We start from the raw sequence: 106,362 nt of genomic DNA, 5'->3' as shown, positions 1-106,362 counted from the left end.
CTCCTTGAAAGAGGCTTCTCTCTGTGTTTTTCCTTCTGAAAATAGGACCGTTATATTACAAACGCACACTTGTGTAAAACAGGGGTTCCCAATCTTTTTTGTGTCAAGGACCCCCAAATCAACATTTATTAGGCCACGGACCCCCCATTTGAAAACATATGCCAGTGACCCCGATACAGGAGGATTTTACGGCTCTAGCAGTGATTCCGAAACATATTAATTTCATGGACCCCCAGTTTCACACCGCATTAGTCTACAGATCCCGATTTAATGGCATTTCTATCTCTGGTACCCCATTTTATATTGTAAAACCACTGTTAATTTAACTCTGAGAGTGTACAAATGGAACCAAATGGATCCAAATGGTTCCATTTGTACACTCTCAGAGTTACAGACCCATAAGGGTCCATTTGGTTTCTAACTATCTCTAATTGAGCTAGGTACCCCCTGGAACTCCCTCAAGGACCCCCAGGGGTCCCCGGACCCCACTTTGGGAACCCATGGTGTAAAACATATTGCATGTACATTTATTTAGGTTGTGCACTCACCTGTCCTCTCAGGATATGCTTGTTCCAGTAACATAAGCCAAACGATGACGCTTGTGAATCTAAGAGTTGCCATGCCTTGCCTTTTCTCTGCCATCTCTCTCTCTCTCACACCACTAAGTTACAAACAGTAACAAACAGTGATGTCACATCTGTATTCAAATGTGAGTTGTCGTAACATCTTCTGCGATGGTGTGGACATGGAGTATACGGTGTCTCACTCTCACTGCAGAGGAGATATTAAACATTGATGACAGCCAGGCTACATCACGTTACCACTTTCTCTCTCAAGTGAAGTTGTTTAACCAATGTTAATAATTAAAAAATTATACTAATACAAGTTCTAGTTTATATATCCATTTTATCGATATATGAACTCATCAGAATACTTTACTAAAGCCTGGGGCTTATGGAAGATTAGCTGTGCCCCAGAAAACACCTTTTTAAATTTAGGACATGCATAGGTATTTCGTTGCCGGGTAGATTTAACTAAACAATTACACCAAGCATTATGTTATACTTTAGCTATTGAAAAATAGCAGATCTACAAGCTCATAGCGCGCCAACGAGTGGCGCGCTACGAGCTTGTAGGTCTGCTATTTTTTTTAAATCGTGAAAATGCGGCACAAATCTTTGAATATATATTCTTTCAGAAGACTTTTATTTTATTTTATTCGACGTCAGGCCTAAATGGGTTAAGGATACATCTAATGTTGTGGGTACGATTTAATATATATACTAATTTTTTTTAAATAAAATAAAATAAAAATAAAACCATAAAACTATAGTAGTGCAATGCAGACAGATAAATATTAACTCACCAACTGTTATTCCCCATTCACTTAAAATGTTAAAATATCCTTTATAGGCTCTGTCAACATCTTTGAACTTGCAGATATCATGCGCCCAGCGGTCGGTCTCTCTTTCACCATCTCTCCTTTCTCCATTACTCTCTCCTTCAGTATACCCCCTCCTACCTGTTGTTCTGTAACTCTCTGCGTACTTTTCTCTGTTTGTGTGAACTTGCTCTCGGGTCTCTGGGGTTCATTTAGATCGCATGGCTTCATATTTCATGAGTAATCTGGCTGGGCCAGCATGTGTTGGATCACCACCTCCTGTAGTAATGCATAGAAAAGGAAAAGACGGTGTGCAGAAAGCATGAGCTCACACAGCATTTTTGACCAGATCAGATTCTAAAATTGTCTTCTAAATCCTGACAGTTTTCTGAAAAAGCTATGTTTCGTTCTTCGATTTTTCAAAAATAGCAGACCTACAAGCTCATAGCGCGCCACTCGGTGGCGCGCTACGAGCTTGTAGATCTGCTATTTTTCAATAGCTATATTATAACATAATGCTAACACCAAAAGGGGTTCCCGCCCAACATGGTTAGGGTATAGATCGGAATATATATCCCTAAGTTCCTAAGCTTTGTCATGCCATGCTACAGTATAAGGATTCTTCTAAAATAGTTAGTTTTTGAGTGGTGCAACCACTCCAAGGAACAGCAATGTCCGTGTTCAACCGTGTTTGTGTGACTATGAGCACCAGTACCAATGAGTACCAAAAGTGGCGCTCTTGTGCCAGAAACAGAGAGAGAGAGATAGTGCTGCACTGTTGCCTGCTAATGAGAGAGAGAGAGAGAGAGAGAGGAGGAGGGGGGGGGGGGGGGGGGGGTTGCACCTGGGGGGATTTGCACCACTCAGTTCACACGGGTGTGATTTTCTATTCTATTCTATGCAGGTCCGAAATGAAGCAATATGAAGGTCACTGCTGTCAGATAACTTGCCAAGCAAGGTGAAAACTGAAAATCTGGATCATATTAATCACTCCCCTATTCTCTACGTGTCCACACTGTCTCCCACTGACAAATTCTCACATTGAGTTGTCTCTCAGCTGGGAGTCATTTTGTGACTGTGGTTCTGCGGGGGGGTGTAGTCTTACCCACTGAGCTGGGACAAGTGGGACAGCAAGGCGCTGCAGGCTGTCACTGTTCAGACACATATATCTCTCTCGGTCAACTGCAGCCGTACAATCAAGCTCTTTACAGGGGCACGGCAGCTAGGCTCCCCGGTGTCAGCCCGCTGTCTGCAGGCCCTGAAACCCTAGAGGGTTGATTGAAACATGTTCCCCCCACACTCCTTTCCTTTGGGCTGCGTATTACTGTGGCCTTCAGCAGGACAATAACTTCCTCTTGTATTATTAATACTTCAGGGAACAGCAGTCACTCAGTGCAGCAGGGCTCGATTGGCTGCAGGAATATTCAATGAGAAACTGGATCCCCCCTCAGACTTCGCTCCTCTCTCTCTCTCTCTCTGACACAGGAGATATCAGCTGTAGAAAACCAACACACAAAGATGCTGTTGAGATTTGAATACTGGTTTGATTGCATGTTTGGCTCCTGTCCTGCTACGCATATCTGGTACCTTTCATGGAGGTTTGGACAGAACACTGTAGGTTAGTTTAGGTCATTATCACAAGTAAGACGTGTGAACGCGGGAAGCGAACGCAGCTCGTAAATTGCAATAACAACAATTAGAATAAATTACGTACTTTTGTAAGGTTTTTTTTAAGTTCTCTTTTTTATTTTATTATTATTTTGTTTGTGTTTTTAAGATTTTGTTTTTAAGTAAAGTTTTTTTTTAAAGTTTTTTTAGTGTGTGTGTGTGTGTGTGTGTGTGTGTGTGTGCGTGCGTGTTTTTTTTTTTTTACGTTTTTCTTATGTTTCTTTTAAAAGTTAAGTTAAGTTTTGTGTGTGTGTGTTTTGTGTGTGATACAGCTGCGCCCTCTGGTGGCGGGCCGGTGGTGTTACAGCATGACACACAGACAGACAGACAGACAGACAGTTTAGGCCAGCTTCTATAGTTAGTGCTCACTGCGTTCGCAATCACTGCGTTCGCAATGACTCATACCCTGAAGAAGACCAATTTTACTGTGTCGAAACATTGGTAAAATAATAACGTTATCGCATCATGCATGGCTACAAGCTGTGCGACATATCCTTTCTTTGAAATAGGTTATGACTCTAAAAATAACATTTTCCATTTACACCAACAAAAGAAATGTGTGACTACAAAGCAGGATATCCTGAAATGGCCCACTTTCCCCCCAGTCTGAGGAGAGAAATGTATAGAATTCACATCACAATAAGACCTTGGCCCCACTCGAAATCAGACCTGGCTGTAAGATCATAATTTGTGCAAAACCCCACATAAATCTCTGTTCATGCAGGTTTGATCAGATAACAAAGTCATAACCAAGTCATAGTCAGTAGTATACATATTCAAAGGGATGATTTGCTCTTTGTCTGAAGCATAATGTCCAGGAGTAATGGTTTTTAATCTACTCTGAGGAAGGCCGACTGCCAAAACGCAGCGGCATTCTCGATAAAATGAGAAATTGCATCTGATCCAGTCTTGCATCTTTTATTTTAGAGTGCTGCTTTTTTCCACTTTGGTGGTTATGATTGAATTAATGGTTTGACCCTTGGTCATTTCCATGTATCAAATACTCATAAATTTACAATTACAATTTAGGCATTTAGCAGACGCTCTTAATCCAGAGCGACTTACATTAAGCAATAACAAAAGCATGGCATACATCACATATATAAAAAGTAGTTATCATGAATCATGCGTAAACTAAGAACGTAACAGTGGAGTATCTATGTAAACTATACATACTATACTATATAATATATTATACATGTGTACTATAAAGTGCTATGACTACATAAAGTGCAATTCTAGAGCTGTCTATTATAACAAGCTATAAGTCTGTTTAAAATACTATCTAAGTCTACATAATGTGCTATCTAAGGGGCTAGGCTAGGGCTAGGCTAAATGATTATAAAGACGGGTCATAGATATTTGTAATGCTTTAAAAAACTTACACATGAACTGTGAAAAAGAGAAGAGTTCAATATTAGAGCTGGTAATAAGCTTGTACATAACTCTGGTCCATAGCCTTAAGGATTTCTCCTTAAGGCTATGTTACTCTCCACTTTGTGCGCTCGCATGAAATACAAACAGCCTCTCGACTTCTGCAAGTCGAGAGGCTGTGCTGGAGATTGAGAGTCCCATAGCCTTAATTTGGGGCGGGAACCCCTTTTGGTGTTTTAAAGCATTATGTTATACTTTAGCTATTGAAAAATAGCAGATCTACAAGCTCATAGCGCGCCACGAGTGGCGCGCTACGAGTGGCGCGCTACGAGCTTCTAGGTCTGCTATTTCTGGAAAATCGTGAAAATGCGGCACAGATCTTTGAATATATTTTCTTTCAGAAGACTTTTTTTTTTATTTCGACGTCAGGCCTAAATGGGTTGGAGAAGTCCTTCAGACCAGTTAGTTTGTACATACAAATAATACCTCATAGTTCTATAATAGTAAAGGTGGTAAACATATTTTTTCATCAAATAAGAGATCAGAAGTGAGCAGGGCCGGATTAACACCTATGAGGGCCCCTGGGCACAGAAGCTCGAAGGGCCCCCCTTCACGCGCGAGCAACATTTTTGCTGTTTCAGAGCCGTTTTGGGGCAGTTTATTGCCGTTATATTGGCCTATTTCCGGTCGCCTACCCCCCCCCCCCCCCCCCAGAGTGACAGCCAATCTAGCGCATTGTTGCTGCTTTACACACTTTTCAGCTGCCCTTCTCACCAACAATAAAACACTAATCTTTTTAGACACCATTTATTTCATTCGGATTAGCAGGGACATTTTCTGTGGAGCTAAAAAAAAAAAGTTATCTTTTTTTTTTAGGGGCCCCTGGTGCCCAAGGGCCTCTGGGCACGTGCCCAAATGGTAGATCCGGCCCTGGAAGTGAGGAACTAAATTCAGTTCTATATTATGTTCACAAAACAAGACATCCACACACTGTCACTGTCTATACCAGTGTTGTTTTGGCAGCACATTTTGATTTTAGTTTTAGTCTCAATAGTTTTAATTTAGTTTTAGTCATATTTTAGTCATCTGGAATGTTTGTGTTTAGTTTTAGTCATAAGATTTTAGTCAACTAAATCTACAGTTGATTTAATCGACTAAAATGTATTTTGGTGGGACTTGATGCCATCGTAATGACTGAAATAATGTTATACTTGCTGAAAATAGCCGATCTACAAACTTGCGCCGCGTTGTGAGCGCAACCAAGTGTAGAATGACTTACACTGGATCTCTTGTCCACTAGCCCTTTCCTAACATTTTAGTCTAGTTTTTATTTGTTGACGAAATTGTCAGTATATTTAGTCATCATGGCTTAGTTTTTATTTAGTTTGTCAGTGGAAAAAGGTAGTCGAACATTTTTCATCATAGTATTAGTCGACGAAATCAACACGGGTCTATACTTGGGTTTTTTAATTTTTATTTCTTTATTTATTGAATACTTTAACACATTTGTTAACAGTGCATGTAGTACATTATAAACGTATTCTAAAAGAACACAAAGAGCTCCAGGGGCTTGTAAGTTGTAACCAAAATGTTTAACGTTCTCTAATAACCCATTTTGGGCGGGAACCCCTTTTGGTGTTAGCATTATGTTATGCTTTAGCTATTGAAAAATAGCAGATCTACAAGCTCATAGCGCGCCACCGAGTGGCGCGCTATGAACTTGTAGGTCTGCTATTTTTGAAAAATCAAAGAACGACTGACATAGAAACATAGCTTTTTCAGAAAACTGTCGGATTCAAGGCTCATTCATAGTCTGGATTTTCGGTGGTTAGGTGACCACCGAACTACAACATGACGTCACGAGCCGCGGTGAAGAGCAAACCACAGCCCTTCTCTCTGTTTTTACTCACCACCGCTCAACGTTATTTCAGCTCCGGTGGTCACCTCAACACCAGAGCGGTGGTCACCTCACCACCGAAAATCCAGACTATGAATGAGCCTTTAGAAGACATTTTTAGAATCTGATCTCAGGTCAAAATAGGATTGCTACTGTGCAAGAATCCAATTGTTTTGTGCACATGGCTCAAGGCCTATTCATAGTCTGGATTTTCGGTGGTGAGGTGACCACCGCTCCGGTGGTGAGCTGACCACCGGAGCTGAAATAACGTTGAGTAAAAACAGAGAGAAGGGCTGGAGCGGTGGCTTGCTCTTCACCGCAGCTCGTGACGTAGCAGATCTACAATGTTGTAGTTCGGTGGTCACCTCACCACGGAAAATCCAGACTATGTATGAGCCTTCAGGCTATCTCCTACACACCCGTCTTCAAGGTGTGGGAGGAACGTAGTTGCATCAACATTTAAAAAAATGCTTGCATCATGATTCTGCAGTGTGACGTACGATAATTGAGTTAACAGGCAGATCTCACAGTCGAGTACAAAACAATATTGTTACATTAATATCAAAAGCAATAATCAAAAATAAATAGTTTTTGACTATACATGTATATTATTACAAAACATTTGAACTCTTGCTGAAAACGATATGTCCCTATAGGTTCAAAGCCCAAGAATGTACAACCCCATAAGTTTCATATCTGTAGTCTCTCGCTCCCAACAACAGAGTAATTGCAACGATGTTCGAACGACATCAAAGACAGTGGCACATCGATCCGGTGCACCATCTGCTTCAAATAACTTTACTGACATTGTCAAACAGTAGGTTGTATAGAGCGTCGCAGTCCCGCCCCCTTTCATGACAACGCCAGGCCCAGGAAATGAATCCCAATGCATTTTTCCCATAGACATTTCAAAAAGTATTTATTTAAAGACCTTTTAAGCGTTGTACGAAGCCAACTCGAGTCATGACAAATCATGACAACAAACACAATATTTTGGACCAAACAAATAATTACAAAGAAGGAAAAAAAAGTGTTGTAACCTGCCGTTTTTTTTCTACTTTCTAATTCTTTGTTTGGCCCAAAACATTGTTTATTGTCATGATTTGTCACGACAAGAGTTGGCTTTGTCCGCGGCGTAAACGTCTTTAAATAAATACTCTCTGAAAAGTCTATGAGGAAAATGAACAGGGATTTCTTTTCCGGGTCTCTCGAGAGGGCGGGACTGCGGCGCTCTATTGATATACTCCACCATAGACAGGTTAAAAATATGTTATTCATTCAAATAAGTCCAGGATTGTCGCTTTAATCACATCAAAACATCACTGACAGTGTTTTCCCTTGTCACATAATATGCAGATTCAGATAAAATTATGAAATATTAAATCGCTTTTTTTTAAATCAACTATTAGTCCCTGTGATTTCCAACCCCTACCGTTTGGTCTTGGGAGGGTGTGCTGTAGACAACCGCACATCTCCGATACATCACGACCACCAACCTTTTTTTTTCCACCTGTCAGCGAGCAGTCTCACCGGGAGGGATTACGCATGTAGGTGGAACATGCCATTCCTCCCAGTTCCGCTCCCCGCTAGAATTAAACGAAAGAAAAAGCCTGTATGCAGCAGTGCAGTGACGGAGAAAACTCTTTCGCCGAGCTTCTTACACGTGAACAATGCCAAACCGTGTTCATTGGAGTGCCAAGCCAGCGGCAACATAAGCCGTTTCGAAGATGATCCATGTAGTGCCTGTCCGCAGTCAAAACAGTGGTCTGATAAGTGGCACAATTCTTGTGCTACGCTGCAAGTAGGCCAAGGAGGTAAATCACTCAATATTTTTCACACATTATTGTGAATATATTTACCCATTGTGTGAAGGGCCTCAGATCTTAGATCCACTGTCCTGCCATATTTCTTTTAGCAAGAGTGCCATCGTCAACATGACATTATAGATCCACAGGGAAGCCACACTGGGTATTAGACCCAGTCTTGTTTAAACTAATTAGCCCTTAATAACTATTTTAATAAAAAAGGAAAAAAAGAAACGAAAAATAAGACCGACATTGTCAACATGACACCATAGATCCACAGCCACAAGACCCTGTCTTGTTTAAAACAAATTAGCCCTTAATAAAATAAAATAATAAGGCGTAATAAAAGGCATAATAAAAATACATAATTTTTGGGGGGAAAAAATAAATGTTCTGCAGGTTTTTAAGTATAGTTCTTTTCACCAAACATGATTCCAAAGGTCAAATGTTGAGGACAGGGATGTCAAAGAGGTCACAGAGACCCTCGGTCTCGTCCAGATTATAGATGTACTCGTGTTGACCCGCGGGAGGAGAGAGACGCAGGAGTGGAGAGAAAACTGAAGAAATAAGAATGGATTCGTTAGGTTGAGATCATCGTTATTCACACAGATTACTAGTGTTTTGTTTTTGTCGACTAAAACTAAGACGAAAAATGTTCGTCGATTTTTTCCACTGACGAAAACCAAATGGAAACTAAATGAAAACTATAAGCTATCATGACTAAAACTAAGACTAAATGTATTGACAATTGTCAACAGCTAAAAACTAGACTAAAGTGTTAGGAAGCGACTAGTGGACAAGAGATCCAGTAAGTCATTTTACACTTGGTTGCATGCTGAAAATGGCAGATCTACAAGCTCGTGAGCTTGTAGATCAGCTGTGTAGAATCAGTCATTACGACATCAAGGCCCGCCAAAATACATTTTAGTCGACTAAATCAACTGTAGATTTAGTCAACTAAAATCTTATGACATTAAAACTAGACTAACACTAAAACATTCCAGTTGACTAAAATGTGACTAAAACTAAATGAAAACTATTCAAGAGACTATGACTAAAACTAAAATGTTCTGCCAAAAACAAGACTGCAGATTACACACCATACAAATACAGCTCCTTGATATGATCAGATGGACGTGTTCCACCAACACTTACCGTCAGAAGCCATAAGCTCTGCTATTAGATCTTCAGTCATAATTTCTACAAAATTAAGAAAAGTGGTTTGAATATTCAGTCGTTCAACATGTGAAAAAAGTAAGTAAGTAATGGTGAAAAGCTCAGCCAATCAAAATCATCACAAATGTAATTCCAGCCAATCACTTTTGGGCGTCTTCACTTTTCTGCCCTCACTTTTATCCTCAATATGTACAAGGACTATCTAAAGAGGACGAGAAGCGAAGACCGTACGGTGGACGCCATGTTGCTCCATGGAAGGAAAGAAACATGCGCAGTTGAGACCAAGGACTGTCTAAAGAGGACGAGACGCGAAGACCGTACGGGCGACGCCATGTTGCTCCATGGAAGGAAAGAAACATGCGCAGTTGAGACCAGGAAGTTGTACAACTTCTCGTCCTCTTTAGATAGTCCTTGAATATGTAACTTTGCTCAGCCAATCAAATCATCGATATGGGGGTGATCAGCCAATCATTAGTTTGTGTTCACACAAACCCTCAAAGCTGGGCATAGGAAAAAAAATAATCACAGCCGTGTGAAGTGAGGGGCAATCTTATCATCATACATCATCATACAGTACATCATCTCATTCCGGGCCAATCAGAATTCGCGTCCTCACCTTCGTCTTCAATGTTTGTGTTACGCAATGTTTGTGTTTACACAAACACTCAAAATCGTCCGTTCATTGTCGATGGCATTTAACCCATTTTGGGCGGGAACCCCTTTTGGTGCGCGCCGAGTGGCGCGCTACGAGCTTGTAGGTCTGCTATTTTTGAAAAATCGTGAAAATGTGGCGCAAATCCTGACAGAAAACTGTCAGGATTTAGAAGACATTTTATAAATTTCGACGTCAGGCCTAAATGGGTTAATGTTTGTGTTAGGACAAAGTTTGTGTTGCCCACACACACTAAAAGCTGGACATAGGAGGGGCAGTAATCAAATGAACACAAAACACAAGCAGTACCTTTGGTCGGGTCTAGAAAGTCTGCCAGGCCTTTGGATACATCCATCACTGGAAAGCAAATAATAAATCCAAGCATTCAGTTATTTGAAAGAAGACAACACTGCACAATAAAAGCCTTGTAATGGTATTAGTAAAGCACTGCAGAATAAAAGCCTGTAATGGAATATTTGGATATGCGAACAAGAAGGCACTGGAGCAGCTCAGACGATTTAGGCCCTTGGTTTATTATAAAAAGTCACAACGTTTCGATGTGTAAATTACATCTTCGTCAGGTCATGAATATTTGGATACTTGGATAGTGGACACTAGTAGTTAGTTACCAGGGTCACGCCACCTTGCTGTAGAGGTGGACAGGCACAGGAAACGTTTGAACCTTTTTCCTGCCTTCTCTAATTTCGGTGCAGTAACGGGGTGATCAGATTTCATTATTTTATTAAAAAGGAACAACTTGACATTTATTTCTGATCATTTTGTTTTCCCATTTAAATATGTGCTCGTGCTGTTTCAGGTACAGCATAGCCAAACTATTGAACATATATAGTATCTTATATCTACCTATCTATCCATCCATGTTAAAACCCATTTTGGGCGGGAACCCCTTTTGGTGTTCGCATTGTGTTATGCTTTAGCTATTGAGAAATAGCAGATCTAAAAGCTCATAGCGTGCCACCGAGTGGCGCGCTACGAGCTTGTAGGTCTGCTATTTTTGAAAAATCGAAGAACGACTGACATAGAAACATAGCTTTTTCAGAAAACTGTCGGGATTTAGAAGAAATTTTTAGAAGCCACTCACATTCAGCCGATTCAGAGATGGACTTGGTAGCATTACAGCTGGGATTAGCCGAGGAGGCCTGGCTTAGTGCGTCGCTGTGCTCCGTTACATCTGCGGAAGAGTTGGCGTTTTGCAAAAAGTCTTCAGGTGGTGGGACAGGAAGCACCATAGGAACAGAGTCAGCATGACCTTTATTGATCAACAGCACATCGATTGATCCGGCTGTGCTTTTCAGGTGGATCTGATACTTCCTCTCACCATCTACCTGAGTAGAGATATAAACAAGTCACACTATCTGGGGGTAAAGTAAGGCAAAACGACCAAGAACTCTTAATGTTGCAAGACTTACAGCTTTGGGTATGGGGACATCTAGCTGTGTACCGAAGGGTGCACGCACTGCCAAGAGGGTATGACCTGAGAAGAAATAAATTCACCAATATTATGTCAAATTAAAACAGTATAGACTAGTCATCGTTTGACGTGCTAATCCACGGGAGGAACTTTGAATAATGCTTTTGTAGTCATTGCATTCAGTTGCCACTGAAAGAGAATGACAGTGAGCTTGTGCTTTAAAAGACAGAGTCCAAGTTTTTCTCATGAGATAAACGGATAAGACATTTTTAAAATGAACACATGCTTGCTCTATCGCCTCTTGCACGCCTACTCTGAAATTGCCATCCGGCAAATGGAGGCGTTAGTAGTGGTACATCACTGTGTAAAATCAAGCCCAGTTCTATTCCTGACAAATACATACAGTAAATTGCATTACACTCTGTGTTACAAGGGCCTCAAATTAAAATGTGTTATTATTAGCATTGTATTAGCATTTCGGGCTGCTACGTGACCCACACACCTACATTGCACCGCCGATCCGACTGAAATGTCTGAGACACATAGGTACATACTACATAGGTATCGCTTGCTGTGTGTGGCAGCGTCACCCACCCTCTATTTTTTTGGGCAACGTTGCACCATCGTGGATAGCGGACAAAGGAAAAAAAAGAAGAAAAAAGGGCGGCAGGCACCGTACACCGTACTTGCCGATGCGCGTGCCAAGTTTTAAGTCGGGCAGTCCCATATGCACACACTATATATGGGCAATGGGCATAGGGGTCGGATCTGTAGCTCTGGACAACCGGATGTATGCCTGGCCGGGCCCATCATGTTTGTTAACTTTTGTCATAGTGGGCGTATCGTATAATAATAAATGGATTTTATTTATAACACACTTTACATTCCATGGAATCTCAAAGTGCTACAGCAAAATAAAAGCAGAAGAAACAACACACCATTAAAAACATCTAATAAAACAGGAACATTTGAAACATAAGGAACATTTAAAACATAAGGGTAAGGCTATAACAATGCTTTGGTAAAAAGGAAAGTTTTTAGTCCTTTCTTAAAAGTGTCAACCGACTGTGGGGCTCTCAGGTGGACGGGGAGAGCGTTCCACAGTTCGGGGGCGACCGAGCAGAAGGCCCGGTCACCCATGGTGCGTAGGTTTGTTTTTAAGGGTTTAAGTTCCTTGAGGTAGGGGGGGCATTGCCGTGGATGCACTGGTGGGTTAGCAGGGAAATCTTATATTCAGTCCGGAATGAGATGGGGAGCCAGTGGAGTGAGCGGAGGATGGGTGTGATGTGCTCGTATTTACGCACTCTCATCAGGATCCTAGCAGTATATATGGGTCTGCCCAACCTCCCATTAGCCAATTTTAATATTTTGTCCATCAATCGACTCTGAGGCTTAAATCGGGATTTTGGCCAGGACTAGACTGAGCTGTGGACATTGCGCTCTGCCCTTATGTTTCTATGTATGTAACGGTATTTTATTTTTTGTCCTGTGTCATGTCAAATGTGTATATGTGTTGCATACAAGGCCGCTGGGTCGCAAAACAAATTTCAGTGCAAACTGACAATAAAGTACTATATCATATCATATCAAACAGGAAACCCCACCATACAAAACGTATGTGTAAATGTGATCCGAGAGGAAAGTGAGAAAATAAAACGGTATAGTACCACTGAAGCAGCTGCAGATGTCCTCATGGTTCACATAGGCAAGCGTTGAACAGAGTTAAGGTTGGATTTAGAATACTGGTAGTTCTACAATATATAATCATTCATTTCATTTCATTTCATTTGGTTTGTTGTAGTTTTTTAACACACGTACCAGTGTCATCTCTACAACTTCTCCTTCAAATGCTCAAAGATTCATTATACAACAGGTCGTTTCGAGGAAGCAATCCAAAGAATTCAGCTGCTCTGTTTTCCCAGAGCGCTAGCAAACTCGGTGGCTAGGCTAGCTAGTTTCTTGGGACATTTGTGGTCGTAGTGACTACATCTGTCATTAAAAAAAATGTCAGCGATTTTCGTAGTTTTAAGGGTAACTGTTGTATAATTGCAATATTACACTCGAGGGTGTGGTTTAACGTGATTATTGCCACTTCAGTGATGCTTGCGGAACTCGACTTCGTCTCGTTCCTTACCGCATCACTGTCGTGGCAATAATCACGTTAACCCACACCCTCTTGTGTAATATTGCTTCATTGAAAAATGTGAAATTATATTTAACCACTTGCATCCCTATTCTACTGTAGGTGGGAACGTTCACCAAAACAGTGCAGATGTACAAGCTCACAATGTGGCTTGTTGAGGCGCATTGTGAGCTTGTTTCGTCTATTTTAGGCAAAGAGAAAAAGTGGTCCAAATACAGTTTTAACTTTTAACCCATTTTGGGTGGGGACCCCTTTTGGTGTTAGCATTATGTTATGCTTTAGCTATTGAAAAATAGCAGATCTACAAGCTCATAGCGCGCCACCGAGTGGCGCGCTACGAGCTTGTAGGTCTGCTATTTTTGAAAAATCGAAGAACGACTGACATAGAAACATAGCTTTTTCAGAAAACTGTCAGGATGTAGAAGACATTTTTAGAATCTGATCTCAGGTCAAAATAGGTTTAAGTGTTTGCTTTGGAATACAAAAGGATATGGAAGGTTTTCAGAGTCTTCCGTCACATTCCTGATGCTCTGTTGGGCCCAGCCTTTCTGTTGGTCCAACGCCTTCTCCTTCCGTTCCAGGTCCTCCAGCTCGGACTTTAAGCCCATCACCCTCTGAGCAATTGCCTTCGAGTTACTTCCAAGCGCCACACCCCTTAAATCAGACCAAAAAAGGATGACGTTAAAAGTAGTAAAATGATAAATCTCTCTAGTCTACACACACACACACACACAAGCATATCCACCCATACAAATGCCAAAACTTACTTCCACTGTACACTGTTCTTTGACCTTTTATCTATCAGACCAACTCCCTCTAGTACATTGGTGATGTCGTAGATGCGCCTCTTCTGTCTGACATTTAAGACCTCGGCAGCCTGGAATTAAATAAAGCTGTTACATTATCCAGTGAGCCATATATCATAGTAATCTGTCAGACGTAGTCCCACATTGCACAATATAAAACTTTTGCCCATCATACGCCATATGTTACAACTACCGTAAATCTGAACGGCTACCTTTTAAAGTATAAATCTGACATTTAAGGAGTCAAAGGATCAATATCTGCAATTAATACAAATTGCTACACAATCAGTGGCTATAGCCACTGATTGTGTAGCAATTTGTATTAACTTAATATTTAATTAACTTAATATTTATGCCCATAGTGAGTGACTATATATAGTCACTCACTATGGGCATAAATATTAAGTTGAATTGATTGATTGATTGATATAAATATTTATTAACAGTTTGCAGAATTACAGTACATTTCGAGCACAAACTCAATACAAAGGCTGTTAACTGTGAGTGGACGACCCAATTAAGCATTACACTTGTTTCCAACAGGGTCCACCATGTTCAATTCATCAAAAACAATTAGGTCTGATGATAATGATGGTACAATTATACAATACATGTTCAAATCAAGTACACTTAGCTTCAGACATATTTTTATAGCCATTTTTTACATGGAGGTGCCCACAATGTCTAAGCGAATAATAGATAGATTGTTTTATATTCTGTGCAATTATAGTAGTGCAAAAGTAGTTAGTTGTTAGGTTACTTACTACTTTGAGATCAACCACACCATCTTTCGCATCTTGTAATAAAGCGACAAACTTGGAAGTGAGGAGTCCCAGGCTCCTTTCACATCTCAGTGAATTGACTGAACTCAGTTTGGTCTGAGACGGCAGTCCGTTCGGAGGACTAGGATCCATGTTCGTGTTTGTTGTTGTTCACTTCAAAATGAATAACTCGCCGCGGTGGACGAACAGCCACCCCACAACCACACTTTACAATAGCGCCGATGGTTGATGAAGGTCTGCAGAAAGCAGTACTTATCTGTCTGGATTATTTAATTTGGAAGGTCGCTGTGTTTGTTTTGAAGTTGTGCCGTATGGGTGAAAATGCAAATGGAGACGTTTTGTTTACCTCAATCGCTCACCAACAACAACCCATACCAAGATGTGCTACAGAGTGCTAAATCGGGATGTTCTGAGTCCAGATTGACTTTCGTCTTTCATATGAATCCTAACGCACAGCAGATTGACGTGTGAAGTATTTTAGCTGCATCCAAATGAAGCAGAATTTGAAAACTCCCTCCTGAGCTCATCAATGAAGTTAGACAATTATACTTCCGTGTGACGTTTGTTCCTGTTTGGGACTTCATAATAAAGTCGTTGTTGTTTTATTTCCCCTGCATGTCTTTCTTTCTTTTTTTTCTCCCCACAATAAATGATCTGATGATTGATCATTGATTGAATACTTTTATTAACAGTTTGCAGGGGGAAAAAAGAACAGGAAACTGAGGAAAGTATTAATACAAGGTCTGCTAAAGAGGATTTAAAACCCAAGAAAGCCTGGTAATGATTAAGTATTTAAGTGTATTTAACACAAAAAAGGAATTTCAACCACTAGTAAAATCACTTTGAAGTTTGAAATAGATATCATATCATTCCAAAGTGTGTCAGGTGTCTGCATGTATGTCTTTACATTTTCTGATGAATTGAAAATGGAGGACTCTTAAACTTAACAAGTCTTAGTGCTTTTTCTGGTTTTCTCCTCGTAGCAGATAGTGTATTGAACTGTAACTGTACCCAGGCCATTCTGCAAACTGTTGTTAATACATGTTTCAATCATCAATCAATCAAAGTCCGGTAGTCACATGACATGACACCGGAGCAGTCACGTGACCTGCATAGTTTCAATTTAAAGCACAGAGCAGGCATTCTGTTTTGAACTTGAAGAAGAAGCAGCATCTTGTTCTTCTTTTGATCGACCGTATCGATGCCTGGTGTCGGCGTCTCATTCCATTAGTGTCCAACTATGTTTTCAGGACGCGTTCTGTCGTGTTGTCTCGCCTTGTTCGGCGTGGCGGCGGCTCTGTATGCTCCCGACGAGGTGACCGAGCTTCCCGGAATGTCGTTTAAACCAAACTATCGACAGTGGTCTGGTTACCTCAATGCCGGTGACGGGAAGTTTCTACATTACTGGTAGCTCTGATTAACTTTTTAATTTTAATTAGATATTAATCCAACTGATTGGGGAGAGTTAGTCCGTTGTTGACACGTACAGGTGGGGTTTCCTGTTTTGATTTTCTCCATTTGATGTCTAATTATGTAAACCAACCTGTACCTCCAGGTTTGTGACCTCTCAGAGGAACCCACTGAAGGACCCCCTGGTGCTGTGGCTGAACGGTGGGCCTGGCTGCAGTTCTCTGGATGGATTCCTGTCAGAGAATGGCCCCTTTCATGTAAGTTTTATTGATTTCTCTCCATGTGTATATATGGACACCTCTAATTAAACCCCTGCTCTCTTTATTCTGCTATTTTACTTATTGTATTCAAATGTGGTGTTTTTTTTTTCTTGAATAGTTTCCTATTGAGGAGATGGGTACTTTTCACTGAATTTAAATTTCTCTGCCTTGCATCAAATTACTAGCCTGCAGGTTCCAGCCTGATTTGCTGTGTTCCGCAGATCTGAAAAGTGAAAATATCACCTGGAACTCAGGCTATCAAATGACCTTGCATGTAGACAACTACCCTCTCTCCCATTCTGTGTTGTAGCTAGCATACATGAGCACAGATTGAAAGTGACCGGGGTTTCTTTTCAGGTACACGATGACGGGGCTACACTGTATGAGAACAAATTCAGCTGGAACAAGATAGCCAACGTTCTATATGTGGAATCTCCTGTAGGAGTGGGCTATTCTTACTCTGATGACCAGAAGTACAAAACGGATGACGACCAGGTGAGTGCCTGCGACATACTAGTGTGTCATGTCCAGGGGTGTACTTTATGGACATCAAGCTGCCTAAATGGGAGAGAATACGAGACTGCTCGCCCCTTTTCCAACTCGCCCAAAGCGGCGAAGATCGGTCGCCCCAACGGGAAGAGCGGTCGCCCCCTTCAGTCTTGACGTACATACAACATGATGTGTGATGATGTTGCTTTGCCTTATTATTGACTGAGTTTTGAAAGTAAAGAAGAGTTGTTTAAGCTGTCATGGTCCACTGATTCACAATAGTAGCTGAAAGATTCCACGTAAATTGCACGCTGCCTTCATGATTTGAGTCATTTTCAAAAATCCGCCTGACTCCACGGCTCGGGGCGAGCCGTCATCACTTTTCGAAATTCTGTGGCGAGCCGTCTTCACGTTTCGAAATTCTGTGGCGAGCCGTCTTCACTTTTCGCGGGGGCGAGTTGGAAAAGGGGTGAGACGACCTGGTACCATGGGAGATTATCTCCTGCCCTATGGGCATCATGGCTTGGCAAGGCTTACTTTAGATTTGACAAACTTAACATTTTCTTTATTGCATCTATCTTGTAGGTTGCTGATAGTAATTACTTGGCGCTCCAGAGTTTCTTTGCCAAGTTTCCCAACTTCACTCGGAACGACTTCTTTATATTTGGTGAGAGTTATGGGGGTATCTATGCCCCAACCCTGAGTCAGCGTGTGGTCACTGGAAGACCCAAAATGAACTTCAAGGTGCGCAAAGTCTGGTTTCACCTGCTTACCATCAGTGCTGTGAAAATGTAGGATGTTGGTGATAAATGTCTAATTGTATTCTCTGCAGCTATTTGGTCTTGTGGCCATAAGGACTCTGTTGTTGTTACCAGTCTAAGTGCCCTTATTTTAATATACTGTATTTATATGTATGTACTGTATGTTTGTTTTGTTTTTTAAGTAATTGTATTGTCTGATGTATTATGTATTGTTCTGTTGTATTGTCTGTTTACAAAAAAAAAAAGGATGTTGGTGATACAATTTGCCACTGATTCTGACTTTCAGCCAGGCATACTATTAAAGCCATCATTTGTATTTTTGTTTCCCTCCCCTTCAGGGCTTTGCAGTGGGCAACGGGCTCAGTAGCTTTGCTCTCAATGACCAATCTTTGGTCTACTTTGCTTACTACCATGGACTCTTGGGAGAAGAGTAAGTAAACTCACCAGAGCCTTGATTCAGGCAAAGGAAAGCACAAATTTGCAAATGCAGCAATGAAAATAATTTATTACAAATAAAGTTATCCCACTATATGACTGTATGCAGTAAAGAATTGTTCTCCTATTCAGTTTGTGGCGTGATCTGAACATCAATTGTTGTGAGAAGGGAAGCTGTAACTTCTACAATAACAGTGTGGCTGCTTGCCAGATACAGGTACAATATGCATGTCCGCTGGCTGTGTATATTATGCATGCACTTTCCACTATTGTACTTTGCCAGTTGTATTTGTATGATTTCTGTGTCTGTGCGCCTTCCCACTCACAGCTAAACATGGCCTTCAGGATAGTTTACGAGTCTGGACTCAACGAGTATGCCCTATACTTGGATTGCGAAGGTGGAATAAGGGCCCATAAAGGCTATGAAATGACCATGCGCCATCTCTTTAAAAACTACAGAAAAGCCTGGGAGACTCAAGTGAGTGTTCTCTTCATCAGCAATTGGCATTTTGTTTGGTTCTTAATGCATATCTGATAAGCAAATTGGATGAGTGATTTGTGTTTAATGTTTTGCAGGGTGCATTTGTCTCTCTGTCTCTGAGTGCAGTCCCACCTTGCATCAACAGTACAGCACAGAGGAATTGGCTGCAGAGAGGTGATGTGAGAAAGGCTTTGCACATTCCAGACACACTGCCACCGTGGGACCTTTGCAAGTAAACTATGTCAACAAAACTGATAAACTAATGTGTTTTAATACATTTTTCAACAAGCAACAGGGTCATACAAGAGTTCACAAACGGTGAACTTGAAGAAATTATATTTCATTGTCATGTAATGCGCTTACATAAGTGACTTAAAGCTGCTATAAGCAATATGTCAAAATATTAATGACCTTTTTATTTTGTTGGTATTCAGACAGCCAGCAATGGGTAGAACGCTCCCAAAAATAATTTAGTCTCTGACACATCTAGGGGCCGCAATCTGCATTCAAAGATGTTCCTAGAAGCTTTGTCATTGGTCGGAAAAAACCCGGTCACAGTGACCAACCAATCAGGAAGCAGACAGACAAATCGACCAATGACAAAGCTTCTAGAGTGTTCTACCCATTGCTGGCTGTCTGAATACACAAAAAAATAAAGTCATTATTGCTTATAGCAGCTTTAAATTACTGGGGTGGTGTGTACCAGTGACATTCATCACAAATTATTGTATTTTTTTTTTTAAAACTGTAGTCGTGTTGATGGTCACAGAGGTTAGTCATCGTGAATAATTATGTTCTTATCTGTAGTGCTGAGGTTGGCGCGCAATACAGCACGGTCTACGCAACGATGAAGGAGATTTATCAGAAGCTGTTGTCTATGGGGGTCCGGGCACTGGTCTACAATGGAGACACTGACATGGCCTGTAACTTTCTGGGAGACCAGTGGTTCGTGGAAGGGCTTGGCCAGAAGGTGGGTTTTTATTTGGGTAGAGATGGTCAGATGCACATGACTTGGATCTTGTACATGTTAAGTGTTTTTTTTGTTTTTTTTCTCATAGGCAACCACCAAATACCAGAGTTGGTTTTACGATAACCAGATTGCTGGCTTCTACCAACGGTTTGGAAACGTCACATTCCTGACTATTAAGGTAAGCATTATTAGTAGGCATGTAACGATTCACTCAACTCACGATACGATTCGTATCACGATATGAGGTTCACGATACGATATTAAAAAAATATATATTTTTAAAGAAATTACCTTATTTTATATCTATCTTCCCCCTGAGATTTTTAATTTAACTACATTGCAAAAGAAGTAGCATTACTTTAGCATCAACGACCATCATCACCTGGGCACAGTCACAGACACGCACAGCTCTCCTCTACAGTGCTCTACTACTGAAAGTGACTATCATTTCTCTCCAAGCACTTGAATATGACTAAAGTTCACATCACACACTAGCCCCCCTTTTTTTTTTCAATGAATCGATTCATATCGTCGGGATTAATATCGATATACGATATATCGTTACATGCCTAACTAGAAAAAGTGCCCCTCAGGGCACAGGTCTCCACCAGGGCAGGTCAGGTTGTGGCCTCCTGGTGGCGCTATAATAGGCCAATGTGAAAAGGGTGCCATTTCTTCATACGCCTTTGATGGCAATTGGATGATTTGAGGCATTTTGTTCCAAAAATGTGTTTTGCAAAAATCAACCTGTTCGTGGAGCTATAACAGGCCAATGTGAAAAGGGTTGGATATATTCCTCAGCCTAGTAAGAAAATGTGTGAAAGATTTCACGTAAATTGCATGCTGCGTTCATGATTTGAGGCTTTTGTTCGAAACGGGGCAATCTTGCAAACTTTGAATGTCAATTATAGCCAATTAGGATGGAATATGAAATATCGTACAGATCCAACTTGAGCACATGACCATAGAGATAGTGTGTAACGATTTGTGAGATTTTTGGACAATCTGGAGGAGTAGCCTAATATCAAAAAATGTGTTTTACAAAAGTCGGCCTCCTGGTGGCGCTATAAAAGGCACATGCGTAAAATGCAGGTCAAAGGTTTGTCCTTGGCCTCTAGGGAGTGTGCATGCAACGTTTCACGCAGATCGGTGCAGTTATAGGTTAAAATGGTGAAAAGCTGCCTCATGGTGGCGCTATAACAGGCCGTTCTGGAAAATGTGGGGCAGAGGTTCATCGTTGGCATCCAGGGAGTGTGTGTGTGTGTGCAAAGTTTGGCATCGACCGGGTTAACGGTGCCGGAGATTAGCTGGTAACAGACGGACGGAAGGAAGGACGGACGCACACACACACACGGACGGAGTGCAAAACATACTCTCTCCCCATGCCTTCGGCCTGGTGGAGACAATTATTGGAGCATATGCAGCTCTCAAAGTCATGCCATTCTAGTTCTGTGAATCAATTACACTCTGCATAACAAACATGCTGCACTCATTAAATGTGGTTTTCTGTCTTTGGCTATGTAATAAACAAATTGCCACAGCAATTGTTGTAGCATCATTGTAAAATTGTTCAACTGTACTATTTGCAAACTGTTAAATATTCAAACTGCTTATCTTCTGTTCCAGGGTGCAGGACACATGGTTCCCCAGTGGGCTCCTGGCCAGGCTCTCCACATGTTCCAGTCTTTTGTAACAAACGGCCCCTACTGAGCATGTTGGAGAAACTGTGTGTGTGATAACACTTGTGCCTAATGAGCGCAGTTAATTTTCTCAGGGAAGAATTCTGGAAAAAAAGGGTTTTCTTAATTGCGTAAACGATATTTGCTTTGAATCATGGAGCCACAAGTAGAGCTTCATGCTCCTGAAGCAGATTTATTTTATATCGCTCACTGTACTATAGTTAAATCAGGTGTGCCTTCTGTTAAAGGGACTTGTGTACAAAGTCCATCTCAAATTGTCTTGAGCAGTCTTCACTGTGTGAACTTTGTCTGTATTAAAACATTATATTAAACTACCATGTCATGGATTAATTCACATCTAGAATTAACTTTACATTTGTACAACGTGATTCATAACGATATGAAATGAGGTTGAAAATCACGAGTCAATAGGGCCTGTAGTTCATCAACGTTTTACTCATTTTACAACTAAAATGTTTTGATTTTTCTTTTCTCCATTCCGGGGGCGGAACGCAACATTTACTAAGACAACGTACATTGTTGCTGTCTGGTGGATATGTCAAACCATCACTTTTCAGTAGTTATTAGTTAACCCACACGTAACCACTCTGCAAGCTTGATGCGTTGTGACATGACTTAAGTTTGTGCCGACTGCAACAAAATCAAATGTCTTAAATATTTCTTTGGTAGAAATAAGGGCACAATCATTATAGTTTCATGTGATCAGTTGGTGTAGATTAGAACATGCAGCATATGCTGAGCCCAGCTATCAGTTAATATTTCAGTTGTACACTACAGTGAAGCTCTTGAAACCAAATGAGCAAGTTATCTGCCATTATGAAACAAGTATTTAGTCACGGGCAATTTCAAAGAATCCCTTATGATTTTATATCCCTTCTTAGTTACATGTACTGTACATACAGGTAGTCAAAACAGAAATACACTTGTCAAGTATAGTAATTGATGTAATTTACCAAAACATGCGCCACAAGGTTATATAAGAGGCCATTTAACCATGATGGCAAGACACGTTTATGGAATGGTAAAACTAATCTACAGATGTTGTTCAAGAATGTGCCAAACATCCCAAGTATGGAGACCAGGGGGTTTCATCATGAGGTTTAGCAGTATAACTCTAAAGCCTTCTATATACTTTGTCACTCAATGTTGTGCTATACCGGGGGGGGGGGGCACGGCACAGGCACAGGCACATGCGGCCCCACCTTCACTTAATGTGGCCCTCAGGTTAATGTCAGAATACTGATATATTGGTTTCAGCTGTTACAATTCCACAACATGCAAACATGACCCGCTTTAATTACTTCAGTCTAAATTAGTAGCTCATTGCTTCAACACAAGTATAATTAAAGGCATTTGAAATTACATAAAAATGTAATTTTCAGGATTCAAATAAAGAAAATAGCAAAAAATAATTCAAGATTTCAATTTGAATATAGGAAAAATAGCCTTTGAGCTTGTAGATAGCCTATTTTTGCTACGACAGTAATATATGGCCCTAGGGAGTGAGTGTGGAAATATAGTGGCCCTCTCCATCGTCAAAGTTGCCCACCCCTGTGGTATACCATTAGGCTTAAGCATTCTTGTTTTTGGTTTAACACTGCTGGCAGATGAACCCTTTGTTGCAGCAGCGCCAATAGTTATCCTCTTTGGGTAGCCGCAATTTGCAACTCATTTGGGATGAATCTAGAGTTGCAATACCCTCCATTGACTCCCCACTCATCCAATTTGGTTTGTGATCTGCTTGTCTTAAACAACGTTAAACTCACCAACATTGCAGCTGTAGTCCAAGCTTGAATTATCCTATTTCAATCTGCCAAGCTTGTTTTTCATAAAAAATCCCCCGTAGACATGTTATGAGCTACTTTCTGTCAAGAAATTCTGTGCAGGTGATTCTTTTTCTAAGTGCTGGAGTTTGGAAGCAACACTTAGAAAAAGAATCACCTGCAGAGGATGTCTTGACAGAAAGTAGCTCATAACATGTCTACGGGGGATTTTTATGAAAAACAAGCTCGGCAGATTGAAAGAGGATAATTCAAGCTTGGACTACAGCTGCAATGTTTGTGAGTTTAACGTTGTTTAAGACAAGCAGATCACAAACCAAATTGGATGAGTGGGGAGTCAATGGAGGGTATTGCAACTCTAGATTCATCCCATTATAAAAAAATCTAGAGTTGCAAATTGCGGCTACCTCTTTGGGCTACTTTTACATTCTTGGAAGCTATACTGTAGGAGTAAACAACCTGGTTATGCTTCATCTGAATCAACATACATAATTGTGGTAACCCTAGAAGACATGAAATTAATCCTAGTCTATACACAGGGCTTCATGAATACAAATGCACATCATTTCTACCTTAGGTGTGATTGTAAAGCGACATTAAAAAAAAAGTAGTGTATACCCGTTTTATAAAATCAAATCATGTTTCATTTCAGGAAGCACAGTTCAGTTGTGTACATCTTCCAATTACTAGTGTCAATGTCACACACAATGGAGTTGAAAAGTGTAATACTGTAGTATTAACCCCTTTTGGTGTTAGCATTATGTTATGCTTTAGCTATTGAAAAATAGCAGATCTACAAGCTCATAGTGCGCCACCGAGTGGCGCGCTACGAGCTTGTAGGTCTGCTATTTTTTTTTAAATCGAAGAACGACTGACATAGAAACATAGCTTTTTCAGAAAACTGTCAGGATGTAGAAGACATTTTTAGAATCTGATCTCAGGTCAGAATGGGTTAATATGCTGATCATTCTGTCTGGGAACATAAACAGACCAAACTGTAACAATGATTAAAATTGTCAAGCCATAAATGGGAGAAGCAAGCATGATATAAAAAATAAAAAAAAGATGGGAGGAAAACAAATAAAATAAAAAGCTTCTTTGTCAAGTCATCAACACTGGACTCTAAAATGAGTCTGGACCAGGTGGAGAGTTGGTATTGCACATTACATTAAAAGATTTATAAAAATAAAAATAAACATTTTTGGCATACAAACATTGCTTCTAGTTTGATCATGAGGAGTTTAAATACAATAATAAGATTGGGTCGGGGTTCTCACCCCAGAGGCTATGAGAGGACGGGCAGTTCAGTTCAGTACCCCTAATACCTGAAATAGTCGTAGAGCCCCAAAGCTCTACAGTAAAAGAGAACCATATTTAAAACAACATGCAACATAAAACTGGCACAAAATAAAAAAGGAACGTTGTCTTCCGTCTGAGCAAGTCCTCTGAGGCATTTCCTCAGCAAGGAAGTGGAGAAATGACATGCAGCAGGAGTGTTCAAATCAGTGTGTCTTGAATTGCATCCTCTTCATCTCATTCTAGTTCATTCAAATAGTTCAGAATAGCAGCATAGAATTAATCACACCATTCCTTTCCGGCGAAGATAGGCGCCTCTGTATCCAGAAAACTGCCTTTATTGGCCGTTAATGTCTTGAATGATGGAGTTGGTGGTGGTCAGACCAAAGATGAATGCTCCAAGTATGACCGTGATTACACCATACACCACCAACACATGCCAACTGTAGGTTAGAGAAGAAACATAACAAGTTAGAAATAATTTTTCAAATGGCACCAGATAGCCTAGTAGCCAAAAAGTGAACCCGGACATGTTGAGTACACCAACATTTCTAACATAAAACGTTGGTGTACTCAACATGTCCGGGTTCACAATGGGGCTCTATGGGCTGGCTACTAGACTAAGAGGAAAGGACCTGTTCAACCATTTAAAATGTAAAAAAAAAAGAATGTTAGGGATCCAAGTAATTTAATATTAAGAATCTGCCAATACAGAATCCCCTCCCGATCCAAGATGAATTGTTGTTCTACATTTTACAGCCGCACATCGCACACTTCAAAAACATTTAAGTTGATAAAGCCAATCAAATTAAGTACGATAGTGGCTATTGGACTACTTAAAATGTCCCCTTTGATTACTTAAGCGCTATTTTATATGTTGTCGTAGCGTTTGGCTAAAATTCCCCTTTAAAATATTTCCACACTGCAGACAATTTAGCAGCTGCTGAACAATAAATATGGTTAATCAAGGACATTAATGAAAGGAAATCAAACAATTCACTTGAGTGACCGGTTGCCAAGTAATGATCAACACCATCTTACCTGGGAGATCTGATCTCAGTCTCTGAAAGCTTGGCTTGAATGAGACACAGACCTATTGGAAGAAAAGGATGAAAACAGATGTTAACCCATTTTGGCCGGGAACACCTTTTGGTGTTTTAATTATTATGTTATACTTTAGCTATTGATAAATAGCAGATCTACAAGCTCATAGCGCGGCGCTACGAACTTGTAGATCTGCTATTTTCGAAAAATCGTGAAAATCTTTGAATATATATTCTTTCAGAGCGAACGTTTTTTTAACTCAAATCTTTGATTCTGGGGAGTCCTTGAAACAACATATTTTCAGATGGGGGTCGGCGGCCAATTTCATAATCTTGGGGCTCCTTGACATGAAAATGTTTGAGAATCACCGACATAGAAACATGGGTCTTTCAGAAAACTGTCAAGATTTAGAAGACATTTTGTAGAAACGTCCTCATGTCTAAATGGGTTAACCCATTTTGGTGTTTTAACTAAGCATTATGTTATACTTTAGCTATTGAAAAATAGCAGATCTACAAGCTCATAGTGCGCCACTTGCTTGTAGGTCTGCTATTTTTGAAAAATCGTTAAAATGTCTCAAATCTTTCAGAAAATTGTCATGATTTAGAAAACTTTTTTTTTTCAATTTCGACGTCAGGCCTGAATAGGTTTAAGTATCACAATTGTTGCGTTATTAGAGCTTTGGAACACAGTGCCAAATATCATACAATCATACCTGGGAAAACAAAGATGAAACAGGCTGCTAGTCCTCCTATTAGTGATATCACCCGGCCTATATCTGGGATGAAGAGGGCGAGGATGAGGGTGATGGAGAACCACACCAGTGTCTGCAGTACCCTGCGTCTCTGCTCACGGCGCACGTCCACCTCCACCTGCTCGCCTTGGAAACGCAGCCACAGTCCCTCTATGACTGCCCTGGAAAGAATGGAACGGTTATGTTTATTTTGCGGTCTACCGTGAGAAAATACTACGGTATATTAACCCATTTTGAGCGGGAACCCCTTTTGGTGTTTTAAGCATTGTTATGCTTTAGCTGTTGAAAAATAGCAGATCTACAAGCTATTTTTGAAAATTTGTGAAAATGTGGCGCAAATCTTTGAATATATTCTTTCAGAACGTTTTTAACTCAAATCTTTGCTTCTGGGGAAGTCCCTGGAACAACATATTTTCAGATGGGGGTCGGCGGCCAAATACATCTATTTTTGGGGATCCTTGACATGAAATAGTTTGAGAACGACTGACATAGAAACATGGGATTTTCAGAAAACGGTCAGGATTTAGAAGACATTTGTAGAATCGTTCCCAGGTCTAAATGGGTTAACACACCATTGTGAATTGCATTTTCTAATTATCACACCGAGACCAGAAGAAGATGATGAGTTACTGTAGGATACGGTATGTATTTCTTTAATATTGGTCTTTGTATGGATCTTCCACACACCGAGTTCCCCAACACTGGTTGTAAAATTAATTAAGTGTAAAAATGCCCACAATGTGTTGTTTTTTCTTTATTACTGTGGGCGAGTGCAATCATTCAACCCACTAAGCAACTCAAAGCAAGGGTGAATACCAGCTATTTAACCATTTAACATTTTTGCATTTCTTGCGCTACCCACACGTTTAACTGTGTTACTCATTCCACGAATGCCCGGTCCTTACAAGCTGTACCTCATTGTAAAGGTGTCTAATCAACGATAAAAACAATATAAAAAGAACAACAATCACTAGCCACATCATTTGTGGCTACGAAGGAGTGTTCAAGTACTGTAAATGGGGATAAGGCGTGGAACAAATTAATTGTTTGATGCATTAGTGAATAGAAGAGCGTGTTATTGTTGCCTATGTGGCAGCAGTTCAAATGAGGGTTAGGGTGCCTAGTCTGGTTGTTTGACTTCTTCATTTGTCTATTATCTGTATGCATTCCGTACTTGTTCTGTGCCTCAGTAGCATTGCCTTACCTGCCACAGAAGTGCAAGATGGGATAGGAAGTGACAACACAGACGATGATGAAAGCTCTGGCGATGGCAACCGCAATGTCATCAGGAGGATATGACATCAGCACATCCTGGCTGACATTGGAGCCAAATGACAGGAACCCACAGACACCTGCAGGTGGACAATATTAAGTTTGTATTTATCTATTTATTATGTATTTATTGTTTTGTTTAGTGATCTATGATGGTGTCGTTGTAATGTCCATTATTGTGATTTTAGTCAACGCATTCCTATATCATATGCTGTATTTATTTATTTGGACCACAATGGAATTAAGTCTTTGACTTTTTGTGCAATCCTGAAAATTCTGTACTGCTCTTTTTGAACTGTATCTTGAATATATCAAATAAATCAAATCAAATCAAGTTACCACTGAGTTATTTGGAATCACCACTAGATGGCGGCATCACTCCAATATGGCGGCAGCACTTTCTATGTGACACTTCAAACCACACGCACGTAAACATGCACGGCCGCGCGTGCACGTGCATACATGCGTGTGCACACATGCACCCTGACATTCTGAATGAATATGTTACTAATTTCTGCTTTGATCCATTCATAAATATGATAAATAAATGGGCAAATAAATATACAGTATGAGAGTAGAATAGGATTAAAACAAGTTCTTGTTTTGTACAGCGTGACTTTTTTTATGTTTTTTTAAAGCAACCGGAAGTTACGTCATCACTCCAATATGGCGGCGGCACTGTTACTATGGGACTTAAAGGGAGTGTCGCCTCTTCATATAGAATCTCTTTGGTCGGGTATTGTACCTTATATTCAAACCACTGAGTGTATATGGGAACCCAAGTGGATGCACCCCAATGTAAAACGTTTGCACTTAGAAAAATAGTACATAAACAACATACCTGTCCCTGTGTACACAAAGAGGCAGATAAGCATGCTGAAAGTGACTACAATTCCCCAAGGTTTAAGCTCACTCCTTTTCATGCTATTGAACACAGGGACCGCACTGACATGGCACTGTGAAACAGGAGGAGAGACAAGGAGGAGTAAATAGATTTTCTCTCAACATTCAATAGAAGTTACCAACAAGTAATAGCAATTGCCACACAGGCAAACACTTACAGTACACTTACAGTAGTGATTGACCTATAGATTTGGCCTCAACAGGACATTAACCCATTAAGGCCTGACCTCAAAATTAAAAAAAAATCTTCTAAATCCTCCAGTTTTCTGAAATAAATATTTTCACGATTTTTCAAAAATAGCAGACCTACAAGCTCTGAGCTTGTAGATCTGCTATTTTTCAATAGCTAAATTATAACATAATTTAAAACACCAAAAGGGGTTCCCGCCCAAAATGGGTTAAGACCCGAGGCCGATTCTCTGAATGCCTTCTAAATCAGTAGTTATCGCACTTTCAACATGTTTAAAAAAAGTTCAAAAATTACAGGTGTACAGGCTCGCATCGCTGGTACAGTGCAATGGTAAGAAATTCAATAATAGAATTTGAATGAGTAACAATTTGGACATTTTATCTAACCTTTGTTACAATGTTTTAGTTCACCTTCTTTCTCTGACAGGCGTATATAAATTAGCTTAAGTTTCACTATGTCCCTATTTTTGTTGTTTAATGGGCAAAACTAACTTCATGATGGAAAACCATACAGTACCTGGAAACCAAAGCATATGGTGGGCATTGCGTTGAACACAGCAGTCCAGGACGACGCGCTGTAAGAAACACACTGGTTTAGCACAACGTCGATGTTAGTGTTTGAAAGAGAGGCCAATATCATCAAATATGCTGTTTTTAAGCTTTGATATCATCATATCCCAGCAGGAGAAAAAGCTGTGAATTGAAGGAGGTACACGACACACTGGTATACCCGTACTAATATTAACCCATTTAGGCCTGACATCGACATTTTTAAAATGTTTTCTGAAAAACCTTATGTTTCTGTATCGGTGGTGCTCAATATTTCATGTCAAGGACCCCAAAAATGATGTGTAATATGTCTCCGCCCCCCCATCTGAAAATATGTTGTACCAGGGACCTCCCCAGAAGCAAAGATTTGAGTTCAAATGTTCACTCTGTAATAAATATATTCAAAGATTTCAGGCACATTTTCACGATTTTTCAAAAATAGCAGACCTACAAGTTAATAGCGCGCCACTCGGTGGCGCGCTATGAGCTTGTAGATCTGCTATTTTTCAATAGCTAAATTATAACATAATGTTTAAAACACCAAAAGGGGTTCCCGCCCCAAAATGGGTTAATTAAGAGCTCACCTGGTAGGAATGTAGCCTGGAACTGACTCTTTATCAGGCCAGATGTACTTGATAATGACGACGATGGTAACATACCAGGTACCAATGACACTCAATGTACTATATTAAAAACACAGACGGATATCTCATGTTACATTTTTACAGGGAATAATGAAATGTTAAACTGTGGAGAGGAGAATTCCATACTAGAAGGCTTTCTTACCTTTCTTTGTAGTCGTTACGTCCCCACCAAAGAGGTCCAGGTGTTCTTTTGTGCAAAAACTCCTTTTTGGCTATTTCCCCTACCGTAAGCCCTCAATGAATTGCATTGAATGGAATGGGAATTGAATGGGGCTATGGGGTGTTGTGCTAATTTGCTTATTTCCATCGAAATAAGTAGTAAAGTGTGCCGCTTGGGATATTATTTACATTATGAAGAGAGGATATATACAAAAAGCGATGGAAATAAACGAATTAGCACAACACCCCATAGCCCCATTCAATTCAATGCAATTCATTTAGGGCTTATGGTAGGGGAAATAGCCAATAAGGAGCTTTTGCACAAAAATAACACCTGGACCTCTTTGGTGGGGACGTAACAACTACAAAGAAAGGTAAGAAAGCCTTTTAGTATGGAATTCTCCTTTAAGACTATAGTCTTGAGTGATAACTAACCTGGCGTATTTCTGAAAGCCAATCTCTTTGGGGATGGAAAGCGGCAGAATAACCAGGACTGCGGTAACAACGATGGTGAACTTGCGGTCCGTGTACCAATTGCTATTGACGTCCCCTTCCCCTTCGTGATATATTGCAGCCATCACTATATTAAAAAAAAGGACAAAGTAAACATTATTACACAATATTGTAATGTTAATGTATAATCCAGTGCACACTATAGAACTTGACTATTTTACTTAAAAGGACCACTTCACCACTTTTCAACATCTCTTCATATAATTGGTCCTCACTAATGTTCATGATAAAACACCACCATTTTTTCCTACTCAGTCTGTGTCTCATAGGAGGGCTTTGGGCAGTTCGGACACCCGTCCACCAGTGACATCATCATTAGGCAGATTTATTTTAAACAAGGTTTGTTTTAAAAGATATTTAAATTTGTATTATCGTGATAACGATGGCTTCAACTTTTGCATTGCAACTTTTCAGGAAAAGAAAGCCTGCCGTTTCTATTAGCTTGGATTCACCATCGATGATGTCACTGGTGGACGGGTTTCTGAACTGCCCACAGCCTTCCTATGAGACACAGACTGAGTAGGAAAAAATTGTGGTATTTTATCATGAACATTAGTTAGGACCAATTATAGGAAGAGAAGTTGAAAAGTGGTGAAGTGGTCCTTTAAGTAGTTGTTGTCTTCAAATAATAAACATAAGTCAAGTTCAATGCGTGCACAGTATATTTACAGTGAACAGGGTATTACATTGTCGTGACTCGTGAGTCATGACAAACTGTTTACTGTGTGTGTGACTGTGTGTGTGTGTGTGTGTGTGTGTGTGTGTGTGTGTGTGTGTGTGTGTGTGTGTGTGTGTGTGTGTAAATGTCAATAGCTAGCTAGATATGCAGAATTAAGAGGGAAGTGTTAACAGACTGAAGCGTCACCGGTCACATTCCGCTACGCTAAGCAGACAAAGATAGATAGGAGTTCTACACTGTCAGCACTTCAGAGATCATGCAATTCTGCATGGAAGGGTCATGTGATGAATGCATGGAATAGCAGAAGTAGTAGTAGTTGGCTTTTACACCCTTTGCTCTTATAGACAGTCTAGTAGCCAAAAAGTGAACCCGGACATGTTGAGTAAGATTTGAGTTCAAATGTTCACTCTGTAATAATATATATTCAAAGATTTGAGGCACATTTTCACGATTTTTTAAAAATAGCAGACCTACAAGTTCATAGCGCGCCACTCGGTGGCGCGCTATGAGCTTGTAGATCTGCTATTTTTCAATAGCTAAAGCATAACATAATGCTAACACCAAAAGGGGTTCCCGCCCAAAATGTAGTCAAAAAGTGAACCCGGACATGTTGAGTACACCAACGTTTTATGTTAGAAATGTTTAGTATGGGTCCCCAGCATGTAGAAACTGCCGGATGCTAACTTGCATATGTTGAGCAATTTTCATAATTGGCAAAATATGTGACCATACTATTAACAACCTATAGAAGGCAAAATATTTTCATCATGCTTTATCTAGCATGTGATGTGTCAAACTAGGGGGTTTTCGTGATGCTGAATCCATTTCAAGCATTAGTTTTGCAAAAAAAAACACTCATTGGGCTTAAAACAGCCATGACCACTTGCCCAAATGTGCTGACATCATCACATTTGTGATGACGGCATTGGCCGTTTTTAGCCCAATGAGTATTTTTTTTGCAAAACTAATGTTTGAAATGGATTCAGCATCATGAAAGCCCCCTAGTTTGACACATCACATGCTACATAAAGCATGATGAAATTTTGAATGTTTTGCCCTCTATAGGTTGTTAATGGTATGGTCACATATTATGCCAATTATGAAAATTGCCCAACATATGCAAGTTAGCATCCGGCAGTTTCTACATGCTGGGGACCCATACTCAACATTTTTAACATAAAACCTTGGTGTACTCAACATGTTCGGGTTCACAATGGGGCTCTATGGGCTGGCTACTAGACTCTTATGTGGGAAGACAGAGGCGAATTCTGACAGCATGATGCAAAACAAACTGAAAAAAGCACACACTCACAGCGGTCTAGCTGGTCTCCAATGACAATGAAGAATGCAATGCTGGTGCCGAAGGTGTAGACAACAATGGCTACTTCACATAGAACGCCTGTGACCTTCCCACAAGAGGCCCTCACTACCTCTTGATAGGTGCTTTCATTACTGACCTAGTAACAACAACACAAGGGACCAAAAACAAAAATAAAAAAGGGAATATCATGCATTATGATGGATATACGGTCAGTGAAAAAGCCTTAATTAGCCCTTCACTAAGTCCCACCCCAAAAAGCGATTGTCCAATGCCAATCCAAATAGTTTAGCAACGGTTGCTATGCTGGTCAAGCTTTCTTTGCTGCTAACGTGCCTATTGGACAAGGATGGGTTGGGGAGGGACTTAGTGAAGGGCAAATTTGTATTTTGTCGTACGACTTGTCACGTGATAACAATAACCAGGTGGAAAAATGTTATTTTTGTGGGGCAACTCAGCGGCATGGCAAAACATAAAATAAAGTGCGTCTAGGATCATTGTGTATAAAGTTATTTTTGCTATGAACACGCATATTGAATTTCTGATAAAAAACAAATTAGTTAGTTACGCATAGCAACAGACTATCAGCTATTGATTCTGACCATATCTACTTTAGAAAATTACGGTAGTTAATCAAACACACGTATTAGCATTTGGAAAATAAATTCAATAAAACTAATCAAAGCTAAACATATGGCAGCATGTGAATACATAATTAAACATCCCTTTACAAATTAAATATACAGCATAAATAGCACATTTCAAATGACTTCTTCAATGCCAACAGGCAGCGGGCAGGCAGAGCAAGTTAAGAGACATCGAGGTAAAATACGAAGAGTTATAGGGCTGCGAGTGATCAATCTTTCAATGTTTTTTTTGTGGCTTTCGCCAGTATTTTATATATTTTATGGAGGGACAGACAGTAGGCTGACAGGTAATGGGGAGAGAGATGGGGGGGGGAAGACATGCAGTAAAGGCCGTCGGGTTCGGGAGTCGAACCCGACGGCACACTGCCAGACTGGGCTGCCAGCCAAGGTGCCTGGACCGCTGAGCCATGGCCCAGGCGAGTGATCAATCTCTAAATCGATAGATAGACGGGTTGAAAGCATGTGCGCAAGGCAGAAAGTATTTAGACGGTAGACCCTAGGCCTAGAGACAGACACTCACCTGGGAACAGTAGCCTAGGACCACCAATCCAGTGATAATGAAGGTCAACATGAACTGAAATAGGAAGAAAAAGTATTACATTATGTTCTTCTGTTGTGGTGGTCAATCAAAAGAGGATCCATATACACTGACACCACGGCGCGTAATCAGCGCCTCAAACTGTGACTCCGCCCACAACCGGGGGAAGTTGTGATTTGCTCGTTTACTGCAATGCAATTTGCAGCATTTTAAAAACAATATTGAGCAGAGTAGCGATTATCAAACGTATTTGCAATGCCATATGTTGAAAGATCTGTTGCCCGTGGACAAGGCACGGTACCTCCGCAAGTCAGATAGCATCGGCATAGATGTTTATCCGTATGTGATTAAGGATTGGACCAAGTTGCATTGGCAGCCATAGAAAATTCTTACCCCAGGCTAAAACTGGATGTGACGTTTTTGGGCGTTCCTGTCTAGCGTGGTGTCAGTGTATACAGTACGAGTTTGTAGTTGACAGACAACGGTTACCTTTTTAACTAAATTTTGATCCCACGATTTTGTAACCCATTTTTTCACCCAGTGTCAATTATCTAATGTAATCCTGGGCGCTACACTTCCTCTGCCAACCTGGGGGGGGCAGCGGACTGACCTCATGCTTCCTTCTATACATGAGGAGTCCAAGCTGCTTCTTTTCACCTGACAGGGGAGATTCCCTGGCCGGACGTAGCGCGTGGAAGGAACACGTTATTCCGACCAGTTCCTTTCGCTTCCATCAGGCGCCCCGGCTGGCCAGGGGGAGGTAGTTTTAGAGACCAGGATTACTGCATGTTTTTGTGAGGGTACCTACCCTAGGGGACACGGGGAGAACATGCAAACTCCACACAGAAAGGCCCTTTCGCCAACCCCGCCTCGGGTATGGGAACTGATGACGCGGAGGAGAGAGCATGCCCCAAGCGCCCACAGCGTCCCCAGCGGGAATCGAACCCAGGGCCTTCTAGCTGTGAGGCGACAGCACTACCGACTGTGCCACCGTGACCCCAGCGGTTACCATTTTTAACACAAATACTGCAGGTATGATGAGATCTTTAAACAAAGATGTTACTAGTTTGTTGTGAACATGTCTTCCAATAAGTGGAGGGAATGAGCTGTATACATTTAGAACAGAAGAGTTTCCTTTCTCAGTCAGAAGTTAGAACCTCTCACCGTCTGAAGCATTATTCCAGCAGTCACGCCTCCTGCCATATTAAAGGCTGCTGGGAAGTTTAGGAGCCCCGCTCCAAGCGCTGCGTTCACCACGATGAAGACGGCTCCCACACATGACACCCCTTCTTCACTCTTTCTCCTGTCCGGATCGAGCTGTCGGACAGAGTCCACACTGGGGCTCTGCAAGAGCCATGCTCTTTCTCCGGGGTCCTCGCTCCCTACTCCAACCCAGTCCGCTGTGTCGCTGTTAATCGCCATGTTTATTGTTTAACAGTCAACTGCAAGTCCACAAGCCCTCCACAAAAAAACAACCTAGGAGGAACAGGCAGGGTGCTCAGCCTGGGTGAAGGGACAAGAAATCACATCAGAGTGTCAATGTCCAGCCTGTTCTCTGAATCCAAGTTCAAAGTGGCAGCTGTGTCACCTACTCAGCGACCTGCAATGACACATTGTTCACAAGTTCATTTTTGTTTCTCATTATGAGAAACGAAAAGTTTAACATATTAAAATATCCTGTTAACAATGAAAACTTAACAGAAAGGCATTAATTGGCCTAATGTTTTTGTGAATGAATGGATACCACAAATAGTCATGGTTTTCAACTTGTTTTATGCTGCAGAAATATATCTATAGTTTTCTATGAAGCCCATATCTATTATGCATTATAAACATACTGATTCTGCTATAACACTGTATTATAGTTAAGCACTCACAATCTCACATACTATAAATATAATGCATATGTTTTTATTACACAAATTGTATAACCACTTATGCAGTCATGTCTAAATGCATGAAATTCTTCATATAACAATGCAAAATTACAGTTATAAGTAAGTAATGCTTTATAATAGTCGTAACACAAATCATTTTACAAATACTTTTAAGTTCAAATATCATGCCTCATAATTGCTTGTCACTCCGACTTTTTCTTTTGGGCAGGATTATAGTATTATGCTTATCATTATAATTTCCGAATGCAAACCCTGAATATATATACTATTTCAAAGCAAACATTTCTAACTCAAATCTTTGCTTCTGGGGATCTCTGGAACAATTTTATTTTTTTGTATATGGGGGTCGGCAGCCAAATGCATATAACTTCGGGGATTCTTGACATGAAAAGGTTTGAGCACCAGAAAACTGTGTAGAAGATATGACCAGTTCAGAAGAAACATATATGAATAATATTTTAAAAAAAAAAGATTTAGAAGACATTTGTAGAATCGGTCTTAATGGGGTTAAACAAACCATTACATCTATGCCAGAAAGAACACACAAAATGTTTCTGCATACACCTCCAGGGATGCCATTACTTTAGGCCTACTTGAAGCACTTTTCAAACTTATGCCTAATTATCAGGCATATATTATCAATATTAAATAAAGACTTGTAAGGTTAAAGAAAAACGTACAATTGTTACCCTATAAGAAACCTCAAGTCATAAAAACACTCATGACCAACCAATTCAATTGTATGAACTTTAGAAGAACACAGTTTATGAAGTGGACAGAGTCTAAGCTACAATAAAACATCATTGTAAAAACTCAGTTTCATCCCCGTCAGCCACACATTTGGGCATGTGATCAGTAAAGAGAACAGAATCGTTTTTGAGTGGTGTAAACCACTCCTACAACTGGCTTTTTTGTGCAGAACAAATGAGCATGGTTGCTATGTTCATCCTGTTGTAATGACGTAATGAAATCACACCCGGGTGAACAGGGTGAACATAGCAACCATGCTCATTTTTTCTGCACAAACAAAGCCAGGTAATGAAATCACACCCGGGTGTGATTTCATTACGTCAGACATGATTTCATTGCGTCAGACAGACCTTACACCACTCAGTTCACACGGGTGTGATTTTTTAATGCAATTCATGAATTCACTTTGGAATAATTAACCCTTCCTCACCGGGACCACAATATAAATTCAATATGCACGGTTTTAGCTAGTTTTAATGATCATTGCATTACCTTTGCGCAAGCCAAGTGTGAGGTGGTATAATGCATTAAAATCTTGGCTCATATCCTCCACACACCACATCTCATTATCACCTCCAGGCTCCAGGAACCTGGAACAGCGACATCTACGGGTCACATGATCAACCCGCACCCACATCTAAGCTAACCTAATAGAACAGTGAATGGATAGTGTTGTTGTTTCTCAGAAGAACGTTTTCAATAAAATATCAGGGCGAGTAACACCTGAAACCTTAGTAGGAAGGAAGCCCAAAATCCAAATATAGAAAACAGTTAAGACTTCTGTTAACCTTGACCTATTTCAATAATATGTTACTATATAGCATTGAATAGCACTTCGAAAAAATGCAGGTTGTAGCTGCCAACATAACAAGCTAAAACTGATACTTCAGGGCAGGCTACTAACGTTTAGTAGCCAATATGATTTAGTGAATAACTGAAGAATAAGTGCAGCCCCAAAGTTTAAATAAATCTGAGATCATTAACGCTACAGCAGCTAGCTCACCAGACAAAAGAAAATACATTATATTCTTATTTCCCCATGTTTTTTAGTTCTTCTATTTTTACAGAATATAACAATTGTAGAGGGATTTACCTTGTACGTTGCAGCCCTCCTGCTCCTGTCCTCAGAATGAGATGTTGGTGTTGTGACCACCACTGGTCCGCACCATAGAGTATATATATAAGGTCCGCACCTTGAATAAGCAGTGGGCACGTGACCCGTGTGATAGCCTCACGTGATTGGAGAGTTTGGGAATTGTAGTCTTAGCAGTAACACGTTGCATTAGTTGTTTATGCAGTTACACAAAATCAGGTCTCAGTAAATATAAGGTATAAATAATTACAGGGCATTGCAATTTGATTGCGTTTTAGAACACTTTACGTTTACATTAGCAGGACATGGAATGGGTTCAAAGTGATGTTCAAAAGCGACATAATTAAGAGGTTAGAAGAATAGCCAATTGGGCAAAGTGCTGATCTTATTATATACAATAGTCGTTATTACCATAATTATTAATTAGTTGTATTATCTTATATAGACTTGATTGTTTTTATTTATTTTTTTTGTATTTCCATTTTGTTATTATACTGCGAGTGTGTAAACGAAGAAAAAAAAATCAACCTGAATATAAGTTTTGATGTATTGAGATACACAAAGAAGGGGTAGGACTCGATACGTTTTTCAATAAACTTCTTCCTAATCCTTTTTCGAACATAAACATAAGTTAAGGATTATGAAAGATCATTATTTTTGGACGCTTCTTTTTTGTTTTTAATATTTACTCTTTTCTCGTTTATATTTTAACATGTTCGGAATAAATAAATGAAAACAACATTAGTCTTTATTTTAAAGATAATCAGCGTGAGGGGACTCAGGGGAGGAAAAAAAACACACATTCTAGTTTCTTCTAGAATTGATTTATTGTTTGTTCAGAGTAAGTACATGACCAGTGACCCCATTATTCACTGACTTTTCATTGGGAAACATCGTTTGGACATTTATCCCTCAATAATCTGTCAATTTCATAATGAGGCCAATATGTTATTATGAGTGGTAACATCCTTAAATAAGAACCAGATGCATTTTTTTTATTTCCTCCATATCAGGTGTGACATTGTTCAGTACAACGTTCAAATATGGAAAGAAATCAAGTTGGGTGTTTGGATTTTTAGGGCATGAAAAAAGTTGGGTCTAGAAATTGTGCAAAGGAACCATCCATCTCTAAAACCTTGTTAGAAGTCTCATGACTAGTGCTCGTGTTGCAAGGGAAGGGACATTGATTGAAGAGAACTGACTTACCGCTGTCTGTCAACAGTAGTACCACACAAGCAACCAACTACATTGAAATGCAAAAGATTCCTACAGGACAAATACCGCATACAGGGGACTGGGGAGACAAGATAAGAGCAATGACAGAGGATACGATAATTAAGAGACAATGGCCAGTCAATAATTCATCATGGTAGTTCCTTCCTGAAACCAGATTGACTGATTGTGCTTGTTGGTTTGATTATAAGCAAGAAAAGCTCAACACTTTAGGTTTAGGGACTGTGGTAGTATACACACACTGTAGAGTGTTATTCTACTGAAACCGACATAATGCCATATCTCCAATAAAGTGCTATGAGATTTTAATATAATGGTGTCAGCTTCAAGGAGGAAAACATAACTCCGGCGACATACATGAAGAACGAATTCATGAGCCAAAATCACCCCAGTGATGGGATCACAATTGCCCACAGCAGACAAATAAAGCTATGAGAAGAACAAATCTAAAATGCAACCATAATTTGTGTCCAAATAATAAATAAGCACAGACAAGGTCCTCAAGATATCAGCCCTTCGGTCAGTAGTAGTGGGGCAAGTTGTTTTTACGACCTTTGACATAGTTGTCTCTCCAGCAGAAAACGAGCAGGGAGATAGATGTGTGTTTGGAAACTAAAAAGAAACAAACTGTTTTAACAATAACCCCAATGCTAGAGACTCACTGGTCAAAGTTTGAACTCATGACGAAATCCAATCAATAAAATGTCAGACCCAACATCCAGCTCTTTCTCTATGATGGAATGAAAGGAAAATGGAGACAAATTCAAATTGACACACGGAGCTCCTCTTATAGAATATAGTTGCTTTGATGTCGTCTCTCCCATGTGATCCTCTCTACTTGGTGACTGTGTGGATTCCTTGTGCCAGGTATCCCACGTTGCCCGAAGTAACACCAGCCATGGAAATCCTGCCGTCCTTGGTCATGTACACCGAGAACTCCTTCGTCAGGCGCTCAACCTACAATAGGATTCATGGTCATATGGTCAGCAGCAATTCTCTTTCTGTAGATCTTAAAGGACAACTTTGGGTTTTTTTCAACCAAGGAGTGTTTTTCGTGCAAAACTAATGCTTGGGAATGGATTCAGAATCATGAAAACGCCCTAGTTTGGCAATAGACCCCCCTAGTTTGGCCATAGCCACTTGCCCAAATGATTTAATCACATTTGTGATGACACCACGGCTATGGCCATTTTTAGCCCAAGGAGTGTTTTTCGTGCAAAACTAATGCTTTGAATGGATTCAGAATCATGAAAACCCCCTAGTTTGGCCATAGACCCCCCTTATTATTCACATTATGTGCCCTTTCATCCTTTCAAAATAGTGGGGGGGGGTAAATTGATTTTAGGGATCAACACCTGCGTGTGTATGTGTATTTTGTCAAGACAGACAATTGATAAATGGATGAATAACAAATAGCATGTGCGTGTCTCAATCTTTTTTTTTTTTTTAATCTGCTGCACCAAGCAAGCAAAGCTGAACTGGAACTGGTATTCTACCTTTGGGAAAGCCAATTGCAGGAAGCTCAAAGAGCAATATGTCAGCCGTTTAAAATGCGCTCTGTCATAGCTCAGCAGTAGAAATGTCAGCACTCGCATGGGGACGCAGGTTGTAAGACATAGCAGTTACATATTGCAGCTTTAAGCAATTGAAATTCCAATGTAAACTCATGGGATTTTGTTACAGAACAAGATAATAACAGAGACTGTCCCTTCATGATTCTTCACACCCAATTCTATCTAGGATTAGCAGAAGAAAATGAGACAAATTAAAAACATAAACCCTACATACTTATTTGACCGAGCTCCCCCAGAACTCTGCTACTTTTGCCCATCAAAATTCAAGACCAAAACTCCCCCCCCCCCCCCCCCCAACACACTACTGTTCAAGTGGACACACCCTGTAAAGAATATACACATCCATGTACCTGATCAGGTTTAAGGCCTGTGAAGCAGAACATGCCAATCTGATCGATAACATGCTGCCAGTTGTGGCTGGATCCCTCCTTCTTCAGGCCAGCCTGCAGCTTTTCCCTCATCACGATGATGCGATTGGCCATGTCATGAACCTCCTCCAACCTGGCCAAGAGTTTGAAAAACATAAAATGATTGTAAATGGTAAATGGTGCATTTATATAGCGCCTATAAAGGCGCTTTACATAGATTGTGCATTACATTCACCCATTCACACACACATTCATACACCGATTGCGGCGGAAGCCATGCAAGGTACCAACCAGCACATCGGGAGCAATTTCGGGTTCAGTGTCTTGCCCAAGGACACTTCGACATGTAGACAGGAGGAGCCGGGATTCGAACCGCCGACCCATGGATCATTGGACGACCTGCTCTACCTCCTGAGCCACAGTCGCCCGTAGTAACTTACAATAATGTTATGACATATAGTATGCGAGCTGTGATATAATATATATATATATATATGTATATATTATATAATATATAATATATAGTGTGTATATTATATATTATAGTATATATCCCATTATAATGTATATTTACTTTATTATCAATGTTGAAGATTTAATTGTACTGTGGAGCTAGCTATCAATGTAGTAGACGGATCATGAGTTTTGTGTTGTATTGTGTGTTGGATGAATGTTGTATGTAAATGTATGTAATAATATAAAATAAATAATGTAATGATGATATGTTTTAAGACCCCAGGAAGAATAGCTGCTGTGTCTCAAGCTAATGGGGATCTAATTAAAAAAAATATATATATATATATATAAACAAGATCTGTGCTTAGACTATATGTACATCCAAATCGCTCACAAACACACACACATTCTAAAGACATACCACAGTGAACGCAGTTCTGGTGTGTTAAGGATGGTTGCTGCGATTCTGGCACCATTCATTGGTGGATTTGAGTAAATGGGTCTGATAAGAATCTTAAGTTGAGACTCAACCCTCTTGGTCTCCTCTGCATCGTTGCACACAACCGTGAACCCTCCAACACGCTCACCTGTTTATAAAAACACATAGTGTCAAACAACTTCTGATCTAAGCAAAGTATTTCTGCCGTAAATAAATCATTTAATATTATGCATTTGCCAATGTTGGCCTGTAAATGAGCCACTGTTACACAGTACACAAGATATTGCATTAATACACAATTTTAACAACTTTCTTTTAGTCATTTTATCTACTTGATGACAATGTACCTTGTGAATGGTATAGTAGCACACACTTTCAATGTATCATTCACACCAGTAGGTGGCAGTAAGGCTAAAGAAATACATCTCCCCAAATCCACTGGTCAAGGTGTCATGTGTTCCATCTGATGGCATTTTAATGATGGGTACATGGTGTCAAACGGAACAGAAATAATAGTTTTTCTTTTGCTATGCAGCAGTTGAGGAGAACGCAACTGTGCATTCCTATAAGCACTGAACATGCATATAATGATTTTTTTTGTCCAAACTTCTCACATACTTTTAGTTTTGAGTAGTTCAATTTGAAAGATTTTTATAGTTTACTCTTTCCACTTCTGAACAATCCTGCATTGACTGTTGAGCAATGTCCCGTGTCAACACACAAAGAATGATAGCCATTAGTTGTGTAACAAGAATGACTGACTTACTTTGACTTAAACCCTTTCGCTCTTTGGAGAGTATAGGTCATTTATGAACTTTAGCAAGAATGACAAGACTTGTCAATACAGTTTCTTCAACTACTTAAACCCCATATGGTTGAGCGGAGTCACTCAGTGCTCTAGGCTTGTAACTTTTGTTTTGGTGCTACCTACGTTAAGTTTATTATGATAGTGTACTGACCATAGAGACCCATATTCTTTGCAAAGGACTGAGAGAGAACAACGTTGTGACCCTGTTCAATGAAGTGACGCACAGCCCAGGCGTCTTTATCGATGTCTCCGCTGGCGAAGCCTTGGTAGGCCATGTCAAAGAACACCAGCAGGTCCCGTTTCTTAGAAGTGAAAAGGGAAGAAAGAGGGAAGAAACCAGGCATTCAACAACTAATGTGAAATAACTTTGTTTTCACACAATGGTTAATCTTGGTTGTACTCCAAGTCCTGACTTTGACAAGGTGCACTAGTGTGTAGCAACAAAAGTGTAAGACCCGGATATATTTCTACTTGCAGAAAAGAGATTTCAACCGTACTACTACTTTGTACTACTAGGACTTATGTTTTTAAAAAAAAAAGTTTTATGCACATTTAAAATTATTAAAATAATAATAATAAATGAATAATTTACAGTCGGTGGATATCTTTCACAATAATACACAATACATGTTCTAGACATTCTAATGATCACGCAAATATATGTATTACATGCATTTTAGTTACTTTTATCAGGGTTAAAGATTAAAGGTCAATTTTGATTAATGTCCAGAGTGGGGGGTATTTATATGCAAATATCATGACCCATTGGTCATGATATTTGCATATAAATACCCCCCAGTATTGCATTGCAAGACTAAACAATGAACATCAATGATGATGATTAGGTGAAAAAAGAACAGAAAAAAGAATTATTAAGTAATTAATTAAATTAAAAATGTTACCGAGAAGCATCGTTGGGTCTTACAGGGTTTAAGGAGAGTTAGTGCATTCTCACCTTAATCAGGTCAGAGAGCTCTTTCCATTGTTCTGGCTTGGGGTCCACTCCAGTAGGGTTGTGGGCACACGCATGCAGCAGGATCACACTCTTTTCTGGGATTTGCTGTGGAATCAAAAATCAATGAATGCTTCAATCACACAGGTCACCGCCTCAATTTTACATCTTCTCAAGTGATTCTTAAAACCCCTGAATACCAGTCTCTTCACATACCGAAATATCATCGAGTGCCCCTTTGAAGTCAAAGCCACAGGTGGAAGGATCGTAATATCTGTATGCTTTGAGCTGCATGCCGGCGTCCTTGAAGATGGGTGTGTGGTTACCCCAGGAAGGCTTGGGCAGGTACACGTCACGAGGCCCACCATGGAAACGAGACTGGAACAAAGGAAAGGATTTAATGACTAATCCATCCAACCCTCAACCTGGGCGGGAAGCCCTTTTGGTGTTAGCATTATGTTATGCTTCAGCTATTGAAAAATAGCAGATCTACAAGCTCATAGCGCGCCACCGAGTGGCGCGCTACGAGCTTGTAGGTCTGCTATTTTTGAAAATGTCAGAACAACTGACATAGAAACATAGCTTTTTCAGAAAACTGTCAGGATGTAGAAGACATTTTTAGAATCTGATCTCAGGTCAAAATGGGTTAATAAACATGTATGACAGAGGAGAAGAAAAAGAAAAAAGGTCCAAACCAGGAAATTGGCTCCGATGCGAAGAGATCCGGTTCCTGAGATGGTTTGGACAGTGATGCTCTGTACATGGAAGAGAAGGATTACTGTAGTGGCTTTACCATATTAAGTACTTAAAATTAAGACATTATCACACTAGTTTATTTTTGATAGGCCATGGCTAGAATTATTCATTTGTGAAATACAGATATAACTAATGGTATGAGCAAAAATATGTAAAAAAGTACTAAGGTACACCTTTTTGTACTCATAGGCTAATACAGATCTAGTGGTGGTGCAGCGCACTAGCGCCCTCTATTGACGGGCCACCAGTGCCAGCAGCCACTGATCATGAGTAAAGCGGCTAAAAACAAACGACTTACTCTGCCACTCTTCAAGACCTCGTTATTATCTCCCAGAGCAAGCGCGGCACACACTTTCGTAAATTCCCCCAGACCGCCAATGCCAAGGTACTCCTTATCCATCTGCTTAGCTGCAATCAAAGCCTCTGCCTATAAAGGAAAATTCAAAATGCAAGGTTACAGAAAGAAGCATGTTGATTCCTTTTGAATACACAATAGCTTCTTAATTCAAGTTAATTGTATTTGCTACAAGCATAAAATAACTGTACTCCCTTATGGTGATAAAGTAAAGAAATTCCCCCAATTACAAACACGTGTGCCGTAGGCCTAAGACATGTTCCAATGCTATAGCAGCCGAGGTAAGGATGACAGTGCAATAATGAACCAATGAGAAACATACAGACGTGCAACACCCCTAACCCTAAAAACATCACAAATCTTGCACTTAATCTTATACTCCACAGTGGAATATATGTGACCAAATTTGACTGAGGGACTGCCATTGGATTTTTTTAGAATCATGTCATATGAAAGCAGGGAATCATAGCTTCAAATTGACATATTGGTGGTTCAGTTTGACCCACCAGTTTTGGAGATATGGCTTACAGAGTAATGTCTTGCAGAAAACAGCGAGTTGGCTTGAAAGGTTCACTTCTGTGGACTCTAACATTACACCTAGCAAGTAGCAACATGTCGATTTCAGCTCTGACACTTATTTCAGACATGCTCTATTCATTTTGCAGGAAAAAAAAAGGTTACTATGAATATTGCCCCCGTCTTGCCCCTTGCGGTGGGGGTTACACCTTTGGGGATAGAGAGAGAGAGATCACTTTACCTTGCGGACACAGCTGAGCACGAAGGGCTTGCCATTGTCGTCTCTGTACGCCCCAACACCCAAGTTCATCTTCTTGGGGTTGGTGTCCTTCTTGTATGCCTCACTCACTCCCAGGATGGGATCTGGGGGGCCCATTTGCACTCCACCCCACCATGAGCTGCAAGGAAAGGAAGCCCAATAAGTGAATGGTAGAAATAGACACATTGGATAATAGAGAGCGTGTGGCAGGGAGGGATCATAGGAGGGTCAAGGGTGGGTCATGGGTGACGAGGCAGGGTCAAGAGTGAGATGGAAATGGTGTGCACTCACCGCACTATAAATAAACTCTTAAACCGGAAACACCAGAAATAGAAAAAGCATGTAAAAGGAGAAAACTAGTTTCACTCCAATTCACAGGAAATTGTATTAATAATTCTAGCAATCTATACAGCTCATCTCCAACACTGATTGCACTTAAGGGATATTTCACTTAGTTTGTAACACTTCTGGCGTTATTCTCTCGTACTCTGGCTTCTGTGTGCAGTCACTGCAGTGCCCCCCCCAGACAGTTTTAGATTTCTTGCTTCAATATTAAATATGATCCGTCCTTAACCCTATATTAATTTGAAAGTTGAATCCTATATGAGCCCAATTGCAAACACATATCCCTGCTTCAGCTTCTGATGACTGACATTGACCTCTAAGTGAATGTTTTGACCATTTTTAGATTAGTCATTTCACATCAGTCATGCTGTCGATTTCCATTACAAATGCACAAAGTAGACTCAGGCAGTTTAATGTTGAAATCAAGTTGCGCATCATTGCACAACTTCTGAAGTGGGAACTGGGCATACCTGCGGAAAAGAATGTTGAAATTGTCTTTGACGCTGGCAAATTTTGCAGACGGTATGTGAACTTGCACTAAAAGAAAATGGGTATTTCTTTCCAATGTTAATGTTTAACAATTAAATAACTAATAAAATAATGAAGGTCGACACATTCATTAGAAGGGCAATATCAGTCATGAGATGCAGGGATCTTTGTTGCCATTAAGTCTAATGTGGAGTTTGATGTGGAATGGTCCAGTCCACGCATGCATGCATTTTGCACATAAATATCTTAAAATCTATTTAAGTGAAATGCCCCTTGGAGCGTGCCGGCCTGGGCAGTGGCTCAGCGGTCCAGGCACCTTCTTGGCCGGTAGTCCAAGTCCAGCAGTGTGCCGCGGGTTCGACTCCCAATCCCGACGGCCTTTACTGCATGTCACCCCCCCCTCCCCAATAATTGTCACCATCACAGATGCATGTATTAAATGCATGTATTAAATCAATAGCAAACCTTCAATATTGAAAATGTGTGTCTTCGCGTTTAAGTTATACGTCAAATCTTATAGTAAACCTCTTTCACATGACCGCCAGGCTAAGGCTACACACGGCTAATCTTCCACAACACAGTGGTCCTAGTTGTACTAGTGGATTAGAGTTAACAGGCTTGGACATTACAGGAGACAATGTGCATACATAAACACCTTTTATAATAGCATTATACAGAAATGTCCAATCATAAACCATTTTATTTTGTGCATCTACAGTACAATGAGTTTTTCTTCTACACGGAAACCAATGACTATGTGACAGTCCCCTTTCCTTTCAATACCTTTTGGTGTTTGCTTTTAATGAGCAAATTGTGTCACAATCACATTTGCTTGATAAATGTAGACTAAATTATGTTGAATGTAAAATGACTCGGGTTTCATTTCATGCACACTCACTGAAGACAGCTTGGAGCTAAAATTAGACCTAAAGCTCTCAAAGTAGTGCCAGAGGCACAGACAACCAGACCGATAACGAATAAGGTTGAATGTTTATAAGTTGCATTATTATTTTTGTGAATGTTTAGCCTAACCCTTGAACTGCTGAACTGATTGAGAAGACAATGGCCGACTGTATTAATATAGCTTAGCCAACTATAGATATCTGTTCTGTACTCACTGTTGAGCACAGATACAGTAAACCTTCACTTGTCCAAAGCTGTGTTATTGCAGGAGTGTGTGTGTGTGCATGCACACAAAACCTTTGAACATCTGAACTTACAAACGTCAGACACTGACATCAAGGTCCCAGTGCCAGGGTTCAATGGCCCTACTTAATTAGAATGGCCTACTGTTGATTTTGGCCAAAGAACTATAGGCCTCGTTTATTGTAAATTTAGATTCAGAATTTGAAAGCCAACCACCAAGAATGCATTCTATGCAAGTTTGAATGCAACAGACTCTAGCCCTGGATCAAGAATATCATCGATGCATTTCATTGAGTGTCTGACAAATACATCTATGAATCTATGATAGTCTTGATCCAGGCCAACTTAACCAAGGAAAATAGGCAGCGCAGGCATTGGATTTGGACAGACTCATTTTGATAAGAACGACACGCACAGGACGCACGTGTGCATATGACACGTTCTGAAATTATACATTCATACATTATTTTCCTGTAAAAACAACTGCAGTAAAAACGACCATCACTGTCAAGTATTTGCCCTCCAAAGAGAACGCAGTAAGGACACCGATCATGGGTGATGACATTTGACAACCATGGATGACAGACCACACCGTCCTCGGGTCTAGACTCGGACCAATCACCGTCCTCGGGTCTAGACTCGAACCAATCAACGACCAAAGTCAAGATCACGATAACCAATTATCTTATGCAAAATTCAACAACTACGGGACGTCGCTTGGATCAAACCAACAGGCGAACGCCGCGATCCATTGCGACCCTGAAGAGGAGATACCCACGGAAATGTTACGTAAAATGACTTTGTGACAGCACCGATTTAGCCTAAATGAAGATCAAATCAGAGGAGACAGCAGCGTGTAAAGTATCATTATTCAGATCCAGTGGCAGTCGTTCAACAATAGATGCATAAAGACAGCTGAATGTAGGCCTGTGGTGGGTGTCCGTTTGACCGCTATCTGCATTAGCTATATTAGCTACTTGGTTAACCTAACCGAGGTGTATTAGCTACTATAGCTACTGGGTTAACCGAGGTGTAAACCAGAGGAGGCTCAGCCTCAGTGAAGCTCCCTGGCCGGTCTGTCGAGTATCATAAGAGCTACTACTAGCTAAACGTTAGCTTGGCAGAGCTACAAGCTCACAGCGCATCCTGGACGCGACGCGCTGTGAGCTTGTAGGTCAGTGTTAAAACTCCTTGTAGAAGCTACTAAACACCGACAAGCAGCAGCCACACCTGACCGAGCGACACATTCAATGAATGAATGATGACAGACAGACAGATTGACAAACGCCCGACGAACGAAGGATGGGTTTTTATTTTTAAAAGGACAATGCGGGAGGCACGGTACCTGTTGCGGGTGGACAGCGCTCCCAGGGACGGGGAGATGTTCCCGACGCAGAAGATCACCTTGCTGGACTTGAGGAGGGCCATGGTTGTTGCAACACATACACAGTCAGACTGCTGGAGAACGGGCGGACGGACCTGATGCAAAGGGCACGCACTAAGCTGCACGCTACGTGACGTAGCCACGCTCTGGTCACGCGGTGTTTGCGTCAAAGGCAAAACGTGCGCGAGCCTCTATCCTCTGTGGCGCGATCCCGTGTGACTACAATATGACGGATTGATTGATTGATTGCTTGAGTGAGTGAGTGAAATTTCAAAAAGTCAATACAAAAACTGCTACTTTTGAGGACGAAACCGAAAAGCACTAGACTTGTTTACATCATCAGGGTTCTCCATTTTCAATTCATCAGAACATTTACAGATGTACAAATATACACTTATATTATGAAAAACAGGAAATCATCGTAAAAAAAAAGAGTAAAAAAAGGGAAAAACATGTGCAGTATGGGAAAAATAAGGGGTGGGGTGGGAATTGATTGATTGATTGATTGATTGATTGATTGATTGATTGATTGAATACTTTATCAACAGGCATGCCTGTTGATAAAGTATTCAATCGATCAATCAATCAATCAATCAATCAATCAATCAATTCCCACCCCACCCCTTATTTTTGTAAAAGTTACACACATTATTTTACTTATACAATGCGTTACGATGCGACACGTGAGCTTGTAGAGCGGCTATCCTATTTTCAAATGACCGAAATATAGCTGAAGTGGTTACTGACTTACTGTATGTATGTTTTGTAATAATAATAGCTACCTACAAAAGTAACAAAGTAGTAGTAGCGTATTGTATTCAAAATACACAGTAAAGTACAAATACCTCAAAATTGTACATAATGTTTGCAAATAGTACAGTGCAGAGCGGGCACGATTTTCAATGGTTCTAAAAAGCACATCAGCACCAATTTCACAAACCACACCAAGGATGCCCAGTAGCAATCCTATGCCCATGTAGCCCACTAGCCTACACAATCAATTTGATTGATTGATTGATTGATTGATTGATTGATTGATTGATGGAAGTATGTATTAACAGTGTGCAGAATTACAGTACATTTCAAGCACAACTCAATACAAAAAACTGTCAACTGTGAGTGGACGACCAATAAAGCACTACACTTGTTTACAAGAGGGTCCACCTTGTTCAATTCATCATAACATTTAGAGACATATACACTTCTATATAGCCAAAAAACAGGAAATCATCATCATAAGGGAGGTAACAAGGGAAAAGAAAACATACAGTGAGGGGGAAAAGGGGTGGGTGGGGGATTCAGATTTTACGGGGGCCAGTTTCGAATTGCAGCCGTCCGTAGGTGCCCTTTGAGAGCGGTTTTGAAGGAGTCAAGGGATTCACATGTCTTAATGACCCTCTAGATAAAGGGCCCCTTTATCTAGAGATAAAGGGCCCCTGGGCCACCAACATGCAAAGGGCCCCCCTTGTTTTTGGAGACCTCCCTCTGGAAGCCTTATGGATAAACTGGGAGTTTAAACACATGGGTATATTGGTGGTGTATCAAATCTTGTGGACCAGACCCAAGATGCTGTACTCTGTCGTCAACCCTAAGCCATATTCCAGCCTGTCAAAGTCAATGTGTATCAATTCTAGCCTGGCTAATAAGCCAGACTAATATCACACAACACTGTCGCGGTATATTAGTCTGGGCTGGCTCCACTTGGATTTCATTTCCCGGGGGGCGGGTTCAAACATTTTCTCTTTGACGCAATTGGTCAGAGCTACTGTCAGTCAAAAGTCTCAAGCATTGAACGTCACTGTACCAAAGCCCGCCCATATTGCATACCGTGTCCCGATTGGTCCGACCTGTTCTCGGTTGTAGGAAAGAGGCGTGCTACTGAGCCTCGCCAGACCGTAATCCGCTGGTAGGCAATTTTGTTTTGCCAACGGCTGATTCGGTCTGGTTTATTAACCAGGCTATATCAATTCATTCATATAATACAATTTTGCTATTAAACAGAGCAAAATACCCTGCAGGCTCTCAGTTGTAAAAGGGACGGTCTCTATAAAACTGCCTTAATAAAGGCTGTTTCCTCCCATTTCCTCTGGGTTTTTTTTTAATCTCATGGTTCAATAACATTTGACTTTTTTATGGAAAGTGGGAGTCAGTGGGAGTGAGTATGATACAAATAGGCCTACACTAAGATTCTCCCCAATTTCCCTTATATGCCTGCAGCGCTAACCTACACCCTATTGAAAGCATTGGACTAGTTGGTTGGCTCGACCAGTATAATGCTCAGGACCACATGATATAATATAGTACTTTATTGTCAGTTCACACTGAAATTTGTCTTGCGACCCAGCAGCCAAGTATGCAGAAATACATATAGGCCTACACACATTTGACATAGCACAAAGAACAAAACAATATTACATACATAAAGACATGAAGACGAGCAATGGCCACCGCCTTACCCCATGCCCATGGCTACTACAACTCCTGATTAAGCCTCAAAGTCGACTGGTGGACAAAGTCTGACCTTATTGTATGCTGGTACACCATATCTCCTTCCTGAGGGTAGCAATATATATTCTCCATACAACACATGGTTAGTATTAGAGGTGAGAGAAGGATGAGGCTGGCAGGGCACTGTGTCAGGCACCCAGAACTTGAGGCAAGTAAATTGACCCTCTGGGAGCCAACCCAGGGCAAAGCCAGGAGGGGAAAGAAGCGTACCACCTATGTAGACGTGCTGCGGCACGACAGCTTGGCTGACAACACTGCAGAGCTCAAGAGTTGGTGTTGGCTAGACCTCACTCTCGCAGTATTAGAGGTGATATTCCTTGCTAACCTTAGGATGCTGTTATCATACACCACATACAGAGTTGGGGCTTATATGTAAAGAGAGGAGTTCAGTGGCACCTGAGAAGTCTGGGCACCTCGATGTGAAATTGTCTTCTTTTTTTCCTCTCTTTTTTTTCTTCAACAATGCAAAAGGGTTAAGAATAAAAGTATATGCTTTGGAAAATGGTCTCAAATTAGCCTATGTAAATCAACACACATGCTAATCAACACGCACAGTACATCATTGTCAAACCTAAATGTACTGTTGAATTTATTGTTGTAGCAATTTATAGAAGTTTAAATATTAGGGCTTAAAGGGATATTTCACTTTCAACTTTTGGTCATTTCACCACAGACAGTTTCTAAGTTGCTTCAGTCAGTATTTAGATATTTGATATTCATTTTAGCTGCCCTGCCCCCTCCCTATACAAACCCATTATAACTTAAAACTTAATTTTAACCATGATAGATTCATCGAAAACAACCAACCTATTTTCTGTTGACTGATAATGTCCTTCTAATATGTGAGGGGGCCATGGTTTTACATTTACTGTTTTCATTTATTTTTAATAATTATTTTTGATTTTGTGAGGAGAAGCTGCAGCTTGAGGAGCTGGGGAGCAGGAGGTTATTTTCCAAAATAATTATAAAAAATAAATGAAAACAGTAAATGACAATATCAGTCAAAAGAAAAAAGTTTAGGTGTTTTTGATGAATCTATCATGGTTAAGTTATAATGGGTTTGCATAGGAAGGGGGCGGGGCAGTTCAAATGAATATCAAATATCTAAATACTGAATCAAGCAACTTAGGAACTGCCCGGCGTGTTCACATAAGACTGAGTAGGCCTAGATGATGAAATGACCAAAAGTCTTTCTGAAAGTGAAATTAAATATTAAATATTCAAGCATGTATCAAATAATGTATATCCTATTAGCCCTAATACTTTACCTTATTTCCTACCATTTTGTCCACAGACCAATAGGCTTAATACATCTTAATTAAGGGCTCGCCATCACACCAGACTACCAGATAATAAACAGTGGCAGGCGCCCGTCTTGATGACATTTTACTGATTTACTGATGAATTCCTGTTCTGTTCTTTGTCTATATAGAAGTGTCTATTTGTACGTCTCTAAATGTTTTGATGAATTGAACATGGTGGACCCTCTTGTAAACAAGTGTAATGCTTAATTGGGTCGTCCACTCACAGTTAACAGCCTTTGTATTGAGTTTGTGCTTGAAATGTACTGTAATTCTGCAAACTGTTAATAAATATTTCAATCAATCAAAAAAAAAACCTCATCCACAAGCATTTGTAGTTCTTCGTTTGTCCACTTGAGGGCGACATGTTACAATGGGACCGTTTTGGGACTTGGTGATCTGAGCTGAGCTGTAGACTTAATTCACACGTAAGGTTGAGAACTTGGTTTGATTGATTGAGTGAATACTTTATTAGGCAGAAATGTAAACAGCAGGATGTATAGTCCGAGACATTTAGGCTAAAAGGCTACCGTTAACACAAAAAAGTCTTGGGGACTTGTTTACCTTGTGGTCCCAAATATTAAATTCATAAACATAGCATAAAAATAGCACAATAATACATACTATCAATAAAATAAAAAAGTTTGAGGGCAATACTTGCTGGCCTTTTGTACAACTATAGTCTATGTACAAAGGAGACAAGGGAAAAATATTGGCAGTGAATGTCACCTCCTTTCTATAGGAAAATTGAGTTTACCTCCCCTTGTGGTCTCCTGATATGGACTTTCAGGCCTGTTTGTCAGGGCATTCCATATTTTGGTACCAGATCTTTGTCGCTCTCTCTAGTATTGTGGCTGTGGGTGGGTGGGTGGGTCAGAAAATTGGAGTATTATCCAGATTTCGTTTGTGTGCTAGAAAAATTGGGAAAACGAGCCAATATTTGATGTTTGTTCTGAAGTAAACATCACAAAACAGAAAGTTTTTGTATTTATTTTCCTTTTTTACACACAAATGACAATACAAATATACAAAAAAAAAACAGTACAAGACAATTACTGATATAAAGAAAGCAAAACAACAATAACCTAAAACAACAAAACAAAAACAACAGCACTACTCCTCTTCAGCTCCATCCATTAAATGTGACAAATGATTGTTCTTTATGTATCTTATAAAACGGCCCCACACCTCCTGAAACATTTCTTGTTTGTCCTTAAGAATGTATGCAATCTTTTCCAAAGGTAAACATAGAGACAATTCCCTGAACCACTGTGTAATACTTGGTTTGTCTGGCCTCTTCCAGGTCAATGCTAAAAAAATAAAATAAAAAAAAACGTTTTATTTAAAGCCAATTCCTACTGTCGATCAGATTACCTGTATACTAAGATCCCCTGATCTTGGGTGTTACTCACTTTGAAGAAGTAGTTAAGTGGCCTACCTTTGAATAGTGGATGTCCAGTTATACTTATGGCCACTTAAGAAAATAATTAAGACATACATACAGATTTGCACTGGGCCCTAATAGTGCCCCGATTATCCATTGGGCCTACTTTGCAAAGGGAACCAGTTCATTCAATTTTAACACATCCAACACATCCATTATTTGACATTTGTACATATGGCCATAATATTTGACTCAGCATTGTTGCATGTCTTTTCTGTAAATGTTGTATTGAAAAACAATACAAATGTTAATCATCAAAATCTACAATGAGAGGCAATGGCACTATGACCCAAGTCTGGACTCATCCTGATGTTTATTGTATATTCGTGGCAATCTCACACACAACACACAACTATCTTTATCAAGTTTCCCCACGGTTATGATTTCACCAAAAGAAAACGTATTTTTGATTGGGCCTTTTGACCTAAAGGCTTTCAGCTTTCAGGAAGAAACCAAAAATACACAGGGAAAACATATTTGAATATACCAAAGACACTATCAAAAGCTGACTAGAATGTAGAGAAGAGAAGTGCCAGAGGGTGTGAAGTATGAAGAGGTGAGTTTTCAGATTGGCAGAAAATGGGAAATGAGTCTGAATGCAAGGTGGAGTTTACAGTTGACCGAGTGGCCAAGGCTCCAAAAAGTGGAAAAAGTCCAAAAATACCATTTAGGGTGTTTTATTTTTCCCCAATGTCGCATTAGTCACAGTGGAAAGGCCTTGAACAAACAAAAACACTAAAGACTAAACTAACTTACAAAAAAGACAGATGAAAATTAACTTGAAGGTGTGGTATATTTTCACACAACTAACCTCACTAAACGCACTAACTTAGAGAGAAATGAACTCTCTAGACTAAAGCAAACTGTAGTCAAAACCTTACATCAGATGATCGGATGAAGAACGCAGAGAGAGATGTGAAATGGCGGTCCCAGAGTTGTATTTATTCAAACCAAAGACACAGAGCTTCGCCTTAGACCCTGAGCCTGGAGCCCAGGGCCCCGGAGCGGCCAGCCCAAGACTACTCCTTCATTCACAACATGACATGATATAGGCTACTTTCAGGCAAAGGCAAAACAAGAACAATAAAAACCCAGCAGACAAGATACTGTGGCAGGCTAAAAAGCAAAAACCCTTCCATGAAGGAGAGCTCTCCCTCGGCTCCTCACCCAAACACGGTGAAATAGCACGGATTGGCATTTCCGTACATACATGCCTAGGAAGTTCTCCCATAGACTGTGGCGGAGGGGCGACAGAGAGCGACAAAGATCTGGTACCAAAATATGGAATGCCCAACTTGAGCCACGAGAGACACCACCGAGCGAGCTAAAGTAAGCGAGTTGCCGTGTCGAACGTTGCAAAGTTCAGTAGAGCCGGTCGAGTTGTGACCCAATAGCACAGAATCGTAAATAATGTCAAACACTTTGAAAAAGCACGGATTGGCAATTCCGTACACACAATACTAATGAAAGCCACACATCCAAAACTGTAGTAGTGCAATATGTCCGGATGTGTGGGTTTTCTAGGCATGTATGTACGGAATTGCCAATCCCTGCTATTTCACCATGTTTGGGAGAGATCGGGCTCGCCGTTACCCGGGCCATATAGGGAAGGTGTGTGTCACGGCTGTCACAGACAATCTGTCTGAAAAGGCAGCTAGATTGCATGCCTTTATGTCCACATTCTGGAGCGAGACACACACACGCACATTCACACGCACGCACATTCACACGCACGCACACACACACACACACATACATACAGTCGCGGTATCGCAATCTATACGATCTGACTTAAAAAGGCAGATCGCATTGCATGTTGCAAACATAGTGCGTCCAGCGTGTCTCTCTCTGCAAGCACGTGTGTGATGTGCGGTTAACAGACCTAAAGGTGTAGAAACAGACCTAGATCTACAGTATGCATGTAGAAATGTTGCATAATCATTCATAAAAAGCCCAAGTGTACCAAATTAGATTTGACATGTTATGACACTACAGTACATGTGTGTTGGATTGCCCATGGCATGTGGAGACTGTGCACGACTGGTGCAGTAGAGCAGGGGTTCTCAACCCGTGGGTCGCGACCCCTCGGGGGGTCGCCAAATTATTTTGGAGGGTCCCCAAATTATTTTCAAAAATAGCAGACCTACAATCTATGAGCTTGTAGATCTGCTATTTTTCAATGGCTAAATTATAACATAATGCTTAAAACACCAAAAGGGGTTCCCGCCCCAAAATGGGTTAAGGTTATTGTAGCAGTCAATTTATATTGGGGGTCGGGAGGGGGCGGGGCGGGGGTCCCGAGACATTGCCAAAGCATTTCCGGGGGTCCCCGGCCAAAAACGTTGAGAACCCCTGCAGTAGAGTAAGGCCTGACTCACACCTTCGCAACAGATTGATGTATAGCTGATGCATGAGACTTATTGACTGATGCAAGCTCACAATGCATTTCCAATGGGAGTCACAACATTTGTGTTGTATGAGGGGGTGGGGGGCAGTCGAAACACAGCCGAAAGCCGTACAACACAAATGTTGTGTCAAACCATGTGACTTCCATTGGAAATGCATTGCGAGCTTGCATCAGTAAACAAGTCTCTTGCATCTAGCATGCATCAATGTTGTATGCTAGATGCGAAGGTGTGAGTCAGGCCTATGTCATCACCAGCACCGGGTGCGAGCAACAACCGCAAGCCAGAAGGAAACACAAAATGTGTTCAATGTCAAACAGATTTGTCTCAATATATCGACTGTCTCTGGGTGCGACGCAATGACAGTTGTTTATATTCTCCCCTTTTTGCACACTGCACACGCACAATCCCACAATATTGTCATCACATGCCCAGTCATCGAAAAAGTGGGAGATGTAGGGCATGCCTTCTGGTGGGGAGTTGTGCTCAGTGGAGCACACCTCTCTGAAGTAGTCGGGTTGGAATCCCCCAATGTATGCCAATGTGTGCAAACTTCCATCATCCTCACACATTTTGTGCATCTTCTGGCAAATTATTTTCCAGCAGAATAAATGCGTTACAGACAGAAACAACAACGTGTAAATCCGATGAGTGCAATCTTTTTGACACCGTTTTGAAGGAGGCGCGGGTGTTCCAAAACCCATCAAGGATTTGTCACATTACAGTATATCCCTTTATCGCTCAGGCTATAGAGTGAATTCTTGAGAAGCTTAGGAGTGTTCCTTTATCAAGTCTCATAAGCCGTCCAACAATTGTGTGACATGTGCACAAAATCACTGCTCTTGCTCAATAATATCATTTTTACGATATGGGTTAATTGTCCTACATCTCAAGTTTAGTGTTTTAAATCCTCCCAAAAACTTGATTCCTAAGAGTTGAATGTGAGAATATTGACGACACTATACCCCTCTGAATGTGTTGCAGCAGTTAAATGTCTGTCTGTCTGTCTGTCTGTCTGTCTGTCTGTCTGTCTGTCTGTCTGTCTGTGCATGTTGACATGCTCATAACATTTAAGCTACACACCAAGTGATGTCTGTGTGTGTGTGTGTGTGTCTGTGTGTGTGTGTATGTGTGTGTGTGTGTGTGTGTGTGTGTGTGTGTGTGTGTGTGTGTGTGTGTGTGTGTGTGTGTGTGTGTGCATGCGCGTGCGCATACGTGCGTTTAGTGTGGAGGGTTGTACTTTCAAGTAAGTGAGTTTAATTAAAGATGAAAGTGCTGCTGCTGATTAATTGATGGAAGGTAGAATGTTCTACTATGCAGCTGAAAAAAACGGGGGGGTGCCAACCCACCAGTATGAGTTACAGAAATGTGATAGTTTGTGCTGAAAATTGGCTACCTTATAGACAGACATAAAAGCCATAAAACTATTTATATAATAACTGAGTGTTACATTTGTGAAAGCTTATGTTATCACCCATTTGAGTTTAAACGGGGAAACATGACTAATGAAGTAAGCTTTTTAAGAGCACATTGTAACCTACATATTTTCTTTTAAATATTCCAACTGTGAGGCTGAAGTGTATGCATTTCAGAGATACTTGACAGATATGATGATACATTTAGAAATTCTTGGTTTTACTTTAGTTTCTTGTGCCGTGGCAGTAGGTTACTGCTCATGCACGAGGAGACAATTCACAGCTGTCTTGCTGTTCTCATGATTGCACTACTTGTCTTTTTTATGTGCTCACTTCATCGCTGGATGCCACAGAGACATGTAGCGCCTCGGAAACTCTCATCTATGAAAAATGAAATAGCGGCCTCTCTCTTCAACCATCATCTTTCTTTCTTTTTACCAGGAGATTATAGAGGAATGCACTGTAAAATCCTGAGTGGTAATCTAACTCTGACTGTGTAAAAAATGCATTTGTACACAGTCAAGAGTTTCAAACGGATCAAATAACACATCAGGTTTTTATATAGTGTGGGAGAGTGGGGCATGGCAGAGATGACATGGCTTGTTGGACCATCCTATCTTCACTGAACTGAAGACATTCTCAACTCCCAAGGCAGCAACTTAAACACTTCCAGAGCTCCCTCCATAAGTACAGTGCTTCCATTTACATCTGTCAAGTGGCCCTGACTCACTTTAGCTCCTTGCTTCAAGATGAAAGAACATCCGACAGCAGTGGCGTGCACAGATAGACACTAGGGGGTGCTAGAGCACCTCCTGCCCCTTTGGCAATGTGCCCTTTTGAAAAAAAATAAAAATAAAAAACCTTTTTTTTTTCTTTCTTTTTTTTGATTTTTCAAAAATAGCAGACCTACAAGTTCATAGCGCGCCACTCGGTGGCGCGCTATGAGCTTGTAGATCTGCTATTTTTCAATAGCTAAAGCATAACATAATGCTAACACCAAAAGGGGTTCCCGCCCAAAATAGATTAAGGCAACCGGCCGGTTCCACGCGCTGCACAAGGTGCCCTTTTTTAACTTGAGCACCTGCCCCTCTAAATGTCTGTGCACGCCACTGCCGACAGAATTATATTGTCACCTCTATAATGGGTGAGGTGTCAGGAAGTCGAAACATTATGTTCTCAACATTGTTTTTCCTTTTTCCTTTCAGAGTACAAAATACGATTGTTCATCGATTACCAAACATAGCTGAGGTGCAGAGCCTTAAGAGAATGACAATAGAGTGACAAAAGCAGCATTTGCCCACTCAAAACCATGCAAAAAAGGTGACACTATAACACATGAAGAAGGTCTATATGGCCCGAAAGCTTGTAATAAACGGATTATTGATTCTTGCTCATGCTCTTTTCACTCACTTTAAAGACAGCAAGGCAACAATTATTATTCTGATATTCATATTGTTTTTATTCATTCCCTCAAAGACATCTTCTACAGATAAGTACGAGCCAAATCCAAATGTTATAAAAGTGACAGGTATTAGAGATGTCAGTGTGACGAACAGAAGCAAATGTGGAGAAGAGAGAGAAGTAAAAAAGAAAAGAAAAAGAAAAAAAACATTTTGGGAAGACAAGCAGACTTTGTGGATTTCAATAACAAAAAAAACTACATTACAGAATATACTTCACATACATATAGATATATCTTATTTATATTCATTATCAAGAATGGCTACCACTCTATAGTACTACAGTACATGTAAAGTATTTAAAAATAAATACAAAATAAATAATGGTACACAGTAAAATCCTTTAGCGTTAATGCATTTGGTTACATATACACTCTCTGAGTTAAATTAACATAGGGGGATTTTACTGTGTGGGGGTAAATCTAGGGCAAGAGGTTTGCCTGTGCTTTCAAAAGCACATTCAATTTCCCCTCCAAAGTGGTCTAGAGATAGGGATCAATCATACATGCACCTCGTTATATCACATATGGAGACAGAATGACAATATTTGGGGGCCTCAGACTGAGGGGTCCTGACAGAGGACGATCTCCAGTTCGGTGCGATAGAGCTTTCCTCCATCTGAAAGGGCCATGATGCTCTTCTTGTAGCCCGCTCGCCCAGACGCACTCACATCCTATACATCACACGAGAGGTTCAGAACAATTGCAAGTCAGTGGGGCAGGCTGGACTGACTTAGGCCTGACGTCGAAATAAAAAAAAAGTCTTCTGAAAAATTATATATTCAAAGATTTGTGCCGCATTTTCACGATTAAAAAAAAATAGCAGACCTACGAGATCGTAGCGCGCCACTCGGTGGCGCGCTATGAGCTTGTAGATCTGCTATTTTTCAATAGCTATAAAGTATAACATAATGCTTAGATAAAACACCAAAAGGGGTTCCCGCCCAGAATGGGTTAGCTAAAATAGAGAAGGTTTTCCACCTCTGAATAAAACCCCCAACATAGTTTCCTTTTCTAAAGCCATTTCTGACTTTATATCTCAGAATTGTTACGGTATTATTTCTGTGAGAATAATAAGTATGGTTTCTGCCTATCTCACATGTATTACAGATTACTTTAGGCATTTCTGCTTTATTTGACAGTGAGAGAGAGAGAGAGCTGCCATGGCCGGGAGTCGTACCGGGGACCCGCTGAAGGAGGCCATTCTGCGGCCATGTGGTACAGAATGCACACTAAACATTCATCTCACATTTGTGAGAAAGATTTCAAGCATTTTAAATTGTATTCAGTGGATTTGGACTTCCATAGTTTTCTGACAGCAGCCACCTGCCACCTCATCGTTATTCTATGTGCTAGAAAATAAATGTGACAACAATTGATGCAACATCAAAATGACACAGCCTGTCAGTGGACCAGAAAGGACTTGAGCATTTACCAATTTGCTTTTCTGGCAGAGATCCTTCAGCAGCGCATCCAGCTCCTGCTCATCAATAGAACCATTACCATCCTGGGGACAGATACAGCATAGAGAGTATGAATTATTATCATTTCATTCTAATTTAGAGTTGCCAATGGACCCTTCGCTAATCCCTTCCCCACCCCAAAAGCGATTGTCCAATGCTAGCTTAGCAACGGTCGCTAAACTATCTGTCATATGGTCTGGCATGCTTCCGTCACCTGTCAATGTTATTACCCTCACACAGACAATAGGAATATCATGATAACGCGATGGTGACTATGAAACAGAAAGTTCTGAAGTATCTGAACTAAACAGAGAGAACTGCTTTTCCTCTCTATAAAGCTCATAAACAGATATTTAGGCTAAATTAATGTGAATTGTGGTTCCACCAGATACCACAGTTCAATACTATTTCTCCCTCTAACATTTTCCCATATTTTTGAGCGGTGCCAAACTGCTCCAATGACTGGCCGTGTGCGTATGTCTGTATATCTATTCTGTATGTCTGAGTACGAACAGCTGCAATACCGCTAGCAGCCAGCTAGCTGTGTTGTCGAGCAGCCTGACAGAGATTGTGCATTAGATTCACCCACCGATGCCAGAGGACCAACCTGCACATCAGGAGCAATTAATCAGGGTTCAGAGTCTTGCTCAGGGACACTTTGACACTAACTCTGGGGGAGCCCACAGGGTTCAAACTGGGAACCTTGTGGTTACTATCCGGTCACTCTACCCCTGAGCCACCGCCACCCCGGGTGTGATATTGAATAATGTCATGCACCTTTTTCCACTGCATAGCCTAGCTACTGCAGGTCTTGACTAGATTTTGAGGAGATTTTGCTCCTGAAATGATCAATTATTTATATGGAGAAATCCCATCATTTAACATGCATCTCAAAGGGTGACAGCTTGTCAGCAGCGCTTACTGAAGTCTGAAGGGTCCATTATTTTTTCTCTCCCAATTTACTAATTATGCCAATCCCCAAATTGCCTACACACTTGTGTGTACTTCTGTCACTCCTAACTCCTTCTGAATGGTTCACGTGACAGTAGAGAGCTTCATCTGGGCGACACCTCACAGTTCAACCAATTTCATCTTCAAATGTATGATAAGATGCTTTTACATAACTAAACTACAATATCTCTGCCGAGCAGGGGAAAGCCAGGAGATGGAGATTAAGTTTGTGTCCAGCTAATCTCAGAAACCGCTGCTGGACCATTTAGCATCAGACTTGGCATGCAAATTGCCAGCAGGCAAGTAAGAAAAAGATTTTGTTTCCGGCAATTTCTCCTCGCATGGCAGAGATATTATGTGCTCTACGGAGAAACCTTTCTAGTTTCCTTTTTTAGTTTTATTTGTTCCTTTTCTACTGTTTTATGTCTGTTTGTTGTGATTTGTTTTTTTAGATTAAAAAAAAATTAAATAACGAGAGGACTCTGAGTGGGGGTCGCGACTCACCTTATCATAAAAGGTGAAGAGAGCATTGAACTGTTCAGGTGTCAGCTTGAAGGCCTGTAACATAAGAAATGGAGATTGTTGAATGGTTAGGAAAACGGCGGCATATTTTTAGAGAGTGGCGAAAACATCCCCAACCTCGCACAGAAGAACTCATATTAATGTAATCCCAGCAGATTATGATAACTGGGACTGGAGTCGAGTTAATCCCGATCAGACTGCCTAATCCCATGTCAAAAACAAACAGCTGATCTTCGTCTCCAAGCCAGACGGGTACATGCGGCACTATATACTCCGCAAATGACAGCTTTATCACAAGTTAACATCAGCAGATGACGTACTACGAGACACAAAAACACGTTCGTCGTAACATTTTTACTGGATTAAACTTGATAGGAGAGATTTCCACACACTTAGAGCAGCGCAGTGTTTCACTTTATTTTTGAACTGTCTAGTCTAGAGAGAGATATTATTGTGACCTCTCTAAACTGAAGACTTGAGATTTGGAGTTAAGTGTCCCATGACGGTATCACACAAATCTGAAATAATGCCTGTGTGTGTGTGTGTGTGTGCGCGCATGTGTGTCACAGAGTGCGTGCATGTGGTGCATGAGTGCAACCTACTGCACACAAAATGAAGTGGAAACCGAGCTACATTTTCTGTCCACTGTATACCAAGACATCAGAGACACATACTGTATTTCCGACAGATTACAATCACCCAAGGAGTTTGAAAACATGACTAAAAAAAACTCCCATATCTGCTGGGCGAAGTACAACAATGTGCAAACACAGCAGCAAGATTGGTGAGCTGCTGTGATAGGAGAAGATACCAAATAGAACACAACCACCTTAAAGACTACTGTGTGTATCCCTGCATCTACATCGAGTGATCTCAGTACAATTATTGGATATTCTGACTTTCAATTGTACATACAATTTGTTTTGATTGTATTGTTCCACTTTTTGCTTTGGCAATGTAAATGTATGTTTTCTCATGCCAGTGAAGCCTTTAGAATTGAATCGATTGCAATCAGTGCATGCGTGCGGGTTTGTGGCGCATGAGTGAAACCATGTTTCTGCCAAATTATGTCTTTTCTGTGTGTGTATGAGTGTGCGTGCGTGTGTATGCGTGTGCGTGCGTGTGTGTGTGCGTGCGTGTGTGCGTGCGGGTGCGTGTGTCTTGTCTTACTTCAAACTTCAGCAGGAAATTTTCCTTTACGGGTAAAAGCCTGAAAGAAGAAATTCTCTCGTAAACATTATGTAAAAGACTGGTGTCAAAACACACAAATAAAACTTATTGACATGAAATAGACTCACCTGGCCATCTCAGAGAGGCCCAGCTTGCCGTCACCGTTGAGATCAAACATCTTCAACTAAAATGAAAGAAGACATTATTAGCGAAGCTATAGAGAACACCATTACTTTCTGTACATAATCTTTACATGGAACATTAACCCATTTTGCGTGTTCTCTTTTGGTGTTAGCATTATGTTATGCTTTAGCTATTGAAAAATAGCAGATCTACAAGCTCATAGCGCGCCACTGAGTGGCGCGCTACGAGCGTGTAGGTCTGCTATTTTTGAAAAATCGAAGAACGACTGACATAGAAACATAGAAGATTTTTTTCTTCTCATGCAGCATAATTACATACGGTACAACAACGTCAATGTGAAGATGCAAACGGATTAATCGCTGCATGGGCGGCGCCAATGTGGCGAACCGAGCGAATCCAAGGCGGAGGCTGCCATTTGTCATTTGGTGTTTTCAGTAACGATTACCCAACCATGTGAGTATTAGGACTTCCAAAGAAGAGCTAGTACACGTCTAAAAACAAATCCAACCCGGTCCAATCTAATCTTAAATTATTTATAAAAAAAAAATTCTCTGCTTTCTTGTTTGTTTGTTTTTTAGCTATATTCAATTTTTTCATATTCATATTTTTTCCTGATGTAAGTCTTTTGTCTTTGTTTTGGGATGGTTGGTGTTTGTATAGTCATGGAGCGCGGTGGTCACATGAAGAGTAATTTATAGTCATGGAACGAAATGTTCTGTGGGTCTTGAAAGATTAGTAAAAACACACAAAAATCACCTGACTCTTTTAGAGAACACTCTGGCAGTTAGGTTGCAGGAGGCTTTGTATTTACTCTCAAAGGAAACAATAAAAGAGAGTGACTAGCATTTACTACAGTGATCCGTCTGTCTGTCTGTCCGTCTGTCCGTCTGTCTGTCTAGACAGACAGTGTCTGTCTGTCTAGACAGACAGACAGTGTCTGTCTGTCTGTCTGTCTGTCTGTCTGTCTGTCTGTCTGTCTGTCTGTCTGTCTGTCTGTCTGCCTGCCTGCCTGCCGTAAAGGATTCATGGTGATTAGAAATGCATTTCAGTACCATTATGTATTATTGAATATCATAACTGGCAGTTGTGAACTGAATGATGTCTACTGTATATCCATAATACAATTAAAATACTTAGTGTCAATTATTCCCCTTCTAACTGAGAGATGTATAACCAAATAGACTCGTAAAGACCCTAACCACACCAAAGGGTCAAGACGGTTTTAGCGTTGTCCCTGCGGTGTGATATGTCTTGTTGCACGTTGACCCACGTCGACCCTAGTGATTCAACGCAATGGAATTCAATGGCCCCAAACCACACCAAAGGGTCGAGACGGTTTTAGCGTTAACTCCTTGCAACCGTTTGGACCCAAGGATTTGCATGGTGACCCTTTGGTGTGGTTATAGGGCTTAAGGATGCCTTTGGTTATACACAGATACACTCTCATGGTTAAATTACATTTAGGATTAGGATTTTAATGTGAGGTCAGTGTGAACGGTTCATTTCTCAGGCCATGGGGACACTCACGATTAGGGCTGTGAATCTTTGAGTGTCCCATGATTCGATTCGATTCCGATTCTTGGGGTCACGATTCGATTCAAAATCAAATTCAAAAGCATTTTTTTTCCAGATTCAAAATGATTCTCGATTCAATACATAGGATTTCATCACAATCTACTCCAGTCTTGAACTGAAGTGACTACAGTAACTTGAAAATGACTGCAGACATGATGTTTACTGTGATTAGGGTAAGCTTACATTTCATATCACAGACACCATGTAGTGAAAACTCCTGTAACTGTAACCAGAAAAATAAAAATAAAAAACGATTTTTGGAAATTATGAATCGATTTTGAATCATTCATGACGGAATCGCGATTCTAATTCGAATCGATTTTTTTGACACCCCTACTCACGATGGTCTCTGTGTATTCATTCAGTTTCTTGTCATCATAGTGTCTGTTGGCCTTCTTCAGGAGGTCTGACAGGAAACCCTGCAGAGAGAGATCAAATAGAAATAGTATGTATTTTGTATTTTTTGGAGTGGTGCAAACCACTCCAACAACCAGCTTTGTCTGTACCCGTGTACCTGTACGTGGGACCCAAAGAAATGAGCATGGTTACTATGGTCACTGACATTACGTCAGACCACAGCTGATCAGGCTATATAAGACCTTGCACCACTCAGTTCACACAGGTGTGATTTTTTTTAGTTATTAGTGTTATACATAATATTGAAATATATTGAGAGAAATGAACACTGTCTTCACTAGAGAACATGTATTTATATATGGCTGGCACATATTTTAAACATGGTTTCTTTGAAGGGAAATCGGACTCTCCACTCCCCTCATTATTTTTTATTTAGGCCAATGCAAATGTTCAGTGGGATAGGGAGTAAAGAAAACATAAAGAGGGACTATTCTGCAAGGCATTCATCCCTAGAAACCCAGTGGCGTGCACAGATAGACACTAGGGGGTGCTAGAGCACCACCTGCCCTTGCCCTCTGGACAGCAATGTGCCCTTTTGAAAAGAAAAACAAATTATATATATATATATATACAAAGCTTCTAATATATTATTTATGCCTCAAAATCTATAAATCTCACACCATTAAGGCAACCGGCCGGTTCCACGCGCTGCACAAGGTGCCCTTTTTTCACTTAAGCACCTGCCCCTCTAAATGTCTGCACGCCACTGTAGAAACCTATGTCTCTCATCGAAAATAACGTAATATTAAATTAAATAATATCCTTTGAAATGTCTTTCCAATCGGGTGCAATCATTGGTTGAAAATAAAGTGACGCTTGTACAACACGTCATCAATTAAGCTTCCACTATTACATGACTCCTGATGCAGAAGTGGAAATAAATAATACAACATTAACAAACTGCAGCCATTTCGTTTATCTGGTGTTACAGTTAGATTGAGCAGAAAGAATTGTACTGTATTTTACCTTCAGTTCGTTAGACTCGATGTATCCACTGCGGTCGGTGTCATACTTTCTCCAGGCCTGCAGAAAAAGAAAAACATCGCAATTTCCGTCAAAAATAATAACAGAAATACCTTGTAATGTGAAGATTGTGAACAACTTAAACCCTACGACGTACAGTACTTCACTGCATGGGGTTCCCCAGGTGTCTATACTTGGACCCCTCCTTTGTCTCTCTACAAGCTCACAACTTGACGAAGTGGTGTAAGGCTACATATCTGCTGTTACTTTCACTGAATGTTTGCCAAGAAATGTTCGCCTATTCTGCCCACGTGGCCAAAATAAACATACATCGTCAAAGTTATATTCCCTTTATAGTGACAGAGAAAAAGAAAAACTATCAACCCCGTTACGAGCATTGAATCGAGGAAATAATTAAGCGCTGCCGTTGTCCCTGAAAACAGGTGCTCGTTGGCGAGGGTTCAAACATGAAAAGAGGTCCAAGGCACTCTGTTCCAGTCAAGGTAAAAAAAAGCCTTTATTGTAACGGCATGGCAAAGATCATTAAAATAGACCAACGCGTTTCGGCTACACAAGCCTTCATTCAGGGTCCCATTACAAGCATGTTTGAAATAAAAAATATGCAAATATATGATATGTTTTAATGTAGCCCTGCTTCAAAGTGGACCTTTATCAAATCATGGATGCCTAACACCCCCCCCCCCCCCCCCCCCCCCCACGCACACACACACACACACAACCCTGCAGTAAGGCGTCCGCCCATTCATAATATATGGCTCTCTGAGAATAGCTCATGTGCCCCTTTCAACACACACACACACACACACACACACACACACACACACACACACACACACACACACACACACACACACACACACACACACACACACACACACACACACACACACACACACACACACACACGCCAATGTATCATGGGGGTAACTTGAACATCGGAACAACGAAATGAAAATCTCCCTTCCCCAGTTGTCCAATCTCAACCACCACAGTGCATAAAGAGTGTCTTCTTCTGAGCCAAAAATCTCATATTCATCCCTATACTCAATGCCAATCTTTTCAAACAAAACGAGAAGCGGTGAATATATAGTTCTGGTTGTTTGGGTTGTGCTGCTACTGGGGGATTGCTGATGGCATACAGACAGTACATAAAGCCATTATAAACAGATGAAAGACTGTTGTCCTCCTGGCTGTCTCTGATTCAGAGAGAGAAAGTGAGTGAGAGAGAGAGAGAAAGTGTTGTTTTTGGCAGCAAAATTCTATTTTAGTTTGACTCATAGTCGGTGGAATGAAACTTAATTTAGTTTTAGTCACATTTTAGCCACCTGGAATGTTTTAGTGTTAGTCTAATTTTAGTCAATCAGGGTTTTGTGCAATAACAGCTGCAACTAAGGGTGTAGCCTACTGTGCAATATATGTCGTGCAATAGGGATTTGTGCAATATCATGAAGTACGGTTATGTGTGTGTTTTTGTTGTATTAGCTTTTATAGTTTTTTGCCAGTTTATGATGCACTGCTTGGTTGGCACTTTTAATTTAGTTGTACTTGTTGCAATGACAATAAAGATCTATCTATCTATCTATCTAGTCGACTTTTAGTGTCATGCGATTTTAGTCGACTAAATCTACAGGTGATTTAGTCGAAATGTATTTTGGCGGGCCTTGATGCCGTCGAAAATGGCTGATATTATGCTTGCTGAAAATAGCCGAACTACAAGCTCACAACGCGTCGCGTTGTGAGCTTGTAGATCTGCTATTTTCAGCATGCAACCAAGAGTAAAATGACTTATACTGGATCTCTTGTCCACTAGTCCCTTTCTAACTTTTTAGTCTAGTTTTTATTTGTTGACGAAATTGTCATTATATTTAGTCTTCATTTTAGTCATCATAGCTTACTTTTTATTTAGTTTCCATTTAGTCTTCGTCAGTGGAAAAAGGTAGTCGACGAACATTGTTTTGTCATAGTTTTAGTCGACGAAATCAACACTGACTGACAGAGAGAGACAGAGCAGAGAGGCAGAGACAGAGACAGAGATAGTATAGAGATAGATAGTGTACTTTATACTTACAGCCATAAATTCAGTGCTGGATCCAACATACTGTCTGAAACAGAGCAGAAAGTTCTCCTCTGTGGGCAGAAACTGAGCTAACTGTAGAGGAGAGGATGGAGAAAGAATCATGTACAGCACACTATATTCATCCCAAGTTTTTAAAGATGGAGTGCCACAATTTTTGTATTTTTCCAGTTTTTCATGTGTCTATAAGGTGACAGTACTATGAGGTGACAGTACTTCATTAGACACCCTGGAGTCGTTTTTATACAGTGCAATGGTGTATTAAGTTTGTATTTAGGGTTTCTTCCTGGAGGCTGAACCCTTGACAGTCAAACAGGCCAATGAAATAAACGGTAATATAGTTACATCACACTATCAGCCCCTCCCCTAACCCCTCCCCCTTTATCATACAATAACAGCTGTGGGTGTGCGGGTTCAGTTCAGGTGGATCACCACCCATCACCACCCACCAGGCAAACCAGGCATACTTAATGAACTGGTGGGCGTGTCCACATAAAAGCATGATTTTAACAAATACTGTACACTTTTAAAAAAAAGTTCTTCCTCCTTATATTTATAATAATTATAATACTTGATGATCATGTTTTAGGGTGGAAACAAATCGTGGCACTCCATCTTTAATGCAGAGAAAGTTGTTTGACTGTAGGGTTCACCGCACAATACTGAGCATTGATATAACCCAAGAGAAGAATTAGCAAGAGAGGCCAACTTTGCTTTACTTCCTGTATCTGCGTGAGGTGGGCGGTAACATTATTAGGAGACAGGAAGAATGTTGGAGTCTATTCATTTCCAATGGGAGAGTGAACGTGAACACAGCTTCTGAACCTTTCCTTAACTCCATGGTCACTGAACTAAATACTGGACCAAATCATCACAAGGCACACAATATTTACAAGATATTCATAGTAAAATGGCTTCTTTTAGCGAGACAAATCAGGAGAAAATCTACTTTGTTAATGACATTTCTTTATCCCAGCAACAAACTCTCGCGAGATTTGAGATGAGTCTGGAAGCCTCTCTCTGTCCATCTGCAATTTCACGGACAACACATAGGGGGCTCTGACCCCATATTTAAGATGTGAATATGTGAATATGTGAATATTATAATGTGAAATGAATGGACATAAAACGATTAGAAATTATCCTTATGTGCCCAAATTAGAGCTGGCATACTTGGTTTGCATATTGAGACAGGCAGATATGTAGGCACGGTTGAGGAGGATAGATTATGTAGTCTGTGTGATCTAAAGGAAATTGAAAATGAAAAGCATTTAGTTTTTTATTGTCCATTCTACAACTCTATTAGGGAGAGACTTTTTAATGAGATAGATCCAAATCATGAATTTATATTGTTGGAGGACTTCGAGAAACTAAAACGACTATTTCAAAAGTACACCTTGTCAGTTGTTTTCAATGTACTTTGTTAAATGACTTGTCAGTGTTGTTGTCTTCTTCTTCTATCGGGTTTCATGGCGGTTGGCAAACCTAAATGGTGCATTACCGCCACTTACTAGACTGAGTGTGGAAACAGTGTTGTTGTCAGGTGGGGAGGGTGGAGGTCGGGGAGAAGCAAACCACGCCTACTATATTTAGGAGACCATTTGTAGGCTTTGTGTACCATTTCGCCTCTAGTGGCTCCAATGAAGTTGGCCCATCTTCATACATAAACCATCTTTGATATAACTGTCACAGTCTGTCTCTCCCTCAGTCTGTGACTCCACACTGGCATCATCAGCCCAGCAGTGAACACTTCTCCAATCAACCTGCTCCCTATAAAACTGGACTCAGTACAAACACTCATTGTCAGTTCATAACCTGGTGTCATTGATGTCCTGCTTGTTTCCTGTTTTGACTACATTGTCATTTTGCTGTTGCCTGATTCCTGCCTGCATCTTCAGTGTAAGATTTATGCTCACTCTTTATTAAATACTTTATTATTCTACTCTTGTTTGTTGTGACTTTGCACTTGGGTTCAACTCTCTGTCTGCATCCGTGACAATAACTCTGAATGTGACACTACACTAGGTTAAATGAACACTCAACATGTTAATCAAACGCCGTCTGAGGCTACAGGAAGAGCAAATGGAGGACAAATGGTCCAAATGGACAACATTTAAGACTGAACAGACTGAATACTGAAGGGTATGGGGGAATGAACAACAGTAAATGCCTAATCAAACGCCGTCTGAGGCTACAGGAAGAGCAAATGGAGGACAAATGGTCCAAATGGACAACATTTAAGACTGAATACTGAAGGGTATGGGGGAATGAACAGTAAATGCCTAGAATTAAATAATGTAACATGCATAAGTAATGTAACACGCAATGTCGATTTTATTTTATTTTCATTTGTGTCTGTTTGTACTGTATGTTTCCTTTCTTTTGTCTTTTTTTTTTATCACAAATCTAAGTGATAAAAAATGTTAATCAAATGTTTATTGTCTGTATTTGTGTTGTCTTACCTCTGACATCTCGATTTTCCCATCAGAATTCTCGTCAAATTTGGCCATGAACTCCTTCAATGTCTCTTTGGATATAGCTTGAGTGGTACCCTGTTACCACACAGACACAACATGTGTGACACACACACACACACACACACACACACACATACACAGGCACACACGCACGCACGCACACACACAGATTAAAAAAAACAAAGTTAATGTCGCATTTACTATGAAAACCTGCATCTCCCGTTAGTCACGCATCTCATGTTGGTCACACCTCCATATATGGTCACGTCTCGTGACATCACACCTCTGGTCACGCCTTGTGACATCATGCCTCCATATATGGTCACGCCTCGTGACATCACACCTCTGGTCACGCCTTGTGACATCATGCCTCCATATATGGTCACGCCTCGTGACATCACGCCTCCATATAGTCACGTCTCGTGACATCACGCCTTGTGACACGTCACGCCACCATATATGGCCATCTCCATATATGAAGATCACAACATTGACCTGATCTAACCCTGGATAACCATACATGGAGAAGACTGTATCATCACCTAGATCTGTACATATGGAGCCGGCCAGCAACTCTACTCATCTGATGGCCTGGGCCATGGCTGAGTGGTCCAGGCACCTTGGCTGGTATACCAGTCTGGCAGTGTGCCGCGGGCTCGACTCCCGATCCCGACGGCCTTTACTGCATGTCTTCCCCCCCATCTCTCTCTATCCCTCCATACAAAATATAAAATAAAGGCGAAAGCCACAAAAAAAAACTCTACTCATCTGATCTCCATATATGGAGTTGACCTGTTGTGACATTCTATATGTTGATCCTCCCCACCGCTCCTTCCTGTTCTGACATTCCATACGTTGATCTGACCTCATCAAACCCTGTACACTCAAGACACTGCGTCTGCCGTCACCCAGGCAGGTGCGTGCACGCCACGCGACCTCGCCCTTTAGAGTGAGGTCGCTTCTCGCCCTCAGGGCATCTTACTGGTACTGTGTATGTGAAACAAAGGAACTAACAGAGAATAAGAACTTAAACTTAAACACCTTTCTCTTGCTCTTATATATTTGTTTAAACCTGTATCCAAGCGTGTCAGATTTTGCAGTTTTACTCAGTGTAATTATTTTTATCCCACGATTTTGTAACCCATTTTTCACCCCTGTGTCAATTATCTAATGTGATCCTGGGCTCTACACACCCTCCGTCAACCTAGTCCCCATATATGGGGGACATGGGGAGAGCAACGGACTTGAACTCATGCTTCCTTCATGCCTTAGTGTCCAAGTTGCTCCTTTACACCTGATAGGGGGGAGTTTCCCTGGTTGGACGTAGCGCGTGGAAGGAACACGTTATTCCAACCAGTTCCTTTCCCCTCCATCAGGCGCCTCGGCTGGCCAGGGGGAGGCAGTTTAGAGACCAGGATTACTGCATGTTTTTTGTGAGGGTACTACCTACCCTAGGGGACACGAGGAGAACATGCAAACTCCACACAGAAAGGCCCTTTCGCCAACCCCGCCTCGGGTATGGGCACTGATGACGTGGAGGAGGAAACACGCCGCCAGCACCCACAGCGTCCCGAGCGGGAATCGAACCCAGGACCTTCTAGCTGTGAGGCGACAGCACTACCAACTGTGCCACCGTTCCCCCTCAGTGTTGTCTTCCATGACAGTGAAGTAAGTACTACAACACTCACCGCGCCGCCTGGTCCTCGTCGTGTCTTCTCCAGCTCTTGCAAGAACTTCTCCAGCTCGTGGCCTTCAATGTAACCATTTCCTGTGAAACACAAGATGGACACAGTTTGGTTTATAGCCCAAGCTATACTGTATACATTCATTGTAACACTTTTAAAGTCCTCAACACCTTTTGGTTTGGTTTCCGATTTAATGGTGCAACTGAATTACTGAGTGGACCATATACTGTACACTGGGCAGGCCCTCTGGGAGAAGGTACAAAGAACCAGGAAGTACATCAGGTTTAAAAAGTTGTTCGTGGCCTGGGCCGTGGCTCAGTGGTCCAGGCACCTTGGCCGGTAGCCCGAGCATGGCAGTGTGCCGCGGGTTCGACTCCCGATCCCGACGGCCTTTACTGCATGTCACTCCCCCATATCTCTCCCCCATTTCCTGTCAGCCTACTGTCTGTCTCTCTATAAAAAATATTAAAAATAAAGGCGAAAGCCGCAAAAAAATAACAAATGAAAAAGTCGTTCGTACCAGCGGCTATGAAACAGTAGTGACTGTGAAAGGTTAGATTAACCAACACTGTGTACACTTGTATAATGTTGTGTCTCTGTTATGTATATATTTAGTTTGTCACTGATGTTTTATGTGTGGCTGCAGCAGCAGGGGGTGAATTAAAGCCCAAGACAAAATTTCCCTCGTGGACAATGAAGTTTTACCATGACCTTGACCTTGAATTGGTAGAACACTCGCCTTTGGATCACAAGGTTATGGATTTCATGCCAGGCACCAGCCAGCCAGCTCAGTGTGTGAGTACAGTAGGTACAGTAATAACTCCAGTAATACTAGGAATTGGCCGGTGTGGCACTCGATCCACCTCAGCACTCTGGTCCCTATTTTCGTCAGTGCTAAACCCCTTATCCCTAAACTTTTTTACTACTTCGAAAAACATTACAATTCAACTATAGCCAATCTACATCTACACGTTGTGAGCTTGTAGATCGGCTATTTTAACTATACATTTTTTTTCTTCTCCAAAATAGTAAAAGAAATCACACCCGTGTGAACTGAGTGGTGCAACTCCCCTCTCCCCTCTCCCCCTGCCTCTCTCTCTCTCTCCCTGTCTCTCTGTAATTAGCAGGCAACAGTGCGACACTATCTCTCTCTGTTTCTGGCACAACAGCGCCACTTTTGCCCCTACTGGTACTCATAGTCTCATAGTCACATAGGTTAGGACGGACATTGCTGTTCCTTGGAGTGGTTGCATCACTCAAAAAAGGAAAAGAAGTTTAAGGGATAGGGGGTTTACCACTGAGGAAAATAGGGCCCTCCATCTCCCATGGGGTCTATAGCACATAAAGGAAATAGACACGGCTGATACTGGCAATAAGCCACTCCCGACCGTACTTATATAGACCTATGGTAATTCTGCTGCCCAAGCGTATTATCTCAGAGGCGGTGATTATCTTCTGTCCCTATAGGGGGCAACACAAATGGGAAAACGTGTACAGTATATGTCACATGGAATTATACAGCTTCCTAGGGTCCTATAGGCTGCAACAAAATGACTTAACCCAATTAGACATGAGACCGATTTAAAAAAAAAATCTTCTAAATCCTACATTTTCTGAAAAGCCTTATGTTTCTATGTCAGTGGTTTTCAAACTATTCCACGTCAAGGACCCTAAAAAATATACCGGTATTCAGAGAAATGTATTGATCAAACAACCTGCACTTTTATGTAGACTTTACGTATAGGCTATATTTGAACTATACAACAGGAATTGTGGGAATTCTGTTGAGTTGTATTACTGCAAAAAGAATGATCCCTTGCGGATGATTTATAAGCAAGCAGCATAATAACTGTGGACTTTTGCAGCGAAGAGTGAAATTGGGAGGTCAGATTTATGGTCATTGGGTCACTACAGTAATTCTTCTGTCCTATAGTCATAATTCTAAAGCCTGATTTATCTCTCTCTATGTCATATGGCGGCAGCAGTGTCGCATGCGACATCATTGTAGTATAAATTAAGCGTTTGGCAAGGACAGTCACATGACTGATTTAACCCATTCAGGCCTGACGTCGAAATTTAAAAAAAAAAGTTTTCTAAATCATGACAATTTTCGGAAAGATTTGAGGCACATTTTAACGATTTTTCAAAAATAGCAGACCTACAAGTTCATAGCGCGCCACTCGGTGGCGCGCTATGAGCTTGTAGATCTGCTATTTTTCAATAGCTAAATTATAACAATGTTCGCCCCAAAATGGGTTAATGGTTAATGTGGTTAAACGCTAACGTGACATGGATGCGTTCCAGGTCTCAATGGATTAATACAATAATTACTTCTGCTGCGTTGGCATGCGACCACGGTTGAACATGTAAAAGATGTGTTCAACGCATGTTGTTTTAATCACAATAATGTCTCCCATCTGTCTCTAATTACTGAGAAGATTGGGGACCCTAAGTCCCATTATTGTCCAGAAAAAGAATTAAGAAATGTTTATAAAAACTAAAAACAATATTTTTAAATGTACAATAAAACATACTGTGTTGAGCTCCTCTGTCTCTTCATCCCATAATCTCCTATAATCTCATCTCCCCTCTTTTCTGATCATTTTCATCCTTGCCCCCCCCCCTTATCTCCTATATCCCCATGCAGCTTCATTTTGCACACTGAATTTGATATGAATATCACCATCTGGGCTTTGGTTGCGGTGGTATTTTAGATATATCAGCACATCAATGCTGGAATACAAAGTAATATGATGTCGGTGTAAACAAACCAACCGTCATGGTCACGCTACTGTTCCTCTCGATATAGAAGCCTGACACTCTCTCACCCATGCCTCCATGTATATACATTGCACTCCATTATTCAGTGTGACAATGACAAATCTGAATTATTCTATGGGGCACAATGACTGGAAATGTCTACCATGTTTGGCAAATAGACAGCTGTGAAATGATGTAGTTTGGTCACAAATATATAAATCCTCCCTTTTATTTGTTAAAAAAAGAAAGTACTTTTCCTTTTTTTATTTTCATTTGACTTTTATTTGCTACTCTAGTTCCGTGTTTGCAATTTTAGAACTTGTCTGGCCTTGCATGCTAGTCTGAATGTCTGACATTCAGACTAATGTCTGACATTCAGACTATTCAGACCTGTCTGACATTCAGACTAGCATGCAAGGCCAGACAAGTTCTAAAATTGCAAACACGGAACTAGAGTAGCAAATAAAAGTCAAATGAAAATAAAAAAAGGAAAAGTACTTTCTTTTTTTAACAAATAAAAAGGAGGATTTTCTGAAGGCATGGCCATGAAGGGACCGCCTGCAATACCTCCACCACAGTTTGAAAGCCCATCTAAACACAGCTTATCACCATGCAGTGCATGTGGGTATATGTAGTATTTTACACATTATGTTACAATATCTTATTCATATCATCAGTCTTGTATTAACCCATTTAGACCTGAAGACGATTCTACAAATGCCTTCTAAATCCTGAAAGTTTTCTGAAAAAGCTATGTTTCTATGTCAGTCGTTCTTTGATTTTTCAAAAATAGCAGACCTACAAGCTCGTAGCGCGCCACTCGGTGGCGCGCTATGAGCTTGTAGATCTGCTATTTTTCAATAGCTAAAGCATAACATAATGCTAACACCAAAAGGGGTTCCCGCCCAAAATGACCTGAAGACGATTCTACAAATGCCTTCTAAATCCTGACGGTTTTCTGAAGAACCCTATATGTTTCGTATAGGGTTCGTTCTCAAACATTTTCATGTCAAGGACCCTCAAGATTATATGTAATTGGCCGCCGACCCCCATCTGAAAATATGTTGTTCCAGGGACCCTCCCAGAAGCAAAGATTTGAGTTAAAAACTTTGGCTCTGAAAGAATATATATTCAAGGATTTGCGCCACATTTTCGCGATTTTTCAAAAATAGCAGATCTGCTATTTTCCAATAGCTAAAGTGTATTAACATAATGCTTAAAACACCAAAAGGGGTTCCCGCCCAGAAGGCATCGCTGGTGATCTCAGTTCTGTGTTAGCAGAATAGTCAGGCTTCTAAAATAATCCTCTTCATCTTCAACAAAAAACATATAGCGTCTGATATTAGCAACTTGGAGATAAGGGGATATTCAGAGTTTTATGTTTTGCCATGGATCTAAAAGGATCAGATTTTTTTTCATGTGAACATATCTCAAGTAAAGCTGCGTACTTTATCAGAGATAAAGATTATAGTTTGGGTGGATTATAGACTACTTTACCAGCTACTACTTTTACCATCCAAAAGAAATTCACAAATATACAGTATGTATTGGGTGCACGTGCGTGTGTTTTGTTAACACATTGTAGACATGAGGGCAAAAATTAACCTAATTGGACTATCGTCCAATTAATAACTGACATTTAACATAGCCACTGTAACAACTCTGATCTGAAGTCTTATTAATATGAGACACTGATGACTTCATTACAATAGGATTACAATACAGGCCTTAAGATCCATTCTGACCTGAGATCAGATTCTAAAAATGTCTTCTACATCCTGACAGTTTTCTGAAAAAGCTGTTTCTATTTCAGTCGTTCTTCGATTTTTCAAAAATAGCAGACCTACAAGCTCGTAGCGCACCACTCGGTGGCGTGCTATGAGCTTGTAGATCTGCTATTTTTCAATAGCTAAAGCATAACATAATGCTAACACCAAAAGGGGTTCCCGCCCAAAATGGGGTTAAGATCCATTCTGACATGAGGAAATGTAAGTTTTAGGAAAATGTCAACACACAATTATTTGTTCTAACTCATAGCCTACCATAAACCTTTTTATAATTCCCAATTTACTGCAATTTGGTGGTTGCAAGTTAAAGTCTTACAAAGCAGCAGCAACCTTGTGAATGTCTTGTTCAGCTTTCAAACTGTCAGAAATCTCACAACAAAAACAAAACTCAAATTAGATCTATATCTCTCTCTCTCTCTCACACACACACACACACACACACACACACACACACACACACACACACACACACACACACACACACACACACACACACACACACACACACACCATGGCTTGCTGGCGTTGCAAGGGTAATTTCTCTTTGCAGTGCAAAGATTGGCATGTTCAGGTTTCCTGTACTGTAGAATAGGTGAAGAGGTCGCACACACACCAAGAATATACTATACTTTCAATAGCAGGTTCCTGTACTAAAATAATTCAAATAAAACACATTTTGTTGGTGATGCTGCTGGGAAGGCTGTCTGATGTGCAGGGCAGGGGGTTTCCAAAGACTGTCTTGGCCATATTAAGACATAAACTGGCATTGGCTTCCCAACTGTTTGTGCTGCTGAATCAATACATGTGGTACTGCGTACAATAGAACTCTATCTATTATATAGCAAGACTTGCCTAGCTCTGTTTTCGTTGGGGCTCTTCTGTCGGTCCTGGCTGTCAAGATGCAGATCTTCGTGAAGACCCTCACATGGAAGACCATCTCTACCTTGAGGTGGAACCCTCCAAAATTGATCAGAGCCAATATCCAGGATAAAGAAGGTATTCCTCCTGATCAGTAGCGCCTGATCTTTGCCGGCAAACAGCTGAAGGATGAACGCCAACAGACCAGACAAAAATCTCCAGAAAGTGTCCACGTTGCACATTGTGCTACGTCTGCGGTGGTGGCATCATCGAGCCATCTCTGAAAGTGCAGGCCCAGAAGATGACAAGATGATCTGCCACAAGTGTTAACACGTCTTCACCCGCGTGCGACAAGTGTGGACACACCAACAACCTGCGCCCCAAAACCAGGCTGAAGTATATGACCCGTGTTCATGTCATGTTCGAGAAACGGTGAAATGGTTTTGATCTCATGTAGTTAACCCATTTTTACTTGAAATCAGATTCTAAAAATGTTTTCTGAAAAAGCTATGTTTCTACGTCAGTCGTTCTTTGCAGTTGTACCGTCCAGCCTAACCTTTTTCACAGCAGCACCAATTTCCTTTGTTTTTGTAAAAAAAAAGAAGAAGAATAGAATATATATATATATATATATATATATATATATATATATATACTACGTACTCCTTCTTCACCCCCCAAAAAACTACTTATTTCCTCGGAGGCTCGGACCACGTGTCGTCCAAGGTTATATATATAGGATCTATATAGGATACAGCCTTGTGTTGGGGAGTTCATATACTGTACATGGGTATCTATGCAGGATACAGGCAGCCTTGTGTTGGGGAGTTCATACATGGGTATCTATGCAGGATACAGGCAGCCTTGTGTTGGGGAGTTCATACATGGGTATCTATGCAGGATACAGCCTTGTGTTGGGGAATTCATATACATGGGTATCTATGCAGGATACAGCCTTGTGTTGGGGAGTTCATATACATGAGTATCTATGCAGGATACAGCCTTGTGTTGGGGAGTCCATACATGGGTATCTATGCAGGATACAGACTTGTGTTGGGGAGTTCATACATGGGTATCTATGCAGGATACAGCCTTGTGTTGGGGAATTCATATACATGGGTATCTACATAGATATATATATAAACTCTAGATAGCTCACCCGCGCTGTTGGCCAATGGAGAGCGACGTCGTTACGTGGCGGCCATCTTACCTCGGGACACATAACATTGGGTATATGGGGCATGTACTCTTAAATGACCATAACTTGCTCAATTTTCAACCGATTTTCAAACGGTTTGGTTTGTTATAAACGTCAGAGACGTCCGCATACTTATATGCTTTTATACGACGTTCATATAAAAAAATAAATTAAGCAGATAAGCGTCCTGAATCATAGCCACGTTGACAACGTTTGTAATGAACCAACCCGTTTGTAAATCCGTCAAGATTTGAGCGAGTTATGACTGTTTCTGTTTGAGCTGCCATTGAACATACTGTACTGTATCCCCGATGTAAGATGGCTGCCGGGTGAACGACGTCAGAAACTCCGCCTTGAGCCATCTAGTGTTTATATATATCTATGGGTATCTATGCAGGATACAGCCTTGTGTTGGGGAGTTCATATACATGGGTATCTACATAGATATATATATAAACACTAGATGGCTCAAGGCGGAGTTTCTGACGTCGTTCACCCGGCAGCCATCTTACTTCGGGGCTACAGTACAGTATGTTCAATGGCAGCTCAAACAGAAACAGTCATAACTCGCTCAAATCTTGACTGATTTACAAACGGGTTGGTTTATTACAAACGTTGTCAACGTGGCTATGATTCAGGACGCTTATCTGCTTAATTTATGTTTTTTATAAGAACGTCGTATAAAATCATATACGTATGCGGACGTCTCTGACGTTTATAACAAACCAAACCGTTTGAAAATCGGTTGAAAATTGAGCAAGCTATGGTCATTTAAGAGTACATGCCCCATAGACACAATGTTATGTGTCCCGAGGTAAGATGGCCGCCACGTAACGACGTCGCTCTCCATTGGCCAACAGCGCGGGTGAGCTATCTAGAGTTTATATATATCTATGGGTATCTATGCAGGATACAGCCTTGTGTTGGGGAGTCCATACATGGGTATCTATGCAGGATACAGCCTTGTGTTGGGGAATTCATATACATGGGTATCTATGCAGGATACAGCCTTGTGTTGGGGAGTTCATATACATGGGTATCTATGCAGGATACAGCCTTGTGTTGGGGAGTCCATACATGGGTATCTATGCAGGATACAGCCTTGTGTTGGGGAGTCCATACATGGGTATCTATGCAGGATACAGCCTTGTGTTGGGGAGTTCATACATGGGTATCTATGCAGGATACAGCCTTGTGTTGGGGAGTCCATACATGGGTATCTATGCAGGATACAGCCATAAGAGCCATTTGACTGGATAAAACAAATAACACCATACCATCTGGTCTGTAATTAACGACATATCATATCATTATCTGGAGGATTCAATACATGATGATCTGATTCTGTATAGGGACACTTTCCTGGAACACTTTCCTGGGGTCTGTATGTGTGTAATGTGTGGTTTTAGATGTTTTAGATTTGAGCAGTGTCCATGATGTCACAGACACTGGTCTCACTTACTTCCTGGACTACATGTGGTCTCAGTAAGACAGCTCTCCCCCTGTCCACAAGGAGAAGCAGTGCACCAAAGCATTATGGGAATTGTAGTCCAGGAAGGAAGTGAGCCCGCAGTGTCTGTGACCCCCAGGAAAGTGTTCTAAATCTTCTAAACAACATTATTTTTTTTATTTTTTTTACCAGCTGCTTGCAAAGCATGCAGCCTGGTCTATGCCTTGCTCTGAAACTTGCAACACCGCAAATTGCGAGAGACCGACACCTAGTCCACATTTCGGGTTGCCTAGTCCGCATATTTCCAGTTGCCTAGTCCGCATATTTCAGTTGCTTGCCTGGTTTGGTTTTTGGAGGCTGCTTAGCTTATTTCTGTCACGACAGTTGCCACCACTGGCAACAACCCATAACATCCCATCGTCTGCACGGCATGGCTAGTCGAGCAGTTCTGATTGGCTGCCTCGTCTCCAGGCATGTTGCCTCAGAATTCTTTAGGGTCACTTAGGTTTTTTTTGCAAAAAGGGTGTAAAAGTGTCCCTCTGAAGATGTTATGCAAGTTAGCAGTTATTCAGCACAATCTGGAGCATTCGCCGGTCGGGTCAGCATCAGGTGATGCCACACACACACACACGCACACGCACACACACACGCACACACACACACACACACACACACACACACACACACACACACACACACACACACACACACACACACATATATATATAGGCCTATAGGCTGATTACCACATCAAACGATGGCCAAGCATTAAAGCAAATACATATTCATTCAGTTAAGTTTGAATAGGGAGGGCTACTGGAACCTTAAAAAAAAAAAAAAAACGTCTGCAGACAATTTGCATTTCATGACATGATGCCACATCCAGAACACTGCTGGTGTTCTGGATGCCAGATACCCACCGCACACACGCACGTGCGCGCACACACACACACACACACACACACACACACACACACACACACACACACACACACACACACCACCCCAGAGGCTATGGGGAGGGCTAGCGGACACATTTGATCTCCATCAAGACTATCATCACTTATGGTGACTTCGCTGAGCCAGTCTGAGTCTGTCTCCAATCTCCATCTCAGCAACTTCAGCGCGCCCTTCATGCGCTCAATGCGCGCTGCGCGCCCCAAGTTCATTTAAACCGACATTCACAGCTAGCCCTGGTCCAGTGCTTACAGCGAGTCTATAGAGACTCGCTGTAAGCACTGGACCAGGGCTAGTCAACAGCCTACACTTAAAAAGCCCTCTTGACGCTCCGATTGATACACATCATCCCAAGTCTCAACAACACCCGATAGGACCCAGGAGTCAGGAGTCGCAGTATAGGTCTAGTCTATTTAGATTAGATTAGCAACTAAATTAACACCTTTAGGGTGATTTAGAAATTCAGATGAAATGTGTTGAGTTGACCTACAAGACGGCTTGAGTTTTGTCTGCACGATTATTTTATTATTTTGAAATATATAGCGGCATGCCCGGCCCCTATCCAACATAGAAATTTGAGGAAAATGTAGGCTCGGACTAGTTTTTGACATAGCCAGGCTGGCCATATGCATCTAGGATTCTATCTAGCCTAAAGTGCATTAACTACGAATATACCATCAAGTATAGATAGGATTAGGATATAGCTGAAGACAAATTCATTCCAAATGGACAAAAGAATATCGATTACTATCAGAATAGCCACAGCCAGATTGAAAATGTCTCTTCCATATAGAAGAGGGGGGAAAAGCGAAAAAAAAGGCTTAATTACTTTAACAATTAAAGTGAGATCACACTCTCATCATCATTATTAAAAGTTTCAAACCCATAGTTGTCCTGTCTGTCTCACTCACTCTCCAGTTAAAAGTTTACTGACCGTCTGAGTCGAAATGTTGCCAAATGTCAAGGAATTGCGCAGCGGTGAGCTCTGCCAGGTGGAGATGTGGGGGTTGCTGCTTCTGTGCTTGAGTTGCCATCCTTCCGTCCGGTCCGTCCGTTCCTTGCCTCTGGGTGGTGGGTGGGTGGGTGGTGGTGGTGGTGTGTATAATATGGGTGCTACTGCTAAATCCCGAGTTCAGTCAGTCCCAGTCCAGAGCGTCTTCACAACTGTCGCTCGGCAGGGTTTCAGTCGGCGCTTTTAAACCCCCCGCGGCGCGTGCAATTCCCCCTGCTGGCCAAAGGGGGCGTGTCTGTTGAAGGCAGATAGTTCCTACGCCAAGAGCTTTACAGGAGAGAGAGATGCTGAGGAGACTAGAGACCAATCACTCAGAGGAGGGAGGGAGGGGGGGGGGGGGGGATGCTTGATTCTCTCAGCGGCTGCACTCAGGCTTCCAGATGAGTCGACATTAACTGTGCTGTGTGTGTTGCTGACCGAAAGAATGCTGATAGAATCATTTGGTCCGAGTCTTGCCAAACATTTTGCTGTCATGAGTGGGGAAAATGACATCAAATATGTTGTTGAGCTCTGCTCTATATAAAACAGGCCACAATCCCCAGACCCTTCATATATCTCTGAGTCTCTCTCCCTCCCTCTGTGTGTGCATGCGTGCACCAGGCATGCACGCGTGCGTGTGTGTGCGTGCATGTGTGTGTGTCACAGTGTATGTGCGTGGGTCACAGAGTGCATGCGTGCGCAGCGTGCGTGCGTGAGAGAAAACATGACTATGCACCCTGCACTGCACACAAAATGAAGTGGAAACCGAGCTACATTTTCTGTCCACTGTGTACCAAGACATCAGATACACACATACTGTACTTCCGACAGATCATTACAATCACCCAAGGAGAGTTTGAAAACATGACAGAAAGAACTCCTATATCTGCTGGGCGAAGTGTACAACAATGTGCAAACACAGCAGCAAGATTGGTGAGCTGCTGTGATAGGAGAAGGATATCAAATGGAACACAACCACCTTAAATACTATACTGTGTGTATCTGCATCGAGTGACCTCGGTACATAGAAATTGATTCTATTGGATATTCTGACTTTCAATAATTGTACATATACATTTTGTTGTGATTGTGTTTGTTCCACTTTTTGCTTTGACAATGTATGTTTTCTCACGCCAATAAAAGCCCTTTGAACTGAATCGAATTGAGTGCACACGGAGTGTATGTGTGGTGCATGAGTGAAACCACGTTCTTTTTTTTTTTTAAATGTTTTTTTTTGTGGCTTTCGCCTTTATTTTATATATTTTATGGAGGGACAGACAGTAGGCTGACAGGAAATGGGGAGAGAGATGGGGGGGAAGACATGCAGTAAAGGCTGTCGGGATCGGGAGTCGAACCCGCGGCACACTGCCAGACTGGATTACCGCTGAGCCACGGCCCAGGCCGCCAATAAAGCCTTTTTAACCGAATCGAATTGAGTGCAATCGAGTGTGTGTGGTGCATGAGTGAAACCACGTTTCTGACAAGTCCATGTCTATTCTCACCATCGATATATAGTACCAGTTATTAACTTATTACATTACATTACATTACATTACATTACATTCATATGGAGATGAGACGGACACTGTATACTGGCCATCTATATCCCGTCCATTCCCTTCACTCCCGTCTCCTCCTCCCCTCCGTCATGCTTCATTCTCCCCCATTCTTCCCAGTCAGCATGAGGGTCTGAAGAGCTTTCCGTCTTCTTAGCCGTAGTTGGCACAAATCCTATCAGTGATCGGTAAAAGGCTCTGTGGTGCAGCTACTAAATCACCCATACACCCTGTTTCTCACTAGGAGGAAATCCCCCCACACACATCCCCCCCCTATACGACTGTCTTTAGTGGCCCCTCATACACATATTTATTCCCACCTTCTCTGTATTATTATTATTTATTTATTTATTTTTTATGAAGGGAGTTATACCCAGCAACATCTGGACCCCCAACGGGTCCTTTCTTTAAACATTGAGAATTGAATGAAGACTCTGGGTTTTAGCTACTGTGGTGTAAGGGGCGGGCGGGAAGGGTTCAGTGGAGGAAGAGAAAGAAGGGGAATAAAGCGTTTTATCTCCACCTGGCAGTGTTGTGTTGATTGCACTACTGAGAAATGAAAAAAGGGGAGGGAGGGGCTAGGGAGGGAGGGAGAGAGAGAATTATTTGGAGTGGAAGCTAAGAGAATGTGTCATGTGTAGTGTGTATGTTGAAAGAGAGCTCTTTTAAGGAACGCTCTTCCAGTAACACCCTTTGCTGCATGAATAATAATTACAGCAGTTTATTTCTATATATACACTGTATATATACTGTATCTCCCCAATGCACTGAGCACTCAGAGAAATGGTGAGAGAGGGTGATATGGAATGAATAATGGAGGGGCAGAGCATAATAATAATAATACAATATTATTGTGTTTATAATAATAAACAAAAAGATGACGCACACACGCACACACACTTAAAACAATTAATTGAAGTTACAAAGTCGAACAGAGGGAAATAGCCTATATTCACACTTTTAGGCGTGATGTGCATGACAGAGACGTGCTAGACATGTCTTAAATCCAGACTTCACAGACACATGCCTCAGAAACACTAAGGCTTCACTAAGGCTGCATGCTTGAACCTCCTGCTGTGTATTATTGTCTCCACCAGGCATACAATTAAGGCATGGGGAGAGTATGTTTTGCACTCCGTCCGTGTGTCCGTCCGTTTGCGTACAGCTAATCTCCGGCACAGTTGGCCCGGCCGATGCCAAACTGTGCACACACACTCCCTGGATACAAGCCCAATGACGAACCTCTGCTCCAATTATTCCAAAACGGCCTATTATAGTGCCACCATGCAGGGGCGTATCCAGGAATTACGGTTTGGGCAGGCAAGATATGTGTTAATTGTTGTCTCCCCGCGCACAATCGTAGCACTAAAGGTTTTCAAAGAGATTTACCTGCCAGACGAGTAGGATACAAAGGCTGAAAGGCATGCATTTACATTCCAATGGGTGATTGAGGGTCGCGCTCTACCGCAACGGCCAATCAGCTGTCCATTAATAGTTCTCACGTCTTGTTTTTGTCCTCTTTTTTTCTCATTGTATGGATTTTGGCCAGGCAAGAAATGGATTTGGACAGGCGGCCGCCTGCCTTCGCCTTATTGTAGATACGCCTCTGCCACCATGAGGCCGCATTTTGCAAAACTGTAGGGTTGGCCCAATAAGCGTCTGGAAATGAGCACAGAGCCAGGAGGTAAAATGCAGCCACACCGTGATTTATTCCCAAAAGAAGGTTACTACAGCATGGGTAATGGCATGACACAGGCAGCAGACAGATAGGACATGTTGGTGTGCAGCTCCACCATGGCCTCTCACTGATCTAACACTGAGCCTGGGGACTCTTTTGGCCAAACACACTGTCACTGGAACAGACAGAACAGAAGCAGTAAGTATTTAATTACCCATAACACAGTCACATATTACATATTGTACTTATATTGCACTCTTAATTGTATTGCTCTTGCCCATCATGACCAAACATCCCTCTGTTTCCCCAGGTGGTACTGTACGTGGGAAGGGATTTTTTTTTTCACCGGAGGAAAAATATTCTCTATGAGGGTTTTCTCTGGGCAATATCGCTAGAGGGCGCAGTGGAGTAACTAAAAGTATTTTTTTCCCCCGGTGGAAACAAAATCCCCTTTTGGCCTAAAAGTACCGTTTAAACGTGTGGCTCAGAGTGATTCCACTAAGTAACAAAAAGGTTATTTTTATTTACGTTAAAGACGAGAGGCTGGTCTGCATTCATAAAGCAAAGCAAAGCAAAGCAAAGTTACTATATTTACCCAGGGTAACTGGACTAAGCATCAGATACTTGTTTACAGCCAGGCCCTGCTCATAGAACATTTCATGGTAGTGGTTCAATGCCTTGCTCAAGGGAACTTCAGCGGTGGTAATTTTAACGTGCCGGTCCGGGGATACGAACTGGCGACCTTCCGGTATCAAGACCGCTCCGCAAACCTTTCGGCCACCGCTGCACAATGCGAGCCCCGGAAGTCATCGGTAACATAGCTCTAAATGCAACGCATTAGAGCTATGGACCAGAGCTAGTTGGCTCCTATGCGTGCACATGCGGTACCTGAAAACCCGCTAGTAGCCACTATTGCAGCAACAGAGAGCATGCACCCTCCCATGCCAGCTTCCCACCCATGACCAATTGTATTTGTATTCATTGGCGTGCCCAGCCAAACCGGAGGCACCGTAGCCTCGCTTACCAGCCTTCAGAAGAGCCTGGGAGTCTGGCACAATGGGGGTAGAACTAGTCTACCTGTGTAGATGGAGTATCTACTGGAGGCCCGAGGTCTGAGACCTTGAGCCCTGGAGTTGAGAACGTCTTCGCTTGGTGCTACAAGCTGTCGATGCTACGTGTCTAGAATTACTCTCTAGCTGGTCTGTACTGTTACGCTCTCATTCTCAACTTCCTAGGGTAGACCTTATACTTGGTGTGACATCACTGCTGTGGCGTCACACTGCTATCCGTATCCGTGGTAACACCTGACGTCGAAATAAACAAAACGTTCCCTCTGAAAGAATATATACCTATTCAAAGATTTGTGCCGCATTTTTACGATTTTTCAAAAATAGCAGACCTACAAGTTCATAGCGCGCCACTCGGTGGCGCGCTATGAGCTTGTAGATCTGCTATTTTTCAATAGCTAAAGTATAACAGAATGCTTGAAACACCAAAAGGGGTTCCCGCTATAGCCTAGTAGCCAAAAAGTGAACCCGGACATGTTGAGTACACCAAGGTTTTATGTTAGAAATGTTTAGTATGGGTCCCCAGCATGTAGAAACTGCCGGATGCTAACTTGCATATGTTGAGCATGTTTGTTAATGGTATGGTCACATATTATGCCAATTATGAAAATTGCTCAACATATGCAAGTTAGCATCCGGCAGTTTCTACATGCTGGGGATCCATACTAAACATTTCTAACATAAAACCTTGGTGTACTCAACATGTCTGGGTTCACAATGGGGCTCTATGGGCTGGCTACTAGACTACTATGAAAGGACTTCTAGTTCAGGAGGACTATAAATTTAAAATTGACATTTGCTGATTGGAAGAGAGGGCTTTATTTCAGCATGCCACTCTCATTGCATTCTACATGGACCCAAAGGGGATAGATACATTTTCAATCTGGATAATGCAATGTAATACAAATTATACTTAAGCAAATCAACGATTAGAATGAATAACTAAACTAACATAAAGATGGTGAATCACACACACACAGGGACATGTATGAGGTACGTAAGTGAGGAGAGAAGAAAGATTTTGAGGATGGTTTTCAGACACAATTATTAAATTAACTGAAAATGCTTACCTATTGAACTCATTAACTTATTCTGATACGTGTGTGGCATGTGTTTCCACAGCTTTTTCAAATTAAACAAATGCACAGCTCTTCTTTTTAAATAAACAGTGCTACAATGTGTATACACCACTTTCAGTACATCTTCTCACAATCGAAGTAAACATGTTTTCTTCCTTTGAATCTCTGCATCCCTTCCATGATGCCAAATCAACTATACAGAGTAAACTCCTCAGTGTAATTCAATTTGTAACTCTCAGAGTGTAGCCTACAAATGTAACCAAATGAACCTGAAAAGTACATGGATGATTTCATTGTATATACTCCGTCATAGGTTTAATATGTAAAAGTATCGACTGCAATATTTGGAGTGAATCCTAAGAGATCATCGTTTTTTGGCAGATGTGTATGCATTTTCTACAGTGTTGTTCCATATGGCCAAAACAGCTTCCCTGCCTTAGTGCCTTCCCATTCCTCCTCTTCAGGCACTGATTTACAACAGAATGGAGCTGCTCTTTTGTTAACACAAAAAAAGTGATGCCAGTTTAGGACAGCATATTCACCCAAAAGTGCTGAGTCATGGGGTCTAAGAGGCACGATTTGAGATAGCCTGAAAGCCAATGGCAATGTTAAATCACCATAAAATCTATACTAGCTACTTTACGGATTGAAATGCATGCGAGATTGGAGCTTTAACCTCATATCAAGCCAAGACATAAAGTAAATGCATTGGATTGTCCTTTAAAAAAAGAAGAAGTAAAAGTAAATAAAACCCTAATGCTGTAGCCTACTATTATTACTCTTGGCACATATACTGTACCATGCACATCTATGACATGGGCGTTAACATACAGTGTGTGTGTGTGTGTGTGTGTGTGTGTGTGTGTGTGTGTGTGTGTGTATGTGTGTGTGTGTGTGTGTGTATATATATATATATATATATATATATATATAAATATATATAAAGGAATTGAGAATGCATAACATAATACTCTATTTTCTTTTTCTTTTTTTAATTATTTTATTATTATTATTTTTTGTACGTTTGTTTGGAAGGGACAGCGCGTGTTCATGAACAGAACACCCACATCTAATGCTGCTGTGTAAATACAGTACATTGGATTTAGCAAGTATGTATAATTATTTGAAATGTATTTAGAGGATAAGCCCCTTGAGATGCATCCTCTCGTGTTTGAGGGGGTCCTCATGATTTCCAATCCGTAATCCCCATACAGAAAACAAGCAACTTTACCCTCTTGTACCGATGCCTTCCGTTTAATACATTCCTCCAAAAGAGCTTATATATATATTAAAAAAAAAAAAAGTAAAGAAAACAATGTTTTTTTTTTGTTTGTTTTTGGCGCCCCTCCCCCATGGCGCTCGAAGCCGTTGCTTCGTCGGCCTGTAGGAAGAACCGGGCCTGGCCTCACTCAGACCTTTACTGCATTGCTGTATGCTTGTTGGATGAATGTTGTGTAGTGTCATGGCCGCCCCAATGCATTTCCAATGGAGGTCACATGGTTTAATACAACATTTGTGTTGTGTGAGGGGGAGGGGGCAGTCGAAACACAGCTGAAAGCCATACAACAGACCATGTGACCTCCATTGGAAATGCATTGGGGCGGCCATGACACTCACAACATTCATACAACGCTGTAAAGGTCTGAGTGAGGCCTAAGAGGGCGGTCGCATTTTTCTTCTCTCTCCCTCCCTGTCTGTATTCCCTATGTGTCTCTCTACACTGCCTCTCGTCTAAATCTCTGACTAAAACATGGAACTAATTAGCTGGTCCTTGAGTGCTTTCGACAAAAAAAATTCGGACAGACATTCTGGTGCTGGGGAGCCAATTTGCCCACAAGGTTCTTTTCCTGCGGGTTATGTCAGAGACCCTTATTACCAGAATTGGGGTCTTTTGTGCCTCAGCGTCTTAAACATAGAAGACGCAGAAGATATTTGGATAATTGGATTCATGGTGGCAGGCAGGCTTCTATCAAGCCTAGGCGGCGGTTTGATCTACCGGAAGATTTTCAAGGGGAGCAGTCGAAAGTGTCGAAGGTGCTCTCAAGCTGCTCACCGTGGTAAACGAACTGTGCAGAGCGACGGGGAACCTGTCTGTGGCTATAGCTGAGCTTAATCGGAAGATGGACAACAACATGGAAAGACTTTCTGAAAGACTCAAATGAATGCCCTCGAACGGAGAATGGAAATCAGCTTGGAACATCAGACTGCAATACAGGGTATTTTACTGCGGGCGAAATTCGACAGAGGAGAGGATGATTAAATAAAAATCCTTTTCGTCTGGGAACCAAGGCCGCACCGTCTGCACAGCCTGCTGTGTTATTCCTGTCACTATCTGGACTTTGAGACAACCCTGAGACCCAAATCCGGGAGGGCTGCTTCAGGATACACAAACATAAACAATGAACTTTACAAAACACTTCACACACACTCCTACACCACACGCCACCTTCACCCACAGCTAGAAGGTCCTGGGTTCGATTCCCGCTCGGGACGCTGTGGGTGCTGGCGGCGTGTTTCCTCCTCCGTGTCATCAGTGCCCATACCCGAGGCGGGGTTGGCGAAAGAGCCTTTCTGTGTGGAGTTTGCATGTTCTCCCCGTGTCCCCTAGGGTAGGTACCCTCACAAAAAACATGTAGTAATCCTGGTCTCTAAACTGCCTCCCCCTGGCCAGCCGGGGCACCTGATGGAGGGGAAAGGAACTGGTTGGAATAACGTGTTCCTTCCACGTGCTACGTCCAACCAGGGAAACTCCCCCCTTTCAGGAGCAACTTGGACACTCAGGCATGAAGGAAGCATGAGTTCAAGTCCGTTGCTCTCCCCATGTCCCCCATATATGGGGACTAAGTTGGCGGAGGGTGTGTAGAGCCCAGGATCACATTAGATAATTGACACAGGGGTGAAAAATAGGTTACAAAATCGTGGGATAAAAAAATAGAGTAAAAAAGTGTATGGATGGGCAGATCTTCATGAAACTTTGAGGAGATTATCAGTAGGCATACATCAAAAAGTCAAAGGTCAAGCTCAAGGTGCACAATCAAGGTCAGAGTCTGCCCGCCATGAAACTTGGAGGTCGGGGGTTCGATCCCCGGCCGGGTCATACCAAAGACTGTAAAAATGGGACCCAAGGGGCCGATTCATACTCCTATTTTATCGCTGTTTCGGCGCTGTAGTGCCGAAATGATTTCGGCTCGTCAGAAATTTTCAGTAGCACCGAAGAGCCGACTTTAGGACGGTACCCGCCCCCCCGAACCTCAAATGACGTCCCATTGTAGGCTCTACAGAGCCGAACCGACTTTTATTCGGCTCTAAAATAGGAGTATGAATCGGCCCAAGGCCTCCCTGCTTGACACTCAGCATCAATGGGTTGGACTGGGGGGGGGGGTCAAAGTAAACTAATGATTCCCGAGCGCGGTGCACGCTGCGGCTCACCGCTCCAAGAGGTCAAATGCGGAGAACAAATTTCACTGTGGTATAACGTGTGTGACTAATCGGCGGGCATTATCAGCAGGCTTTCCCCCGAAGAGACGAGTTGACTTTTGGGTCAAAAGGTCAAAGGTCAAGTTCACAATCGATATACTAACAGCCAGGAGATGTCGGTGAGGGAGGGGGCGCAGATGTTGGTCCGACGTGCAACAGTGCGACACATGCGTGAGTCCGACATATGCGCTGCCGACCCATTTTGACCTGAGATCAGATTCTGAAAATGTCTTCTACATCCTGACAGTTTTCTGAAAAAGCTATGTTTCTATGTCAGTCGTTCTTCGATTTTTCAAAAATAGCAGACCTACAAGCTCGTAGCGCGCCACTCGGTGGCGGGCTATGAGCTTGTAGATCTGCTATTTTTCAATAGCTAAAGCATAACATAATGCTAACACCAATTAACCTGATTCACAGGTGAATAGCCTCTTCCATTACTGCATGTCTCTCTCCCCATTTCCTGTCAGCCTACTGTGTATCCCTCCATAAAAAAAATAAAATAAAGGCGAAAGCCACAAAAAATGGGGTGCATACTTAGTTTAGACTAGTCATTGGTTAGACATGGGTTAATGTTAGGTTTAGGTGTGCTGCCCCGTGGGAGGTTAGGTTTAGGGTGAGGGTTTGAGATTTGTAGAGAGGTTGTAGTTGTAGGACTAATGACTGGTCTAACCAAATTACTAGTCTAAACTAAGTACTGTCTAAACTAAGTACTGGATGCAATCCTACCTGGAGGGGAGAGAACAGATGGTGGAGGTGAACCCCCCTCCCAGTGAGCTGTGGCGTTCCACAAGGAAGCATACTAGCCGTTCCTAATAATATATGTAAACGACATGACATCAGCTTGTGACTGCAACTTGTTCCTGTTATAGATAGATAGATAATAGATAGATAATAGATAGATAATAGATAGATATATAGATAGATAGATAGATAGATAGATAGATAGATAGATAGATAATATACAAGCTGACTTATTCTGTACTAATGTGAAGAAATTCCAAAAAACACACACACATATAATGCATGATTAGATACTCAAATGAAAAATGAAAGCTGTTAGAGCCGATTGTTAGTATGCATGATTGTCAGTGTATGGGCGTGATTGCCTGCGCATGTAGATTAAATTAGCTTTATGGGTTTGACTGCCAGGGACGTTTTGTTCGCTCGCTGTTGATACGGTTGAGCGGTAGCCATAGTGGGAGTGTTGCATTCTGTGTAAATTAGAGTGACAGTGTGTACCATCGCGGTAATCAGCCATATCTCTGTCAGCTGTACAATCTGGACTCGAGCAGGACGAGAGTTGGATTCATCTCTAATGCCATTTCCACAGATACTACATGTCCAACTCACTGGGCATCCAAGACAGTTCATGCCAAAGGACTTTCCAAGTAGATTCCAATCATCAGTCATTCATTTAGAACACAAATTGGACAGTGGCGTGCACAGACATTTAGAGGGGCAGGTGCTCAAGTGAAAAAAAGGGCACCTTGTGCAGCACGTGGAACCGGCCGGTTGCCTTAATAGTGTGAGATTTATAGATTGTGGGGCCTAAATAATATATTAGAAGCTGTTTTTTATCAAGAATTGATCAATGTCACCATGGTCCACATACTGTACAGTGCCCTTTTTCTCCAAAAGGGCACATTGCCAAAAGGGCAGGGGTGCTCTAGGACCCCTAGTGTCTATCTGTGCACGCCACTGAAATTGGATGCCTTTGTGTGCTACAGTCAGCATCTCATTCACACATGGACACCAGAGATTATCATGGAAAGGCAGCAACCTGCTCATCGGAAGCAGTCAGGGGTTCAGTGCCTTGCTCCATTACTTAGAATACTGTACCTCTCAGGACAGTGACGACCACATATTGCTGTGGTATCTATCAAATATGAGCACTATATACACTAGGGCTCGTAACTGACAGACAGTGATGGAGCATGAATTAATGCAGTCACATAAAGCGACTGCCTACATAAGATCACTTGGCTTGGAGGTGGTTGTTAAAACCACTTTTCAACCTGGCATCCCTTTTTTGGGCATTATAGGTGAAAATTGTCAAAATTGGTCAAATAGCCAAAGTATAATAGGTCGTATACGTAAGTGGTTTAAAAAGCCAACCTCACAAGATTAATTTGTGCTGTTACTTTGATAAGTTCAGTGGGTACTAGGCATGAGTCCCAAGGTGCAAGTGAGTGAGTGAGTTCTCCCTCTCCTCAGAGAGCGATTAAGGTGCCTCCCAGGAGACAGTTTTGAATGACAAAAACAACCCACCCACAGTAATGATATCACCTGAGACCAGCACCCATGATGCAACAGTACGCCCTTCTTCAGTGGCAATGTGAAACAACATGTCAAACAAACAAACACACACACACACACACAAATACCATGGTCAATATAGAACTCAGTTACACGCACGCACGCACGCACGCACGCACGCGCGCACGCGCGCCCGCGCGCACACGCACACACACCCACCCAGACAGTGTGTGCCTGGAATCTCAACACCGCACTGCTTTTTCAAATCTCTTGGTGGCGTTTGTGACTTGCAGTCACAGCTCTTTACCATTACCACAGGCAATGAAGTGGAAAATATGAACATGTAATTATAAATACAGTATGTATCAATCCAGCATCTCCAAATCTGAGGCCATGGTTCTCAGCAGGAAACTGGTGGACTGTGCAGTCCAGGTAAGGGAATGAGGCATTCACCCCAGGTGAAGGAGTTCAAGTATCTCGGGGTCTTGTTCACGAGTGAGGGGAGGACGGAGAAGGAGATCAGCCGGAGAATCGGAGCGGCAGGGGCGGTATTGCAGTCGCTGTACCGCACTGTTGTGACGAAAAGAGAGCTGAGCCAGAAGGCAAAGCCTTTATGTCTACCGAGCTATTTTCGTTCCTACTCTCACCTATGGTCGGTCATTAATTAATTAATTAATTAATTAATTAATTAATTCATCCATCCATCCATCCATCCATCCATCCATCCATCCATTCATTCATTCATTCAAGTTTTATTTATTCTCGAAATTAGTAGTAATTCAACTCATTTTCAGTGTCGTCGAGTAATACAATATAATACAACAATACAATTTCATATAAAAAACATCACAATACATCAGAGGATCAGGAAAAGGAAAACAAAAGGTATACCAACTTCATGTGAAAGAATAAGGTCACGGATACAAGCAGACAAAATGTGTTTTCTCAGACGCGTGGCTGGCATCTCCCTTAGAGATAGGGTGAGAAGTTCAGTCACGCGGGAGAGACTCAGAGTTGCTGGGAAGGGAGACAGCTTAGGTGGTTCGGGCATCTGGTTAGGATGCCTCCCGATCGTCTCCCTAGGGAGGTCCCACTGGGAGGAGACCCCGGGGGCAGACCAAGGACCAGATGGGAGGATTTACATCTCCACACCGTCGTGGGAACGTCTCTGGATCCCCCCAGGAGGAAGCTGCTAATGTTGCTCTGGAGACGGGAGTCTTGGAGCTCTCTGCTGGAACCGTTGCCCCCGCGACCCGACTCCGGATAAGCGGTTGGAGATGGCTGGATGGGGATCCGATGGTAATTCCGACGGGGCATTAGTCCGACATGCGGGAGCCCGCTCGAACATGTGCTGCTCCCGCGCTCGCGGTTATGGTTAGGTTAGGGATAGAGGTAGGTTGTAGGTTATGGTTAGGTTAGGGTTTGAGGTAGGTTGTAGGTTATGGTTAGGTTAGGGTTTGAGGTAGGTTGTAGGTTATGGTTAGGTTAGGGTTTGAGGTAGGTTGTAGGTTATGGTTAGGTTAGGGTTTGAGGTAGGTTGTAGGTTATGGTTAGGTTAGGGTTTGAGGTAGGTTGTAGGTTATGGTTAGGTTAGGGTTTGAGGTAGGTTGTAGGTTATGGTTAGGTTAGGGTTTGAGGTAGGTTGTAGGTTATGGTTAGGTTAGGGTTTGAGGTAGGTTGTAGGTTATGGTTAGGTTAGGGTTTGAGGTAGGTTGTAGGTTATGGTTAGGTTAGGGTTTGAGGTAGGTTGTCGGTCTAATGACTGTCGGACCAATAATAGTGTCGGAAACTAAAGCCTGTATCCATCGGCTGGATGGATGGACAAATATGTATTTTCAAGCTTTTTTCTCCCCAATTTTAGTCACTGCCTGACAATGACTTCCCACTGGTCTGGGTGTAGCTAAAAGGACTGATAGATACAGAGATATCTATATGGGCATATCAGCATGCCCATATATATATATATATATATATATATATATATATATATATATATATATATATATATAGGGGATCTCCATATATGAGCATAAAGGGACAAGGACAACGGCGGCTGTGGCTCAGGAGGTAGAGCAGGTCGTCCGTCCACTGATCCCTGGGTTGGCGGTTAGAATCTCGGCTCCTCCTCCTGTCCACATGTCGAAGTGTCCTTGAACTCTACATTGCCTCCAATGAGTCAGTCGGTGTGAGCTCGCCACCATTGGTGTGTGAATGTGGGAAGTGAGGACGGCGTGGCGTCGACTGTTGTGGCGCCGCTTCACCTCCCAATGTATGAATGAATGAACCATTGTAAAGCGCTTTGAGCACTTGGAAAAGCGCTATAAAAATGCAATTATTCTTTTTTTAAGGACAGAGATCTCCATAATGGTCGTATCAGTCAGTTTGCCGCGTGGTGTGAGGTGGTGTGAGGGCCAAACTCTATAGATGTGTAGTCCTGAAACTCTAGTATATAATAAAAAAGGGCTTCTCGATTATTTGATAAATCAACAAACTAATCGATAGAATAATAGCTAAGAAAATATTGATTGTTGCATGATCCCTAAATCATAGCAGGGGTGACAGCCAGGCGTGTGTGTGTGTGTGTGTGTGTGTGTGTGTGTGTGTGTGTGTACTGTGCATGCAGCCACGCATAGCCCAGCCCCTCCCCCCAAACGCACATACCCATAGAGTAGTACGGCACACACCCTGCAGCCTTGTCATCAGTGTAATTAGGCTTCAGCGAGATGAGAGTGGGAGGGGTTGGGGTGGAGGAATGGTCCTAAGTAATTCATTATATTGAATCAACTCAATTTGCTGGGTGGACAGAGGTCTATTGCTGTGCTTTCAAGCAGAGAGAGGGGGGGGGGAAGAGAGAGAAAGAGAGAGAGAGAGAGAGAGAGAGAGAGAGAGAGAGAGAGAGAGAGAGAGAGAGAGAGAGACGAAGAGGGAGAGGGAGAGAGAACACTGGCAATGGATGGAGGAAAACTATCAGCCATTGATTCTGATAATTTATTTGCTCGCGTTAAAGGGAGAGACTGCAGTGGTGGTCAATCACACCTCTCACCAGTCAGCATAAGTATCAGGACAAAGTACTCTAAAGGGTGATAGCTGGTCATACTCTTCGTGCAGAAATGATGTGAATTGAGTGGCTATAATGTAGTCACTCGATCCGCATGTATGAGGCGTGTGACTCTTACAAGCATGTCCCCTTTCCTTTGAGCTCCACACAATCAAGGCAGTAATATAGCCGACGTTATGGCTCTTCTGTCCTCTTATTACTATTAAAGTGAATTAAAGGGAACATACCCTGGTATCTTTATCCCTTTTCGAACCTTCTGCAAGCATTTAATTTGTCCAATAAAGGAATTAAGTGCATAATGACTTCACATTCTGCTATGATGATGATGATGATGATGATAATTTACAATTTACAATTTAGGTATTTAGCAGACGCTCTTAATCCAGAGCGATTTACATTAAGCAATAACAAAAAGCATGGCATACATCACATATATAAAAAGTAGTTATCATGAAACATGCGTAAGCTAAGAACGTAACAGTGGTGTATCTATGTAAACTATACATACTATACTATATTATATATTATACATGTGTACTATAAAGTGCTATGACTACATAAAATGCAATTCTAGTGCTGTAACATGCTATAAGTCTGTTTAAAATACTATCTAAGTCTACATAAAGTGCTATATTTAAAATACTATCTAAGTCTACATAAAGTGCTATCTAAGGGGCTAGTGCTGATGGTGGTGATGGCTGATGATGCCACAATTTGATGATGATGCCACAATTTGAACCAATCAGACAGCATCCTGTAAATGAATCCTGTAAAAGAAATACTATGGGATATAACTTGCTTACTGGAACCTCTCATCCCCACGGTATACCACATTGATCATTTGCCTTGCTGCAAAAGTCAGTTGTAAAAGCTTTAGAGGAAATTATACTAAGGGAGCCAAGAGTCATGAATTCTATTCACATCCTGTGTGCACCGTCGAGTTTATTCTGGATAACATTATCATCATCATCATCATAGTCATAGTCATCATCATTATTATTTATTTAAAACCTTCCCCCCCAGAAGCAAAGATTGGAGATAAAAACGAAAGAAGAATATATATTCAAAGATTTGCACCACATTTTCACGATTTTTCAAAAATAGCAGATCTACAAGCTCATAGCGCGGCACCGAGTGCCGCGCTATGAGCTTGTAGACCTGCTATTTTTCAATAGCTAAATTATAACAATGCTTAAAACACCAAAAGGGACTGGATAACCACTGCCACAAGGATTTATATAGTCTACCTTGCGGTCACTCTTCAGAAATAGAATGGTCTTCTGGAATTAGGGAACTCTGCGGATAATCAGATTAAGCTGCAGCCCACATATACAATCTTAATGTGGGTTCAAGGCCAGCTCGTGACCTATATATTTCACGTTATCCTCTTTCTCCTTCCACAGATAACTGTTTACAGGGTTATGTAGTGGTTATAGGGGCCATTGTAACAAACAAAAAAAGTCCCTCAATTGATTATTGCAGTGCTGCTCACTGTTGTGACGAAAAGAGAGTTGAGCCAGAAGGCAAAGCTCTCTGTCTACCGAGCAATCTTCGTTCCTACTCTCACCTATGGTCATGAAGTATGGGTCATGACCGAAAGATTAAGGTCGCGGATACAAGCGGCTGAAATGAGTTTTCAAGTTTTCCTTGAAGATGGATGGATGGATGGATGCTCAGCCAATGTGTCCATCAACGGTCTTGGTGTTGGTGCAAGATACTAAACCTGTATCTCTAGGGTGGGCTGGGTTGAAGGAATCTTCAGTGACATAAAGGGCGCGTTCGGGAAATAGCGCACTGAGCGCACTGTGCAATGCAAACTAATAGGCGAGTGCGCTCCCGGTGCGCATTTCCGAACGTGCCCAATGTGTACAAGAGATATCCCAACACTGATTAGCATTTCAGGAAGACAAAGTAAGTCTGAGACCATATTGAGTCAGCAATGAATATGACACAATTCAACATGATTTATGTTCGGAATCCATAAAATGAACCATTAGAACAGGAACCAAGCTGCAATATTTCCAAGAAGTGACTAAGATTGACATTCCAATTCAGGCTAAGTGTTAGAGGTTAATTTGTAGCTGGTGTTTATTGATGTAATCTACCTGCCACGAAGAAAGATTTGTGGCCTGGAATCGTCCATGGTGAGGTTTTAATGTTTTCTCTCTACAGTCTATCTCATGGTCAAGACTGTCTATTCTAGATGATGGATTCCCTTAAAATGGAGAAAAAAGTCTCTCAGCATTTTCACCAGGTGTTCGGAAGGCTTTTGCTAGTATAAAATGTAGAATAAACGTCTGGCACAAGTTAGCGTTACACTTTGAAGAGAGCATTAGCCCCAAGAGTGTTGTCTTTCCTCTAACTTGCCGTTTCCAGAGATGGAGGACTTAACCCGTATTTGGGCGGGAACCCCTTTTGGTGTTAGCATTATATGTTATGCTTTAGCTATTGAAAAATAGCAGATCTACAAGCTCATAGCGCAGCACCGAGTGCCGTGCTACGAGCTTGTAGGTCTGCTATTTATGAAAAATCGACGAACCACTGACATAGAAACATAGCTTTTTCAGAAAACTGTCAGGATGTAGAAGACATTTTTAGAATCTGATATCAGGTCAAACTCTACTAGCTACTGTAGATGAAGCCTATTCATAGCATAATGATATTTCCTTGCTATCTTCTAATGCGACCATCGCACGATGGCATTGTGAGCCAAACAACTAAACTGAAACTGTATTGTGTGTTCACAAAACTAACTGAAATTATAGAAAAAAATACCCTTAGTTATAGTTTTAGTTTTAAAAAACTAAAACTAAACTATAACTAAACTAAAACTAAGCATTTCACCAAAATAAAAACAAAATAAAAACTAGCAAACCCGCTCTAAAAACTAACTAAAACTAACTGAATTAGAAGAAAAAAAAGGCAAAACTAACTAAAACTAAACTATAATGAAAAAACCAAAACTATTATAACCTTGCGTTGTGCATCAAAGTATGAACCGAGCTTAACCTTCCCCTCTGTGGTTCGGAATATAGGCAGGGCTTAAAGCCAAAAACATCCAAGACTGAAAATGTTTTTTTGCATTTAATGAGATCAGTGCAGACTGATCTCATTAAATGACCCCTATGAGATCCTCAGGACAGAAATCAGTCCCCAGGACTGAGAACTTTAAGCCCTGAATATAGGTCTGCTGACAGACAACTGCTGCAGGAGGACGAATAGGACGACTTGTTTCACATTCTTCCTCTGTCGTTAGTCTGTGACAGAGAGCAGATGTTTGGTGTGTCACCGTGTGGCCCAGTAGTGTGTGTATATTTATCCCCAACGGTGGATCTCCCGGACACGAGTCAGGGTGCTGGAACAGAGCTATCACAGGAACGGTTTAATGAATCCTTGACAAACGCACAAACACCATCATGTCATGTCAAATGATTATACCGACAGCTGCTAAATGTGATGCCTTGGGATTTATTTAGAATGCACGCACGCACGCACGCACACGCACGCACGCGCGCACGCACGCACGCACGCACGCACACACACACACACGCACGCACACACACACACACACACACACACACACACACACACGCTGCCAATTAGGTACAAAGTACAGTTTCACATTTCTGCATGCATCTTCATATAATAACCAGAAACGAGCTCCTTTGAAGTTCCAAGCTTTGTCGAAGGAATGTGGTTGTGCTGGACTATAATATGGAAAGAAAATATTCTGGTGGTAAATAATGGTAATAGCAACTTCTTAAACACATACGGGCCAGACATTTTAACCAAACAGCAATTCATCTACCCATTTCTGTGCCAGCCTGTATAAATTGCAGCACCAGCAACTTATTGTAGCTGTATCAGGCTGAGTGCATGGACTAGCTGCCCCCTGGCTAGGTGTTATTGCTTCTTAATGCATTTTGGCCTGACGTCAAAATAAAAAAAAAACGTTCGCTCTGAAAGAATATATATTCAAAGATTTGTGCCGCATTTTTACGATTTTTCAAAAATAGCAGACCTACAAGCTCGTAGCGCGCCACTCGGTGGCGCGCTATGAGCTTGTAGATCTGCTATTTTTCAATAGCTAAACTATAACATAATGCTTAGTTAAAACACCAAAAGGGGTTCCTGCCCAAAATGGATTAATGCAGTGACAGAGTGAATACTTCTCCTTGAAAACCATCCAAATCTAGGGTATGTTCATAAATATTCGCTTAGTTTGTAACCCTCAGAGCAAAATTGCAGTTTGTATTATTCAGTGTCACACACTTTCAAGGTTGAAAGCACACTGTACGCTGGCTGAGAACAAGGTGCAACGGAGCATTTGAATGTTCACAACCACAAGCAAATTATATCAACTTTGATGTGAGCTTTGAGGCTCACATATCAAAGTTGGCAAGATAGATGGAGTTTACACTGCACAAGGCGGAAATCACTATTCCTTTTAGATCACAATTAGTGATGCACAGAATATTCGGCCGCAGAAAATATTCGGCAGAAAATGGCTAAAAATGCATTTTCGGCCTATTCGGTTTCGGCCCGAATAGGCAGAAAATATATCACAGAATAGTGAATGCAATTAATGCATTCAAAAGAGCTGAATAAATGTTTTATGGACCCATAACAGTGATTATTATTTAAGTTAAGTTTTGCCATAAATCAGGTAGCTTTAAGGTACGACCATGACAGCAATGGTAGGAAAAAAGATATAAAATAGTAATCATATTCGGATATTCGGTTTTCGGCCAACTGTTTCCTATATTCGTTATTCGGTTTCGGCCAAGAATTTCCCTTTCGGTGCATCCCTAATCACTACATCATTAACTTTAAAGTTTACTGATAACTTGGGAGTTTTGTTAGTGTAAATATCCTCATCTTCCCCGCTTTCTAATGAAACATTTAAACATGTTTATAATAATGAAGCCATCCTCTTTGTTTTGTGAGGAGACCGCTCAATGGAGTTATCCATCCATCTTCAACCGCTTATACGTAGTCGGGTCGCGGGGGGCAACAGTTCCACCAGAGTGCTCCAGACTTCCCTCTCCAGAGCAACATTAGTGACTTCCTCCTGGGGGGATTCCGAGACGTTCCAAGGCCAGTGGGTCGATGTGTTTCCTCCAACTGCGCCTTGGTCTGCCCCGGCGTCGAGGACCTCCCTAGGGAGGCGCCCGAGAGGCATCCTAACCAGATGCCTCTCGGGCATCCTAACCAGATGCCCGAACCACCTCAGATGACTCCTTTCCAGGCGAAGGAGCAGCGGTTCTACTCCGAGTCTCTCTCGTGTGACTGAACTTCTCACCCCATCTCTAAGGGAGATGCCAGCCACCCGTCGAAGAAAACTCATTTCGGCCGCTTGTATTCGCAATCTTATTCTTTCGGTCATGACCCACACTTCATGACCATAGGTGAGAGTAGGAACGAAGATTGCTCGGTAGACGGAGAGCTTTGCCTTCTGGCTCAACTCTCTTTTCGTCACAAGAAATGTACAAATGTATGTATATAGAAATGTATTGTATATGGAGTTAGAAATGTATGTATATATATCAAGCGAGAATTAAGCGGACATTACTATGCTTTAGAAACCTACATTCTTAATTCAATATAATTACAGTAAGACAGAAACCATATCAACCCCCCCCCCCCCCCCCCCCCACGCCCCAATGTGGGGATTTTTTATTCCCCACATTTACATTTGCTCTCCTTTAAATGCCATGAAAATGTAATGTATTCAGAGGCACGTTCCAATTAATCCATGATCCAACACACATGTGGCTGTATATATGGCAACCAGCAATACATCTAGAGCAGGGGTTCTCAACCCGTGGGTCGCGACCCCTCGGGGGGTCGCCAAATTATTTTAGGGGGTCCCCAAATTATTTTCAAAAAAAGAATTAAAAAAAAAAGATTTTTTTAAATTTTATTTTCACGATTTTTCAAAAATAGCAGATCTACAAGCTCGTAGCGCGCCACTCGGTGGCGCGCTATGAGCTTGTAGATCTGCTATTTTTCAATAGCTAAATTATAACAATGCTTAAAACACCAAAAGGGGTTCCCGCCCAAAATGGTTTAAGGTTATTGTAGCAGTCAATTTATATTGGGGGTCGGGAGGGGGCGGGGCGGGGGTCCCGAGACATTGCCAAAGCATTTCCGGGGGTCCCCGGCCAAAAACGTTGAGAACCCCTGATCTAGAGTACAAGGTGATAAGTAAAGGAAAAAAAGAGCCTAGTTCTTTTTTTGTATTGTGTAAACAGATTTGAAATGGACAGAGCACTGACAGAAACATAAATTGCAGCGAAGACGGGACTGCATTCCCCCTTGCACTATACGGTCCAATCACTTGACCCAATCCTTGACCTCATACTGTAGAACAAAGAGCACAGATTGCTTTCAAATCTCACCCTCATCCTCTACATTGATCTGTTCCTTTTTTCCCTCTACACAAACTCTCTTCACCGAAAACAGCCTATTATTGTGCCTACAGGCTCACAACGCTGCAATATGTTCAGAGTATACATGTATTATGTAGGTCTGCTTTTATTCCACACAGACTGTTTTGTCCCAAGAATAGGGATGATATTATAGGTAGGGTTCAATGTGGTTAAAATGCTGACCCATATTTGTGAAATAATTTCAACGGTCTAAATTCTATATCTAAAAAGAGAAACAGTGATTGTTTAATAACCCATTTTGGGCGGGAACCCCTTTTGGTGTTTTAAACATTGTTATAATTTAGCTATTGAAAAATAGCAGATCTACAAGCTCATAGTGCGCCACCGAGTGGCGCGCTACGAGCTTGTAGGTCTGCTATTTTTTGAAAAATCGTGAAAATATTTATTTCAGAAAACTGGAAGCCTAAATGGTTTAATGCTCCAATCATCTCCAACATCCTCTTTGTCCTGGAGATGTCCTCCCGACATCTCCAATGTCCTCTTTGAACTCTTGTGCTTGTAATAAATAAATCAGTTCTGTTTTTATCGGACTGATATATCTACATTATATGACAAGAGAACGTGGAAACCAAATTGCCACTATGCTATAATTTGATTTTGATGGAGGATGCGGGGGGGGGATACAATACAATACAACCCCCTTGTTATCACAACGACCAAAATGCCAGTAATGCTCAAGCTTCTTCTGCTCAGTAATGTTCAAGCTAAGCTTCTTTCTGGGAGGAGTGTCTTCTAACTTAAGCCATTTTGACCTGAGATCAGATTCTAAAAATGTCTTCTACATCCCGACGGTTTTCTGAAAAAGCTAATGTTTCTATGTCAGTCGTACAAGCTTGAAAATTTGAAAATATGCAAAGCAAAGATTTGAGTTAAAAACGTTTGCTCTGAAAACATATATAATATTCAAAGATTTGTGATTTTTCAAAAAATAGCAGATCTACAAGCTCGTAGCGTGGCACCGAGTGCTGCGATACGAGCTTGTAGATCTGCTATTTTTCAATAGCTAAAGCATAACATAATGCTAACACCAAAAGGGATTCACGCCCAAAATGGGTTAAAATGGCCGTGATTGCATTGTATTGTTAGAACCATGAGAAACCCCTGTCTGGATGAGCTCCGTTTTCTCAGTCATTATATCATCATACAAATATAACAGGGAAAGATGTTATAAGGCAACTTAAAATGGAATTGTAGAACCATCCCCATTGTTACTAAAATAATGCATTCCCTATACTATACTATACTGCAGGGGTTCTCAACCCGTGGGTCGCGACCCCTCGGGGGGTCGCCAAATTATTTTAGGGGGTCCCCAAAAATGTTTCAAAAAAAAAAAAAAAAAAAAGTTTTTTTAATTTTTTATGTTCACGATTTTTCAAAAATAGCAGACCTACAAGCTCGTAGCGCGCCACTCGGTGGCGCGCTATGAGCTTGTAGATCTGCTATTTTTCAATAGCTAAATTATAACAATGCTTAAAACACCAAAAGGGGTTCCCGCCCAAAATGGGTTAAGGTTATTGTAGCAGTCAATTTATATTGGGGGTCGGGAGGGTGCGGGCGGGGGTCCCGAGACATTGCCAAAGCATTTCCGGGGGTCCCCGGCCAAAAAAGTTGAGAACCCCCGCTATACTGTATCCCTGAGCTGTGTGAAATCTCTGGTGAATGTCGTTTTGATTAGCTTTGTTCGAGGCTCTATAAAGAACACATGATTTAGCACATCTCTCTTCAGATCGCTTGTCATCCACTTATCTCCTGAATTCAATTACTGTACACGGCCACACAGTGCTGTGTGCTGCCTTAATATGATCAGTGAACCCAGAGAAGTGAGAACGGTTTCTTGCGGTTTAGACCTCCAGGCCATCTGATCTCTAGTCTTCATTAGACGTATTGGTTGCCATAACTTGCCAAGATGAAATATGTTCACATATTATTTAACTCAACTGACAGGGGGCCACTGTAAATCTAATTCCATCTTGATCCATTCACAGATGGTCAGAATTCAGATTAATCGAAGCGAAACGTCTCGGCTTTATGTGCACGGCCGGCATTTCTTCTTAAGAACATTTTGGTTGTTCTGTTAACAATGCTTTAGATTAGGGATGCACCGAAAGGGAAATTCTTGTCCGAAACCGAATACCGAATATAGGAAACAGTTGGCCGAAAACCGAATATGATTAATATTTTATATCTTTTTTCCTACCATTGCCGTCATGGCCGTACCTTAAAGCTACCTGATTTATGGCAAAATAAATGGTTATGGCAAAACTTAACTTAAATAATAATCACTATTATGGGTCCAATTGCATACACTATTCGGTGATATATTTTCTGCCTATTCAGGCTGAAACCGAATAGGCCGAAATTGCATTTTTAGTCATTTTCTGCGGCCGAATATTCGGTGCATCACTACTTTAGATAACATCCAATGAAGCCTGAATTGCACAAATACGGGAATCATATGGGATGAGATTCTGATTGAGATGAAAGAAGAGTAAAGGTAATGTCTGTATTTCTCCCAACAGAACAGTGACTGACCCATCTAAAGATCCCATATTCTTTACCATTATGACACCTTGTTCTGGACATCAGAATTGGGTAATGAACCAAAACGCTTCATGCCAGTTCAAAGACAAACATTTTTACACATTTTAATGTCCCACTACAAAACATACAAATATTAAAAGATAAAAGTGAAAAAAAAATAAAACACACCAAATAATATTTGATCGATATTGTATAAAGACGTGCTACTCACGCATGTCTTCATCCACGAGTAACTACTATCTTAGCGTGCATTAGCATTCGACAAATCAAACGCAGGCCCTACTTTCATTTCCTAACTCATTTGGGGCGGGAACCCCTTTTGGTGTTAGCATTATGTTATGCTTTAGCTATTGAAAAATAGCAGATCTACAAGCTCATAGCTACGAGCTTGTAGGTCTGCTATTTTTGAAAAATCGAAGAACGACTGACATAGAAACATAGCCTTTTCAGGAAACTGTCAGGATGTAGAAGACA

The 106,362-nt window shown here is 41.4% G+C and overlaps 6 protein-coding genes across 10 annotated transcripts in view; 1 reads left to right on the top strand and 5 right to left on the bottom strand.

The window, feature by feature from the left end:
• Positions 1-7,607: 7,607 nt before the first annotated feature.
• Positions 7,608-15,693, bottom strand: LOC306920949 (transcription factor E2F4-like). The gene is made up of 9 exons (XM_079497955.1): positions 15,099-15,693; positions 14,296-14,405; positions 14,022-14,182; positions 13,053-13,097; positions 11,384-11,448; positions 11,056-11,299; positions 10,263-10,310; positions 9,281-9,325; positions 7,608-8,682 (listed from the first exon to the last, which is right to left on the bottom strand). The coding sequence occupies exons 1-9, from the start codon at positions 15,246-15,248 to the stop codon at positions 8,567-8,569; spliced, it is 984 nt and encodes a 327-aa protein (XP_079354081.1). The 5' UTR covers positions 15,249-15,693; the 3' UTR covers positions 7,608-8,566.
• A 551-nt stretch (positions 15,694-16,244) lies between these two features.
• LOC306920142 (lysosomal protective protein) lies at positions 16,245-21,937 on the top strand. Of its 2 annotated transcripts, none has more exons than XM_079496778.1 (11): positions 16,245-16,523; positions 16,672-16,783; positions 17,144-17,281; positions 17,861-18,019; positions 18,375-18,466; positions 18,604-18,688; positions 18,800-18,949; positions 19,048-19,184; positions 19,760-19,922; positions 20,011-20,100; positions 21,549-21,937. In XM_079496778.1, exons 1-11 carry the CDS (start codon positions 16,357-16,359, stop codon positions 21,630-21,632), a joined length of 1,377 nt encoding a protein of 458 aa, XP_079352904.1. In that variant the 5' UTR covers positions 16,245-16,356; the 3' UTR covers positions 21,633-21,937. The 2 variants fall into 2 exon arrangements, with proteins under 2 accessions (XP_079352904.1, XP_079352903.1); XM_079496777.1 differs by having other exon boundaries at positions 19,045-19,184.
• A 2,622-nt stretch (positions 21,938-24,559) lies between these two features.
• Positions 24,560-37,722, bottom strand: slc38a7 (solute carrier family 38 member 7). Of its 4 annotated transcripts, XM_079497948.1 has the most exons (13): positions 37,650-37,697; positions 37,049-37,146; positions 35,073-35,508; positions 33,891-33,944; positions 32,718-32,862; positions 30,649-30,793; positions 29,995-30,093; positions 29,379-29,436; positions 28,611-28,725; positions 27,702-27,849; positions 26,459-26,658; positions 25,741-25,792; positions 24,560-25,142 (listed from the first exon to the last, which is right to left on the bottom strand). In XM_079497948.1, the coding sequence occupies exons 3-13, from the start codon at positions 35,328-35,330 to the stop codon at positions 25,037-25,039; spliced, it is 1,380 nt and encodes a 459-aa protein (XP_079354074.1). In that variant the 5' UTR covers positions 35,331-35,508; positions 37,049-37,146; positions 37,650-37,697; the 3' UTR covers positions 24,560-25,036. The 4 variants fall into 4 exon arrangements, with proteins under 4 accessions (XP_079354074.1, XP_079354072.1, XP_079354073.1 ...); XM_079497946.1 differs by lacking the exon at positions 37,049-37,146 and having other exon boundaries at positions 35,073-35,411; positions 37,650-37,722; XM_079497947.1 differs by lacking the exon at positions 37,049-37,146 and having other exon boundaries at positions 37,650-37,705.
• Positions 37,723-38,457: 735 nt separating this feature from the next.
• got2b (glutamic-oxaloacetic transaminase 2b, mitochondrial) lies at positions 38,458-48,917 on the bottom strand. Its single transcript, XM_079497032.1, has 10 exons — positions 48,691-48,917; positions 45,348-45,504; positions 44,534-44,662; positions 44,175-44,234; positions 43,696-43,857; positions 43,483-43,587; positions 42,679-42,829; positions 41,702-41,867; positions 40,807-40,957; positions 38,458-39,839 (listed from the first exon to the last, which is right to left on the bottom strand). The coding sequence occupies exons 1-10, from the start codon at positions 48,771-48,773 to the stop codon at positions 39,717-39,719; spliced, it is 1,287 nt and encodes a 428-aa protein (XP_079353158.1). The 5' UTR covers positions 48,774-48,917; the 3' UTR covers positions 38,458-39,716.
• Positions 48,918-59,234: 10,317 nt separating this feature from the next.
• Positions 59,235-82,788, bottom strand: LOC306920139 (calretinin-like). Its single transcript, XM_079496771.1, has 11 exons — positions 82,668-82,788; positions 72,727-72,806; positions 71,024-71,113; positions 68,556-68,636; positions 66,470-66,526; positions 65,428-65,505; positions 63,496-63,551; positions 63,368-63,407; positions 62,180-62,233; positions 60,697-60,768; positions 59,235-59,935 (listed from the first exon to the last, which is right to left on the bottom strand). The coding sequence occupies exons 1-11, from the start codon at positions 82,765-82,767 to the stop codon at positions 59,819-59,821; spliced, it is 825 nt and encodes a 274-aa protein (XP_079352897.1). The 5' UTR covers positions 82,768-82,788; the 3' UTR covers positions 59,235-59,818.
• Positions 82,789-105,966: 23,178 nt separating this feature from the next.
• The window catches only part of cmtr2 (cap methyltransferase 2), a 10,377-nt gene continuing 9,981 nt past the window's right edge, over positions 105,967-106,362 (bottom strand). The window contains exon 3 of the mRNA XM_079496910.1: positions 105,967-106,362. This exon is cut by the window's right edge and continues 2,630 nt beyond it. The gene's annotated coding sequence lies outside the window, so the exon portion shown is untranslated.

The sequence above is a fragment of the Electrona antarctica genome (genome assembly GCF_951216825.1).
Source record: "Electrona antarctica genome assembly, chromosome: 3".
Lineage (NCBI taxonomy): Eukaryota > Metazoa > Chordata > Actinopteri > Myctophiformes > Myctophidae > Electrona > Electrona antarctica.
This window is presented reverse-complemented; position numbering and strand designations above follow the sequence as displayed.

Bases quoted from the DNA above. Each gene is read 5' to 3' on its own strand.
- LOC306920949 (XM_079497955.1), bottom strand. From the start codon at position 15,248: ATGGATCCTAGTCCTCCGAACGGACTGCCGTCTCAGACCAAACTGAGT. The intron at 11,449-13,052 runs GTACTATACCGT...ATTTCTTCTCAG, and splicing joins CATCTGCAGCTGCTTCAGTG to GTCATACCCTCTTGGCAGTG. The intron at 11,300-11,383 runs GTAAGTCTTGCA...ATCTCTACTCAG, and splicing joins ATGTCCCCATACCCAAAGCT to GTAGATGGTGAGAGGAAGTA.
- got2b (XM_079497032.1), bottom strand. From the start codon at position 48,773: ATGGCCCTCCTCAAGTCCAGCAAGGTGATCTTCTGCGTCGGGAACATC. The intron at 43,858-44,174 runs GTTTGGACCTTT...CCTTTGTTCCAG, and splicing joins GCATCGGAGCCAATTTCCTG to TCTCGTTTCCATGGTGGGCC. The intron at 41,868-42,678 runs GTCAGTACACTA...TTTTATAAACAG, and splicing joins AAAGAATATGGGTCTCTATG to GTGAGCGTGTTGGAGGGTTC.
- slc38a7 (XM_079497946.1), bottom strand. From the start codon at position 35,330: ATGGCGATTAACAGCGACACAGCGGACTGGGTTGGAGTAGGGAGCGAG. The intron at 30,794-32,717 runs GTGAGTGTGTGC...TTTTTAATATAG, and splicing joins TGGAGACCAGCTAGACCGCT to TGATGGCTGCAATATATCAC. The intron at 27,850-28,610 runs GTATGTTGTTTA...GTCCACCTGCAG, and splicing joins CTTTGTGTACACAGGGACAG to GTGTCTGTGGGTTCCTGTCA.
- LOC306920142 (XM_079496777.1), top strand. From the start codon at position 16,357: ATGTTTTCAGGACGCGTTCTGTCGTGTTGTCTCGCCTTGTTCGGCGTG. The intron at 18,689-18,799 runs GTACAATATGCA...TCCCACTCACAG, and splicing joins TGGCTGCTTGCCAGATACAG to CTAAACATGGCCTTCAGGAT. The intron at 19,923-20,010 runs GTGGGTTTTTAT...TTTTTCTCATAG, and splicing joins TGGAAGGGCTTGGCCAGAAG to GCAACCACCAAATACCAGAG.
- LOC306920139 (XM_079496771.1), bottom strand. From the start codon at position 82,767: ATGGCAACTCAAGCACAGAAGCAGCAACCCCCACATCTCCACCTGGCA. The intron at 60,769-62,179 runs GTGAGTCGCGAC...ATCTGTCCCCAG, and splicing joins TCTTCACCTTTTATGATAAG to GATGGTAATGGTTCTATTGA. The intron at 59,936-60,696 runs GTAAATGCTCAA...TGTGATGTATAG, and splicing joins TCTGCCAGAAAAGCAAATTG to GATGTGAGTGCGTCTGGGCG.